The 144,179-nt window shown below is 40.1% G+C and overlaps 1 protein-coding gene across 5 annotated transcripts; it reads right to left on the reverse strand.

Annotated features, from left to right (window-relative positions):
- Nucleotides 1–16,623: 16,623 nt before the first annotated feature.
- Nucleotides 16,624–94,751, reverse strand: ten1 (TEN1 subunit of CST complex). Of its 5 annotated transcripts, none has more exons than XM_052039943.1 (4): nt 94,690–94,751; nt 89,601–89,705; nt 88,608–88,765; nt 16,624–16,933 (listed from the first exon to the last, which is right to left on the reverse strand). In XM_052039943.1, the coding sequence occupies exons 1-4, from the start codon at nt 94,743–94,745 to the stop codon at nt 16,767–16,769; spliced, it is 486 nt and encodes a 161-aa protein (XP_051895903.1). In that variant the 5' UTR covers nt 94,746–94,751; the 3' UTR covers nt 16,624–16,766. The 5 variants fall into 5 exon arrangements, with proteins under 5 accessions (XP_051895903.1, XP_051895906.1, XP_051895907.1 ...); XM_052039946.1 differs by lacking the exon at nt 94,690–94,751 and adding an exon at nt 94,291–94,667; XM_052039947.1 differs by lacking the exon at nt 94,690–94,751 and adding an exon at nt 93,843–93,868.
- Nucleotides 94,752–144,179: the final 49,428 nt, after the last annotated feature.

Genomic DNA, 144,179 nt, shown 5'->3' on the forward strand with positions numbered 1-144,179 from the left:
TGTCATTTAACTGGAAAGGATGCAGAAAAGATGCACGAGGATGTTACTGGGACTGGAGGGCTTAAATTAAAAAGCTGGATAGGCTGGGTCTTTTTTCCCTGGAGCGCAGCAAGCTGAGGGGTTACCTTATAGAGGTATATAAAGTCATGAGGGGTGTAGATAATGTGGATGATCACAGTCTTTTTCCCAGGGTAGGGGAGTCAAAAACTAGAGGACATAGACTTTAGGTGAGAGGGGAAAGATTTAAAAGGCACCTGAAGGGAAACCATAGAGGGTGGTGGGAATATGGAGTGAGCTGCCAGAGGAAGCTGTAGAGGCAGGTACAAATACATTGTTTAAAAGACATTTAGCCAGGTAAATGGATAGAAATGCAGGCAAATGGGACTAACTCACAGAGGCATCTTGGTTGGCATGGATGAGTTGGGCTGAAGGGTGTGTTTCTGCGCTGTATAACTCTATGAGGGCATTCATCGCATCATCAGAAATCAGCTTGTCACTCTCACCAACTATGATTTTGGATGAATAATAAATGCATGCATTGCCACATGCCACCAGGAAATAATAAAAAGCTTCAGAACAATTTAACATCTCCCCTGAAATAAGACACCAATGAATGAAGATCTCAAGAATATTCTGGTCATGGGCTCAGCTGGGCTTGAGGACACTTCCTTGGATTTTAATTCACATGTTCACATTCTGACATGGAACTTAATGAGAAATAAATATTTATCACCTCAAAATCTCCTACTTTGAAATGGCACCCACTGATATCAAGAATAACCAGTTGAGGTGTTCCATGAATTTTAGCTGCCTGCTGTTTAATTTATGCATGATAAAAATGGTTTTCGCCTTTGCTGTAGTTTGTAAAGCAGCATTCTTGTCTCTGAAACAGATGGTTGTGGATTCAAGATACACTTTGGAGACTTGAGAGCAAATTCTAGATGGACACTCCAAAGTGGTGTTGAGGAAGGGCTGCATTTTTTGTCCTTCCAAATATTTATTAAACAAAAGCTCTGGTTATTCTTTTGGAAGGATGCAAAAGGTCTCAAAGCACTTTTTTGAAGGGTATCTTCTTTGGTAACATTACTAATAGTCTCTTTTCTTTGACAGTCTTCAGAACCTCTCCTTGTAATTTCTCACCGCCACATTTGTCCTGACCAGTTCCTGGCTGCTGCCATGAACAACTAACTGCCAGACATTAACTAGCCCTCTCAACCTGGCCAGTGAACAGACGGGAAACTGTGCAAAATAATTCTAATGATGTCGCATCTTTAAATCCTGTAGAACCTCCATCTGATCACCAGATCTCTTTTTCTCAACTGCTGATTAACTTACAACCATACAAGACTTTTGTGCTCCTCCAATACTGGTCTTTTGTGTATCCTTGATTTTCATCATGACATTGGTGGCTGTGCCTTTAGCTGCCAAACTCTGGAATTTCCTTCCTGAACCACTTTGCCTTTCATCAACTATAAGACATTGTATAGTATAAAACCTAACTTTTTGAAACTTTGGCTCACCTCCATAATATCTCATTTATTTGTTTCATTATCAAATTATGTAGAGGGGCTGCATAAATGCAAGTTACTGTTGTTGCAACTGTGCTTAGAATTCTATGCAGTCTTGTTTTGCCTTCAGCCTGTTGACATTTAAAATAACTTTCTAAAAATACGAGCAAAGATACCCTGGCATTTGCCTAAGAAAATCTCTATCATACAAACAGCAGAGATCAGATCTACCTAAAACTAGGATATCTCAAAACAGCTCATTGATCAAATGAATGCATCCACACTGGAACGGTAGCACTTAGTTGTCTCTGATTGGCTAAATTATTTCACTTTGTTCTCAGGTTATTGGAAATAAATGAGACCCTCATAAGGACATGGACTGTGCCAATATAAAGTCCAAAGCTACCCCAATGCCATCTTATCACACATGTTCAAGACAGGTACAGCATCATTCAGGTAGAGAGTAAACCTCCCTCTACATTGTCTCACCAAACACACTTAGGGCAGAAAAAGCACAGATTAGACAGAGGAAAGATCTCTCTGCTGTGTTGCATCAGACACATCAGAGCACATAAAACACAAGTTCGATTCTATTTCTCTTTATGGTTTTACAGTAATCCATCAAACACATTCAAGGCAGGTATAGCATCAGTTATACAGGGTAAAGATTCATCTCCAGTGTCTCATCAGAAATACTCAAGACAAATGTAACACTGGCTAGATACAGAGTAAAATTTCCTCTATAGGTAGCTACAAAACTCGTTGGATGATGAGCATAGCCTCCTCTAAACTGCCCCATCAAACATTTCCAGGGCAGATAAAGCAGATATAAAATAGGCACAGGGTGGGTTACAAGCGAAGTAAAACTCTCTTTGAACTGACTCACCAAAAACTGTTAGAACAGGTACAGCGTGCAATAAATACAAAGTATCTCAAGTCCCAATAAACTCAAACTGTGGTTTAGCTTAGATTTCTCAATTCAAGACAACAACAGTAACTTATTTCTGTATATCTGTAACAAAGCAAAATATTTCAATGTGGTTCACAAGCTTGTTATCAGATTACAATTGATAGAGTCGAGGGAAGAAGTAAGTTAGGTGACCAAAGGTAAAATCTTGGAAGACAGAAAGAGATAAAAATACTGAGAGGTCTAGGGAAAGAATTACAGAACTTAGAGTGTAGGTAAATGAAGGCATGATGCTAGCAGAAGTGTAATTAATTCCTTGGATGCTTAAGAAGCCTCAGTTGCAGAAATATAGGTCTCTTGAATATCCTTAGCAGTGGATGCTATGGGGAAAGAGAGGAGTGAGGTCGTAGAGGGATTCGAACACAAAAATAAGAATTTTAAATTATGCATTGTTTGACTGAAAGCCAGTGTAGGTTTGCAAGTACCTAGGTTCTGGGTGAAAGTCATTTAAAGCATGTTCAGATCCAGATGACAGAATGTTGTATGAGATTAAGGAGTACAAGAAGGGAGGTGACACAGAAGACAATTGAACTTTAAGGAGATGGAAGTAGTCTTTGTCATCAAGAGACCCCACCATCCAGATCATGCCTTCTTCTCACTGCTACTGTCAGGCAGGAGGTACAGAAACCTGAAATCCACACCACCAGGTTCAGGAACAGCTACTTTCCTACAACCATCTGGTTCTTTAACTGACCTGCAGTACCTAATACTTCTGCAGTAACGGAACACTAACTCTTGCATTCCTATAGACTTGTCTCTGATTGTGATTTTTTGCACTAATGTTTTGTTTTGCACAGTCCTTCTTTCTCTTCACTGTCTTGTATAATTTATATATAATTTATGATTTGTGTGTTGTCTGAACCTGCGTGCCTGCGATGCTGCTGCAAGCAAATTTTTCATTGCACCTGTACCTCACCATACTTGTACACATAACAATAAACTCAACTTGACTTAAATGGGTTCATCCATAAATCTGGATGTAACTAAAACATGCATGAGAATCTCAGCATCAAATTTGCTGGGTTAGGAGTGGAAACTTGATTTTAAGGAGATGGAAGTAGTCTTTATAATCAAGAGGATGTGGGTCCATCCAAAAATCTGCGCAGGAAACCAACACAATGAAACCCAGATTACAGTCAGAAAGATTCAAATAACTATTTAGTTGTCCTTTTCAGAACATAGGAACAGAAGCAGGAGTATGTCATTTGGCTCTTCACTTCCGCTCAGTTATTAAATAAGATCATGGCTGATCCTTTACCTCAGCGCCACTTTCCTACACTAATCCAGTAACCCTTGATTCCCTTAATATCCAAAATCTATCAATCTGTCTTGAATACACTGAGTAACTGAGCCTGCGTAGGTCTCTTTCAGAGAGAATTCCAAAGATTCGCTACCCTTTATGTGAAGAAAATTCTTCTCATTTCAAAATGGAATGGATAACTCTTTACTTTGGGACACTAACCTCTGGTGCTAGAAATCCCAGCCAGAGAAAATATCATTCCTGTATTTATCTTGTCAAACCTTGCACGAACTAAGTATGCTTCAATGAGATCACCAGTCTCTTCAATGAGAGACAAGTTCTTCCATCTGTCTGATCTCAAAGGTTGTCTGGCTCATGAGTGGTTAGACTGGAAAAAGACTCTGAACACTCTGGCAGAGTGAGAGAATGATGACTTAGTCACATATTTATAGTTTCTGGTCAGCAGCGAAATAATAGCGCAGACCATTGGCTTCAAGGGTATCTGCCCACAAATATCTAGTGATCTACTTGGCACGGACTAACTCTTATCCTCATCCGTTGCTATCAGGCATCAGCTCATGAGGATTCCTAGTATCCATCAATGATAATGTCAACACAGTGGCAGAGACGGAAGAATTCATGCAGATAGCAAATTGGAAAGGAAAAAGCACATTTTAGCTGATATTTTAAACATTTTACAGAGTGTGAATTAAAGATGGGAAGATATACATAAGATCAAGGTAGAACCTGAGATATCAAAAATAATCTTCAAAAATAAATAAAATATTTTTGGTATTTTAAATTCATTATACTTTACAATTCATTACATTTCAAAATATTGATATGACAGAATTACATTCCAGGTACATAAAATTAGAAGCATAGATTTTTCTAAGTGGTAATTATAGCTAGGTATGCCATTATAAACATACTTACACTCAGGGAATTAAGTTCAGCGCTTGCAAGGCATTTTTAGGTAAAACAAGCTTTCATTAATTTCCCTTCATTGCAGTGGAGAAATTTGCAAAAAAGCACAGCCTGTGGAGGGTTAGTGATAACTGAGAATAATTTCTGAATTCCCACATTTAACTATGAACCCAAGGAAATCCTGAATCTGAACTGGTAGGTGTCTTTATAGAGTATAGATGGTGAGCTTTGTTAGTTTCACGATCACTGCAAACACAAAGCTGGCTCCTTTATGTACTTATTGTCATCCACTTTGCAACCTGTATCCTTACTCACACCATTTCTCATTCTGTGTTCCTTACCTGGCACTGTACCCTAAAATTCTCAAGCTTGCACTTAAATCCCCCCAGTGATGTCACTCTTCCCTAACTCTGTAACCTCCTCAAGCTCCAAAAGTCTGTGCTCCTCCAATTTAACTGGCTCCTTGGGCTGCCCAGAATTGGAGGCGGGGTGAGTGGAAGAGGAGTGATGGGTGGTGATTCATTGTGGAATAAAGAGGGACTTCAGAGCAAGATTTGGAACTAGGGCAATCCATTCTCAAGGGTCAGTGTATTGGTGTGGAGCAATTCCTGATTGTTTTACCAATAAATAAAGTATCATGAGGGAATGTGGGATTGTTACATTTACAGCACACAAGCAATATCATTTTATAGAGCTATACAGCACAGAAACAAACCCTTTGGCCCAACTCGTCCATGCCGACCTGTGTTTGGCCCATATTCCTCTAAACCTTTTCTATCCATGTATGTATCCAAATGTCTTTTAAACATGGTAATTGTACCCACCTCTCCAGCTTCCTTTGGCAGCTCATTCCATTTACCCACTACCCTCTGTATGAAAAACCTTCCCCTCAAGTCCCCTTTAAATCTTTCCCCTCACCTTAAATCTATGTCCTCTAGCTTTAGACTCCCTTACCTCAGGGAAAAAGACTGTGACCATCCACCTAATCTATGTCCCTCAGCCTCCTTTGCTCCAGAGAAAACAGTCCCAGCCTATCCAGTCTCTCCTTATAACTCAAGCTCTCCAGTCCGGGTAACATTCTCATGAGTCTTTTCTACATCCTTTCCAGCTGAATGACATCCTTTCTTCAGTATGTTATGCAGTTAACATACTTGGGATGAGGAAAATTAACATTTGCTAAAAGCTCATCTTGCTCTTCTCTTTATGTTTGTGACCTTACTGCTACTATTGATCTGAAAGACTGACAAACCACCTGGCTTAATCATTGGAACAACAGTTTGTGGCATCAAATTAATTGTGACGTTTTTGATTAATGTGAAAAATGTGTGAAACAACTGTCCAAAGGTCAAAGCTCGCTTATTAAATTACTGCAATTCCTTTTGTCAATCTCCAAGCTCTCAGCTCCACTCAAAAGGCAGTTTATACATAAACCTCCCAACCTCAAATAAATCCTTCACATAAATGCTTCTCAAACTTCTCACTGGAAACAAGAGAAAGCATAGTGGGAACAGAGGCATGGGCGAGGACTGCAGATGATGATGAACTGAAGCAGGAAAGCAGTGGGGCGGTGCAAGAAAAGAGATGAAGATTGACAATTGACTGCAGCTAAAGTGATCGACAGGTTTAACGTGATGTAATTAACACATTCTGGCAGTATACTTACAAGCATTAGAGGGTTTATTAGAGGGCTCAGCCATCATTTACTGTAGCTACAGAAATGGTTCTGTAGATGGGTTTAGTATGTGTTAAAAGGCAAGATCAAGTTTCATATTAAATTGGTAGCCCTTTTCACTGTAAGAGAGATGTTTATCTATTCTGTTACATGGTATTGTTTTCACTTTAAAATGACATTGATTCGATCCTCTTCTGCATAAGTGAACACCACAGTAATAAATCCTGCTCACACTTCATCTGGTATCTTGGTGTAGAATTCTCCCTTCTGACCTGAGTTGTCTTTACTTTCCACTGATTTACTTTGGATTGATTGATTAACTGCATAATTTTAATTATTGATAAGCTGTCTATACTAATGCCAAGTTTCCCACAGTGTTGCTCAAGAGATAGAGATTTTATAAGAACCTGAGTGTAATGCAAACTAGTATTCATAAGAATATCAGCAATTAGGCAGCCGTGGGGGTCACTGGGATGGAACCCTTGCATCCATCAGTAATGGAATGAAGCATGACAGTATTTTCTGGTCAAGGAGATTGGGTTGGGAGAACCCCAGGATTATTGTGAAGAATCTTGATAGAGTAGATAGAAAGAAAAGGTTTCCAGTGGCTGGAAGGTTCAAAATATGCTGATTGAAAATAAACAGCAAAAGAAACAAAGGGGAGATTCAGAGAACTTTTTTAAGGCAGTGGGTTGTGATCTGACATGACGTGCCTGGAAGAGTGGAGGCACCAAATTCAATCATAACTTTCAAAAAGGAATTGGATAAATATTTGAAAAAGAAAAAAATACATTGGATTGGTGATTGGATAAATATTTGAAAAAGAAAAAAATAATGTAGGGCTAAGTGGAAAGAACAAGCAGAGTGGAACCAATTGATTACCGCTTTAAAAGTCATCATCACAATGGGTTAGATGTCCTCCTTCCATGGTGTATTATTTTATGATTATATCCAGGAAATCGCAATTATCAAGAACTCTAATGATTAGTTGTGCTCAGTAACTTGGAACAATTCATAGATCAACTTATCACAGTATCAAACTACTGAGTAACTTATAATTTACTCTTTGTTAGTTTTATGCACAATTAAACTTTGCAGAGCTTTCAAAAATCTAATAGCTGGTTTCGTGGATTTTACCTAGACATTGCCTGTTTCCTTACCTCTTAGATTTTCTGGTAGTGCTCCTACTGCTGGTCCTCAGCCTCAGCACTAATTCTATTTGAGAATAGTTTCTTAATACAGAGCAAGGAGCCAAACACCTTCAAATGCCCATAGCATCATGATTAGAATCACTGAATGGAAACTATTGTGTCAAGCTCCATTTGTGTTGCATACATGATGTGACAATGTAAACATGACATGGAAAGCATGATATGCATGACTCTGGAGTTTAATGTACCCACAAAGATCTCACTCAGAGGTGAATCACTAAGAGAATTTGGGAACAGGTTGGAAAAGTGCATCTGAGATACTGAATAGCAAAGCAGACTCGATGTACTGTGAAGCCAACTTTTGTTCCTATTTCTTATGTTCCACTAATTCTTATGACATAGATGCGAAATTATGTATGACATAGAGATTGTGATGTAAAAGGGCTTATGCCAGCAACAGCCTGCATTTGTTTGGCATTTTTAATGTAGAAAACATTTCTAAAATGGTTCAATGAAGCACAAAGGAAGTTGAAGGTTGCAGCAGTGAGAAACCTTTCACCAAAGAGATAAGTTGATGCACCTCCAAGAACAGAGGACAGTGGAAAGGTTTAGAGGGAATTCTAGAACTGGCACTCACATTGGGGAACTCAGTTGTTCAGAGTGAAAACATAGATACAGAAAACTATTCAGACTTCTGGACCTGCTCCACCATTCATTACAATCATGGCAGATCCTCTATCTAAGTACCATTATCCTGCTCTCCCCATACCTCTTGATGCCTTTTGTATTTAGGTATCTGTCTGTCTCCTTAGGAGATGTTGTGGAGCTGCTAAGTAACTTTGGAATTCTGACAGGGAATCGCAAGATGAAATTTGAGATATGCGTTATTTACGCATATGCATTATCAACATAGAAGGCCATGGGCTGATAGGCTGATCTGAACTATGGCGATTCCCAGCAGAGCAATCCTATCAGTCCCATTCTCCCTTTCCCTATTTCCCTATGTCCCTGCAACAACTTCTTTCTCACATTCCCACTCAATGCTCCTTAATTATACTTGCAGCTTGGCCACGCTAAGGCATAATTTACAGTATTCAGAGAACCCACCAGCATTTCTTTGGGATGTGGGAGGAAACAAGAGCACCTGGCAGAATCCCATGCTGTCACAGGGGAAATCTACAAATTTCACATAGACAGCATCTGAGGTCAGGATTGAACCAGAGTCCCTTGACCTGTAAGGCGCAGTACCAACTGCAGCACCACTGTGTCACTCAACTTGGATTTGGGTGGTGGAGAGCTCAGAAGCTAAAATCAGTCAGCAACAGTAAGAAGAGCTGTGAAAGGGAGCCACTGGCCACTGCGCTATGCGGAGAGTCATTGTTATTATGCTGCGGGCCCTCACTTGTGTTCAGATACTGAGCACCACTGACTAGTGGAGTTTGTGCCCTCTGGGTATGAAAGTCATGGTGCGTTAACACAGGAGAATAAATAAGAAGGAGAAAAAAGGGAAAATGTATTCAAGACATCAGGAGCTCATGCTAGTAATTAGCCCAGTGTATAGTGATCTCACAATTGAATCTTCATTGTGCTGGATTTTTTGAAGCACTGAATAAAAACAGGACATGAGCACTGAGAAATGTGTAATTAATACATAGTTAGTTTTATGCACAATTAGACATTAAAAAACTGCTTAATGTTTAATTCTTAGCTATTAACATAAAAGCAAGGTAGCATCTGTCAAACTGCTTGGAACAATGTAATTTGAAATTAGAAAGCTGTTTTAAAGGAGCCTTGGAAGTGGGTGGACCATCAGTTTCTGAGATCTCTGCATGGCTCCAACTTTGGCCAAGCACGTTCCTGCTCTTAATCACTCCATCTTGGGCAGCCAAGCCTTTGGATGCATTAGCTTCAGTCTGTTCAATTACAATACAACCTTTAACAATTTCTCCCCTATTCCTTCTATCTATAAATAAACAATTTCAGGCTCTGACATATTACCTTGGATCTGCTACTTAGTGAAGGTTTAGTTGCCTTATCCCAAGTTACCTCTAATCCTTGCAACTGCTAACTGAATCATACAGCACCGAAATGAGCCCTTTGCCTCACACCAATAATCAAGCACCCATTTATGTTAATTCCATTGTAATGTTCCCAGATTCTACCACTCATCTACAAACTAAGGACAATTTCCAGTGGCCAGTTAAGCTACTGACATTGGGATATCAGATAATAGCAGAGCACTTGGAGGAAACTCATACAGTCATACGGAAAACATGCAAATTCCACACAGATAATCAGAAATGAACTCAAGTCACCAGAGCTGTGGAAGCAGCAGTTCTCCTAGCTGTACCACAGTGCCGTCCATTGTAGCTTACATGTGATTGATGGAGAGTTAATAAGACATGGAATTAAATCAAAGGCACTGGAGTAAACCTAAAATTGTGCAAAACATAGACGCCAGCCTGGTTGTGAGTGGAACTGCACCAATGTGGTAAGGTGAAGTGCCACAGAGGTAAGTGACAGGATCATGGATGGTAATATTGTAGGCTTAGTAATGGGGTCACTTGTGGAATGTAAAAGACTTCAGTGAAGGAGCCACTGGTTGATTTTCACAGGGAAGAGGGACATGATTACAAGTGGAGCTTTCTGCTGATAAAACCCCCAACCGTTCCTTCACTACCTCCAGACTTGAACATTTTAATACTCTTCTAGCTGGCCTCTCTTGTTCTACCCTGTCTTCCAAAATGCTACTGTTCATGCCCTGGCAGGTTCCCATTTACAGTATACATCACACCTGTGCATGTTGACCTACACTGGCTGCCATTAAAGGTACTATATAAATGCAAGCTGTTGTTAAGTGATGCAGGCTAACGGAATGTTGGAAGATTCCTGCTGAGGTCACTGATGAAGTGTTACAGCGATAGCTGTTGGCTTGATGACTAGTTGATTGTTATGTGGTTTAGCGACAGGATGGACTACTGCATCATACCCTGAGCAGAAAATGTAGACAATACCAGGGCACAGGTCCCCCTTTCAGATTATGTGCTTGTTGGCCAGACTTTGAGCTCTTTAGCTTGTCAGTGAGTTCACTGGTCAGTCTGTGAGCCTACAGGTCATATTGTGAGCTCGCTGGCCAGATTGTGAGCTCAATAATGTGTCTTTGAGATCCCTCACCACTCTGTATGATCCCCAGTCAGACTTTGAGCTTGGTGGTCACACTGCAGTCTTACTTGTCTGCCTGTGAACTCCCTTGTCAGTTTGTCAGCTGGCTGGTCGATTTGTGAGTTCACCATTAAACTGTGTGCTTGATTGTCTGCCTGCAAGATTCCTGGTCATTCTTGGAGCTCAATGGTCAAATTGAGCTTGTTGATCTGACCATGAGTTCAGCAGTCTGTCTGCCCTTGCTGGGCAGATTGTGAGCTCGCTTGTCTGAGAATTCATTGGTCTGTGAGTTTGTTGTTAATTCCAAGCTGCCATATTATAACCATTTCCCTGACAGATTTGTTCTGATGTCTATCTGCAGCATCCCATGATTGGCAGTTTTGCAGTCCAGGAAGGCAATTCCAGTCAGTAGTTTACTGATGAAACGATCTTATCTAAAAGCTGTTTGTCAGATCCCCCGAGGCTGTGGAAATGCATTAAGGATCAAACAGAGCATCAATGCCCCATGGATGGTTTCATATCACAGTGGATTTTTAAACTATTGACAAACTGCTCTGTTTTGTGTTCATGTAAAATTTGATATCGGCTGAGGTCAAAGTATATTAAAAGGCACTTTGCCGTGGAGCTGGTTAATAGCCCTGAGACTAGTCATGTCTGGGAAATGTTTGCTTCCATTTTAGTTGTTACTTCTGATGCCCTTGTGGATGAGGCTTTTCCAGAATTTGACATTCAAACAAAGGAAAACAGTAGCTGCTCCTGTTTGGAGACACACAATCTGTTTCAAACCAGGTTTGTATGTCATCCCTGGGGAGAATGAGAAAGAGGAAGGAGGACAGAAAGGTCTGTCAAGATACCAGGAGATCTAGAGATAAAGATAGGAAGAGGAAGTGAGACCAAGAGCAAGAGTGAGAAAGAAAGAAAAATGAAGGAACACATTTAGATCATTCTATCTCTCAAATCTTGGCATCCAAGTGAAGTATTGATCATTAAATAGCAGCACAATCTTGTAAAGTTGATTGGCTTCTTCCCATCACTGTGCAATGATTTGCAGAGGCAGAGGTTCAGAGGGATTTGTGCCAAACACAGACAAATGGGACTAGCTCAGGGAGACAACTTGGTCGGCGTGGATGAGTTGGGCCAAAGGGCCTGTTTCCATGCTGTATAATTCTATGACTCTAATAGTTTTCTTCTCCTCCCATGAAATAGGCTCAAAGTGCTGGATGGTCTCCTCCAATTCCGCTGTAATGGGTTGGAGAGGCCAAATTGTCTACTCCTGTTCCTGTTGCAGGCCTGAAGAGCTGGATGGCCTGTTTCTGTTTCTACAAAAGGTTGTAGGGAAGGTTGGGTCCTGGCTGTTTCTCAATCCCACTAATGTTTGAAATGCAAATTTTATCATGGGGAATATTAATATCTTCTACAGCAAGTCAGTGGTCATGTGGGACCTAGCAGGATAAACTCTAGTTGCCCATGTTAATTTTTGGTTTCAGGTAATTCCAATCAAAAGTCCTTTATCTATAGGTGGGTGAACAGGAGATGGTTCTTCCTGTAGGTAACCCATCACTCACCCTGCCACAGGAACCAATTAATTAATCCTGTTTAGCAATCATCAGTGTTTTACATGCTGTATACACTGTTTTACTAATTTATTTCTTATTAGATATTATAAATTAAAGGACAGCTGCTGCCTCACTGCACCAGAGACCTGGGTTCAATCCTGGGTGCTTTCTGCGTGGAGTTTGCATGTTCTCCCTGTGATCATGTCGGTTTCCTCTGGGTGCTCTGGCTTCCTCCCATATCTTAAAGACGTGCAGGTCAGTCGAAAATGCTTTGCCTAGTCACTTGGTGGAAGTGCGAGGGAGTAAGACTGTGATGTGAGCAACAGGGCATCTGATCAGCCTGTCTCCTGATTTAAAGAATAAGAAACAAAGGAACGACAGAGGAGCAAGGGGGAATTAAAGGCAAGTTGAGGAAGCGAAGGAGAGGGAATGCAAGGTTGGAATAGGAGCAAGAAAAATGAGATGGAGAAAGAAAAACATTCTGACATTTGAGGACACAAAATTGAGCTGTGTTTGATAGTTTTATACAGTGCCAATTTGCTTCCATTTTGTACGCAAATTGAAAAGTTTTAGTACAACTCTAATAGTGTGGCAAATTGAAGTGAAAACAATGAAGTGTGTGTCATGGCTATGAGTTGGAAATGTGCAGAGTAACTAGTAACATTGGTCCTGGTGCAATGGCAATCTAATGCCATCTTTACCGATTGGGTCATGATCATATACCTAATGCCATGTATTAATTGTGTAAGGCCATGGATTCAGTGCAAGACCTTGTCACTGAACCTTCCTTCCTGAACAGCCTCTCAGCGACAAATCGGTCAACCCTTCTCAGAACCTTCTACACCGCACTGTGTTCTTCTAAACTGCAGTGTGGATTTCCCAGTCTTACTCCACCTCTCCTTTGAGGACAACTTCCCCATCTTAGAGCTCAATCAACCAAATTTATACTGCTATAGCTCCAAATTATATCCCTCCAGTGGTATCCATACACAACATCACTTGTTCTGACATCCACAGTCACTACCTTCGACTCGTGTTGTTGACAGCACTTCAAAGATGGAACTTGCACATAGTGAGGCTCCAACCATGAGAAGCTTGTGGTAGGGCAGGACAGGGCAGGGGGAAAGAATGGTCCAGATACCAATTGCGATATCAACAAAACAATGTGTAATCTCAGCAAGACTTTCATGTTTTTGCATTCCGAATACCTAATATGCCACTTGACTTCCTGCAAATGTAACACCAATATTCAAGAAAGGAGGGAGGTAGAAAGCTGAAAGACTATGGATCAGTTAGCCTAACATCTGTCATTTGGAAACTGGAAGCCATTGGTTAAAATGGTAATAGTAAGATATTTAGAGCTATACAGTCATGTTGTACAGCAATTTCCTCGCTGTCATATTACATACCTCTCTTAAGAAGACCAAGGACTTGTTTGAGTCATAGAGAGATATAGCATAGAAATAGGCCCTTCTGTCTAGAGTCCATGCGACTATCAACCATCCATTTACACTAATCCTACATGAATCCTATTTTTTAAAATCTCACATTCTCAACAACTCTCCTCGGGTTCTACTTCTCATCTACAAGCCAGGGGCAATTTACAGCGGTCAATTAACCTACCCACCTGCGTGTCTTTGGGATGTGCGGAGAAACTGGAGGAAAGCCACATGGTCACAGGTAAACCTCACAAAGGCAGCAGCTGAGATCAGGATTCAACCTGGGTCTCTGGTGCTGAGAGTATCTATTAGCTTCACCACTGTACCAGCTGTTGATACTAATCCCATTTGCCAGCACTTATTCTTTATTATGCCTTGGCAAAGAAAATCATAAGACAATCAAGCAGAGTCAACAAGGTTTTATGAAAGGAAATTCATGCCTGACAAATTTGCTAGAGTTCTTTGAGAATGTAACAAAGGTGGCTAAAGGGAAACTGGTAGATGTTGTGTATTTGTGTATTTAGATTTCAAGAAGGAATTCATTAAAGAGCCACATAAGAAACAAGTTTTTCACTGTACCTCGGTACAAGTGACAATAATAAACCAATACCAATAAAATGCTATTGCGCAAGACAAGCGCACACAGGGTTGGGGGTAATATATTGGCATGTATAGATGATTCGCTCACCAACAGAAAACAGAGAGTCCGGATAAATGGGTCAGTTTTGGATTGCCAATCAGTAACTAGGAATGCCACAGGGATCAGTGCTGGGCCTCAAGTATTCATGACTTGGATGAAGAGACTGAGTGTACTTCAACAGAATTTGCTGATAATACAAATATAAGTGGGTTGAGCAAAAAAAAGTCTGTAAAGAGATATAGGTAGGTTAAGTGAGTGGACAAGAAGTTGACAGATGAAATACAATGTTGAAAATTAAAAGGTTTTCTACTTTGGAAGAAAGAATGAAAAATCTAATTTTTATTTAAATAGGGTGAAACGACAAAATGTTGCGGTACAAGAATGAGGTTCTAGTGCATGAAACACAAAGGCTTGGCGCGCAGCTGCAGCAGGTAAACAGGAAGGCTTTATTATATGGGGTACGGAGTATACAATTAGGGGAGTTTTGATGCAACTTTAAGGGCGCTGGTGAGACAGGATTACTGTCTGGAGATTTGGTCTCAGTTTGGAAGAAAAGATGAGCTTGAAGTGAAGGCAGTGCAGAGCAGTGTTCTGGGATGAAGGGGTTTATATACGAAAAGAGGTTGAGCTGGTTGTGCCCATGTTTATGAGAACTTAGGGAAACAAGAGGGAGGGAATTGACAGGGTGGATGTTGAGAGGATAATTCTCCAAGTGGACTCTTCTACAACTGAGGAGATTTTAGAAGATCATCACTAATGCTTCTTCCATTTCTACAACCACCTCTTTTGGAACTCTGGGATGCTGGCTCAGGGGAATTATTTGGTTTCAGTCGAATACTTTCTCTTTAGTGTTATTAACGACTAAGTTCCCCACTGTCATTAAACCTTTAGTCCTTCACTTCTGCTACATCAATTTTGTTTTTTGCAGTGAAGACAGATCAAAATATTCTGTTAATGCTTCAGGTATTTTTCTTGTTTTTCATTACAACTTCTCCTGTCATTATCTCTCTTCCTGTATTCAGAGGAATCTATTACAGGGCAGTTCAGTGGTGCAACTAGTAGAGCTGCTGCCTCACACTTCCAGCGACCCTAGTTCAGTCTTAATCTTGGGTGCTGTCCATGTGGATTTCGCAGGTTCTTCCTGTGACTGCATGCATTTCAACTGGGTGCTCCGGTTTCCTCCCACATTACAAAGATTTGTGGGTTAGTAGATTAATTGCTGATGTAAATTTCTTCCCTTGTGTTGTTGAATGGTAGAATCTGGGGGAGATGATAGGAATGTGCAGAGAATATGGTAGTGTAGCGGTTAGTGAAACGCTATTACAGCACCAGCGACCCGGGTTCAATTCCAACCGCTGTCTGTAAGGAGTTTGTACATTCTCCCTGTGCCTGCGTGGGTTTCCTCCCACATTCCAAAGACGTACGGGCTAGGAAGTTGTGGGCATGCTATGTTGGCACCGGAAGCATGGCAACACTTGCGGGCTGCCCCCAGAACACTCAATGCAAAGATGTATTTCACTGTGTGTTTCGATGTACATGTGACTAATAAAGAAATCTTATCTTACTTAGAAGGAAAATTAGTGAGGGAATAGGATAGCCTTATGAGCTGGCATGGACACGATGGGCCGAAATGACCTCCTTCCATGTCACAGAATCTAAATGTTCACAATGGTCAAGCTCCTCATTGTACAATATCAGCCTAAATGAGCCAGTGAACAATTCACCCTCTGGGGAACTGATATTTGCCCCATCCTTTCCTCCTGCTCTAACTCCAGGCTTCTCATGAGTGGCATCTCCATATTTGCAGATCCTACCTTTGAACCACTCTCTAAACAAAGAAGTTCCAGTGTACGAACTGGTGCCAGTGAGAGTCAGATCAAGTGATGGTGTTCATTCTTCATTGATGTACCCTTGCCAATTGGCCAAGTGGATTTTTGATCTTCTGAAAGAATTACAAAGCCTGAAACATCTACAGCTTGTAAATCAGAGGAAATTATGGATGAGGGATAAACTGGATGTGAAGACACTGTGAAACTCAACACTTTCCATGCTGTTGCTGGTGTCAGCCACACAATGCCTTTTTCAGCTAATGGAGGGAGAAATGTGTTAATTGGTGTCTAGCAATGTGTCTGGGTGATGAGTCTTTTGTCTGAACCTATATGACTAGGTGAAGACATGCACAAAGTTTAGGCAGTGCTAACCAGATTCAATTGTGGATTGAATGGCTCACAATATGTGAGAAGTGGATGTAAGGGTTGGTGATTTGGAAGGTATCTGAGGGTTTGATGAGATGTTTGACTGTTAGGTAAGAGTTCTGATTGATAGACACAATTGTTTGATTAGTGTCAATGTTGTAATACATGGAGCAGTGTGAGGCTATGTGTGAAGTTGTTGGGAGGTAGGATTTGACTTTCTCAAGGTGTGCGAGATCACTAAGCTTCTTGTTGCACTGCATTTTATATCCTTGTAGCCCATTCCTGATACTAATTTCAAGCACAACCACTTCATTTCGCTGCCTGACTATGGAGAAGATGGGCTTCTTGGGCCTCCGTGAGTGGAGGCACCTTCTTCGCTCCAGCAAGATATCCAGATCTTTGGGGTGTCTGCTTTATTCCATCTTCTGCCATCACTTGTTCCACCCTTCCAAAACCCGTGGAATGGTTTCCATTACCTGTTACAGACAATGAGGAAGTTCAGACACAACTTAAGTCAGCTTGAACTAGCTTCAAATGCTGCCAACCACTAATGAAATTGGATCCCATAGGTATCTGTTAAGGGAATAGAATATGGTTTGCTTTGCCTTAATGCTGAAATGAATTTTATACATGTCTTCACCTAGTGAAATGGGTTCAGATTAATTGCACGTTACAATCCCAGCATACATTTTTTGGCACAATCCATTTTGTCCCTCTGACATTTTTGAAATCTTCGAGAATTTACTACCTTAAGGAATAAGATTCAACAGTTTAAACTGACTCCTTTCTGGGCTGGAGAGATAAATTGGCATTGTATTAACAGCGCTCGCATCACTTAAGGACTACTTATATTGTTAGTTCCTAGATATAACATGTGCAGCCAATTTTTAATAACAATAAGAGGCTAAGAGTGTGGTGGTGTTTATGTGAAGCAATTGACACAGTGGCATAAGTCAGCCAATAAATTCTGAACAACCCATGGTGAATTTCTTCTTCTGAATTAGGTAGCTGTTTTGCACAGTAATGCAGGTGTGCATCTTTAACTCATCATTATCTTTACAGCAAGGTACAATCCCTGTTGCTGAGTTTTAGGAAATAAATAAAGACCTCGTCACTTTGATGATCCATGCTTCAACTTAGACATATGACTCTCAGATCAAATGGTATTTAGAGGCATCAGTAATGATTCATTTAGCCTCTTGGAAACATCAAGTGAATTTTGAAACTTCTTAAACCTACCCAAGTTGTTTATACAGGCAGCCATCTCCTGATCAAGATCGCTACAAACCTCAAAACTGGAAGAGAAATCTAGCATTGGCATTGACCTTTCTAAGAGCAAATGGCACAACTTTCACTAATCCCTGGAAGTTACCAAACATATGATTTCTTAAAGGTAGACCACAACTTTTCACTTTCTCATAATTTACCATCTTAACCCTCAATCCTTAATTGAGGAAGGCCTAACATTGCAACCTAAACCCATCAGACTTTTAAATGTAAGAACAAGCATGGAGTAACAAATTCAATGCAGCACTGTTATATTTGTAGAGAGGAAAGCATTATATGAACATAGTTGTGAGGAGGTCCATTCAGCTACTGAGTGTACCATGTGGTGTAACTTTTGATATATTGTTATATCAGCCCCTGCTTTCAATTGGGAGTTGATTGTCTTCAAAAAAGAATATATTTTTGATAGCTCTACCTCTGCCATTTGCCTAAGCAGAAACAGCAAAGAGTCTATGGGCACCACATTAGGAGGAGGGCGACAACCAAGTGTAAAGAGAATGGGAATCTCTTGAAGTGCTAGCAGGCAGTGGATGTGGCAAATATATTGGTGAGCTCAAATAAAACAAACTGAGCTAACTGTCCTGGAAATGGAATAAATGCAAGTGCTCCAGAGAGTGAATGATATCGCTGGGGTCCCAGGCGTGGACACAGAACATTGCAACTGGGCATAAAACTGGGCTGCCAGTAGTTAGGGCTGGAGGCACACGTGATGTTGGAGTATACTAGTGCAATGATCAATGTACTAGCTCTCTTATGAGGATATTGTAAAATCCCTGAAGGGATATTTTAATCAAGCACTTTCAGAGATTTACAAGAGTTGTAAATTTGGCATGTGCACCTGGGAGCAGAGGAAAGGTTGGGGAACGTGTGGTGGTCAAGCTAAAAACACTGGCAAAGGGGTGTAATTTCCAGATCATTTAGTGTGCAGACTGGCAAATGACAGAATTTAGGTGAAACTATTTGATATGTTGATACTTTTGAGGGTGTGTGCAGTCTAGAGAGAGAGCTTAAAGAAAAGAGGCAGTTTCACAAAGGGCATAGTTCCTATATGCAAGCTGGGAACAAGCCACAGAAATGTAATGGCAGCATGATCTTTTTCTCAGCCAAGTCATTATTGAATTTCTGAGTACCCCGACTTAAGTACAGATCACGTAGGATGAGTTAAGAGAGGACTGCTTTGTGGCATGGAAGGAGTTCAAAAACTCCAAAGATGCCTTAAGAGTTGTGACAGGAGGCAAAGACTCACTGGTGTCAGCTCAAGACAATACAGCCAGAATGCAACAAGAGGGGAACTGAAAGTAATCATGGTAGAACTATGAGTATTGGAGACAATCCAGAAAGGGAAAGGCAGAGATGATTCTAAGACTTTAGAACAGACGACAGGGAAGAGGAAGAGTCTGATGCGTACAGAAAATTAGAGTGTAAGTCTAAATGTAAGGCAATGTGAAGGTAGAGGCACAAAGATGGAGACCATTAAGGAACAGCCAAAGCAGTAATTGTGATTGCCTTCATAATCTCCAGTAATGTACCAAATATAATTAATATAACTACATTATAAGCGTTATTAGCCTGTGTTAATAGCAACAATTAAGATATGGAAAATATATAATAAAATATATTTACAGATATGCATAATTATGAAGACAATAATGGTAATAATTGTAGTACAACAAGTCCTTGCTATTTGCAAGGGATAGGAGTATGGTCTTTCAGCTGATAACAAAAAAGTTGTGGGTACCTGTTGTGAAACAGATTCGAAGTCTCAGAGGGCAAGGACTCTGGAGAGGAATGATTTATTTACAAAAGACGAACACGGGAAAAGAGTAAAGGGAATAACACACACACGCGCGCACTGTTTATAGCGAGTGTGGGAAAATCACAACGGGGTAAGATATACACACACACAACAGACTAGGTACATACAGTCAAGGAAAAACAATACGATACCCGCCACCTCTTGACTCAGTGCAGGCATGGCTCTATGTTACTAGGGACACTAACTAAAATGCTCCCAACCCTTTAACAGTGCACACCTCACCAATGATTTCTCCAGCGTCATTTCACAGTGCTCTGCTTGGAGCAAAGCAATGTGATCCCTTGGAGACAAAAGAGAGAGAGCCGAGCACATGTAGCACTCTTTATACTGCTGGAGGGCTGGGGGGTCCAGCCCAGGTAATTTTCAAAGGCCAATGGCCCGTTACCAGCACGGACTAATTGATTACAAAGGCCAATGCTCAGGTGTGTGCTGATGGTGGGGCGGAACCAAACCTTGATTGGCAGTGGTGCATCTTCCAACCAGGTAGGGGGCAGTGCTGGCACGTGACAGCCATGACCCTCCACAATACAGTACCATAAGGGCAATGGCAATGATATTAAGTCTGCAATGACATATCCATGATGGGGTTGACTAATTTAAGTTTCAACTTGTCAAAGTAAACTGAAACATATGAGAACTCCAGACTCCAGCTCTGGCTACACACCCAACCCTACTCTGGACTCCTGGTGTCCCTGACCTTGACTCTGGCTCTGGCTGCACACCAGCTATTGATATTTCACTACTTGCCAGCACAAGACATCAAATGCAATCCCTCTCACAGAGAACAGCATTCACCAGACACCATGGGAAAGGGCTCTGGAGGAATCCACTATATTTACCAATAGTCCCACTAATACACGGACGACTTTGTGATAATGCGGATACATGGAGAGTAAGTTAGTGATGTATGAAGCCTATCTGGAGAAGTGAACTACTGCAATTATCAGTATCTGGGAGTAGATACTTTAGAACTGCTAAAAACAAACATAAATAAAGAGAGTGTCATTGAAAGAATATGAGATTGAGTAAATTAATGTGCAGTTAAATGTAATTGACTCGTAGCTGTCTTCTTAGTTCAAGAGCAATTAGGAATGGCAATAACTGCTGGCATCGCTTGTGATCTCCACATCCTGTGAGTGAATAAATAAGAAGAATTATATCTGTGTATAAATGTCTATATTAATAATTAATTGATTGTATAATTTCATATATATTAGTTAACTAATGATTTTATGAATGTAGATAGTTGATGATCCTAACCAATGGATCTACAACCAAGCCAACCTCAGTGAAGACTGGTGTCAAATAAGATGGGCCAGTGCTATGACATTTTCTTCATTCTTTCTCGCCACGCTGCTGCAGCCAGCTCGAACAAGCATCCTAGAAGAGTAGAGCAAACCTTTGGAGCTAATGGAAAACTATTCAACCAATGATGAATACACTATAGAACCAAGGTCATCCGAACCTCTGAGTTGAGCTGCAGCATGCAGATACTGCTAGTGTTTACGTGTGCTTTGAGGCCAAGCTCCTTGCTATCATCAACACTTTCACTGAAGCATATGAGAGGATGGGTTTTATGTGCAACATCTGCAAGAAAAGGTTCTCTATCCACCTGACTTCACTGTACAGCAATGCCCTTCAACAATAAAGGCTCATGGTGGGATCCTAGAAACCTCATATCTCAGGAGCCATCTCTCAGTGAAGGCAGATAATAATGATGAAATTCACCATTGCCTTCAATGTACCAGCACAGACTTTGGAAAAGTCGAGGAAAAGAATGTTTGACGATGAACAACTCAGACCTGGAACAAACCCCATGGTCTACTGACAGTAGTGATTCCTGCTCCTGAGACCGAAACTACATACATTGAGCAGCTCAAAGCACTAGAAAGATCCTGCTTCTGCAAAATCAGCCAGATTCACTGCAAGGATAAATGAAGCAATGTCCTCTTCCAGGCCAACATCCCCAGCACCAAGACCCTAGTTACTCAGTTGGCTCTGTTGAGCAGACCTCATCGTTTGCATGCTTAACACCAGACTCCTGAAACAGAAATCCTATTCCAAGCACCATCATGGAGAGTGATAAGTCCCATGTGGGCCATTCCAGTTACCTCAGAACCCATAAAACCAGATTGGAAGCGAATCATCCTTGATCCTGAGGGACTGCTTAAGCAGAAGACGAGTTCTTATGAAGGATTCTCAACCTGAGACTATTTGTCTTTCCATAGTCTGCCTGATCTGGTAAGTTATTCAGCATTTTCTGATTTTACTTCAGATTTCCACATCTGCAGCTTTTTTTTGATTTTCAGATGTGTTTACTTTTTAAGGGGAAGTAACATGAGTGTGAATGTACCATGTGTTATGGCCTGTGATTCTTTGTTCTACCAGCTATAGCTGTTAGTTAGGAGCTGATTGCCTTTGACAAGGGATGTTTTGTTGGTAGTTCTACCTTTGTTACTTTCCTTTGGAATCAGCCACACCAAAGAAGCTGCAGAGTTAAGCTAAATCTTAACTCTGTCTACTCACCTTGGTTCCATAACACTGAATAAACTTACTTATGAATTTAGATTTTCAATTGGCTACCAGCTCAACAGCTTTATGACAGGATCAGTGCCAGATTTCCTCAACTGTTGCCTGCCTCCATCTTTGAATGACCTCATACTAATTTCTGGAATCATGCCCCCTTGATTGTGATTCCCCCTCCCCCAAGTCTACCCTATCAAATCCTAAATTAGCTCACTCTTTTAAAAGTCTAAAGTGAAGGGGATGCAAGGATAGTCTTACAACGTCACCTCAAATTAACCCTTTCAGGCTCAAGGTCCTTTGGTGAATGTGAATCCATGAAAATGTTTGTGATTATAACATAAAATAAAAATAGCAAAGTGAAGAAACAAATTTGTCTTAAAATTCATGAATGTGGGGATTACAAAATCATGAAGTGATTCTGACTTCCATCAGTATGGGACAAGTAAGGTAGCCTAGTGGTTATTGTACTGGATCAGGAATCCAGAGCTACAAATATATAATCCTACTAAGGCACATTGTGAAATTCAATAAAATTGTACAAAGTATGAGGTGACTCAAAATAAATAATGATCTTTTTCATCATAGGCTTATTGTTATAAAAATCTAATTAGTTTTCTAACATTCTTATGGAAAGGAAGTCTGCCACTCTTATACCGTCTGACTATGTGATTCTAGCTGTGGTTAATTCTTAATGTTGTTTGGGCAAATAATAATGAACAATAAATAATATCCAAACTCCAAGAATAAATCAGAATAAAATAAATGAGCAATTGAATAGTGAACAACCATTATGCTGAATAATTGTTGATACTATACAATTACAGAATGAGAGGATCTTACACAAATAAGAAATGGAGCTTACTTTGACAATGAATTAAATTCACACAAATAGTTGTTTGACTAATAATGGTGGCAACAATGATGATAATCACAATCAAAAAACTGCAGAATCTGGAATGCTAAAGTAAAAATAGAAACTGATGAAAATTCCCAGGTCAGGCAGCATCTGTGAAGAGAGAAACAGAGTTAATGCTTTAGGTTTGAAGACTCTTTAACAAGATAATAATGATATTACTTGCCATTTTGAAAGCTGGATTTCACACAAAATTTTGGACCTAATCACTAATATCGATTATGGAGGTGCTAAACTAGATACCTGGAGGTTCAGTAGTTAAGTAAGTGCTGATTGGACATAATTTTTGTGGAATGGTATTTCTGGGCTCTGCAAAATCCACTTCCACTAAAGGAGTTGACTGCCCAATATGGAACATTGCAGAATGGCTCAAAAAGCAAAGGCAAAGCTCCTTTATGTGGCATCAGAGATCCTGGAGGAGAGTGATGGCTATGGGGTAGGAATCCTCCCCACCCTTTGTGCCTCCCAACAGCAATAGTTGGTAGTGCTTTTCTATCTAGCCTAATGATTTCCTCTCACTTTCTTCCATGTCCTGGTAAGTTGCCCAAGGCCAAGCATTCCCATTCTCCTTGTGACTCCTAGAATGTGTGCAAACAAAATGGAGTGCCATGACACTTTCTTATTAAGTGAAGCTCTCAGAGAATTTCCAGACTAATAGTTTCTGGAAGGCTGGCCAATTCTTGATAAAGTCCCAGAAGAACTCCTGATGTGCTTTAGAGAGCCTCTTCAAAGCACCATCATCAGTTGAATGTGAAGTGTTGAGAATCCCTTTAAGCAGTGCTTGAAATCATTATCATTGCTTTATACATTGCTATAAGCAGCTGGTTACCATACGGAGAAGGCATTAGTTAAAGCACCGGAAACCAAAATGTTGCAAAGCCTCTTTAATGAGGGGATTTTAACCTGCAATTGGCCACTTAATGAGCTTCTGGTTTCTCTTCCTAATGTTGGCTTCAGCTCCTCTGCTGAGATTGTGTCTTGCGCTGAAGCTTGACTAAATTATTATTTTAGTTTAATCTTGGCCAAAATTACATTAAGAAGTATTTTGCGTAAATTGTGCCTAACTCTGTACCTGACAAGTTATCCTTAAATTCCAAGATTAGAAGCTGGTGATGCTCATACATCACAATGCACTTCTGGTACTTGAATTCTGTTAAAGAAGAGGACATTATTACAAGTGGAGGATTTCTGATTCCCATCATCAGTAACTTCACAAAACATGAATGATAACAGAGAGCATATGTTTTTTGATGCAATTTATTTTGAACTAGAAGGTTATCATTGCATTTCTTTCTAATTAATAGCTTGCCATTTAATTTGTGACAAAACCTGACTTTAATTGCTCTGCATAACATTTGGTTCACATACCTGTCAGCTCATTTGCACTTTAATAACTGAACTATCTTAAATTTTCAAACAAAGTCAAGTTATTGACAAAAAAGGTTATTTTAGCTCCATTCTCCAGCATTAAAGAGCACAAGATATATCAAAAGTGGGAAAGACCATTCAGACCACTGAGTCTGTTCCTTCCAATAGATATTAATTCAATCTATCGTTGAGGAAAGATTGGATGAAGATGGGAAGAGTGGCCATATCCACTAAATCCATTAAAACCCCTGGGCCTTTTTCATCTTCATCCTTGGCTGACTCTCAGTTTATCTTCCTAGGTGAAGTGCTTTGCTATGGTCTGTATTAAATACCATCCGCTATCGATTTGTCCACTTAGTGATTCTGTAGAACACATTTGTGGTTTCCAAAGTCAGCAACCTCATCTATTTTGGTTTCTACAAATCTGATCAATTGCATTGAGGTTTTCAATCCAAATAATTCATGTAAATTTAAAAAAAGAGATCCTGAGCTTGATTCCCGAAGCAGTGAACTCAGCACATGCCCTAAACCTATCGATCCACCCCCTTTAGCTCATTTCTTATCCATCAGAAAATTTAACAAACTGCCACAAGATGTCAAAGCAGCAAAGCCAGTTAGTTAATTTTAATCCAGTCTTCTGAATCCAGTCTGTCTGTAGTTTACCTGGTTATTTTAGTACATGTAGAGTCATTGCATCACAGACTCACTCAGCATGGAAACAGGTCCTTCAGCCAACCAAATCCACTCCGACCATTCAACATCCATTTACATTAATCCTACACTACTCCATTTTATTTTCTTCACATTCCCATCAACTCCCCCCAGATCTACCACTGTGTACACACTAGGAGCAATTTTCATTGGCCAATTAACCTACCAGTATGTCTTTGTGATGTGGGAAGAAACCAGAGCAACCAGAGGAAACCCACATGGTCACAGGGAGAATGTGTAAACTCCACACAACGAGCACCAGAGATCAGGATTGAACCCAGGCCACTGGAGCAGAGGCAGCAGGTCTACTAGCTGCACCACTGTGCCACCAAGCACTACTGCTGATACAAGCTAGAAAACTACTGAGAGGCAAGCTAAGCAACAGATAAAAATGCAGAGTGGGAATTGATGAGAAATATAGTGGAAACACAGGTAGATCTTAGGTACTCTAGATCTGTCTGTTCAGTGGGAAGAGTGATCTATGATCCATTCTGACTGGGGGGCTATGTCGCACCTTCTGTTATCAGTCTCCTACAGACAGGCACAGCTTGACTTTAAGAATCCACTTTAATCTAGGCTCTGTTGACCTAAATCCTGAATCTGCCAACAACTGGCCTGAGGAAGGATGTGATTTCTTTGACCTCACCTGCCTCTCAGCTAAGGGATTTATCCACCTGTACTTTGGGTGACAGATGGGCTAAAAGCCTTCAAAATTTGTCAGGAAGTGTACACTCATTAGAAGTCAGGAACATACCTAACAACACTTCTTGAGCCCAACTTAGATACAAAAGTTTTCAAACCCTTAAGAAATTCAGCTATGATTTGAAGAGCTGCTTTAAAAGTATAACTATAACACAGTTATATTTGTGATTAAACAAAATATAGAACCAACCAGTTCATTAACTGAAATCTGCAAAAAATACATTTTAACAGTTGTATTCATTAACATTATATCACTGCAACATAATGTAATGTAATATTATCAACATCTTATACAGTATGTAACCAGGGATGACAAGTGATTTAAAAAAAATTAATTACTATTAATCAAGCAGCTATATAAATATCCATGAGTTAATGGGGTTTCTATTGCATTGTAAAAGACTAATGGAATGCTAATATTTTTGACATTTGCATAAGATAAACACTTTGTCTTTGACAGGTAGGTGCTGAATGTGAGTGATAATGAAGAGGGGGAATGGGTGTAGAGAGAGGAGGCAGGGAAGGCAATAGCATGTGTGTGATGGGGATAGAGAGAGGATGAATGTTGGGGAGAGGAAGGAATTGGGAGCAAAGGGAGGGGCAAGGGTAGAAGGAGGGGAAAGGAATAGAGAGAGGGATGGTGACAGAGAGAGACGTAATGTTTTGGATAAGACTATAGGTGGCATGGTTAGTAAGTTTGGGGATGAAATTAAAGTTAGTGGTATAGTGGACAGTGAAGATGGTTATCTAAGATTACAATGGGATCTTAATCAACTGGGCCAGTGGGCCAAGGAATGGCAGATGGAGTTAAATTCAGATAAATGCAAGGTGTTGTATTTTGGAAAGACACACCAGTCTTTGTGCACAGTAAATAGTAGGGCCCTGGCTAGTGTTGTAGAACAGGAAGACCTGGGGCTACAGTTACATAGTTCCTTGAAAGTGGCAACACAGGTAGACAGGTTGGTGAAGAAGGCATTTGGCATGCTTGCCTTCATCGGTCAGAATATTGAGTTGTGACATCATGTTACAGCTGAACAAGATGTTGGTAAGGCCACATTGGGAGTACTGTGTACAATTCTGGTCGCCCTCCTACAGGAAGGATGTCATTAAACTGGAGAGAGTGCAAAAAACATTTATGAGGATGTTATCAGGACTGGAGGGTGTGGGTTATAAGGAGAGGGTGGATAGGATGGGACTTTTTTTTGGCGTGTAGGATACTGAGAGGTGACCTTATGGAAGTTTGTAAAATCATGAGGGGTATAGATAAGGTGAATTAGGTAAGGTCTTTTCCCCAGAGCAGGGGAGTCCAAAACTGAAGAGCATAGGTTTAAAGTGAGAGGGGAAAAATTTAAAAGGGACCCGAGGAGCAACTTTTTCACATGGAGGGTGGTGGGTATGTGGAATGTACTGGCAGACGAAGTGGTTGAGGCAGGTACAATTACAACATTTAAAAGGCATTTGGACAGTTACATGGATAGTAAAGGTTTAGAGCGATATGGGCCAAATGCAGGCAAATGGGACTAGATCATTTAGGCAACTTGGTCAGCGTGGATGAGTTGGGCTGAAGGGCCTGTTTCCCAACTATATAGCTCTATAACTCTATGGAGGATAAAAGGGGGCATTGCTTTGAGATGAGAGATAAGGGAATGGAGGGGAAGAGGATGGGGGAGAGGGAGGGGTGGTAGGGAATGATGTGGAATGAGTAGCAGGAGTGAATCAGGGGGCAGATGGAAGGAGAAGAGGGGAGAGAGACAGAGAGTGAGCAGAAAAGGAGTGATGTCCCAAATTAGTGGTGAGAGAGCATGCAGCAAATCACAGTGCCCTGGTTTTCAATCAAGGAGCTAAACTCAGGCCAGTGGCTGGAAACAACGTGGACTCTGCTGCCTTCCTTGACAAGTAGGTGAACACACAATGTTTGCCAATTTGTTAATTCCAAAACTGGCTCTCTGAATCTCTCTGCCTCTCTACATCTAGCTCTTTTAAGGCTTTTTAAAATCATGAGGACACGGGAGATTGGAGGGCGGGGGGGGGGGGGAGTGGGGAGGAGTGAGGGGAAGAAGTGTGGAGAGAGAGGGGGAGGGAGAAGAAGCAGGTGTGAAGGATGGGAGCATAGTGGGAGGGAGTACAGGAGGAGAGTGAGGGAAGAAGACCTCAAGCATCACCAGTCAGAAGCAGTGCTCCTTCTCTGTACCCTGATAATTCTCCAAAAAGGGAAGCACAATGATTGTTTGCTTGTATGTCAGAGGGAGATTCCATACCCCAAATCAGTTTCATGTTCGGGATCTAAGAATCATTTAAAGAAATTACCATGCTTTGCTCAACATACACCACTGAAAGCAGTCATTTAAAGACCTACTTTCTGTGCTTCCCAATAATTCCTTGTCCAGCAGTGCGTTGATTTTAAAAGCTGTGTTTTCAAATTCCTCCATGGCCTCAACCATCCTTATTATGTAACTCACCCTGCCCTGGAACCTCTGGTTCTGGCTTCTTGTGCATTCACTATTTTAATAGCTCTGTCATTAACTCTCATGCCTTCAGTGGTTTGGGTTAAACTGTGTAATTCCCATCCCCAACAATTCTTTCTCTCCTCTTCCTTCTTAAATCTTCCCTCCACTCTACAAATATCGGCTTGATTTCAAATCTTATTGATAATTACTTCTGTAATGCACTTTAGAATAAAATTACATTTTAATATAAATGCTGGTGGTTGTTAACCTCCTTCTGGGTGAGAAGGTTCTACAACAAGAGGCTGAACGTAGTGAATATTTCTACATAAAATCATTTGGAATCATTCAATAATTATACTGGATTCCGAGCAATAGAATTCTTTTAAATATCAGCAAGGATCAGAATTATTCCAGTGACTCACTGTAATTACATCATTGAGTCCTGTCGAATGAAAGCAGCATTATTCACAAATCAGGCAACTCGCTTCAAACAGACGCAGCTGACTAGAATATTAATAGCTGTGCTCTAACATACTTGAGCTGAAAGGCAAGAACTTGACCTAGTTTCTAAACAGCCAGTGCCATGGAATTCTATTGTCTCTTTCCTTGTTGCTATTCCCAAATCTTCAAACCTCGACACTAGTGTTAGTCCTGACCCAGTTCCCAAGTGGCAATCTCAGACCCACTTTGCAGGCCTTAATCGTGCCCTTATATTGATGCCAGAAAGAAAGAAAGCCTAATTGCTGGACTGGAGCACATCATCCATGCTGCCACCCCCAGTACAGTATCAAGAAGTGCTTCATTGTTGAAGGTGCCAGCTTTTAGATGGGGCATTAAGTTGAGGACTCCTCTGCTCTCTCAGATGCATAAAAAACATCTAATTTTTTAAATTCATGCTACTGGCATAGCCAGCATTCAATGCTCATTCATAATTGCCCCTTGGAATGAGCAGCTTGTAGGAATACTTCAAAGGGCAGGTAAGAGTCAGCCTCATTGGTTAGTCTGGAGTTACACATAGGTCAGACCTGGGAAGTATAGAAGATTTCTTTCCCTGAGGGACACCAGTGAACCAGATGCATTTTTACAGCAATCTAAAAATTTCTTAGTGATAACATGGCAATATTTTGAAGAAATGCCCTGGCCAATATTTTGCCCTCATTTGTCCCACTGCTGTTTGTGAAACTTTGTTACTTGCTAATTGCTGTGCTTTCTACATCACAAAAGTGGCCACACTTCTAAAGAATGTCACAACTTGTATAGCACTATGAGGTATATATCATGAGGGCCAATATAAATGGGAAGGGGCAAGAAATTGGCTCATAATTTCTGTTTCCATTTCATGTACCTGTAAAGTCTTATAATAACATGGCATAATTTTATCAGCAAGTCTTGTAAAACAAAACTGATGAAGATACAAGACAAAAGGCCTGGCTTCAAAGCAGTTTAAACAAACTTTTATGTCTGTTATTTTAATCTCTGTATTCTGAGGCTGCAAAAGTACTGGATGTGATTCCTTGCCAATGATGCTGAATTTAATGATTGCAATAGTGTAAGACAAATGAATGGAAATAAAAACCAAGAGAGATGTAAAATGGGAAATTTGATTTGATACAGCTCAATTTATGCTATAATATTAGGTCAAAATCTACCCCTATTGACTCTACAAGAGCTGTGTAAATTAACATATCTGTCGACCAGCTCACTGATGTAGCACAGATAACGTGGTTCCTGCCATCTAATATCACTGAGAAAATCAAAGCCAGAAACACCAGCTTTGGACAGAAAATCCCTCCTCAGATTGAAGCCTATATTTATAGAATCACCAACATTGCAAAGTGCCAGGTGCCTCAAAAGGTCAGCAGCATCTGAAGAGAGAGGAGCCCAGCTGATATTCTGGGTCAATGACCTTCCTTCAGATCTGGTAGAAACTATTTTTAAGTACAGAGGATTGGGAGAGTGCGAAAGGTAACAAAGAGGAGGAAAGTCTGCAAGGATAGGAGTAAGTAAAAGATAACAGTTGTAAGGCAACAGGAGCTGTGAACAAAAGTAAAGCAACAAAAGATGACACAAAAGGAGATGGAATTGGCAGATCCATTACTACTAATTGGAAAAAATAGGAGACTGTGGTTAAAATCTAAAATTGTTAAACGTAATACTGAATCCATTTCCTAAAAGGAAGATAAGGTATACTCTTTGAGCTTCATTGGGATAGCATAAACATTCACAGTGGGAGTGGGGCAGAGAGTTCAAATGAATATTCAAATTAAAAGATTTAATAGGAACTTGAATGGCAACTTATTTTTTTACACAAAGGGTTTATCTATGTGGAATGAGCTGCGAGAGGAAGTGGTTGAGGCAGGTACAATAACAACTTTTAAAAGACAGTTGGACAGGCACATGGATTGGAAAGGTTTAGAAGGTTATGGGCCAAACGCTGGCAAATGGGACTAGCATGGATGGGGCATCTTGGTCGGCATTGACCAGTTGGGCTGATGGGCCTTTTGCTGTGCTGTATAACTCTATGACACTATGACTCTAAATGAGAAGTGGCCAGACACTCAGGGGAATCTGTGGATCAAGGGAAAGTTTTCATGAAATAATCTTCATTTGATCTTGTCAACGCAGAGGATGCAGTGAATGGTGAGCAGCAAATATAGTGCAAGCAAATATAGTGTTTCATCTAGCAGCGGAGTCCTTTCTTGATGAATCACTGGCGCTGGGTAAAACCTGTGACCATCTCTCAGTAAAAGTGACTCTAGTAGTCACCGCATCTCAGTTCTTTCTATTGAAATTTGTTTGCAAATGAGAACACATAGATATTTAGACTCTTCATCCTCCCTTTCGACAGAGCTTGGAGTGGAAGGGATATCGAAACAAAATACAATGAAAAGGGACATTTCTGTCTGGTAGTGACTCCTTTCATTTATTCCACTTTCATATCATTCTTCACGTTTAGCTCTAATTCAATATTGTAAGTTGAAAGCTTGGAAGAAATAAACATCTGGAAGTATATAGGTTTCCTAGTGTATTGCTAATTCAAAGGAGGATGAATCTCATTATCGTCATTTTGGAGGTGTAGTGATGTCAACTAACTGCTGATTGACAAATGTCATGTTTTTTACTTCTTTGATTTAAAGATCAATTGAAACGCAGAGTTGCTTATAATTATGAACTTTCCTCATCTTTACAGCCAATATTTTTACATCACTACATGGAAGGATGAACGTATCAAAAAATGCCAGACATAAAAGATCCTCTGACCACACAGCTCTGATGGTTCACAGTACAAACACACCCATTCCGATCTCATGGGAGAGGCAAAAGCAGCAAAATTCCGATTGGTTTTGGAGAAAAAATGTAAAATACTTTTTAAGTGATGGAAACTGGTACAGGAGACCACTCTGGCCCTGATCAACATTATGAGGTATCGCTGAAACAGATAAGAATCACTGTTGAAGCAATTTAGCTGCTCAGCGCCCACTGCACAGACCAGCAGCCAGTTACAGAAATACAGTTTTTTTGAAAGGATGAACTTTTGTACATCTAACCTAGATTTGGCTTTGCATTGCTTGAGAGTGTAACCTCCCAATCCCATCTAACTAATACAGTTAAAATAATTGAGTCATGTAAACAAAGCTGATTCTCTCTTGCTTTGTAAAATCTCAGTCACCCTTAAGTCTATACTTCACCAAAATCTTTTAATACATCTTGGTCACTGAGGTCTTTTAATCCCATGTCTCTCTCCCATACCCTTCTAGAGTTTTAATGAGAGAAGACCAAAAGTGGACATGCTATTAAAACTGAGGCTTAAGCACCTTCTAGTGCAAGAAAATAGTATTCTTGTTTTAGACCAATACATCATGTTTGCTTTAGTAATGATTTAAACACCATTAGTCTTGGATCTTTAGAGACAAACATTAAAAGACTCTGATCTCTTTGTCTCATCATTGGCTTTAATTCTTTTCCCCTTGGAGGAAATATAGGTTCAAGGTTTGACCATCCTATGTTTGTATTAAACTTTGTGATGTTGATCATCTCTCCCTCCAGATGGATGGCATATTGATCATGAAGACACAACTCCAATGGTCATCTCAAATGAAAATAACATGGCCTGATATCAACACATTGTGAAGGAGCATCCAAGTACGAGAAAGATTGCATCACTAACTTTGAATATAAAAGCCTGTACAATCCTGAGGCTCCCAGCCATGTGAATTGGCATTCATTTTTCAATTTATGGATGTTTGTTCCTTCAGAAATGAGAGTTCATCAGTCTCCAAGGAACTCATTGCAGAAAGTGAATTGATTTTCTGTTTTTTCTTAGATGGTGAAGGTTAATGGATGATGACCAGTTCTTGATATTTCCAGGTGAGCAAGTATGGGGCACCTTCTGTGAGCTATAGAAATGTAAATGTTCATTGCATTTTAGTTAGTCTTTAAATTATAAATTTTAAATCATTGCCTGTGGCAAAGGATACAGCACCATCAACTGGCTTCTTTTGCTTTTATTTAAGAAACTTCCTTTGGGAAGAGGAGCTTCTGGTTGAAACCTTTCAGCAAGAATCAAACACTGAATAAACTAAACACAGAAAAACATTAACAAATAATGATTGTGTGAGGCTCCAAGACAAGGCCAGTGCCACATGCCAACTCATGTTGCCTGGTAACCATTCGGACAGAGTTAAAGTGGAGAATTCCATCACTTGGCTAGACTTATTGAGAAGCCAGATTCCAAAGACTGATGTTCATTAAACAGATGAGAGTTCATAGGGCCTGCTGCCTGCATACATTTAATTTAAAAAAGACAAGTTCAACCCCATTTACCATGTGGATGTTAATTCACCAAATTGAGACAATTGCTGATTACTGGGGTATTCTTCTGGGATCAGTGTGAAGAGCAAAACCATTAAGTCAGGAGATCCTCTCTCCGTTGAGGTTGTTTGGTTGATTAAATGCTGCAGAATTGTTTGCAAGGTTGTTGCATGATAACATTGTTAGAATATGGAACTCCTTGCACTAGTGTTTTCAAAGTTTGCCTGTCTGTACACTCAACATTAACATGAAATGTGGTCTGGGTTGAGAATCAGAGTGTTAACTACAGATTATTGGTTGGTTAAAAGACTGTTTAAGGGTAATGGGAATGTGATAGAATAGATCGAGGAAGAAGGTCAACCAAGACTTTATTAAATAGCACCAGGATATTTAGATAGGTCAATCTCTAGAAAACAAAAGATTCATAACTGGATCACCTTCCCAAATCTCAGAATGTTCCAAAGCATTTTAAATCCAATTAATTATTAAAGATGTGCAGTTGCCATTGTTTAAGGAAACATGGTTACCAATTTGTTGACAGAAAGTTTGGACAAATGAGTGAGCATGAGGACTGCACTGGTTGTTAGTTGAGAGATAGGTGTTGACTAGAACTTCCCCTCATTCATTCTGCCTTCAAACCATTTAACAGCTCAGCTAATGGTCTTGAGCTCACCTTTAGGGGAGTGACAGGGAAGAAGGGGATCTGTGATTGCAATTTGGGGTAACTCTGCATTAGGGGTAGTCCAAATAGATGGAAGGACATCAGAGTTTATGACATTTACATTCAATACACTTATTATATTCATTGGGCAACTCTGCACAATACTTCTACAACATACCATCTGAAAGAAATTCGGTTTAAACTATTTTTTTATATTTTCATAAGATGTGGAGGAGGCCAGAATTTAGTTTCCATATCTAGATGCACTCAGAAGATGATGGTGTACCTACCCTTTGAACAACTGAAGCTGTTTGTGCGGTGACATAAATTAGGGATAACTCAGGCTTTTAATATAGTTATAATAATTTTAATTGAATTTGTTCTTCAGGAACTCCACCTGATTTTAATCTTTTGAAGTCAATATTGAATAACAGGATAATGCTGACATTAACTTCAAACCTGTGGGAGTCTCAGCTGGTGAGTTAGGTTAAAATCACCTCTGATGTGTCCAAAATGCCATGTAACACTGTTGCTGCAAGTTTCTTGCACAGAGAATCTGAAAATCTGCTAGAACAGGAATGTGGCAAGTAGTGATAATATTCAGTAACAGGACAAATCTGGAGTGTGAATTTCAGCATTAGCTCTGAGGAGAAGGTGTAAATATTGACCCTCTCTGTGACAGTGTTGATTACCTTTGTGTGATTGATAAAGTATCAGTCCCATTCCATATCTGCTGAATCTGTGAGTGTGTAATGCAAAAGATTCTAGCAGCCTGGGTACAAAGTACTACCGCCTCCAGGCCTTATTCCAGGATAGAGGGCTTGAACCTGAGTAATGAGGCCTCTTGATGAGGAGATAAAAAGAGTGGGGATTGAGGAAAGAGAGATGGAAAGGAGACAAATGAAAGACAGAAGAGAACAATAAACAAAGGAAAGAGCAAACTGAGAGGAGGAGAAGAGAATAACTTCACATAACGACATCACCAAGGCAATAAAGTACTTTTGAACTGTTGTAAGGTAGAAAAGGTGGCAGCAAGATAGTTTCAGTGCTGCACCATAAGAAAGATACCAGGGCATTGATGAGAGCTATAGCTACAAACGGAGTACAGCCTGTTAGATGTTGCCTGGTATAAAAATAGACAAAAAAAAGCTGACAGGGAAATTGTTTCAATAAAATTGCAGGGTGATTTGATAAGGCTTTAGAAATTATGAAGAGAAGGAACTGAGTTGACAGTTTCCTGTGATCAAGGGGTCTAGAATAACAGACCAGAGCAGCAAGATCAAAATGTAAGAAGATGGAGAGCAGGAGGATGGACTGCACAATGATAGTGATTGAAACAGATCGTGTCAACATTTAAGGATAGGTTAGAAGAAATGTTGAAGGAAAGGGTGAATAAAGTGGCATGAGGAAAGGAAGACATTTAGCTATAGATGCTGCTTGTGTGAAGGACAAACAATAGTACTGACTGAGGGGTGGAGGCAGGGGTTATGGTTGGGGCATGGGGGGAAAGAGGACAAATGGCCTGCTTCTGCAGTGTAATAACAGCACGACCAGAATGTTAATTTTCTCCCACTGAGCACGAGCTGCTCTGACATTCCCCATTGATTGTTTGATATGTGAGCCAGTCAGAGATTCTCAATATGTAAATTTTCCTTAATGAGGGTCTGATTAGTAGAAGCCCCAACGTGCAAATAATGAAAGCATCCTCTGCCTGCACAGAATGTAATGCAATTTTATGGAAGTACCTAAATGTTTGCTTCAGGCACTGATCACAGGCAATGTTTGGAATTTCAAAATGGTTTGCAGCATTTTTACTTTATAAATGACATCATCATCATAACTCAAATACCAATTAATTTTCACAGTACAGATTGTGTATCACAGTGTGCTACTTAAGCATTAGTTTACTGTTTATTCTGCACTGACAACTTTAACCCTCCCACATGCAACATGCTAAAGACGTTGGAATATTTAAACATTGCAGCAAGATATATTAATACAAGGCAGTCAGGAATTCCTCAAAATACATCACTGCTCCCAGCATACGATGGTAATGCTGATGGTCAGATTGCACTTTGACCCATCTATGCAAGGGTTGGCAACTACAGTTGGGCAGGTTCCTAGAAATGTTTTGAAAGCTCTCTTTCCCTACTCTCCCACCATAGATTCATGCTCAGTGTCTAGTGCCTTCCCCTGGCCTTTCAAGGTGAATGTCTTTTGGACTGGAGGAAGACAGGCAGTGGTGCTGGGATCATTACTCATGCAAATATAGAGCAATGACTTTATTTGAATGTTTAGGATACAATTTCAAAATGTGCATGTGATATGACACTTGAAAGTATAGTGAACAGTGAGGAGTCTAAACTCCAAGAGGACATGAGCTGGTCAAATAAGCAGATGTGGCCGATCAAACTTAACGATTAAATGTGCAAAATGATTCATTTTGGTAGGAAGAATGAGCAGGTGCAATACAAGATAAAGTATCAAGTTCTAAAAGGAATGCAGAGGCAGGACTATGTGCAGGTGTGGATAAGTCTCTTAGCTGGCAATGCAGATTGAAAAAGTATTTCAAAGGCATGCAGATTGATCAATCAACTGACCACAGTAAATTGCCCCTAGTGTATAAATGAGAGGTAGAATCTGGGGGAAGCTGATGAGAATCTGGAGAGGATTAAGAAATAAAATTAATGTAGGATTAATGTAAATGGGTGGTTGATGTGGATTCAGTGATCTGTATATGGGATGCATTTAGAGGGTGTGGCAGATCTGAGCATGGATTTCAAAAGAGAATTGGATCATTATTTAAAAGAAGAGTGCTAAAAGGAAAGGCAGGTGTATGGAACTCGCTGCAGTGTTCTTGCAAGGATCTGGCATGGATTCATTGGGATTGAGTGATCCTCTTCTGATAGCATTCTAAGATTCTTATTTATAGAGGAAACAGACAATATTCGATTTGCATTAATCACAGTCTCTTGATTAAACAGGTTTTCCTCTTCCCTCTACCTTATATTTTAATGACTAAAAAATGAAAAGATTCAAAGAAAACATCCCATCTTCTGGACCCCAGCTCCATCCCACAATTCTATTTAATGCCCATTGATTTTCTCCATGGTGTGTTCCGGAGATGAGCTGTTTAATTCCTGGAGACTTCAGGGCCTTGCTGGAGGTTTGGCATCTTGAGTGCTTGCAGTTCCCCTAAATAAATTGTATAATTTAGAGCAAAGTGACAGGGTGTATCATCCAATTGATCTATGCTTGTAATGAGCCTCGTGCCACTCCATTTCACCCTTCTATTCCATTATCCCTCGTGTGTGTGCATATAGTTACCCTATTGAATGTATCTGTGCTAATTGTGGTAGCCTGTTTTCAACACTCAGGTAATCTGCACAGTTGTGAAACAGTGAGATGGAAGACTCTAATCTCCCGGTATCCTGCTGAATACTTGCTCCTTTGACAAATAAGGACATCAGTTCCTGACGTCTTCTGACGAGTTCAATGTTTGCTGTAAATTTCAGTAGAATGATCCAGAACAAACTGGAACACATCTCTGAAATTACAAGCAATTTTGCTGTCGCTGTTTCATGCAGAGCGATTCTGTTGACGATTGTCACGGCCCTTGCTTGCTCTCTGTCATTACTTATGCCCTCACTGACATTTATCTTTTTACACCTCAAGTCACACTTGTTGATCGCCAACAGAATCAGTAGTGGAAGCAGGAAGTATTTAAACTGCGCGGTGCTTCCAAAAGCCTCAATCACAAGCCTGGTGACAGAAAGTCACGACCAAAGATACACTGAGATCAAATGCAGCCAATTCATGTTTGGTAGCAAGCCTGCCTGCCGTGAAATTCATTTCCACTTGGCAGCAAGTTACAGCAGATATTAGCAAGAGTTTTATGTTGTGCAATTTAATAAAAAAACAACCTTCCCTTCCATCTCCCATTCTCTTTGCAGGGCTAGGGAGGGAGTGTGAGCAAGCAACTTATCTTGGGCACTGTAGCGCATACAATCCAAATGTCATAGCATATTTTAAGATAAATGCACTTATGCTTTCAGAAGCAATTTTTAAAAATCATGTTATGTTCAAGGATTCAAAGTAGTGAGAAGCTTCAGGGAAAGAAGTCTACACCATCCTTTACTGAATGACTTGGTACAAAAGGAGGCCATTTGACCATCATGCTTCTGCTAGAATTAACTCCAGCATATTCCTAAGGCATGATATAATACATTTGTAATGCAAGGTCATCAATTCTGATCGTACGTATTCCCAGAGGTTTCATCACATGATCTCCTGCTGTTCATACACTCCCCATTCCTGCTATTTGTGTCCATTTTCAACAAGCCCACTTTCTTAGACTTAGACAGATTAGCCAATAAAAATTTAATTCTCAATTTATATGATTCTTCTCCACCAGTCAACAATCCTTAAACCCCATTTTAGATTTTTTTAATAAGCAAAAATGTTCATATTTTTTGTTTTAATTGAGCTTATGACCTCTCTCTCAGATTTGCTTGCAGCAAGAAATTATTCTTTAATTTTTAAGGACCCCGAGGCAGTCCCTGGAAGGTTGGCAACCTTACTGAAATGATAAAAATATTATATAAAACAACATTGTAGCTAATTTCTCATGCTGGGTTGGGGGCAACTGTGTGAGTGTGAGTGAATGCAATTTTAATTTTAGGACTAGTGTGCTGGAGGGGAGGGGTTGGACGAGGGGAGGGGGGGAGGGAGTACAGGCACCTGAAATGAAAATGCCAAAGCTAATGTTTCCTACAATGTGCCCAGTAAATGCTCTGAGAGGACCTCATGGTTTGCGTGTCAAGGCATCATGTGAGATTGTGTTATCTTCACAAGCACTTGAGGTGATTTCTGGAAAAGGAGATTGTCAATTTTAGCCTCAATTTAAACATTAGGAAACTCAATTAAGATTTCCAAAAATTATACATTTCACAACAGCACGTGTGACATTCTATAAACCTCAGAAAATGCATTGAGAAAAAATCTTTGTGATTTAAGACAGATATTGAAACAAATAGAAATCCTCTGTAATTTGTGATCTATAATCTATAATCCATAAAATGTAAAATGTGACTGCTGATACCTGTGCAAGGTAAGAAAGAACACGGGAATGAAAAATAATAGTGTCTAGATACAGACTACCTTCATCCTAATTCTACATTGAATACATGTTTTTAATAAAGCAACACAATTAAATTGAAATTTGAAAAAAACCTGAGAAACATAAGGAAACAGGTGCTAGATGGGTGGCTGGGAGGCGGGGAGATTATGTTGAAGTTGAATGTGAGGTGTTTGAATTTCTTGCCATCCATCTTTGAGAAGAGCGAGTTAGAATGAATGGAGTAGATGGGAAGCTTAATGAAGAAAGGAATATACTAACTTGAATTAGTAGTTCAAAGGGAAAATATATCACCTGTGTTTTTCTTTCTATTTAAATAGAAAAACACATGATATATTTTGAAGAAAGAAAGAAAAAAATGAAGGATTTCAGAAAATAAAGAGAAACAGCAGGTAGAAACAGCACCATGAATACATTGGTAGAAATTCAGTACTGCATCGAATGGCGTTGTCTGAAACTAGCCCCTGATAGATCCCTTAGGTTCAATGATGGCTAATGCCTCATAACAAAAATCCCTTCCTATATCTCACTGCTTACATCTCAGCTTCTGAGAATTCTCTTGTCTGCCTCACTTTCAATAAACAGCTAAAAGCAGACTATTGGTGCTACACTTCCAAATTAAAGCCAACTTATTAGAAGTTAAGACTCAATTTCACGCTCCTTGCTCTTGATAAATCACTGATGTTGTTACTTATGTTTCTATTGGTGCAGAGTAGCTGGTAATCAGAGAGGAATCAGTTTTACCGTCATGCTGATGTATCGCCCTTCCAACAGGGAACTGGGATAGGACTGCTGCCTTAGTCCTGGGGCCGTGTGTGTGACACTATTGTATCTGTTTCCCAAAGAGTAACTGCTAACTAAATTTTACTGAGTTTATCGACTCACTGCACCAAGCAGAGTTGTGATGAATCCTTCAGCTTAGAATCTTCCCTTTCCAGTGACAAACTGGAAACTTTAAGAAATGATTGAGTTGCAATTGTATCTGTTCTCTCTGGGAGCACAATGCAGAGTGCAAGGTATCTGACAGCAAGAGTATTGATTGAGAACCAGTGATCAGAGGCAATAGCTCCTCTGTTACATCAATGCTGGCTCATTGGGAATCTTTAGGGAATTTTCATGACCAGTTTTATCTTTGAGTGAAAGAGTTTTCTCATTGGAAATATATAATTGGGGTGAGGAAAAAAAAGCAAGTTTAAAGTCAACTGAAAATGATATGCAAAGAGGATGTGAAAAGATTGCAAAGATTTACAAACCAGTTAAGTGACTAGATAAGAAAGTGGCCTACTTAGAATACAGACTCATCAATTTATTATCACACAGAAGGAAGCTGTTTGGCCCATCAAATCTATGCCGACTTCCGGCATTAACAGCCTCACCAGTCCCATTCTCCTTATCTTTCCATACGGCCCTGCAGATAATTTTGCCTCAATTTCCTATCTAATTCCTTTATGGAGGTACTGATTGACTCCTTTCCATCACCTCTACAGACAGTGAGTTCTCCGGATACTCTCTGGACAAAGATTCCTGGGATGAGATGATTGTCCCACGAGGAGAGAATGCATTAAATGGGCCTATAATGAGAGATGATCCCATTGAAAACTACTACATTCTGAGAGGATTTAACTGGATAGGCGATGAAATGTATCCAGTGGGAGAAAATTTCAGAAGTGAGGGTCATAATCTCATGATGAACATTTTGTCATTTACAGTTGCATTGATGGGATTTCTTCATTCAGAAGGTTATACATCTTTGTAAGTCTCCACCCCTAAAGGCTGTGAATGCTCAGTCATGGAAAAGAGAAAATCTCAAACCCGGCACAAAATTCACAGTCTACCAGGCATCAGTGATCCTGCCCTTCTGAGACTTAAACTACCTACAGCTGGCAACTCAAGGCATTGGAAAAATACACCAATACTATTGCGGAAAATCCTGGAAGGACAAGCAAACAAATGTCAGTGTCATCTCTCAGCCTAATATCCCCAGTAACAAGGGCCTAGTGGCATTCAATCAGTTACATAGCGCAGATCAGGTCACTCACATGCCAACACTAGCTACCCAAATCTGACATTCTGTTCTGAGCTCTGTCATAGGAGGAGGATCTGCTCAAAGCCACCTTGAAGAAATGTAAAGTCCCCACGACTCCTGGGAATCTCTGACCCACGACCACTCAAAGTGGAGAAGAAGCATTCAGGATTCTTTTGCAAGCTTACAATGCATGCATTGGGATTGCAGAGAAGCCTGTGTAAGCACTGGAAGGAGTGGACCATCTCACAAAGTACCCACTCACTTGCCCTGTGGGACACCACCTGTCTCATCTATTAAAAAATCTACAGTTTCTACATTGACCTCATTAACCACCTCATAACCTACAAAACCAGAGTGGAAATAAATTAAACTCAATCCCAAGGGACTGAGACTGATGAATCTTCGGACACCAATAGAATACAGGGGTATGAGGAGAGGGTGGAATTGTGGAGCTGTGGCAGAAGATTTGCCCATGATATTAAATGCCAAAGCAATTTTGAGAGGCCCCTTGGCTATTCCTACTCCTATTTCTCATTCTCTTAAAAGGCATAGTGAAAATGCTGACAGCTTTATAAATATTGATGAAGAAAATGAAATGAAAATTAGTTCTTCAAAAATGATCTCTATCCCAATACTGGATTCTGTTACTGCTGTCAACATCAGGACCAATGAAGATAAGACAGCTCAAATTAATAGTCCCGAGGCACTGTGACTTTCATTGTGCAATGATTCATATCAGCAGTTTGCTGAACAATGGGAACAATTTCCTACATGTGCCAGACCAAATATTCTGATCATATTTGCTAAGATTATTTACTACTCAAATGGAAATTTGGGCCAAGATTTAGAATCTGTAGAAATGAGTAGGCAGGATTGCCACAGAAGTATCGGTAGGTGGAATAGAAAGGTAATGTAGCACAAGTTCAAGTGAAAAATTTAATGCATTAAGCAAGCTTGGCATAGAGTCCTTAAAAAAGACAACACATAGGTACACAATCACAGGGTTAATTCATAAAGTGCTCAGAAGTTCACCATTTAAATGATTGAGGGAGACTTTAAAAAAATTACTTATATTTTAGTGGCGATAGCAATCTATTCTGTACACACAAACACTTTGATCAATATTGAACCCTTCAATATACTGAAAGTGCTGCGTCTCATAGGTGATGTTTGTCTGAGGTATTCAGAACAGTAAAAAAACACAATTGTCAATTAATTAATATGCCCATCATTTTGTTGTGAAAACCAAATAAACTCTTAAATCTTCACAGATAGGTCACATTTTCCACCCTTCAAAACCTGCTTATTCTCTGAAGTTGTAACATGATACACAAACTCAGAATAGACAGAATGTGTTTGAAAATGCCAGAAAACTGTTATGAGGTAAAAGAAAACATACAATTGGGTTCCAATTTGAGCAAGATTGAAGGAAGGAGAGAACAAATGAAAAAAAAGGTATGAAAGGGAGAGAGATAGAAGGAAAGAAGCCCATGAAGTACTTCTGAAGTCAATGTTTTAATGTCGAAAATTATAATGGAAAAGTGCAATCATGTTACTGTAAAAGATGCGATTGAATATATAAACAAAAATATGTTTAATGTTTTAAATTGCATTGGTGAGGTAACGTGGCAGAAAAAATCATTCTGAATGATTTAAAAACAAAAAAAGCTGGGAACACTTAGCAGGTCAGTCAACATCTGTGGAAAGAGCAAAAAAGTTCATGTTTGAGGTCAAAAATCCTTTGTCAGGAGGGCAGTGGCCGTGGTTCTGAATGGTTATTTGGTTCATCAACAACGAATTACATTCAAATGTTTACATTGGGCACTTCAAAGTTAAAAGCTTCCAACATTAAAAGATCAAAATTGGAAGTGAAGTTTGTTGAAAAAACATTAGCATTCACAAAAGGTTTACTGAGCTGTATAAATATATTATCACATCACTCTTTGATTTAGAATGTTCTTCCTCAGTACTCTTATTGATAAGTATGATTTTTAAACTTGATTGCTCTGATATTTGAATCTTTCATCAGACTGAATAATTGATTAAATCAGTTAGGCAGTTTCCCCTCAGTCTAGAAAACTCCAAATCAGACAGTGTAACATTTCGTAATGTTCCATGGAATATTCTACAAGCAAAGGCTTGCTAGGCTAATGAAGAATGCCCCAAGCTCTAGTTGATTAGTGGGCATCCCTTAGGATGGCTGAGTGTTCTGCAATCTTGTTGACTATATTTGTAATCAGACAGCATTATTTCAGGGTTAGGTAGAATTGATGATGCATGGTAAATAGGTTGCAGATGGAAATTAAATAAAAGAATCCATGATAAAAGAGTTTAAATATGACATGTGCAGGGAGCAGGACTGTTGGGCTTAATGATCATTTTTCAGTAGTTTCTTACTTCCTGTCTGAGTCTTGAAAAAGTAAGAGGAGCGGCCATAGAACTAAAATGTTCTTATTATAGAAAATAAGATTGAGGGGATGACATAAGGGTAAAAAGTATGGATGATATTGGTGGCTTTCCTCTGAGAGTGGAGATGCACCAAAAATCAAAAGTTTCAAAAAAGTTTAAAAATCTTGCTGTTTTGTCCTGCACTTTTCAATCCCTTTTATCCAATGTTGTTTCTTTTTCTGTTGCTTCACATAGGTAGAAATGAGGTCTTCACTAAGATTTCAGGGTGGTGGTGGTTGTGATGCAAAAATACTGGACACACTTAATTACAAGAAATCAATGTTCTAAATATGCTACAAAACAATTTACAAAAAAATTAAAACATTTCATCAACGTGTTACAGAGATTCATCAATACAGATGCCTTGTGTAAACAGACTGATAATACATTCAATAAACATCCCCTTATTAACACATCAGTGAATTGCTTTTTAACATATCATAAAGATGCATTTGATTAAAATGGTAAGAGGATATAATCAACATAATTCATGCCACTTTAATGAGAACTGGTACATATCACATCAGGTAAAGAGTTTTAAAATTCTACACAGCTCATTAACGTGGAATTAAAATAACCAAAGAGACAGGGTGTCTCCAACTACACAGTACATTGCAAAAACAATTCTTCGTAAGTGTCTATCTTCCTGTACCAGTCTCTCTGCTTTTCTCACAATACATTTCTGCTTCCTACTTTGTGTGCATTAGGAAGAGGTTTTCAGGAAAATACCAAAAGAAGGATATGGCAAACACTGGGGCAAAGTCTGTGATCTTTTCTTGGTCCATGATCCTGGAAATCCAAGACTGGATCTGGGATCATTTAGACTGAAGACTGGTAGCTATAGTCTTTAAGACTACTTTGGATAGTGGTAGGTGAAGCAATGGGTGGTATTGGCTGTTTGAAAATTCTAAAGCCCACTGGAAATATGAACATGACAATAGGAGCATGAGCATGCCACCTGGCTCTCCAAGCTTGCTCTGCTGTTCACAAAGGTCGTGGCTGATCTTTTACCTCTGTGCCACTTTCCAGCACTATTGCCATATCCCTCTTTTCTGTTAAAAATCTACAGATCTCTGTTTTGAATCAATGCAACAACTGAGCTCTCCAGCCCTCTAGGATTGAAAAATCCAAAGGTTCACCACTGTCCAAGAGGAGAATTCTCCTCATCTCAGTCTTAAATAGCCTATCCCTTATTCTTAATCTGTGTCCCCTAGTCTGAGTCTCCTCAGCTATGGGGAAACATCCTCCCTGAATCTAACCTGTCAAGTCCTTTAAGGATTTTGCAGGTTTCTACGAGATCTCCTCTCATTCTTCTAAACTCTGGAGAATAAAGTCCCAGTCTATTCAAGCTCTCCCCTTAAGCAAAATCCATCATCCCTGGAACCAGTCTAGTGAATCTTCACGGCACTCCTCTATGGCGGGTAAGGAGAACAAAACTGTATACAATACTCCAGGTGCAGTCTCGCCAGAGCCCTACACATTTTTAGTAAGACTTCCTTACTTCTGTATTCAAATCCTCTCATAATAAAAGCTAGCATAACATTTGTCCCCCTCAGCACTGGCTGCACCTGCATGTTGGCCTTCAGCGACTGTGTACAAGCATACCTTGGTCCATTTGAACATCAACACTATCCAAACTCTCGCCACTTAACAAATACCCTGCTTTTCTGTTATGTGCATCAAAGTTGATAATGTCACATTTTTCTATCTGCCATGTCCTTGCCCACTCTCTTAGCTTGCCCATATCCTCTTGAAACCTCTTTACATCCTCCTCCCTACTCACAATCTCACATAGTTTAGTACCGGCAATAAACTTGGAAGTATGACATTTCATACCCTCAACCAAATTGTTGATATAGATCATGAGTACCTGAGGCCTGAGCACCAATTCCTGCAGTACCTCATGAGTCACAGTCTGCCAGATGAGGATGATCTGTTTATCCCCACTCTTTGCTTTCTGTTTGATAACCAATTCTCAATCCATGGCAGTATAGTACACCCCCCACCACCCCCCCCCCCAACAATTCAATGTGTTCCAATCTTGCAGACGTATCTCCAACATGGAACCTTATTGAAAACCATCCAAAATTACTAAGGCACCTTATCCACTGCTCTCTCCTTTATCTATTCTATTAGCCACATGCTTAAAGAACTGCAACAAATTGGTCAAACATGATTTTTCTTTCATAAATCTGTGTCGGCACTGTTCAATCCTATTTTCCTTTACAAGGCGTTCTATTATTACAACCTTTATTAGAGATCACAGCATTTTTCCTGCTATTGACATTAGGCTAACAGACCTGTGTTTCCATGTTTTCTCTCTCCCACCTTTCTTAAATACTGCAGTCACATTTGCTACCCTCTAATCCATAGGAACAATTCCAGAATTCATAGAACTTTGGAAAATAATAACAAAAGCAACCGCCATCTCTAATGCCATCTCTTCCAAACCTATGGAATGTAGATCACAAGGTCCTTGGGATTCATCAGCTATCAAGCTCATCAAATTTTTTGGTGTTATATTTTTTGACTAATAGTTCCTGCAGTTCCTCATCCTCGTTAGACCCTTGATTCTCTAATATATCTGGAAGGTTTTATGTCACTGCTTCTGCCCTTATTCGTCACTATAAATACTCATATCTCTCTCTGTAGAGGGCCCACATTTACTGTTGCAAGCCCTTTTCTTCCTATGTACCTATAAAGGCTCTTAATGTGATTTTATGTTTCTCACCAGTCTACTCTCATAGTCTATCTTGCTTTGCTTTATCAATTTCTTGACTACTCCTTTGCTGAGTTCAGAAATGCTCCCTGTTCTTTTGCCAATTGCTATTTCTGGCAACTTTGTAAGTCTCTTCATTTCATTTCTTGCTGTCTTTAATCTCATTTATCAGCCTTGAATGAATCATCATTCCTTTTGTGTATTTGTGCCTGAAAGAAATTTTTTTGCACCTTAAGCTTAATTTTTTTTTGGAAGCTACACATTGCCTGTAAACTTTCAAAGTACTCTCCCAAATCTCTTTCAAACTTTCTTAACTTCCTTCATTTTGGTTCACAATTTGCATTTAACTGCATCATTATCAAACTCAATGTCAAATTTTATCATATTATAGTCATTCTTCCCCAAATGCCCCTTGACAACAAGACAAAACGAGATTCTAAATAACCTTTTCCCTAGATGGTTCTTCCACATATTGATCTGGAAAATCTTCTCATATATATTCCATGAATTCACCTTTCACCCAATTACAGCACATTTTATTTGTCCAGTCTAAATATAGGTTAAAGTTTCCCATGATTACTGTATTACCCCAATTAGGCATGGCATCAATTTCCTGATTGATGCCACACACAATAATGCAACCATTAATTTGTGGTCTAGAAGTAACTCCTACCAATGTTTTCAGCTCTTGGCTATTTCTTAGCTTGAGCAAAATTAATTCCAATTCTGAATCATAATCTGTCAAGCCAAGATCACTTCTCACCACAGCATTGAACTCCTCTGTTATTTATCATGCGATACCACCAGCTTTTCCTTTTTGCGTGCACTCCTAAATGTCAACTTCAGGGTGTTGTTGGTGGACTCTGTGACTATTCAGGGAAATGTAGTCACCCCCTCATCATCACCAACTTCTATAGACTGGGGCACAATTGCTGCGATTCCCTCCCTAAACCCTCTCCAAATATTCACATCCTTACTGACATTTACACACTAAATCGTGAAATGTCCTGTGATGTTTGTGGTGTTAATGATGCAATGTAAAAGCTGTTGTCGTTATTTGTTGTAACCAAAGGCTTTCCAGTTCATAACAATCAGCTCGGTGTAGGACTGGAGTTATTCATGAGCCCATTCAGGTATTTTTCCTCTAAAAGGAGATGATTGCACACGATGGGTTTTTACAAGTTTCATGTCACTTTTACAGATTTTAGCTTTTTATTTCGACTGGATGCAAATTCTTAAAATGCCAATGGTGAGATCTGATCTAATAATCTCTGCGATTAGTCCAGAAATGGAACCTCAGTATACTATTAAATGCAGCAAATGTAGCATACATTTGGACATAATGTGGGCCTCCATTTGATTTAGGCACAGCCAGCTCACAGTATCAGCAACATGCAAGATTAGGGAGCTGATCTAAGACTGCATTCTGCAAGAGACTGATAGCTATTGATGTGCAACTCTGAAGTTTCAAAATTAACTGTGGAGAAGATACAACTCAGGGCTATTTTTAAGCTCAGTGAATGTCAGTCTGATTATGGGAAATATGGGAAGTTAAATGTTCTCACAGCAACTGAAGGTGAAGGCTACAGATGGCACAACAGTTCCAACTAGTGGTCTAGAGATAACACAGCAACTGCAAGTTCACATTTTGTGAGAAATAAAACCCAAGACCCGGATCCATTGTTAAGATTTAAGGTGGAACTTGAAACTGACAGCAATTTGTAATTAAAAACAAAAGCACCATTAACATAATATGAAATCCTAATGCATAGGAGTGCTATCACTTAAAATTTGAAATTGACATGGATGAAGAGACAGGAGGAGAGTTACCACAGCTTAACAAACCACTTAAAAAAATGTAGAGTGACTCAAGAACTGAGGCAAACAGTTTGGTTCAGCCTCAGACCTCAGCCAAGGATGGGGAATAGAGTCAAAGTCCAGGAAATGGAATTTATAGTAAGCATTCAAATCAACGGCTTTGGTTTTCACAAAATGAATCAAAGGAATTTTCTGCTCATCTAATATAAAATTCCAGAGAAGCAGATGATGAATGACCTGTGCATCACAACTCAAACAGGACCATAAATTCTAATTTGCAAAATAATCCAGTCAGGGCCAACTTCAAGATGTGAATCTCAGTTACAAACAACACTGAAGTGAATAGATGTGAATGTGTGTGTGGTCAAAGAATGAAGCATCTAACAACATGGGAAGAGTTAAACTTATTTTGCATTAAACTGGATACAGTAAGATCCACCCCTCTCCATGCAGCTTTAAAATACACTGATCTGTTTAGGGTGGAGGAATCTGCAGTGTGTGCAACTACAAATCAATGGATACATTTCATAAACTTGTCCTTAACATAAAAGCTTAAGAAAACACATTTAGACCCATGTGGATCCATTACAAAGTAATGCCTTTTGGAGTCATTTGTGATTTTCCAGTTTCACAGCACTGACTCCAAAATCTAATTCCATGGGGTCTCTCAAGAAACTAACAGCTTACTCATTGATTAGGCTTCTCAAAGCTGACTGATAAACTACAATCTTGTCATAATTGCCACATATCTGCCAGGAGTGTTATTTAAACCTTTTCAGATGAATCAAGAAATGTGCAGTACTCAGATTCCAGAGAGTAATAAATAATAAATGGGCTTTTAAAATGAGGCTTAATGTCAGCAGGTAATAATAATTCCTGCATTTATACTGCACCTTGTAGTTTGAAAATGTCTCAAAGCATTTCACAGAATAAATTACCCTAAAATTCCAAAAGCTCTTCTGTATAGACTAATGCTGCTGTTCAGGTCCAGCTCAATTCATAAATAACCAGCCCAAGTTTCTTCAATTCTTTTTGTTAGTCTAGTGACTGAGAAAAATCCCTTCTCTACTTTGAATATTTCAATACAATCTTTGAAAAGATCACCCAAAGATACAGATTAGGATATTATTTTACAGTTTATTTCAAAAGTGAATGACTGCAGTTATTCAAGTCTAGGTGACCTCCTGTTTCACTTTCAGCCACAGAGATGAAGGGTTTATGTATCTGATAGTACAAGTGATTCAGTGAAGACAACAGCTTAATGTAGGGACTGTGTGATTTTTTAATATCTAGAAATAGGAGGCCACTTAACCTCTCAAGCTTTTTCCATCAATTAGTCAGAGCAGAATCATTTACTCTATCTTTCTGCCTAGCATTCATAACACTTAAAGCCTTTGTCCAACAGCAACCTCGGCAGCTCTTTGTGGGGATGAAGTTCCATATTTTAACTATCCTTTGTGCGAACAGCTCCTTCCCATCATCACTACTGAATATCCTCACCCTACTGTTAACATTAAGCCCTTAAGATCATCCCACCAGAGCAAATAGTTTCTATAAACACTACCAACTACTTTGTTTTTAAATTACTTTGACATAAAAGTGCCAGAAGCTCCTTTGTTGAGAATCCAAATTCCTTCTGACTCAGAGGTCTCTCCTGCTGCTGCTGTGTATTTGTTGGTTCAAGACACACATTATAGTGCTCTGCACAAATAGGGATCAGACTCTAATGGACTGTACTGGGAGCTATATTTAGTAATTGTGACTTCAGTGAGGATCTCTGATGATTGTCCCATTAATACCTTGCAGGAATAAGAGACTGCAAGTATGCGAAGAGATACACAGTGGTCACTTGGCTCACAGATCAACATGACAGCTGGCTTGTTATCTCTTTAGATTCACAATGTAATTCTACATCTATTCACTTAAAGGCTTTCAACAATTTTCTGTGTTGAATGATCTGAAAACAAGGCTCACAAGTCAAAATCAGCATTGGGAGAAAAAAACAGTGAGACTCAAGCACAATAAGAGGAGGTGGGATTGGGAAAAGAGCAGTTATCAGGAGTGTGCATGTGAGAAACATTAATGTGAAAGAAAGACATGCAATTTTATAGTGCCTTTCACATCCCCAGTGTAACAAAGTATTTTAAAATTCGTTCCTAGTTGTCTCCTGATTCAGCAGCACCACCGGGCAGAAACACCAAAACTGATGTATTCGACAGGATTCAGCGAGAGTATGGGTGCACACGCCAAATTCTCCGGCTTGCAAGGGATAATCTCACCTTAGGCTGGGGTCGTGACCAGTGCTGAGGGACAGACTGACACAAGGTAGAGAGAGGCTGGAGAACTGCCAGACATCTGGGGCTCCCTCCAGCATTGCATCAGATTGGTTGATAAGTATTTTCCTTTCCTTCTGTATTTTGTTGAAGTGGTTAATGAGTAGACTTTATATAATTCTAATAAAGTAGCTTTTATAATCTTTAACACGTGTATAGTGCCTCCTTTGTTTGCGAATACCTCTAGCTGCTGATTCAGGAAAGAACCAGGAATGAATTTTAAAATATTTTGTTACAAAGTTGGTGTAGTCGGCAGCATTCAGCACAATGTTTCACAAATGACAGTACCTGCATGCTGAACTGAGTTTCAGGTACCGGGGTGGACGGATAACACCCATGGTTTTGGAGTAATGGCCAACACATTGTCCACGTGTTGCTCTCCCACGTGTCAGAGAGCTGAGATGGAAAGCAGTAGAGGCAACCTTCCAGGTAAGGTCCTCTGTTAAAGAAGGTGGAGTTTCCCCAAACAAAAGGAGAGCAAGGGTATGGCCTTATGGATCTTGCTGTGTGCCTGGAAAAAGGAACATGACTTGGATCAGGTGGCAGAGCAACGAATGGCCACCCTTACTGGGAAAGTGGTAACCTGGAACTGCAACATGTCACTGAACTGAATGGGGTAAGTCAGCCCACAAACAGTCCGAAAAGGCTGAAACCCAGCCAACTTCCTTAGCCTGTATGCTAATTAAAGCGCGCCAGGAAGATTGGGAATGGCTGAGGAATCAGGACCCAGGTCCAGTCAGAGTAAGGGCACTAATGGTCAAGGTTGAGATCCTGATAACTGGGATGGCAATATATGGTCTGCCCCTGACCATGTATTGCCCCTTCTACCAATGGAAGGCCTCTTCCATTGATGTATGAGTGGGGCCCCCATAGAGGAAGACCCGACAGTACAGGCTCGTCTGATGACAACCCACAGTACTAAGACTGTGATCACGGGATGCGTGACTCAAGAAGAAAGAATGACGAGAGGGTGGTCAACCAGGGAAAAAGGGACCATGTGGGATAAATTGAAACAAAAGACTGGAGAGCCACTTGCCTTATGGTTAACTCGGTTGTGCGATGTGGGTGCCAACGCAATGTCTCTGACCGCAGAGTAGGCTAATGACCGGCTCCCTCTCTCTATACAAAGCAGTATTAATCTTCAGATGTGAAGTGATAACAATGACCCTGCTGATCTGTTCGCATGAATCTGACGCGGTATTAAGGGTTTATCCCTCTGTGGTAGATTGGGAGCCTCATGGCACACCATGGTAATTTGATCTATGGCTATACATACTGGGATTTAGTGGGAACAAAGGTGGGATGGCCCCAATGAGGAGCCACTGAACCAGGGACACATGAATAGATTAGGTGACTCTGCTACCGTTTTTATATAAGTATTGATAGAGAACACATTCCGAACAGTAATTTCTAAACAAAGCAAATACCTCTGTAAACATCCTAAATTTCCTTTACATATCCAGATTAAAACCAATGTTTAAAAGACAAGTACTGGAAATCAAGATAGAGAGTTTGTAAAGGAATCTATCTTGCAGTAAATGATTATCATTCTCTTTAGTTAGAATCTGAGACTGAAAGTCTGTCACAGAGGCTATCAATGTGTGTGTGCAAAGTCCAGCTTGAACATGTTTACCTTCTCCTTATCACTTCCCACCCAGGAGACTCCAGTCTCCTTTGAAGTGTCAGTAAACCAAATATGTTCCCCTCCCGAGCCATAGACATCAGATGAGAGATTGCTGTTTATTTAGCCTGAACATCTGGAGATACGCTGATACAGACTGGTACCAGAAATGGGTTCAAAGGACTAAAGAGTGTAAATGATATACATTATTGAATCTAGAACAGGATAGAATGAAACAATGGTCATTAATTAGTAGGAAAAGGAAAGATTGGGCTGAGTGGTAAGCGAGAGAAGAGCTCAACCAATTACACATATTTTTCTATGGCAAAACCTAGAAGATAGAAGATAAATATGTTAATGATATGTGTTATTACATTATTTACATATATTATATATAATAATATATATAAAATAGTGATAGTAAGTAGTGTTAGTAATAGCTGTGATGTGATGCAGCTATTAGCACTTATGTTTCAGATGCAGGAAAGCATGGGTTCAAATTCCAGAGATTTGAATACAAAAATCCATGACACCTCAGTGCAGTACTGAGGGTGTGCTGCATTATTGAAAAAAAACCTTTCAAATAAATCATCAGATTCAGTAAAATAAAACTACCCAATTAATCCCATTCTTCTGCAATTTCTATTTTCATTTCTAGATCTGGATTCCTAAAGCAAATTCCAATAATAATTTTCTTCCCACTTAATATCATCAATTTATTTCACTTTGACTGCTGTTTAACTGGGTATAATTACACAAAGATGGTTAGAAGTAGGAATTACTGGAGTACATCAGAACTGGGAATACCAGTGTTTAATTATCAGAGAAGGAAAAAAAAATGTTTGAAGCTGGGAAGAAAGTGACTGGGACTCCTGTGAGCCAAAAGTGTTCACCATCAGTTACGAGATGGAAGCATGCTCTCTGCTAAACTTAAACACAACTTTATGTCAAACACTTGCTCCTCACCATTATGTTTAGACCTCCAGAATCAGTCACCGTTTAAAGAGATTTAACAACTTTGCACTCCAGTGTTAAATTATTCTGATTAAACCCATTTTAAAGAGAGATTAACATCTTTAGCTACTTGTCATTGAATGTCACAGCTGTTGAACATTATTATAAGCAATTATTAAATTTGAACTCCAAAGGGAGTTTGCCTTTTAAAGATATCTTCCTTTTCCTCCAGATCTCCCTGTGAATGGATAAACCTTGTGAAATGCTAGTCAAACAATGGTGTTACATGTTTGACCTCCGTGTTATCACATTAGGGGAATTATAGACCCATTAAACTAATCTCTCCCAGTCCTCGTCTTATTGTTCCACTGGGACATTTAGAATATGGCCCAAGGAAACCACTGCAGTACGTGGAAACATTGTGATTCATGTCAAGCTGATAAATGTTTCACTACATCAATCAATAACCGTTAAATTATTAGCACTGAAGCTATCGGCTGTTTCAGAGAAACAGCCAAATTCTACCACTTGTCACAAGGTTGCTTTATTAAAATAGACTCGATTTTATTGGGTTTGTGTCATTGTTTTCCTGTCACATTATTTTCAGTGCAAATACCCTCCAGTCGAAGTTCTAACACTAGAGCCATTCTCAAGCAACAACTGTAGTGTCTCAACTGGTATGCTGGAAACAATGACACACCATCTCAACCCTGACGTAAAGCGCAACTACGCAGCCTCAACTGGATAGTAGGCACAATTCCACATGATCTCAGCTGGTACACTGGGATTGTGCTGGCACCCTAAACATATTGTGAATTTCATCCTTAGTCTGGTTGCATCAAGGGGTGGGTCTGGAGATTTGGGAAGTGTTCCATGTTTTCCAGGTCTCACCATAAACCCTTATTGTTGGAGGATGGTGTTGTACAGCTGGAGCAGGTTGGGATAGAGAACCTTTGCAATGTTTGCATGTGTAAGGCTTATGATGTTTCAGTGAACATATCAACTTTAACTTGGAGCTCAGGTGTATGTGTAGCTTAATGATTGAGGCTGCTGGTTCTGGAGTGGAGGCAACATAGTTGAACAGCTTCCCTGTTGTGCTATAAGTGGGCTTGACTCTAGCAGGAAGCTTTTTGGAGATGAGATGCAGCACTGTGGTGATAATAACTGAGAAACTGTTGAGATAATGAGGTAGGCCCTGCTTGACACCAGTCCACATTGACATTGGGGCTGTTGTAGACCCATTCCTTAAAATCACAGTTTCAATGCCACAGTGAAACAAATGTAAGATGCAGACAAATTTCTGCAGCAGCCAAATCTCTGCAGCAGCCAAATCTGAGAAGGATACATATAAACCTGGATGCCACTTGCACTGCTGGGTGCATTTCTACTGAGAGAAGGCTGTGAATTTGTGACTTAAGTTCCTCTCCACAAAGTTTCTGGACTTCAGTGGGGATGCTATTTGCCCTTGAGACCTTCTTGTTTTTCAGTTGCATTAGGGACAGAGTCGTGATTAAGGAGTTCTTTGCAATATGCCCTCCAGCAGATGCTGACTGCCTCTTTATTTTGGATATGGTTGCCTCCATTCTTGGCTCTTGGGGGTTTTGGTGCATAGTTGACCTTGACAGTGCTGAAGAATGCATACATGACATGCTTATCAATAAGTTACTGATTCAGTTCTGCTCTTTCCACCCACCATTTTCTCTTTACATCATGGTGTTTTCTGGTAGAGAAGCCAGGAAATTCTTCACAGGAGCTAATTATGGTGGACTTCAGATCAAGTGGACACACTGCGGCTCCTGTAGGTGGGAGTCTAAAGGTTGTCTATGAGGGGCTCTAAAGAAGAGCTCTCTTTGCAAGATCAGTGAGACCTTCAATACCGATTTTCTTGCAGCAACTTTTCTGTGGTGATGTTGTTTTGGGGGCCAGGTGGATGGACATAACAGAGTGGATTAGGTAGTTATCAGTCCAATAGTCACTGGCACTTGTTATGGAGCAGGTAATGCAAACATACTTGTTTGGGTAATGATACAACCTAATGAGTACCAGAACCTGAATGTGAGATGTTGTCATTAGGTTTTGCGCTTGAATCTCTGGCAAAGCATGCTATGAGACTGACAAAAACATGTATCAAGTATTTTATTAGGGGGACAAATCTGTTGGAGTTAGCTTTCCCTACTTCCTTCTTGCCATTACACTTTGCCAGAAGATTGCACCTTTCCTGACCCTGTCCCTGAAGTCACCCAGTCTCTCTCTAGGAAGAGGGCCAAGGATTTTTTTCAAGGTTAGTGCAGAAGTTTGTACAGCTCCTACAATGGACAGAGCAATACACCATTCCAAACCTGATATTGGGCACAGCTGCACACCGTCTCAGCACTAATACTGGGAATAGTTACACCACATCCCAACTCTGAGAATGGCCACAATTACACACAGTTCCAACTCTGACACAAGGGATAAGTATATACCACTCCATCCTGTCATTGCACACAGTTATATATCATTTCATATAACACATTGCACACAGCTATATACTATTCCAAACCTGACAATGGACACATCAGCCACCTCCTCAACTCAAATACTGGGTCCATTAATGCAATGCTCTAATTCAAACTCCACTCCAGTACTTCAAGTTCTCCAACCCCGAGTACAAGTAATATCCATTCCCCGGTCCTGCCTCATCACGTGTGACAACGATTCACAGATAAAGGCAAAGAACAGAGATGATGTGCTCCCAGGTATTGTTGATGCAATTTCATTATTAGCAACAAAGTCTTCAATCATATTTATTCTTCAATCAATAAAGCATATTTTAAGTTTGTCTTGAGTTCCAGACTCCCAATCACACAAGTGTACTGTGCCATAGGTACTTGTGTTTATTCTCATCATCCATCAACACTATTCCACAGGGATGTTAAATACCATTAGTTAACCTAACCCCCTCTGGTCTTCAGTTCTCTAGCAGAGCCTTTGACTGATTGAGAAAAAGTGCTTGAAGATCAAAATCTCAGACCTGGCATAAAACTCAATGGTCTACTGGGCAACAGTGATCCCTGCCCTCTTAAATGCTTCTAAAATCTGGACAACCTACAGCAGGCAGTTTAAGACACTGGAAAGTTACCAGCAGTGCTGTCTTCACAACATTCTCCAAATCCACTGAAAGGATAAACAAATTAAGGTCAGTGTCCTTCCGGGTGCCAACATCCCTGGATTGAGGCCCTAATTACACTCAGTCAGCTACATTGATTGCCACCAGAGTACTGAAACAGACATTTATTTTGAGCTCTCTTACAGAAGAAAATTATCAGGATGTCAGAGGAAAAGATTGAAGAACTTGTTCAAATCCTCATCCAAAAATGTAACACCCCCATTGAATCTCGGGAACCCCGGGCCCATGATCTCTCAGAGGAGAAGGAGCAGTTGAGCTGGTGTTTAGAGCAGAGTCCACATATCTGAAACAAAAAGAAGCCCACCGTAACAGCAAAAGGTGCGCAGCACCCAGTTACCCTGTTCAGACTTCCTGTCCCATCTGTAGAAGAGTCTGCAGTTCCCACATTGACCTCCAGTCACCTTTGAACACACAGAACTTGAGTGGAAACAAGTTTTCCTCAATCCTGAATAAGAAGTAACCATCTCTGTTGCCATTTATTGTGAGAATTCGACCAGTATAATTTCTTCCCTATCAGGACTTGCATGAATATTTTTTGCTGTAGAAGATTTTCCTGCTTGGATAGAAAGTTTCTGATAGAAAACGTTTGTGCGTTGTGAACAGCAGCACAAATCAGCAAATGGACAGAACTACAAAGAGAAAGAGTGAACAAGGGACAATCCCAGGAGGATGGGGAGAGACCTGAGAGATCTGATGAGCTGGATCTATAAATAAACAAGAGTCCTTGATGACAAATAAAAGCAAGAAGAGAGATACAGACTGTGTGAGAAGCTATGAAGTAGAATGAACTAGCCCCAGGGATCCAAGCCACAGGAAAGCACAACTACTGGGTAAAAGGCTTAAAGTACTAAACACTCTCCAGACTGATATCCAAATCATTGGCATATACAATGAACAAAAGCATACTTATGTGCAAGGCATGGTAGGGTGCTGCTCACTCATTGAAGTGAAGAACCACTTGGAATACAAAGTACCCTTTCAGTTCCTTCTGTATATGCTTAAAACATTTCCTCTCTTTTTAACAGACAGTGAGGATTGCTCCATTTGTCTGTCCATCATAACCTCTAAGGTGCTCAGGAGGGCCTCAGGAGAGCCATAAATGGGCTACAGCTCTATAGAAATCGTGATACTAGAAATGAAGAATAAGAGGAAGGCAAGAGGAACCTTTTCCATGCATAGGTTAATCATATTGTGGAATAAGTTTCTAAGTACAAATGGGTTCATAAGATAGATTCATAATAACAAATGAGATTAAGGGAAACAGTGAAAAGTCTCAAATTACTGGGGTTGTTGATCTGGAGGAAATCACAGAGGAAAAAGGATATTATGAAGCGATATGAAATTAAGGGGAAATGCTTCAAGATCAAAGCACTCTACCATATGGAATATGTACCTTATAGAGGCAAACCGTTTACACCAAAATCTCGAGCAAAATAGCTTAAAAAAATTGCTGGTTTGAAACTAGGAAATGAACCGAACAGAAGCTGTCAATTAAATAACTTGACCTGAAAGGGAAGATAAAAAAAATCTCCAAGAACAATGCAGAGGATAAAACATGATTCTTAGGAATTTTCAAGGTATTAAATAATAGTACCATAAATGGTCAAGATAAAAATTGCTCCGTTCATCTGCTCCTCATGTGCTTAGGCCACACGCAATAAATAAGAACCAACAACTGAATAGATTCTGGAAGAGCTAATCAAAGGCTGTAATACCTGAAATGGGGAATGTATCTGTTAAATAAATAATGAATGCAATTAATAAAAACGGTTAAAAATCTAAAGTTATTGGGGGAAAATCTGCAAGGAGAAATGATGGCACATTAATGACGCATACCTTTGTTAATATGCAAATTATCCAACAAGGTTTCGGATAACGGTAAGAGCTTCAAAGGGGTTATGAGGGGAATCTTTTTCATCCAGAGTGCCGAGTACCTGGAATGCACTCCCTGAGGGGATGGTTGAAGTGGGGTCACTGAAAATATTTAAAAGGTCTCTAAATGAGCACTTGAATTGCTTCGGCATTAGAAGGGTATAGGCCAAGTGCTGGAAAATGGGATTAGGGCAGATGGGTGCCCTCTGGTCAGCGTGGATGTGGTGCACTGAATGGCCTGTTTCCATGCTGCATGGCTCTATGAATCTCTAAGTTCAAAGGAGAAAGGCCTGTATCTCCAGAACTTGCAGTTGATTTTGCAGCACCTATTTGGTTTACTAAAAATGGTGTCCCTGTTATTGTTAAGTATGTTCTGGATTTGCATATCAAAACATAAGGTCAAATGTAGGTTTCATAACCAATAGAGATACCACCATGCCTCACTAATACAATACGATTCAATCTCTGATCCAGTTTGGAAACAATTTATGCTGGAGGTACTCAGCAAGTCAGATAGCATCCATAGAGAGAGAATCTAATTAGTATTTCTGGTCAAAGGCTTTTCTTTCTGATCAAGGTTACCTCAGTTTCTCTCTCCATGCATGTTGATTAACCTCCAGAGAACTTCCAACATTTTCTATTTTTACTTCAGATTTCCAGCATCTGCAATATTAAGCTTCTTAGCAGTTTTTTAACCATAGAACCATACAGCACAAAACAGGCCCTTCGGCCCACCATAGTTTTGTTCTTGCAAATAGAAAATTTATGCTGGACTTTTTGTTTGTTGCTCCCTTTCAGCATAGTCTTTATCTCTATTTCCCTTCCTGTACCTGAATAGTGACTAATTCATCGTGTTTACTTCTTACAAATTCTTTTATTTCTTTCTCAATCCTTAAAGTTTACGAAGGGTCTAGGACAAGATCCTGAGGAGCTGGATGTTCCATTGTTCACTATGTTCCTGGTTAACCCATACCTTGTGCTATGCCATTAGCAACTTTTGCTTTCAACAAATTGTGATGCAAGAAATTTAAGAGCAGCAGTTTGCAAGAAAATGTCATGCATATGCTTCAAGACATTTCCCTCTAGCAAAATCTAGCCCCTTTTGTTACAATTTGTTCAATCAGGGTTATATTTTCAGTTGCTGAATCTGGGTGGATGACTGGTAGAGAAATGGTCATTAAAAAGCTGTGATACTTAAATATTCATGAAGCACCAAGACCAGATGGAACACATCTAAGAGTACTTAAGGAAATGACGGTAGATGGGTTTGGCAGCCTAAACTATTCACACCTCATTGGACACAGGGGTAGTGCCAGATGACGAGAAAAGAACGAATGTTCCACATCTCTAAAAAAAACATTGGAAATGTTGGAAATTATGGACTCTGTTACCATGATTCCTAATGGAGAAACATTATAAACATTACTGAAAGCAATTCAAGAGCATCCAACAAGGAAAAGACAGCAATTCCAAACAAACAGTAATTCATGAAAGTCAGATCATGCTGAACAAATTTGTTGCAGTTCTTGGAGGACACAACAGAAATGCTAAAAGAATCGATGTTGCATATTTTAACTTTTCTGGCACTACACTGGGGATTTTCTGGCTCAAGTGGAAGCTCTTGGGAATAAAGTTGAAAGTTATTAAATTATATAATGAATTGTGTAAATAATGAGGGAAAAAACTAATTATCAATGACATTACTTTTAATTAAAATACTACAAGCTTCCAAGGCATCAAGAAAAGTTCCTCTGCTGATTGTAATCTTTATAAATAATTTGGGGAATAGTTTTGCAAGTGAAAAGGAATATAAAAATCATAGTTACTGCAGCACTGGAAACAGCCACATGGCTTAATTGTGCCCATGATAGGTTTAGCTCTATAAAGGGACTGCATTCTACTATTGGATTGTCCTGCCTTCTTTGTTCCAATGGTAAATTTAAATTGTTTTACTGTAATTTTTCATTCCTGATCTAATTCTACTGAACCTCATTCTAAAATCACTCACCTCTAGTCTTCTATAAGTCCTCATTAAGAGCTTTATACTCATTGCGCAACACTAAAAGCAAACTCCCGACACCCCACCCCTTTCTCTTATCCACCAGCAAGCCAAAAGGTCCATTGAGGACTGGTTTAAGACCAATCCAAGCACTCAGGTACAAAATTCAGTTTGACGGTACCGAGAGAGTACTCCACTGCCACAGGTGCCATCTTTCTGATGAGCTATTAAGCTGAGGGCCTGTGTATCTTCTCAGGCAAATGATCTCATGATGCATTTTTCAAAGATGGACAGTGGTTCTCACTGGCATCCTGACATATAATTATCTTTCAGCCAACATTACTGAAATAGATTATCTCTTAATTATCACAATGTGGAACCTTGCTTTGACGTCTGGATATCCTTTATTTAAACACTGCCTATGTTTCAGCAGTGCTTTTTTTGGCTGCAAGACATTTTCAAATGTTCTGAGGTAGTGGGAAAACACTAGAGAAATGCAAACTTTTCTTTATACCATTCTGATCCCAACATAAGAACCCAGATGCCAACTGCATTACTGGATTAAGCTGCGAATTTGTGACTGAAGTTCTTTTCTGTCAAATCTTAGGACTTCAGCAGGGATATTGTCTGCTCCTGAGGCTTTGTTCTTCAGTTGGCAAATGTCCTTTTCAAAATCTTCCCAGTCAGGGCTGGATGTGAGCTGGAATGGACAGTTTATCGTGGTGACGAGGGCAATCAAGTCAAGGACAGAGTCACAGTTGGGGAGTTATTCAATTCATTCCTTCCAGCACATGCTCACTACACCTGCCCTTGATAGGTTTCCTCCATTCTTGGCTCTCTTGGGTGTTTGGACTGTAGCTGACCTTTGCATAGCTGTAGAATCCAAGCATGCCATGGTCATCAGTGAGTTGCTGGATCTCATCTTTCCACTACTCCTGGGAAAAGGACGATACGCCAGGGGACCTTTGAGACACCACAAGTGTGACCATCTTCAGGAAGCAAATCCAATTGCAGTAACTATACAAGGGTCTATTTGCTATCTGTCGCAGTGAAAATCATTGGCAGGGTCCTCTTCAACTGTCTCCTCCTAGTGGCTGAAGAGCTGCTTCACGAATCAGTGTGGATTCTGCCCAATTAAAGACAAAATGGTATGATCATCAACACATGTCAGCTCCAAGAAAAATACAGAGAGCAGCATCAACCACTATATGTGGCCTTTTCTGACCTCACAATATCTTTCAATTCCATCAATTGAGAGAGACTATGGAGCATCCTCCTCAAATTTAGATGCCTGCTGAAATGGTCTCCATCTTATACCTCCTTCCTGATGTACTCCAAGCAGTAATCTTAACCAACAGATCCACAACAGAGCTAGTGTCAAGCAAAACTGTATCATCACTCCAACAGTCCTCTCAATCTTTCCTACCACATTTAGTGATCATGGGTGATCACTTAAGATCACTTAAAGAGATGGGTGAGATTTTTAACAAATATGTCTCATCAGTGCTTACTGTGGAGAAGATCATGATAGCAAGGGAATTGAGGAAAATGAGTTGTTATGTCTTGGATCATATACATATTACCAAAGACGAGGTATGTCACATTACAGTGAATAAATCCCCAGGGCTTGACCAAGTGAATCCTAGGACCTTGCAGGAAATTGTGGCAGCCCTCGCAGAGGTATTTTCATCATCTTTAACCATGGGTGAATTTCCGGAAGACCGGAGGGTGGCTAATGTTGTACCTTTATTTAAGAAGGGCAGCAAAGACAAGCCAGGGAACTACAGTCCGGTGAGCCTATACACAGTGGTGGATAAGTTACTGGAGAGGACTTCTGCACCTCACTTCCAGCAAGCTTCCCTTTGGAGTGGAGCCAATCTATAGGACAAATGGAAAGTATGTCACCTCCACTCCAGAACCAAGCTCACCCTAACTGCAGACATCAAGCTCCAGTACATAGACAATGCCTGCAGAAGTCCATGCTCAGTGGTTGTGCTCCAGGTCATAGTCAACTCTTGCACTTAAGCATACAACAGAATAGACCTTACACTTAGCATCCACAAAACTAAGGTTCTCTATCAACCAGTACCTGCTGAACACCACCACCCATCAACAATAAAGATCCACTACAATTCAGCGATGTAATTCACCATTGCCCTCATGCACCAACACAGCCTTGCCTATTTGAGGAAAAGATTGCTTAAAGATCAGGACCTCAAACATGGCACAAGGCAGCAATTCCTGTCCTTTAGAACATTTCTGAGTCATGGATAACTATAGAAGGAACCTCAGAGCATTACAGAAATAACACCAATGTCCTTTCTGCAAAGTCCTTCAAATCCCACTGGCAGGATAAGTGAAGCAACATCGACATCCTCTCCCATGGTAACACCCCAGCACTGAAGTCCCAATTATATTCAAGTCAGCTCTGACAGGCAATTCACTTCACTCATATGCCAACACCAGACATCTGAAACAGACATTTTATTCTGAGCTCTCACATGTCGCTAGAAGATTCAAGGATGCTTGGAAATTGTGTATCATCCCCAGTGGTTCATGGTAATGTCTGGCCCATGACCAATCAAAATGGAGAAGGAACATTTGAGATGGCATCGAGAACCTCAAGTTCCTTCCTCAGGTCCTTAATACCCATGACCCTATCTTTTAATCATTTTTCCCACTATCTCTTATGTGGCTTGGCAGCACATTTTGCTTGGGAAAGCTCCAAGGCACTGTTTTGGGAATACTTAATTATGTTAATACATGGCAAAAATTCAACATATTATTATCAAAGATACAGAATGGGCTCGAAACAGAAGGATAAGATTTTTAGTGACTCGAAGAAAAAAGATGCTGAGAGGTTTAGGGAGTGAAATTCCAGTTTAAAATCTAGGAAGCTAAAAGCCTAATCACATGATTAGTGTCCAATTAAGTCACTCAGCAGTAACATTCTGCAATATTTTACACCAACAAAATTGATTTACACAATTTATGATCTAAAAACATCATTAGGCCCCTAAATATCTATTTATGAGGCTTGGTGCCAAATTTTGCTTGACAATCACTGCTGTGAAATAATTTGGGATATTTCACTGCATCAAAGGGGCTATGCAAATCCTAGTCGAATGTGAGAGTTTCAGTGGCCTTTTTTTTTAGCACTGGTGGCTTTTCAATTCATTCAGAAGAAACTAATGCAACCCCACAGAAATTGGGGATTACACTTGGGATCTTCTTGATTGATGGGCTCCTTGTCACATGGAGGTACAGACTCACCAGCAGCAAGTTCCGTCTTTGTCTCCAGCTTTCTCATTAAATTTGTTTTCAGAGTTATGAACAAAGGAACTAGTTGGTCAGCCACAGAGAAGGGAATGGTTAGTCAGTGTCTGGCATTTGGACATTTTATTAGTCTGGGATATGACAGCTGATTCAGGTTTGTCTCAAACAAACCTCAAACGGCTTTCATATTTAGCTAGTGAATGTCTCAACTCCCTGGAGCTGCAAAGCCAAGAAGGGTCTTCAGCAAGATTGTTCAGTGCAGAAACAAATCGGTGCATTCAGTGTTCGTGACAGCAGTAGGAATGAGCAACCAACGTAACTCTGTGCTCCACCACACAACATAGGATTACTTGAGTAGAAGTGAACTTGGGCATTTGCTGTGCTTCTACTGTACATGTCTTTCCATTCCCCACATTATCTATGGAAACTCTGAGAATGAACGTTCAACAGAAGATTAACATTCCCTTTCTGACTACAGGCAGTCTGAGATGATTAACGTGCTGGAGTTACTTCCAGCTACTATGCATTTTGATGGAATGATTCTTTGCACTTGCTGTATGATAAAGATTGCCGCACTCTGTTAAAGTTGATCTGGCAAAGTGGTAGAGCAACAAATGTGGCCTTCCTGCTGTAAGAACACAATTTTAATTGGTAGTTTCATGAAAAGTGAAGTCAACTTTTACATGAAAGATCAGTACCAAGAAAAGGTGGTAGAGCTGGAAAAGCTGCTAGAACAGTGCAGCAAGGTGGTGCAGCTAGTAACGCCACTGTTTCACAGTGCTAAAGACCCAGGTTCAATCCTGACCTTGCGTACTGTCTGCATGGAGTTTACACATTCTCCCTGTGACTGTGTGGGTTTCCTCTGGGTGCTCTGGTTCTGTTCCACATCCTAAAGATGCGTTGGTTGGTAGGTTAATTGGGCGTTGTAAATTGCCCCTGGTGTGTAGGTGAGTGGTAGAATCTGGGGAGAGTTGACGAGAATGTAGGGACAAAAAAAAAAGGGAATAACATAGGATTAATGTAAATGGATGACTGATAGTTGCTGCAGACCTAGTGGGCTGAAGGGCCTGCATCGGTACTGTATCCATCTATGACTCTAAATAACAATATGTCAAAATGTGTGGGCAATAATAAACATATGACCCACATATTAGGATAAGTTTTCCAAACATAATTCCCACTGCTCTCCCTAAATAAATTTTACACAGCTCCTCTGAAAACGAAAACTCAAGGGAGCAAAGATGTTGGTCAATTCTCCAACAACATGGAAAGGAGTAGCTTTTACTGGGGACAAGGGCAACCATTCTAGAGGTAAGGTCATTGACTGAGCAACAGTGTGACAGCTGAACTATTGTGAGTAATGCAGGACTAAAAAGTAGTAGTCTGAAACAAATAGTATTAATCTCATGGGGAAGAGTTTATTCCAGGGACAGTCACAGAGTGGAATGGAAGTAGTAAAGGGATATGAATTTAAAGGGATGTGATCACTAGCCTCCATATACATGTGCATGGTTGATCAAGACTACTAAGTGAAGTATGCTTTTTAATAGCTTTCTGTATTAACCTCCACACTTTTGGGTAGGGAAGTGGTTGTGGAGAAGAAATAAGTTGGAATGAATGGTGCAGATGATTAGTGATTGATTACTTCTTACCCATATACATAGTGGTCAACTGAAGGTAGCAATTGTAGTAGCTCAGAGGTGAAATTTAGCCACTTGAACGAGGCACTGGAGGTGGACCAGTATCAAGGAAGCTAGCCCTGTGGTGGTTAATGCATTCAGGATAGTGATGTAGGGAAGCTAATGGGGAGGAAGCGTGTGAGGAATTGTAGCCTATAATTAAATATTTAGTCTGATCACAAGTACTTTACACTATCGCTTTTGAAATGCAGTAATGAAGTATCAGCATATAGTTTATGCTCAAGTCTCTTAAGAACTTGAATCCACAATCCTTTGACTCAAAGGGGTGACAGTGTCACTTACTGAGGCATGGTGGATAAATTCGAAAAATCAGTGTAGGTGTTTTCCTGATGTCTGCCTCCTTTACAGCTTGATATTGCTCAGCGAGCCAAGGAGTTTTCTGCCCAGAATTCTGATATCAGAGCAAAGCTCTTTTCTAACATCAGATAATGGAGGAAAAAAAATGTGGAACAAAAAAAAACTGTAGATGCTGGAAATCCAGAATGAAAAAACAAAAAATGCGAGCAGGACTCAGCAGGTCAGACAGCATTCGTGGAAAGAAAAACATAGTCAATGTTTCAAGTCAAGGACCCTTAGTGTGTGCTGGAAAAGTAGAAAACAAGCATATTTAAAATTGCAGAAGGGGAGGGAAGAGAGGGAATAACTGTGATAGGATGCACATCAAAGATGTCAAAGTAACCATAACTGACTGTTAGAAACAGAAGAGGGAAAAAACAGTGAACTAATTGAAACTGCAATATCTAGCAAAAGGTGGTTACCTGCAATTGCTAAATTCAATATAGAATTCTCTGGGCTGCAACGTTCCTAGACAGAAGAGGTGCTATTCCCCAAGCTTGGTTTGGGCATCATAGGAATAGCGTAGGAAGTCAAAGACAGAAAAAAATGTGGATTTTGTATCAATGAAACTGAACTTTTGTAGGTCAGTAAGAATGAAACTGGTCTGTACAGACTAAGCAACAACACTGCTGGTGTCAAGTAATTATTCAATGAGAAAGTGACCATTCAAACATTAATTTACCCTGTTCAGCATTGTGATCTTTATTCATTGTGGATAAATTATAGGTTGCCATTCACTGAGCAATAAAACTCGAACACAATCTCTTCACATACAGACTCAGTTGGTGACAGGAATCAAATACTGATTTCACAAATCAGTGCTGCAAGATGGTGTTTTTGTTAAATGTAAAATAAGTTTAGTTGTAAATACTATTGTCAGCCTATCTGAGACTGTCAGTGTGTTTAATATATACTGAACCCCAGCAATTCAGGCACACAATCAAACAATCATTAAATTACAACAAAATCTAGATATAATAATGGCTCTGACATCACAGCAACTTGCATTTATACAATGTCTTCATCTTAATAAAAATATTGCAAGGTATTATACACAAAATTTGACAGAATTCATATCAGGAGACTTTAGGTTGAATAAATGGAAACAAACTATTTTTCTCTGGTGGATGTGGTCCAAACAGGACATAAAATTGGAGCTAGGCCACTCAGGTATGATTCCAGACAATACCTTGTCACACAAAAAGTATAAAAATCTGGAACAGTCTCCACCATATTACCCCACCACCCCCCCACAAAAAAAACTGTTGAGGCTGAGGAGAAATCAGCTGAAATTTTCAAAACTTAAATTCTTGCTAGGCAAGGACAGTAAGAGATTCAGAAGTGAACTGAGTTGATGGAATGAAGATATAGATCAGCCTTTCACTAACTGCAGAATAGGCTCAAGGGGCTGAATGACCTATTCCTGTTCACACAATACAGGCAACCGCTGTGTTACAGCCATTCTGGTTACAGAAATTTACCCTTACAGAATTCACAAATCTCAACACAAAAATGTGAGATATAGAATAAAAATTTATGTGGGAACAAAAAAGTAAATAAATCAACACAAAATATATTTCTTTTTCAACTCACGTTTCTTGACACATGCGCAGATGACGTGGTTTCACGTTACAGAAATTTGTGATACAGACCATTTTCTAGGAATGCAACACCCCACCCCATAAACCACCACCCCCCCCCTCATTAAGGGAGGGGTCGCCTGTAGTGGAGAGGCAAAGCCATGATGTGTAGGCACATCTTAAGCCATCAAATCTCTTCAAGGTTGTCTTAAGGAAGAGGGTGACACAAGAGACCTGACCACATAATGCTGAGAAAACAAGAAACTACAAACAATTGGACATGTGTTGATGCAGCACAGCAAGGTACCCCAGATCCAATTCATGTAAATAATAACTCCTGATTCCAGACAGGCTTCTAAAACAGCAAGCACCAGGTACTCTCACTCTGAGAAATGAAGGTTGCTGAAGGTAGGTAATTTTACATACACAAAAAGCAGCTCTTGGTCCCTGGAAGAATCTTTTGTTAACTAGCAGGTAAAAGATCCCATAGAAATAAAAGCAAAATTGGATTTATTCCCAACTCTAACATGAACAAAATAATATCCCATTTTAAAGGAAGGAAAAGTTAGGTGTTTGGTGATCACAGCAGTATTTATTTTTAGATAGAAATGAGGACCGAATAGATAATCAAACAAAATAGAAAGACAGACTTGTATTTACATACTTTTTCACAATACGCCAAAGTTAAATACTTTTGAAGTGTAGTCACAGATGTGATGCAGGAAATGTGACAGTCAATTTGTGCACAGCAATCTACCACAAACAGGAGTGTGATAACAACCAGATAATTGCCTGGCAATGCAATTGCATATGGCTGTTTTTCTCAGCATTATGCAACTGAAAATTGATTTTTCTAGACTGAAACGTGATTAACGATCATTTCTGGTTATTTCACGTCACACCATAAATTCAATTAGACAACTCAAAGCTTGTGAAAGTAGAGAATCAGAGGACTGCAGATGCTGGAATCTGGATGAAAAACACGATGATGCTGGAGGAACTCAGCAGGCCAGGCAGCATCTGTGGAGAAAAGCAGGCAGTCAACGTTTCGGGTCAGGTCTCTTTTTACCTTTGACCCATCCCTGGTGGACGGATCTGCTCTCTCCTCCTCCCCCACACCTGCCTATCATTATCTCTTATCTGTATCTATCTATCACCACCTTGTGCCCACCCTGCCTCTCCTCTTTTGTCCACCTACCACTGCTCTGCTTTTCCCTTCTATATATTGGGCTTCCCCTTTTCCTATCTTCAGTCCTGACCCGAAACGTTGACCGCCTGCTTTTTTCCACAGATGCTGTCTGGCCTGCTGAGTTCCTCCAGCATCATAGTGTTTTTCACCTTAAAGCTTGTGTCACCTTTGCCCCATGTTGAGATTTCCGCATTAGGAATGTATAAAATTCTGTCTTTGTACATGCAATGCTCCTTTTGGAGCATTACTAGGGAGCTTGGACCACATAAGATAAGATCAGATCAGATCAGATCTTTATTAGTCACATGTACATCGAAACACACAGTGAAATACATCTTTTGCGTAGTGATTTTGGGGGGCAGCCCGCAAGTGTCGCCATGCTTCCGGCGCCAACGTAGCATGCCCACAACTTCCTAACCTGTACGTCTTTGGAATGTGGGAGGAAAGCAGAGCACCCGGAGGAAACCCACACAGACACGGGGAGAACGTACAAACTCCTTACAGACAGTGGCCGGATTTGAACCCGGGTCGCTAGCGCTGTAAAGCATTGTGCTAACCACTATGCTACCGTACCATACCGTATCGTGTCATTCCAGGAGTGGCTATTACAGGGTACTCACAGTTCGACATAGTTTTTCCAGCCTGGTATTGTTGGGATACCTGTCAGATAAGTGAATTACTTGACCAGCAGCCACCTCTCCCCCAGATCTGCCACAATCTCCATCCTATATGATCCTTTCCCTACGTCACCATCCTCTCCACACATCTTCTTCCTTACCAGCCCACTCCTCCGCTCCCTTTCCCTTCCTCAAGACACCCCACCCCCACCTTCCTATCTCCTGTAGTATCCAACCTGCAAGACTCCAAAGCCTCCACTCCTATTCAGCCACAGCATTGAACCATCCTGAGCTCACCCCCCAAATCTTGTGCTGGGTGGCACTTTTTCGATGTCAAAAACTGTGTGACCTTCACACAAGAGAAGTCTGGGATAGGAGGCTAAATACAAAAACAGCTGTAAAAGCAGGAAGTGCTGCAAACACTCAGCATGTCAAGCAGCATTGGTGGAAAGAGAAACTGAGTTAATGTTTCAGATCAGAGAGCCCTCATCAGAATTATAATTGCTGCTCTTCTCATCTGTGCTCAGACGGCTAAATTAGAATTTCAAGGCAAATCTGTTTTAGTGATATTAAAAGAGATGAATATTGGCCAGGCCACTAGATAACTGCTTGCTCTTCTTCAGTAGAGAGTAAAGGGAGCATTTATGTCTATTTGAGAGGCTTTGTTTCAACATCTCATCTGAAAGACTGGAGTCTAAACCTACAGTCCTCAATATCACACTGACCTATCTGCTGGATTCTTAAGCTTAGCTCTCAAAAGTTGAAATTGAACAACGACTTTTTGACTACTAGATGTACCACCAAGTGAGCCACAGCTGAGATCTAGAAATATAAAGGACTAACATTGGATTAACATATTTAGTGGGAGGATACATGAAGAACCTTCTTTGAAACAATTACAGGTCAGGGACACAAGGGTGAGACTGGAGATTTTATGTACCTTGATTTCATCCATTTGACACTGCTGCATTTAATAACGTAGTTCACAAGATGTGCACCCTTGATAAATAACTATTATTAGGCTGGATTGGCATCTGTTTAAAACCAATGATGAAGGAGGTGATCTTGGAGTGGTGCCATTTTGATTTATTGTTAGTTATAACAATGATATAACTAAAAAGTAATTAAAGCAATTAGGCAAGGGAGCAATATGGTCAGCAGAGAAATATTAAGTCTGTTAGTTCTGAACATGGTCAATGGAGCATAAGAAGATATAGAGGAACCTGAAGGCAAGTTGTTAAACAGATGGAGAATCCCCTAAGTAGAAGAGACAAGATTGATGCTACTCCTAACTCCTATCAAAATATGTAAGGTGAAGATAGACAAATCTTTTACTCAACAAGTGGTGATAATTTGAAACATACTACCTGAAATAATGGTAGAAATCGAGTCAATGGTAAATTCAAAAGGGCTTGGATATATATCTATATTTATATTTACAGAGTGATGAAGAAAGCAGGACTAATTGGATAGCTCTTTCAGGAATCAGGCATTATGAGCCAAATGGTCTCCTGTTGTGCTATTTGATTGTGGCTTGTATTAAGAGAGGTGATTGTACAACTACATAACTTAAATCAGATTGCCTTTGGAACATTATGATTATCATAAGCTTTCATTTTGCATAACAGTATACCACATAGAGGGCCATGTGTCTGTATAGAGAACCCGTTAGTGTTATGAGGAAACCTCTAACTTTGTGGAAAAGTACGTAGAGAAGAATAGAAGTGATATTAGTTATAAAGAGACCTAAGAGTGTGGAATGTTTATATCTATCTATCTATCTATCTATATATATATGTATATATAGGATGAGAAGGGATATTGGAAAAAGATGAGCAGTTAGGTTGATCTATGAGAAGGGATATATTTATCTCGCCTGGCTACCTCCTCTGTTTCTAAAAATGACTGTTGCTGATGTCAAGTTTTAACGTATTCCTTTCCCCACTATTTTAAGGTCGAAATCAGCCTACTCAAATTACTAATATCTCTGCTAAAACAAATAGCAGACAGTGTAATGTGATACAACTGTATTAAGCAGTTGATTAGTGCCACTGCCAACTCATTCTAGGCTATTATGTCTCTTGAGATCTTTAAAACACAAGTGCCCAGAAAACACACTACCAGGTAGCAAATAAAATACTCACAATTCCAAAAAATTGCGATAACTCTGGGTGAAATTATTTCTTTCTGCTATCATATCCATCTCACTTATTACATTGTCTGTTTTAGCCCATTTATAACCTAGGTAAAAAGTTTTCTTCACTCCGTAAACCTTTGCTAGGAGGTTTTGAGTGGGCAATCATTGATTATAATCAAAGGAGAAGGGACTAAGTAGGGCAAGAGGAGTTGAAGTAGTCAATTAGGCACGACCTTATTGATTGGCACACTTGGCTTGCAAAATTATTTCTTACGTGACCGCTCCTGGGTATCCCTTATTCCACCTGTAAATTATTCAGCTCATACTATCTGATCTCAACCTTGGATATCTCATTCCAAATCTTTTGATTAGATTCTAGCCTGAGCTTTGGTTGGGAGCCAGTTATTTTATAAATAAATAATCTTAATAACAATTAGATAGGCTTTAGGTATTCCCTCATGGGGAAAATGGTTGCTCTGTAAGTGGGGCAACCATCAAACATAAAAACAGAAAATGCTGGAAATAAACAACAGGTCAGGTAGCATTTGTGGAGAGATAATGCTTCATTAAAACTGGGAAAAGCTGGATATACTTGAAAATGGGTGGTGGTTGTGTGCATGTGTATGTGGGGGGGGGGGGGGGGGGGGGTTTGCAGATTAATAGAAGAAAAGGAAGGTCTGTGATAGGGCAGAGACCAGGGAGATTGAATGACATAAGCAGAGATGTTGCAGGAGTGGTAAAGACTAGTGAATGACAAAAGGCATATCTGGAGGAGATGCAAAAAGATGATGAAATCTGAAGTTACCAGAAAAGGAGAGAGAGAATACTGAATACTGGAAGTGTGATGTAGAAGCCTGAAATGTGTGATTATTTGAAATCACTGAATTTCACACCATCCAAAAGGCTGCAATGGGCCTACTTGAAAGATGATGTACTGTTCCTCAAGCTTACATTGAGCTTTATTGGAACAATCTAGGAGGGAACATAGAGAGGTCAGGGTAGAAGCGAGATGAAAAATTATGGAGACAGGCAATTGAAACTGAGGACAGAGTGGAGCGGTGTTGAGCAGAGCATTCATCCAGTCTATGTTTGGTTCTCATATATAGGTGAACAAAAAGTTCTATGAATGTTGCTAATCTGAAATGAAAATAGAAAATCCTGGAAACACAAAAGAAGTCAAGCAACATTTGTAAAGATTAAAGTAAATTAGATGGTGTGGTGCTTTGTTTTGTGTGCCACATGATTCAATTTCATTGAAGATCAACCCTGAAGGAAAATCATGGATTTTATTCATAATGTATGTCAACATGCTATTTCCTTAATTTTGGATCATACATAGATGTGGCCCATATATGTGCAGATCATTCATGCAGAAGCAGGCTTTCACAGCACTTGTGAAGCTTGCCTCATTGCAGCTTAAATGGGATCTGCGGTACAGGTCAAAGATCTTGCAGTCTGACCCTGGGAACACACCTCAGGTGCATATTTCTCAAGTTCAATGATGCCCTGAAGATTGGTGCAGCCACCATAAAAGCACCAAGGGAAAAAAACCATAGTTCAAGGGTCAACAGCCATTGCTAGAACCCATGAGGAACCCCTTGAACTTTTCGCTCATGGAATGTATGTGGTAAAAAAACGTCATGCCAAATATAATGTAAATAGAACGAACACCGCGCCTTATACCGTGAATAGTGATATAGGAATGTTATCTACTATATATTGCTAACTTTATAAATAAAATGATATTTTTGAAAGACAAAAAGCTACTCATCCTGACAGTTCTCCCATCCCAGTCACATTATCCACCTCTTTGTTTGTACGTTCTCCCTGTGTCTGCATGGGTTTCCTCCTGGTGCTCCAGTTTCCTCCCACATTCCAAAAGATGTACAGGTTAGGAAGTTGTGGGCATGCCACGTTGGCAATGGAAGCGTGGCGACACTTGCGGAGAGCCCCCAGAACACGCTACGCAAAAGATGTATTTCACTGTGTGTTCCAATGTACACGTGACTAATAAAAGAAAATTCAAAGTACAGAAGTACAAAGGGACTCGGGGGTACTCGTGCAGGATACCCTAAAGGTTAACCACCAGGTCAGATCTGTGGTAAAGAAAGCGAATGCTATGTTGGCACTCATTTCGAGAGGCCTAGTGTATAAAAGTAAGGAAGTGTTGATGAGGCTCTGTGGGGCACTAGTGAGGCCTCATTTGGAATACTGTGTACAGTTTTGGGCCCCATATCTTAGGAAGGATGTGCTGATGTTGGAGAGGGCTCAGAGGAGATTTACGAGGATGATTCCAGGAATAAAAGGGCTTACATATGATGATCGTTTGTCGGCTCTTGGACTGTACCCACTGGAGTACAGAAGAATGAGAGGGGACCTCAGAGAAACATTTAAAATATTGAAAGGACTAGACAGAGTAGATGTGGCCAAGCTGTTTCCCTTGGTGGGTGAGTCCAGGACCAGAGGGCACAATCTTAGAATTAGAGGGTACAGGTTTAAAACAGAGATGAGGAGAAATTTCTTTAGCCAGAGGGTAGTGAATTTATGGAATTCCTTGCCACGTACAGCAGTGGAGGCCCGATCATTGGAGGTGTTTAAGGAGATAGATAGATAGATATCTAATTAGTCAAGGTATCAAGGGATATGGGGATAAGGCCAGAAATTGGGGTTAGAATAGTTTTTTTTTCATTGCCCCCCCCAACCCCCCATTTCTCTTTCTTTTTTTTTCCCCTTTTCTTTGGAGCAGACTCGATGGGTGGAATGGCCTACTTCTGCTCCCTTGTCTTGTGACCTTATCCAGCCCGTAACCCTCAGAGCTCGATTCTTTCCTGCCTTCGGCCACTGATCCTTGTCTGATCCATCCCAAACCCTCCCCTGCCTTTCTCACAGCAACAACACCCCCTCCCCTTTGCCTCTCTTCCCCACAATGCCTCTTGCTCTACTGTACTTTGCAGTAGTGGGGCTCAGATGAAACATCCCCAAAAGTGTCAATACATTCAGTTAGAATAGTCAGGGAGAAACCGCTCCCGGTGGAATTAGGGTGGGTAACTAAAGGGCACAAATTTAAGATTATTCTAAGAACTTGAGGAGTGGGGGAGAATTGAGAAGAATTCTTTTCAAAATACATTGAATTGTTAGGATCTGAAATCCACACACTTTAAGAGTGGTGGAAGCAGATTTAATAGTAGAGTATTACTTAGAAGAGAAATGGGATAAATACTGGAAGGGGACATACCACAGAAGAGTGGAACAAATTAACAGCGCTGCTCCAGGCACAAAAGGCTGAATGTTCTCTTCAATGATTCATCCGTCAGTTCTCACATGTGTTATTTATTTGTGGCTACAGTCTACATAACATCAAATTATGTAAATATAATTGGGTGTAAAATACTCCAATACGTCAAAGGATTTCCCACATAATGAAGGCCAATAAAGGACCATAAACCAGAACTGGATCACAAAGTGGCACTGACACAGAATCCCATTCTCTTGCATTCTGAGCCCAATGCGGGAGATCCACTAACACGAACAATCTTCCAATTCGTCAGGGTTGTCCTTTTGCAGTCTGAAACAGACCTGCCACACACTAACAATATTCACACTCTCCTCAAGAGATAAAATTATATAAAATTTGTAGATGATTCCACCCAATTGATCTGAGGGATGAGGTTAATTACTTACATATTTGATTTAGTCAACCCAAAATTTAGACACAACCCTGGGGACAGATACAGAAAGAAGGTAAAAGAGCACCTTTCAATAAAATAAAGTATGATACAAAAAAAGTGATCATTCAAAAGAGTCATAACCCAGGTTACAATGCTCTCCAGTTCAAAAAATTGAAGGCGGCCTCTGAAGGTGATGAGATGTCATCTCCAAATAGGAATATTTCCTCAAGTTTTTAAACTAAGGTCTGACTTTAGATCATGCAGGTGCTGTAGGTAACATTCCATAGTCCTCTGGGTCAAAGCAGCTACAGTGTAACAGACCATCCTTTAGAAATAGGAAAAGCCATGGTGACACCATCAGAATACTCCATTCATTACCATGTTTAATTAAGTAGATTACTGGAAAATGCGAACCTCAGAATGAATCATAAAGCCTCTAAATTGTGGCACCCATTGTTCAGATGTGGATCTCACTTCTGTTACAAAACTACAGGTTCAAGTCCCACTCTAGCTGCTTTGTTAGAAGTTCCATTTTTTGGATGAGATGTGGAATATCTCACAATATAAGCAACCCTATGGCTAAAGAATCCAATGCAGGAACCACAGACTCAGCCACTGGCGAAGCAGGTGGTGCTAGATGTGGTGGGTAGATGGGTAGTTTGGGAAGTTGTGTGCCTGAGAATGGCCTCTACGTGCTCCCACTGTTGAGATTCAAGGTGATCGGTACCTTCCCAGATTTGAATTTTGAATGGTCACAGGCCAGGAAACACCATGTGTCAACAAACTCAATGCTGGAGGGAGCATCATTGGACGGAAATAGACAATTGAAGTTTCGGGTTAAGACCCTTCATGTTTCCCTCTGTAGTACTGCCTGACCCATTAAGTTCTCCAGCATTTTGTTTACTGCTCCAGATTCTAGCATCTGCAGTCTCCTACCTCCTAACCCCATGTGTTGGTGCGGATCTTACATAATTTTAAAAAGGCTGAAAATGTTGAGAGGAAATTTTCACTATCCTCCTGTAATTTCTTCCTGTGATTTAAAACAAAGTAGAGTGTTTTGTTTTGGGAGTCTGCTGTTGAGCAGGGTGGATGATATGGCCTGTCCACTGCAGTTGGTCAACCATGATCAGAGCCTGGGGATGGTGGGCTGACTTTAGTTCCACCATTTGATTTGGAGGATTTTGCAAAGACAGCATTCATGGTATTTCTCCAGTACTTTGAGGTGCTCAGTTAGGTTGCCCATGGTCCCAAAGCACATAAAAGAGCTGGGATCACAGCTACTTGGTGGACTGTGAATTTGATGCCAGGTTTGAGGTCATAGTTTTCAAATATACCGTTCCAGTCACTTGAAAGTTGTGCCGTTGCACTGGAGGCAATGGTGAATTTCATCATCGGTATCCACCTTCTTTGAGAGGAGGCTCCCAAGATATGGAAAGTGATCCACATTTTCCAGTGTTTCACTCTGGATCTTGAGTACTAAGAGGCAGTGCTGCATGGTGGGACCAGTTTGGCAGATGATTTCTGCCTTCCAAATGTTGAATGCAATGCACATCTATTCATACTCTTCACTGAGCTCCAAATCATCGACTCATTCCATCTCTCAACGTGCACATACAATACACCAACCGTGTATGGTAATTCAATGACTGAAATAGGATTTATCTTGATTCTAGGATGGAGAGAACGAAGATTTAAGTTTCCTGCTTGTCCTGAAGATCAACTCCATTCCAATTTTAAGTTTGTTGGAGATGAAGTGCAGTATTACAGCAAGAAAGATTAAAAGGGTTGGTGCAATGACACAGCTGTGTTTAACTCCAGTCTGTATGGAGATTGAAAATGTGGTGGATCCATCAGTTAGAATCACAAATTGACGTCATCACGCAAACGGATGTAGGATGGGATAAAATCAGAAAAAGTTGGAAATGCTCAGCAGGTCAGGCAGCAATCCTTTTCAACATGTGCTGTTAGATCTGCTGACTGTTTCCTGTACTTTGTTTTTATTTCAGATTTCCAGCATCTGCAGCTTTTATCATTTTCAGGTGTAGGTTGGTGATGTACTTTTGAGGACAGCCAAATTTAATTCTCCATAATCTTTCTTGGTTGATAGAGTCAAAGGATTTTGTGAGGTTCAATAAAGGCCATGTAGAATATCTGGAGCTGTTCTCTATTTTTTTCTTGGATCTGGCATGTGGTGAGGATCACATTCAATGTACATTTAAATTCCTCTATCACATCAGATGTAATACATTAACTATAAATCAATTTAGGATGTATGGAGATTCTTAACATGCTTCTGATCAACAGTTGGCACCGAGCCAGCAGATATTCTATCATGAACAGTTTAGACAGCATGAAGGTGAAATTCACAGATTATTAAAAGGAGAAAACAGTTGACATTTCAGGTTCTTATAATCCCTCCAAACTTCTTCCTTTGTCTGATGTTGCCCAGACATTTTCCTATGGCTAACTAAGCTTTCTCAGGTGCTGTAAATGTACAATTACATATCCAATCACTTTCGCCCTCTGGTTTCAGGCTAGTCATATCCTGTGCAGAGACAAGAAGGTAGTCTGAAGAGAAAGGATGTGTTCCTAAACTACAGTCAGAATATTCACAAAGACTATCTGAGGGACAGCACATATATCCGTCATAAAACTCACAACCAGGATTTACACAGAAAGTCACCAAGTCAATGGACATCAAGGGACATTCTGGGGAATGATGCAACGTGAAACATGCTTGTTTTCTAACCTTTTCTTAGTTCTTGATGGAAGTCATCAACCTGAAATATCAACCATTTTCTCCCGTAATAATCAGTGAGTTTCACCTTCATGCTGTCTAATCTGCTGAGTATTTCCAGTATTTTCTTTTTTTTAAAAAAAGAATCTGCAAGTTGTTTGATTTCAGAAAACAGATATGTTCTTGGAAATGCACAACTTTATTTAGCCATTTCAGCAACAATATTATTTTAAATGTGGTTGCAGAATCCCCCCCCAAAAAAAATCCTTGATATTTATGCTTCTTAAGCTGCTCAAGGTGCTTTGAAAAAAGGTACACAAATTCCGAAGCAAAATACTGTGAATGTTAGAAGTTTTTAAGAGATATTACAGGAAACACCCAGCAAAATAGGCAGCACATGTGAAGACAGAAAAACAGCTTGTGTTTCAGCTCGGTGATCTTTTGTCAGAACAAGATGATGGAATGTTCCCCTTTTTTGAGAGATGAGAACAAAAAAGAAAGCTTATAATGATGTGGAGGCAGATGTTATTAAGCGACAGAAGGGTTGATAGTGCAATGCCAAAGAGATGAGTATAGAAATTAATGCTTTAAAGGAGATGGAAACTGCAACAACAAAATCCATACAAGTGATTGCAGCCTGAAAGAAAATGCAAGAAGCAGTCATGATATAAAATTGTTGAACTTAGAAGGTTGTAAAGTACCAGTATATCCTCACTTTTAACCAGAGGTTCCCCCTCTCCCAATGAAGTCAGGCAGTAAAAACTAGAGATATTGTAGAAAAAATAATTCCTATCCTCTCACTGCACTCTCCCAAATCCTAATCAACAGATTTTGGTAGAATTAAAATGTTTTCCTGCCTTTGGGACAATATACAAGTGTCCTTTACAAAAACAAGAAACTATTTTAATTGATCCATGAAGGGAACACATTCCGACAGTCCCTCAGAAGCATTCAGAGAAACTGAATTAGTCTCAAACACAACCTATTCATGCAAATGGATCCACAGTACAGCTGTTCCTTATTGCATTTATGTTGCGACAATAATCTAAGGCTTTTATTAAAACTTCATTATCTACAAACTATTGGATAGGGGCAGGATTGAGGCCAAGTTTCAGGAGAGATTTCCAACCTTAATGGTTCTGGCAAAGTGATGTTTTCTCTAAACAGATGCAAGAGATTACATTATTCCCAAATTCTCCAGTGATCAGTACCTCCACACAGATTGCAGTGGCTCCAGGAAAGGTCTCACTGCAACCCAAGGACAACTAGGGTGCAATATATGACAGACTTGGCAGTGAAATCCACTTCCTGAGAACTATGATTCCAATTCACTGTATTAATAATTTCATGAATTACTAAGTGTAACTGCAGTTTACAAAAATGGGAGAAAATAATGGGAGTAAACTGGTAAGAAATGAAAAGATTGTTAAAAGTTTACAAGAGGCAAGAAAAACATGGGTGAAAATAAAAACTGGGGAAGGAAACAATATTAGTTCAAGATATATTTGTACCCACTTTCACTGCATACAACACAAAAAAAGGGCAGGAAACATTGAGGATTCAAAGGCCTACTGAGAATCAGAGTCGGTAACACAGCACAGGCACAAGCCCTCAGCCCACCATGTCCATGCCTATCATCAAGAATCAGGTTTATTATCACTGACATACATTATGAAATTTGTTGTTCTGCGGCAGCAGCACAGTGCAAGACATAAAAATTACTATAAGTTACAAAAATAAATAAATAGTGCAAAAGAGGAATAACGAGGTAATGTTCATGGCCCGTTCAGAATCTGATGGTAGAGAGGAAGAAGCTGTTCCTGAAATGTTGGGTGTGGGTCTTCTAGCTCCTATACCTCATCCCTGATGGTAGAAGTCCTCGATGGCAGGGAGGATTTGTGCCTCTGATGAGCTGGCTGAGTCTACAACCTTCTGCAGCCTCTTTCGATCCATGCACATTGGAGCCTCCATACCTGTTATTCTAATCCCATTTACCAGCACTTGCTCCATAGCTTTCTGTGCTTTAGTGATTCAAGTGCTCGTCTAGGTACTACTTAAATGTTGTGAGAGTACCTGCTCCAATCACCCCCAGGCAAGTGTGTTCCAGATTCCAACCACCCCCTTGGTGAAAAAGTTCTCCTTAGATCTCCTCCTAATCTCTTACCCATTATCCTATCCCTTCTAGTTTTAAATACCTCCACTATGTGGGAAAAGTTTCCTACTATGACTCAATGTATCCTATCTATACAACTAACAGGTCCCCCCTCAGCCTCCTCCATTCCAAGGAAAATAGACCTAGCCTATCTAGTCTCTGCTTATAACTGACACACTCCATACCGAGTGAATCCCCTCTGCACTCTCTAAAGCACAGCCACATCCTTCCTCAAGTGTGGTGACCAGGACTGCATGCAGTACTCTTGCTGTAGCCCGATGTTTTAAAGCTGTAACAAAAGCTTTCTGCTCTTATTTTCCAGCCCTGGCTAACAAAGGAAAATATGCCATATACCTTCTGGACATCCTTATCTACTTGTGCTGCTACCTTCTAGGATATTTGGATTTATACAGAGGTCTCTCTATTCCTCAATATTCCCCAGGGCTTACTACATTGTGTATGTGCTCCCTTTAAAGTCCTCTCCAAGTACATCACACGGCATTTATGAGGATTAAATTACATCTGCCATTGCTCTGCCCATTTTAGCAACTAATCAATATCATCTAGTAATCTATGACTACCTTCTTCACTATCAAAGCACCAATTTATGTGCCACCTGAAAACTTAATCATACCTCCAACATTCAAATCCAAACTGTTAATTAATATAACAAACTAAGGATCCCAGCACAAATTCCTGTGGTACACTAGTGGTCACAGGTTTCCAATCACAAAAGCAATCCTCCACCATCATCCTCAGCCTTCTATTACCAAGCCAATTTCAGATCCCATGGACTCAAATCAGCAATTTAAATTATTGGTAAAGGCACTGGATAAGATAATGAGATTAAATTGACAAACTATGGATCTATTGGCCTTCATCACAGGCTTTAAGAGTTGATTGGAAACAGAGTAGATGCATTGGTTTTAATATACTTTCCCAGGTTCCAAAATTCATCTCAGGGCATAAGAAGGTAGCAAATGTAACTCCACTCACTTCTCAAGAAAGTAAGGAGGAAAACAGCAAAGTAGGCCTGATAACAGCAGTCGGAATAAATGGTAGAATCTATTTTTGGGGTGTAAATCAAGGCACTTCAAAGAATCACAACTGGACAGAGTCAACACAGATTTGCAAAAAGAAGTCAATATTTGCCAGATCTATTAAAGCTTCTTAGAGGGTGTAACTGATAAGATAAAATTTAGTTTTGTAATTTGACATATGTAAATGTATTCAAAAAGGTGCTACAGAAGGATTGTTATGTATTAGGCTCATGTGATTGAACTCACACATTGGCATGAATTGAAACAGACAAAGCAGTAAAGCTATCATTTTGGATTAGCAAGTTCTAACTTGTTTCATTTTCAGTTATATACAATCTATATTGTACAATTTTTTATCAATGACGCAACATGAAGGGACCAAATATATATCCAAGTTTGCTCACAATTCAAAGTCAGGTGGGAAATTATACTAATGACAAGGACATAAACTCAGGAATGTAGACTGGTTAGGTAATCGGCAATAAATTGGCTGATAGAGTACAATGCAATAAAAGTTTAATTACCCCTTTTGGTAGGGAGAATAAGAAATCATTTTTAAAAAGCTGAGAATCTAGTAATGTTGGAATTTGGGTGCAGCAGCCAGCCCAGTATAGATGCACCAGAGATAATTTCCCAAAGCAGCAGTCTCACTTCAGGTCAGAGGCTGCAAGTTTACCTCCTACCCCCATACAATACAAAGCATTGCACCTGTTGGGTGGACAACTTTCAAATGAAATATTAAATAAAGGTTCCAGCAAAGGTTCCAAGTGGAAACAGAAAATCCTCATACTATCTTGAAGAAAAAAAAGTGGATTTACTTGTGTCTCTTAACATTTATCCTTTATTCAAAAAATCTACTCATTACAGATTATCGCTGTGCATAGTGATATTTGAGTTTATCTCAATTCAAATAGACTTCACTCACTGGAAAGTTTGCATCTAGCCTCTAACCTTTCACTGTAAATATTGGAACATACAGATTACTAGTGAAAACCAGCTAACATCTTCCATTTTATCTTCTGCCACCCTAGTTGTAGTACAATAAATATCTCTTCACAGTAGAAGAGTGCTTTGGGCTAGCGCCCTGAACATCTATTCTACATAGGGCACAACTATCCTAAAAAGAGTTGCAATGGACATTGGCAATGAAAATATGAATGCAAAAGTGTATATTGCTTAAAATACCAAAGATTGAGGTCCATACCCTATTTGACACCCTCCAAAAATGTTTTGTAACACTTAGTAGGAAAAGGGTGCAGAGATTGCAAGTCTTTCCTCTAGAAAGAGAAAAGGCAAACTGAGAGAAGGACCTACACAATTATGAAAGGATTTAACGTGGGCAACACATTCCCACGTGAGGCAATCAAGATTGTCTGTAAATAAAGATGATCACTAATAAATAGGATAAGGAATTTAAGAGATAATCCTTTACCCACAGTAGGCTGAGAACAGAAATTTTATTACATGGAAGTATTTGGAGAGAATAGAATAGATGCATCTAAAAAGCTGGTCAAGAATGAGACAAAAAAAGTACAAGCATACAATTGATAGAGTGAGCCACAAAGGGGCAATGTGGAGCACAAACACAAACCACAAGGGCCCGATCCCCTATGAAAGCACATCAACTTTGACTTCCAAATAATACGAGAAAACTACATTATTCAGAGCAAGATGCAAGGAACATGAATAATTATAGAGACTTCAAACTCTTAACATAGCAGAAACTTCCTTTGATGAAGCATTTGTAGCACAGCATCTAACTTGTCAATGTCCAGTGTGTTCAATTGTTCCATTCTCAAGACTGCTTACCATGATTTCATTACCCGCTTCATATATTACATAGGCAACTACTTCAAATGGTACATCATTAGCAGTGATCATGAAAGATTGCATGTGGGGATGAAAGGTTACAGCAGGAAGAGAGGAATGCAGAGTTGAGGTTACCCATGATCTCATTGAATGACATACCAGGTTCAAAGGGGTTGAGTGTCATTATAATTTGCAACTCTCAATAAAATCTAAAATAAGTTGTCTTTATAGCTTTGTCTACTTGCAGTAAATGGTCCAAGAAATTGTGTGTTTGAAACCTTGAGTCTTTGTTCATAATGTCAATGTAGAGAGGGGAATAGATAGAATGTGGATAAGGTTTATATAGGTCAGCACAACATTGTGGACCGATGGGCCCTGTACTATTCTATGTTCTATTAAATGCAATTCAGGCTTTCCCCATACATGGCCTCTTCCATGTAGTACCTTTGCTGTAATAAAATGCCTTGGGACATTTCATAGGGGTGCAATCAATAAAATTGCACAATGAGCCACGTGAGGTGGTGAGATAGCCAATAACTTAATCAAAGAAGTATGCTTTAAAGATATCTTAATATCAAAGGGCCTGGCCAATGAAGAAACAGTACCAATATTGAAATCACCACACAAGGCAATAGATTTGTTGGACTTCTAGAGTAAGAGAAGGTTATTGAGATAGAGAGGCGCAAACCACTAATCTTCTTAAAAGGTTTTCTTTACAACAGATTGATCAAAAGCATTTCCAATTCTAGTAACTCATTCAAATTCATATGTATTGAGTCAACTCTTACAGCTTTCCGTCTCCACTGAGATATTCAAGGCTCATTTCTTTCTTTAAATCTTAGTCACTTGCTGCAGCAAACAGTAATTGCAGTATCAGCACACATTCTCAACAGTATCAAGATGCTGCTGGACATTAGCCCTTTTCTTTCACATGCAGGTTTACGTTATGGTGCGTTAGTAGGAAGGGTTTTTAAATGCAATCACTCCCTTCACACACCTACAATGAGAGATACAATGAATCCACACTTCCGTGCTGTGAATAGTTATTTCCATGTGTAGGAATGATGCTGGGTAAAAATGGTGAATTTATACACCTACTGAACAATAAAAAGATACCCTTTTAAGAATCCACAGGCATCTAACTCAGTATACAGGCTCCACAGTCCCAAAATCCTCAGAACCATTCACAAAGTACAGGCTTCAAACACGGCAACAATAGTACCACTAGTAAAGCCACAGTGTCAGTGACCAGTTTGAATCCTGATCTCAGGAGCTGTCTGCGTGGAATTTTTATGTTCTCCTTGTGACCACAGAGGTCTCCAAGTGCTCTGGTTTACTCACACGTGCCAAAGACATGTAGGTTGGTAGGTGAATTGGCCACTAAATTGCCCTTAGTGTAGATAAGGGGTTTTGGGGGGGGGGGGGGGGGCATGGGCAATGGAAGGAATAAATTGTAGAATTGGTGTAAATAACTGTTGGATGATTGGTGTGGACTTGATGGATCACAGGCCCTGTTTCCATGCTGCATGGCTCGGACTAAATGTGTGAAGATAATTAAATGTTAACAGAGCTGCAATTTGTTAGGGGCAATACTGGAGATGTATGGAAATAAATCTCTTAAGAACACAGTTACATGGGAATGGTGCAAGCATGATTACCAGAGAATCTGATTTAACCAGCAAAGTACCACTGCCTCCAAGGAGGTATGCTAAAATGTCCAGTGCACTGCAGAACACCAGCATTACCAAAAATCCACGGGTGCGTTAATGTGAAACGTAACTGGCATCTTAAAGTGTTAACTAGACAAATAATTTATGTCAAGGCAAAAGCATCAAAGGAGACGTATCCATTACTGACACCCACCAGAACATTATTGCCCACAAGAGGCATCTTTGAGGGCCAGGTGGCTTACTCCTGCTCCTATTTTGTGTTCCATTCAAATCCACTGTGCAGTTGCTCACAGTATACAGTAAGAGCTCATCAGAAATTGTCCACTTCATACAACAAGGACTGTGCAGTTTATCCACAGGGGGCAGAAAAATAGTGGGTAACAATGTCCATTTCCCATAATATTCAGAATATAGCAAGGGATTATTCAATGATCCTTGTGATCGCAGAACTTAGAGCTGTTGCATATCTGATCAATAGAACCTAATCCTGGCAGTACCCCAAGGAGGATATGGTCTACAGAGAAACAGAGATTCTGTGATGCTGATGAAGGATCTTGACGTGAAACATTGACTGCTTATTTCCCTCCATAGATGCTGCCTGACCTGCCGAGTTCCTCAGCATTTTGAGTACAGGCTCTTTCTCTTGGAAGTTTAACTGGGCATCTTTTGCACCTGTGTTGATTATTTTCATGTAGGTTATTTCAAGCACACTCATGCAGAGCACTGCAAAACTGAGGATTTATTCCACAGAGGCAGCAAAAACTAAGTATCTTCTGGTCTTAGTCTTGCATACTCATACAGAAAACAAGTCTGTAAAATGATGGGTGAAATCCAGCTTTCTTCTTTCACTGATGCAGTGTGGGTTAAAATCAAGAACTTGCAATATACAATAAAGCTAAAGTGGTTGTTTAATGATACTCAAACACTCCAGAAATGTGAGTACTAAACGTCCTAAATACATACATCAGCAACGCTCTAGGCTATTTTAATTCAAACTTCACAAACATTTTTGAAAGCAAAATAGTTACATCTGAAAGGCAAGGTAAGCACAACATGCAGGAAACAACTGTATGTTCAGCACCAGTCCCAAAACAGAACAGATTCAGAGGAATCAGACAACTGTAAATACAAACAGCTATCACACCTGAGGTACTTCTAGAAACTGCAACACCAATGGCAAGTTTGAGTATACACATTCACACATCTCTTCTGTCTGCTATCTCAGTTTCAAGGGCACTTATGTCTCTTTGTTGGAAGTACTTTCTCTGTTCCTGTACAGCACGTTCCAGCAATGGCAAGTCAACTCCATCTGCATCAATTAGTAGCCGAGCCTGGATCACAGGGACATTGCCTAAAAATAATGCCATCAAGTTAATATCCAACCAATCAAAACAATTGAAGCATGTGCAAAAAGCAATGCAACTAAGTGAAGTTTCCAAAGTCCTGTGGTGAGCTTCTCCATCTGCCCGCTTTGCCCCTGTACACCGTGCGTCAGAAAATAGCCATGGTCATTCAATTTAAGTTTACTGTACAATGAACCACAATATTCAAATTTTAAATTAGTTAATTAACAATTTACAAGGTGATATTCAATAGAAATCAAACTCCAAGGGACAAATACTCCAATAAGGCCCTTTTACATCCTACATCCTCTTTTCTATACACGAGAGACTAACATGAAACAATTTAAGACAACAATGGACTGACAAGATAATGGCTCTGTTCCAGACCATTTCATAACTTTCTCACATTTATTGATTCCTTAGAAAAATTTAAATCAGACAATAACTTGCCCATGTTAATCACTACTAATCAGCATGCATTTTGAAGAATATTCTGCAACTTCCTTCAATCAAAGAATGCTTACAAGTGTAATTTTTGTGTCTCACTAAATTATATCCAGAGATTTATTCATAACCCACAACTATCAGAAGTGGAAGGGGCAACAGTCATCTGCTTATAAACAAATGTCTTTGTCTACACAAAGTTTAGGGTTTGCAAGAGTTTCCATTACCAGATTCAACTGAATGGATTGGGTTCAAGGCAAGAACAATGAAGGAGACAGTTATTTCATGCAGGTGAAGCAAAAGGAATACTTTGCTTCTGATGAAATGAGGCCAACTTAAATAAGCAAAAGACTTGTGGTTACTTAACTGCACCTTTTTATCCTAAGCCACTGACCTTTGGCTAAAAACATGTCATATTACAGTGAAGGATAGAAATCAGATATTAGGAGGACATATAGACTGGCAAAGTAGGATACAGATACTGTTTGGCATTCAATACAGAAGTATAAATTGCAGTGTGGAATAAAAAATGCAGAGAAATACAAACTAAATGGCATAATTTTACAGGGGGGCTGGAAAGTAAGCTAATCTCTGCTAAAAAAAAACATATGGGCTCCTTGGCTACGTAAATAACAGCATGGAATATAAAACCCAAAGAACTTATGCTGCAAGTAATTAGGAAAGCTAACAGAATGTTATTGTTCGTTGCTAGGGTAATTGAATACAAAAGTAGGGAAGTTATGCTTCAGTTATATAGGGCACTGGTGAGACCACATCTGGAGTGTCTGTACAGAATTAGCCTTCTTATTTGAGGAAGGATGTTGATTCATTTGGAACAGTTCAGATACAATGTACCAGACAAACACTTGAAATGGGATGGTTGCTTTTGAGGGAAAGTTGGATAGGCTACATTTGTATCCACTGGAGCTTAGAAGAGTGAGAGGGGACTTGATTGAAACAAAAGACTGAGGACTCTTGACAGGGTAGATGTGGAGACAAGGGGCTGCAGATGCTGGAATCTGGAGCAACGCCCAAGATGCTGGAGGAACTCAGTGGGTCAGGCAGCATCTGTGGAGGGAAATGGACAATCAATGTTTTGGGTCAAGACCCTTCATCTGGACTGAAAGATAAGAGGGGAGATAGCCAGTATATTAAAAAAAAAGGTGGAGGGAAGGGATAGCACATCAGCTAGCAGGCATTAGATGGATCCAGGTGAGGAGAGTGATGGGCAGATGGGGAGGGGAGAGTGGGAATAGCACTAGAAGCTGTGAGGTGATAGGTGGCAGTAATGAGGCTGAAGATGGGGATGGGCAGATGGAGAGAGAGTGGAGATGAAAAAAAAAGGGCGATGAGGGCTGGGGTAAGTGTAGAAAGAACAGGGTAGGTCAGGAGAGAAAGGACAGGGAGGAAGCGGTTTATCAGAAGTTGAAGAATTCAATGTTCATGCCTTCAGGTTGTAGACTACCCAGGCATTTGGCCTCACCCTGGCAGTAGAGGAAACTGAGGACAGATATGTTAGTGTGAGAACAGAGAGGAGAATTCTAGGCTGCCCAACCTTGAAACGATCAGAACTCAGGATGTTTGGAATGTTTAGCTCCCTTTGCAATTCAACTGCTAATGAAACAGTTCATACACACGTCCACCAAGTCTGGATATCATCCACCTCAATGCTGCAGGTCAATCAACCCTCATGCTATACAAGCTTCAGGCAATGATCACCTCCATCACTTGTCTACTTGACGATTTATAGCATCATTATCCCTGACCAAAGCCCTGAAGTTCAGAATCTGCTTTTATACCAAGTACATGATTATCTTTACAAAAGCAGGGTCAGAACCTGGATATTCTGTACTGAGTGGCTCACTACCCTAAGAATTTTTTTTTAAATGAAACACCTGCAAGGCACAAGGCAGGAAAGTGATAAAATACTCTCTAATTGCCCTGGTTGCTTCTAGCTCCTCTTCAAATTGCAAATGCTCATGGGTTATGGATTCCACTGGCAAGTTAAGCGTTTATTGTCCATCCTATATAATCTAAAACAGAGTGAAAGTTACAGGTCAACTCCGGGTCAGAAGTCAAATACATGCAGACTTACAACACAGACTTCCTTTCCCAAGGCATGAGTGAACCAAATTAGTTTTTGCAACAATCCATCAGTTTCATGGCCAACATTATATATACCTGCTTTTATTCCCTATTTAATTATAAGAATTTAAAGTCCATGACACATCTCATGATCATTAGTTGACACTTGCAAATGCTAGCCCATTACACTAGTGGAGTGCAACCTACAACTGACTAACCAAAGGGTTTCTTGAACTCTGTTCTCGTAACGCTATTACAGTGCCAGCGACCTAGGTTCAATTTCAGCCACTGTCTGTAAGGAGCTTGTATGTTCTCCTCGTGACTGCGTGGGTTTCCTCTGGGTGCTCTGGTTTCCTCCCACATTCCAAAGACGTACAGGTTAGGAAGTTGTGGGCATGCTATGTTGGTGCTGGAAGCATGGCGACACTTGCAGGCTGCCCCCAGAACACTCCACTCAAAAGATGTATTTCACTGTGTGCTTCAATGTATTAATGACAATTAAGGACATCTTAAAACTGGTTGACTCATAAAACTGGTTTTCCAAATATGCTGCTTGCGTTGTTGATAAACTGGGATTGCACTCTTTGTACCTAAATTTAAGTTATACAAATAGAGGGGGAAAATTGGATTAAGCACTGACCTCTGCTGGTCTTAAACCTGCAGTACAGACATCTTAAAAGTCAAGATATAATGGAAAGATGGAACAAGCTGTTATTGGCATGCACAAGCTCACATTGCCTAACAGCAGCTTGCATTTATCTATCACTTTAATTGTAGCAAAACATCCCAAGAACAAGTGTCAAATAAAATGCAGCAATGCAGCATAAAATACAAATAGACTGCAGCACAGAGATATTAGGATAGATTATCAAAGACAAAGATAGGGTTGAAGGAGCTTTAGAGACTAAAACTGTTTTGAGTCCATGAAAGATGAGGAAGCCACATTGGAGAAATTCAGTGAGATTGTGCAAGAGATGGAGCTGAAACACACATTATCTATTTTATTCTCAAAGCTTTCCCCACTGTACCTGTTGTGGTTTCCATTTCTCCAAGTACCATATATTCTGCTCCAACCCGAGCTTCAAATGGTTCCACCAGTGAAGTGAGAACCCGAAGACTGTAATCAATTGAGTTGTGATGGACACAGAGAGCTGCCTCAGAGATCCTGGCATCATAGTTTGTTAACCTACAATACGAAAGGTTTAAATGGAGGTGATATCAGAAACAGCATTGTGATACTCCAGAGGGGCAGGTCTAAGATGTTTATCTGTTATTGGTTTGAGATGCATCAATTTGCAAGATTTACTGTCTAGAACTTCATTATAAATTTCTACATTTGCCAAACAGAACAGTTTAGGGTGGGAAAAGAAGGACTTATCAGTTTACCTTTCTTGTACCAAGAAATGCAATATTTCCTGAAGAATCAATGGACAACTGAGCAATGACAAGTGAGACAGAAATTACATCATAATCCTTTCATAACATAGAATTTAAAACGCATACATTGGTTATTCAGCTCAGCTGGCCCACATCACTCTTTACACACACAATGGTCCATCCACTTACTACCACTTCACTCCGTATCCTCATGTTCCTTTCTTCAGATATGTATCAATTCACCTCTTAATGTGTCAATTAATGTACAAACATACAAGCTAAAAAACATACTGAAAATGTTTACAATTATCAGATTTTATCATGACTACAGGCCAAGGAGACAAAAACCAAACAACATTTTAGGACAAAAGTCTGCAAGTAGTCATTCCATATAGAATGATTATTGAATGGAGTGCAGTACAGCAGTGGAAGTCAAAACTTGGAGCCAGTCAGATATTATTATTCAAAGAGCAAAGGTGAGGAAGGCTGTAGGCTCCTGTGAAGGATAAACTAGATTAGTGCAAAAAGACTTCTGGCCAGAGTTTTTTTTTTATTTGTTACTTTCCTATAAAGAGGAATGCAGGGGAAGGCAATGTGAGAGGTGATATAGGTTCCATGCTAATCATACACCTTTCTACACATACCTGCCAAAGGTTCTCACTGCACTTCCTTCATCTGCTGCACCTGAACAAATCTCCCACAAAAAGTGAAACACACCAGGCTGCGGTAGCATTTTTCCTCCTTTTTCTCTGTTTGGAAGAGCGAAAAAAAATTAAATTGGTTTCTCTTACATTAATCAACAGAAGTTTATTTATCGATTACATTCAAGATACAAAACATACAGGGCGATTACACGAGAGGGTTTCAGGCATGGTTATCGCTCATCAGCTGGCAGCAGCATGTGTGTCGCCATTAATCCTTCATGTACACTGGAGCAAACAGCTGGCAATAATGTTTCCAAGTTTACGATAAAAGTAATTTCCAAAGGAAAAAGATTAAATGCAATGTTGGATGAAATTTTCCACCATGAGCCACATAAATCAATTGACTATATCCTTGAGCTCTTAAGATCAGTAGAAGCAAATTGTGAAATTATATTTAATAATTCTGATGTTGGCTCTCACCATATTTATTATACAAAAATGAATACCCTCTGAAAGGACCAAGTACAAAAGAATAATATATAACAATGATTCAGCTATTGGGAAATATTGTACATTGTACCTATATTGGGAAAAGCTCTGAGTCAGAGAGGTAGCACAGAAACAGGCTCTTTGATCCACCAAGTCCACACTGTCCATCAAGCACCCATTTTTTCCACTAATCCTACCTCAACTCATTTTACTTTATGGTAATAGTAATTATTAATACTGGAGAAAGTAATTAGCTTACTGAATGTTTGTACATTTCTGCTGCTTTAGAATGACTGCTGCACAGCGATCATCCTCCTTCCTAGAACTGAGACCTGGTGACCAACTACAGCATCTACCTGGTCCTTACCAACATCAGTAGGGACCATGCACTGAACTTGTGAAATATGGTTCAATGGTGGATTATCATACTTTGTTAAAAAAGCTAAATTATCAGCACAACAAATGATGACAATTATAGTGTTTTGAACATTTAGATTGGATTACTTCCAGTGCCACATGTTATAAGTACAGGGATAGGAGGATAAGTCAGATGAATGTATGGCTAAAGGGGTGGACTAGGAGGGAGGCTTTGCATTTCTGGATCACCTGGACCACTTCTGCAGTAGGTGGGATCTGCACAAACTGGACAAGTTGCACCTGAAGTGGAAAGGGTCCAGCATTCCTGCCGGGAGATTGCAAACCAATGCAACATAGAGAAGATATACAGTTAAGGGAGAGATACAGTCAAATATAGAAGGAAAATTGAATCAGCTCATTGGGCAGAGTAGACAGTCATGGCAGGAATGCAAGGTTAAATTGCAATAAGTCTGATGAGCAAGACAGATGAACTTAGAGCACTGGTCAGCAAAAAGGTAAATGATATTGTTGCTATCACAGACATGGTCAAAAGGACAGTACTGGCAATTCAACATTGCAGGGTATAGAATCTTCAGGAATTGCAGGGAATAGAATCTTCAGGAATTGCAGGGAAGGCATGTAAAAGAGGAGGCAGCAAGTAGCTTGTTACAACAGCAATGAGGGAGAATATCCTAGAAGGTACTTCAAATGAGATATGAATAATGTTCAGGGGAAAAAAAGCTCAATTTCAGCAAGACCTTTAAGGTCCCACATATGAAATCAGTCCAAAAGGTTCAAGCCCAAGGGATTCAGAGCGGATTGAAAAATTGGCTGAGTAACATGAAGCAAAAGATGATGGTGAAGAGCTGTTTTTGTGATTGGAAGCCTGTGAGGTATCTTTACTGTTTGTTTTACACATTAACAATTTGGATAGGAATGTGGAGGTATGATTAGTAAGTTTGCAGATGACATGAAAATTGGTGGAGTTATTGATAGAGAGGAGGACAGTCGTAGGTTACAGGATGATGTTGATCAGGTGGTAAGATGCGCAATGCAATGGCAGATGGAATTTAATCCTAGTAAGTGTGAGATGATTCACTTGGGAGGACTAATAAGGGTAGGACGTGCACAATGAATGGTAGTGCCCTACAGACTACTGAGGAGCAGAAGGACCTCAATATACAAGTCCAATGATCCCCAAAGGTACAGGTGATGAGGTGGTCAAAAAACACTCATTGCATACATCCCTTCATTACCTTGGCCAAAGAAGAGCAGAAGAATTGTGACACAACTATATAAAACATTGGTTATGTCACAGCTGGAGTACTGTGCACATTTCTGGTTACGGCATTACCACAGGAAGGTTGTGATTGCACTAGAGGGTGCAGAGGATATTCACTAGGATGTTACCTAGTACGTAGCTTTCCAGTTACAAGAAGAGACTAATTCCGTTTTCCTTGAAGCAGAGAAGACTGGGGAAGGTGGGTGGGGAACACCCGATAGAACTATACAAAATTATGACGGGCATAAATGTGGTAGATATAGTAAATGTTTTCCCCATGGTAGAAGCCTCTAAAACTAGCGGTTTTAGGGTAAGGAGTAGGAGGCTTGGAGGGGACCCATGGAAGAACTTTTTCCTTGGTTGAAATCTGAAATGCATTACTTGAGAGTGTAATGAAGGTAGGTACCCTCACAACATTAGCTTCTACATGAGCACATGAATTGCCAAAGCATAGAAGGCTACAGACCAAATATTGGTAAATGGGATTAGTGCAAATGGGTACAATGATTGGCATGGACACGGAGAGTCAAAGGGCTGGTTTTTGTGCTATATGACCAAAGTAGAGCTGCAGGCCCTTCAGTGTAATTTGACATTTGAAATCCCTCACCACTGAACCATTCAAATTTAAAAGCATAATACATTTTGGGATTTTATGTAATAAATCAAGTGCGTCATCTATAATTTATGGAACTGTTGAATTTGGTCACCCCATTACAATAAGGACTTTTTAAGTTAAGAGCACAGTAGATATTTACTGGTTGATCCAGAGTACAAAGTTTAAGAGATTTCAGATACCAGGGAAAAAAATCCAGTTATAAAATTTAATAGGTTTTGATAGTAAATCAAGAATGTTTACCACTCCTTGTTGGGAAATAATCAAAAAAAGTGTCAATTTAAAACTCTCACAAAAAGAACAGTTTAAATGGAAGTATTGCACAGATGGCTATTGGAATTGAGCTCTATGATATATAATCACAATAACTACGATGGTCCCCTCAACACTGCCAATAGGTTCTCAATCTTCACTAGTGATCATAAAAATCATGTTACAAAAGAAAACAAACTAATGGTTGTTGAATGTACAGATAGAGACATCTAGGATATCACGATTCTCTTCAATTTGCTCGTCTTTGGAGAACAAGCAAATGTAAATTATTAAGGCGAGGCTTCAGCAGCAAATCAGCCACTAAACCAAGTTTGATCAATGTATGCCATTATATTTTCTGAGCAAGAATGAAACTTAACACATACAGATTTATATAAACAAACGAGTCTCACAAATTTATCCATACATTATAACATTCTTACAATTTAGTACTTGTGGGAGAAACTTTGATTGAGCAGAAGGAACCAATTTGAAATGTGCGCTTTCCCAAGGATCACAGAAAACTGGACCTTTTCTTTATCACTTGAATAGCTGCAGGTGTTAATTCTGTTGTTTAATGCAGCTAAATAGAGGGGTGCCCTGGAAAATTCACCTGGCCCTTGATACTGTCCCCAATTAGGGCAAACTCAACATGAGCCACAGGTTTGAAGTATTCCTGTAGAAATGCCTTCACCTCAACTTGAGCATCATTCCTTTCTCTTGGAGATTTTTTAAAATAAATAAGTGCTGGTTAAGCCATGATAGATATGGCAAAAATTGAGCTCCATTTATCAATTTTAGCCCAGCATCTTAAAACAGTTGTTGATCCCTGGCTATTCATGACATCTGTTGGCTCACTTCCAGTACCCTAAATTCACTTCCACCCTCTTCACCTCAACATGAGCATAATTCTTTCATTTGACCCCTAGGTGCACCCTAATAATTCTCTCGGTGAACTATCTCCAGATTATCTGAGGTGGTTTATTTGCAAAGTGAAATAGATGACTGGACTTTCCTTTGGGTAATAACATTTAGTATTTTTGTGACTAAATGCAACATATTGGTGAACCATTTCTTTGTTACAAGAGAGCTACAATAGCTACACAATTGCAGCTCATGAGTACCTGCACTTTAGGAAATCCTACAAGCCAAATCTGCCTGCACTTGTGGACTGACAGGGAAGCGGAGGGAAGGTGGGAGACAGATAGTTAGGGTAGAGGGAACAGAGTACAAATGCAATTCCACATACATCTGTGCTAAGTCTGTGCAGCAGAGACCAGTCTCCAGTTGCCTTGGCCCAAGACCCTACTGTCAAAACAAAACACATGGTAGTTGGTATGCAACAGCCACTCCAAGAGAAAACAATTTACACATTGGTACCTTCCTCTTCTGGGAACTGTAAAATTGGCCAAGGAAGAGACTGGGGCATGAAATGCTTTGCTGCAGTAACTAGTTAGGAAAAAGTTTTCAATCCAAAAGGGAGAGACACACTATCAAACATTTTAGGCTAAAATAGCTCCCCTCTACTGTATCCTTACTTAAACATACAAGACTACCTGGGATTAAACAGAACTACACGGTTAACAAAACGGTAGAACAGGCTCAAGTCAGAACATTCTGTTCTAAATTTCCTTGGCTGACTAAGTTTGGTGTACGAGCACACGATGAACTGAAACTTTAAACACTTTTTTACTTACTATAAAAAGTTGCCGCTTCCCTAAGGGATTAATTTTTCGCCTGATGATGGATCACTATGTGTGGAGTTGGGGGGGGGGGGGGGGTAGCAACTGCTGGAATTGCGCCTTCTTCTCCAATTCAACTTTATCAGCAACGTTTGTTAAATACTTCAGGCTCCTCTCTAAATCCATTCGTGACTTGGTTAAGGCCACACCAGTCCCCACACACCGTGCTCCTCCATCTCAAAACTCCCGCTTCTCCCCAATTTCATCTCTTCCCTCAACTTCCGCCCTGAAACTCCGCCCACTCAGCGGGGTGCCACACGCACCCGTCCTCGAACCCACAACCCACCCTCAGGCCAAGGAAATCGCCTTTATAATTAAAAAATTAACAGCAACCGGAACGACCCCTAGTCTGACCCGCTATTCGAGGCGAAGCTGTTGAAGTCTGTGGCGGCTCGGTCAATCCGGCGCATGCGCAGTTTGCCCCGGGTCGAGAGGGCCGTAGGGTCAGGTGACTGTAACCATGGCGACTGGAGGCAGCGCTGGGTCCCAGGCAACGCTTCTCCGGGCTCCCTCGACAGGTATCAGTACCAGGCCCAGTACTCCTACCAGGCTTTTTAAAATTCCTCTGCTTTGATTAATGTCTCTAAGTATTATGTTAGTGGATTCTAATATTACACGCAAATCTTTTGGGAGAGACGTCAAGTTGATTCCCTCCCCACCCCAATCGCCCCTCAAATGGGCCTCTGAAAGAACCAAGGCACTACATCAAAGAGCAGGGAAGTTCTCACTGGTGTCCTGTTTGTCACAAAACAAAAATAACAAATAAAAGCAGTTCACAAAAAATGCTGGAGGGACTCAGCAGGTCAGGCAATTGGTCTTCATCACGTTATAGGACTTTGATGTGCACATACTTTCCCAACCCTCGCACATTGTCCAGGAGTCTCTCGGCATTTGAGACTGCAGGGATTGAAGGAAAAGTTTTCCCAAGGGTGGACACCTTTATAAAGAAGTGAAGGTAAGAGGAGGAAGGGAGATATAGTTGGGGAACAAAACAAAGAAATTTTGTGTTTTTAACTCTAGCAGGGATAATCTAGTAACAAGGCTATGAAATTCAAAGGGGAGGCAATTATTGAGGGTAGAAGAATTTATATGTTCAGAAAGATTTAAGAAAAATTAGGGGTCATTGAACTCATGAGAAGAGGTGGAGACTGCTATCATTGAGGATAAAAATTTATTTAGTGTAGAGGCTAAGGGATGAAAGCAGAGAAGAACTAGAGATCAAACTTGGATGATTGATGAAAAACAATGATTTTAAATGAGGGCTATGAAGGGTACGTAGAACATAGTACAGCACAGGAACAGGCTCTTTGGCCCACAATGTTTGTGCTGACCATGATGCCAATTTAAACTGCACATGGTCTGTCTAAATGCATCTTAAATGTTGCTATCGTATCTGCTTCCACCACTTCATCTGGCATCATGTTCCAGGCTCCTACTGCTCTCTATGTTAAAAAAACTTGGCTTGAAACTTTCCTTTAAACTTCCCCCCTCTCATTTTAAAGCTATGTCCTCTAGTATTTGACATTTCCACCCTGGGAAAGTGTCTCTGACTATTTACCCTATCTATGCCTCTCATAATTTTATATACTTCTATCAGGTTTCTCCTCAGCCTCCAATGCTCCAGAGAAAACAAACCAAGTTTGTCCAACCGCTCCTTATAACCAATACTCTGTAATCCATGCAACATCCTGGTGAAGCCCTTCTGCACTATCTCCAAAATCTCCACATCCTTCCTGTAATGTGGTGACCAGAACTGCACACAATACTCCAAATGTTGCCAAACCAAAGTTTTATAAAGTATTATGACTTCATGACTTTTATACTCAATGCTCTGACTGATAAAGCCAAATATGCCACAAGCCTTCTTTACCACCCTATTTATCTATGTTGCCAGTTTGAGGGAGCTATGGACTTGCACCCCAAGATCCCTCTGCACATCAATGCTCCTAAGGTCCTGCCATTTACTGTATACTTTCCTCTTACATTTGACCTCTCAAGGTGCAGTATCTCACAACTGTCCAGATTAAAATCCATCTGCCACTTCTCTGCCCATATTTCCAACTGGTCTACCTCCCACTGAATCATTTGACGGCCTTCCTCACTGTCCATGATTCTGCCAACTTTTGTGTCATCTGCAATTTTACTAATCAGCCCAACTAAATTTTCGTCCAAATCATTTATATATATCACAAACAGCAAAGATCCCAGCACTGACCCTTGTGGAATACCACTGGTCACAGACTCCAGTCAGAATAACACCCCTCCTCCACTCCCCTCTGTCTTCTCTGGCCACACCAATTTTGAATCTAGTCTACCAAGTCTCCATGGATTCTATGTGGCCTTAATCTTCTGGATCAGCCTACCATGAGGGACTTTGTCAAAAAGCTTTTACTAAAATCCATGTGTATAACATTCACTGCCCTGCCTTCATCAATCATCTTTGTGACCTACTCAAAAGCTCAATCAAGTTTGTAAGACATGACCTGTCCTATACACAGCCATGCCAATATGTGAATGGTTTTCCAGATGTGAATAGATCCTATTCCTAAGAATCTCCTCCAATAATTTCCCTACCATTGATGTAAGGCTCACTGATCTATAGCTTCCTGGTTTGTCCCTATAGCCCTTCTTAAGCAGATGAACAACACTGGCTATTTTCCAGTCCTCTGGGACCTTGCCTGAGGTTATAATGTTAAAGGTCTCTGCCAAGGCCCCAGCAATCTCCTCTCTTGCCTCTCTCAATAACTTGGGATAGATTGCATCAGACCTTGGGGACTTAGTGTTCTCCAGGAGACCCAACATTTGATGTCAACGTGCCCTAGAATTTTGGCCTACTCCTCCCTGATTTTGCTATCCTCCATGTCCTTCTCCTTGGTGACTATAGATGTGAAGTACTCATTTAGTATCTTGCTCACTTCCTCTGGCTCCAGCCATAAATTCTCTCCTTTGTCCTTGAGTGGTCCTACCCTCTCCCTCGTTACCCTCTTGTTTTTAATGTATGTATAAAAAGCCTTGGGATTCTCTTTAATCCTACTTGCCAAGGGCATTTCATGGGCCCTTGATTACCTGTTTAATTTCTTTCCTCTTTTATGTTCCTCAAGGGGCCCTGTCCAATTTCAGCTTCCTGAACCTCACAGATGCTTTCTTTTTCCTTTTTGACTAAACTTGTAACATCTCTCATCTTCCAGGGTTCCCAAACCTTGCCATCCATGTCTTTCTTCCTCACAAGAACATGTTAGTCTTGAATTCTGACCAGCTGGCCTTTAAATGACTCCCACATGTCAGATGTAGACTTATCCAATAACGGCTGCTCCCAATTTACTCTCTCCAGCTCCTGCCTAACACTGTTGTAATTAGCCTTTCTCCAATTTAGCACTCCCCCACCCCCTCTGAGGTCCATATACTTATCTGTATCTATCTGAAGACTTATGGAGTTTTGATCACTGCTCTCAAAAGTCTCTTCCACTTTTGATAGCATAAGTCCTGATGTAGGGTTTCAACCCGAAATGTCGACAATTCTTTTCCTCCTGCAGATGTTGCTCGGCCTGTTGAGTTCCTCCAGCAGATTGTTTGTTGCTCCAGATTCCAGCATCCTCAGTCCCTTGTGTCTCCAGAAGAGCAGAGAGTTGACTTAAGAGGTGTTAGCACCACCATCTTGGCATTTTGCGTGGAATAAGTGGTGGAAAGTACATCCTGGCAGGGAAGGCAGCATTAAAAGATAGAAGTCAAGCTCTTCATGTCTCTGTCAAGGTGAAAACATCACTATAGACATCCACTGTAAGCTGATAGATGACAGAAGCCATGTCCATAAATGAATGTACTTGTGGAGAGGGGTAGTGATAGCCCATTTGTAAATTTTAAAGGGGAAGAGTTAGGAATGGAGAGTGGAAAATTAAAGAGATTAGTAAGAATAATCCTGGCAAGCAGGCAGGAATAAGGGGAGAACACAAAATCGAATAAATGGGTTTTTTGCTCACTAGGAATGAGTGGCAAGTGCTCCAGCAGGCCTTTTGGAGAAAGTACAGTCAGAAGCTGTAGGATAATCCAAGAAGTAGTCCAGTGATAGTGCATGAGAGTAAGAAAACAATGAATGGTGAGTGTAGAAAATCTGAAAACATAGTAAAAAGGGAGCATAATGATAGGAGAATTAATAAGAAAGGAGAAGAAAACAGAAATAGAAACAATGAACCATATGTGCACTTTGGCTAAAAATATATTTACATACGTTCCATTGCTCTAACTGCTCATTCGGTAGTGAAATGGCCCAATACTGTGGATCAAATCTTTCAACAACAACAACCTTGTCCTGAGACTTCAAAATTTGAAATTGCCCAGGTTGATGGATGACAGTGTTTATTTGAACTACATCAGACAAAATAGGCAAAACTGGCACTACTAAACAAGAATCAAAACAAAATTTGGTAATGTAGCCTTATCCACAGTGCTGTGAAATGCCAGCTGTCGAGCAAAATTCAACACTCAAAGAATGCAAGAAACAGCTCCAATGTCACAAAAGATGAAGAGCACCTGTGCAACATTGCAATCTGCATTCACAGCCTACATATTGAACAAAATAAAGTGTTTTTGAGGTGTAGTCACTTTTTTAAAACAGGAGACCTGGCAGCCAAATTTTCTTTGAACATAGTCACACAATCCACAATATTAACAGTAATTGATAAGGGATTAGTGTTGACCAGGACTCCAAGAGAACTCCCTCATTATTCTTTTGATAAGTACTAAGGGATCTTTTACATTCAGGTAAGGTCGTAGATTTACATTTCATTTGAAAGCCCCAGTGCTCCCTTGTGCATCATAGGATTGTGGGCCTAAATTATCCACATAATTTGCTGAAAGGGGAATTGAATAACTAACTAACTTAATGGTAGCTTACACACTGTATACTCCAAAACTTTTAATTTTCTTTTTAATCCCCTTTTACATGGTAATTGGATGTAAGTGTTGCATTTATTACCTGTCCCTTCCTGCATCAAGTCAACCATAGCGTGAGGTAGGTATGAGGCGTATCCTACATCAAACAGGAGTAGAGGGTTCCTTTCCCTAAGAGTATTAATAAGGGTTTGGCAAATTTTTTGGTATTATTTTCAGGGCCAGTCCATAAACAGATATTTTGAATTCTGTTTCACCTTTTAACCTATTTGGATTTGATCTTATGACTCTGCTTTGTTGTTCCATTCCCATAAACCATTTTGCTACTATGTACATCAACCGTTTAATCATTAATCCTGCAAAGATGTCCCAGTAGTACAAGCACTATACTCTTTCATTTCAATCATTTTTTTTTAAGTATGGTTGAGTCAACTCATTGTCATTAATCTGGTTAGAGACAGAATCCCATTGATCAGGTCATTTGCTTTTATCCCAGTGGAGGCAGCCCTGTTTCATTAATCTAATCTTCATCCTATTAATTTCAATAGAACCAGTTCTAATAACAATTTAAGAAGAAGGCACATGGGAAGTATGAATAGCTTAAGGAGCAGATGCAACTCTTGCTGGGGCAGAATGAGAAATTGTTGCAGTGCATTTTGTAGATGGTTTATATTGTAGCCACTGTGTGCCAGCTGTGGAAGGAATGGGTGGGTAAATGAAGCAGGTTGCTGTGCACTAGATAGTGTCAAGTTTCTTCAGTGTTATAGAAGTTGCATTTATCCAGCCAAGTCAAAGTATTCCACCATACTCCTGATCTGCCTTGTGGAAAGGCTTTCAGAAATGAATTACTCACCCATCTTTTGCATTTGTAGCCACATTATTTATACTCCATTGATGTTTCTCATCAATTGTGAACCTCAGGATATTAATGGTGGGGGATTTGGCAAAGATAATGCTGTTGAATGACATAGGGAGATTATTAGACTCTCTGTTGTTGGATATAATCAAGCCTGACACTTGGTTTTGTGCAAATGTGTCAGCCTGTGTCTGAATTATGTCTAGGTCTTGTTACGTGTAAGCTGAGGCTATTTTATTTCCAAGGAATTTCAAATAGAAGTGATAATGGTGGAGCCTTTGAGACTACCCCAAGGAAAACCTACAGTGGTGTCCTAGTCTATTAACTGCAATCATTTTTCTTTGCACTAGAAAATATTATTAAAGGAAAATATTATCTTTTATTTACATTGACTTCAATTTTAATAAAGTTCCTTGAAACCACACATGGCCAAAAGTTATCTTAATATCAAGGGCTGTTACTTTCAACACATTTTTTCTCTATATTTGGATAAAGGATAAAGGTGGTGCTCATGTGATCCTGGTGGAAGCCAAACTAAGCATCAGTGTCCAGTTTATTGGTGAGTAAATGCCACTTGATAGACACTGCCGTTGACACCTTCCATCATTTTGCTGGTGAATGTGAATAGAATGTTAGGCCATTAATTAGTTAGAGTGGATTTGTCCTTTTCCTAGACTGGACGTACACAGGCAATTTTTAACACTGTCAGGTATTCCCCTTGTACTGGAACAGGTTGATTATATCCAGTGCAGTGAGCCATTTCTTGATATGAAGTACAATGAATTTTATTAGCCAAATATTGGCTTCTGACCTCAGAGAGAGGCCAAAATGAATATAAAATTTGGCTGAAGATGGTTGGAACTTTGCAGCTTTGTCTTCCAAAGAGTGATGCATTGGGCTACACTATCTCTATGGATGGAAATGTTCATAGAGCTTTCTTCTCTGTTAGTTGTTTAATTCCCCACTAGAGTTCTTGATTGATGTGAATTTTGATGTGATCTGTTTGTTATAAGATTGTTTAGTTCTATATAGTAGCTTACCAGCTTAAGGTATGCTTGTTGCTTCTCCTGGCATGTGCTTTTACACTTATTAAACCAATGGTCATCCCTGGTTTGATTGTAATGGTAGAATTTGGGATATGCTGGGCCATGAGAACATAAATTTTGATTGAGTACAATTCTGATGCTGTCATGGTGCTTCATAGATGCCATGTTTTTGGCAGGGCATCATCTCACAAGGAATGCATGGTGGAAACACCTCCCAATATCAGCTGGAAAAGGTAAATTGGTGAGGACAAGGAAAATCATTTTTCCTTCGTATTGTGTCTCTCATCAGCATTGAACCTCAGGACACAGCCAATTCAGTCAGTGTTGCTGACCCACCCTTGGTGAAGGATATTTAAATGCCCTTGTAAGAGCATGTTCTGCATCTTTGCTATTGTCAATGTTCCTACAAGAGCCCTTTAACAATACTGATTCATTACCTGAGAATGGGTAATGGCAATCGGCAATAGGTTTTCTTGCTCATATTTTCCTTTTTATCATGAGCCATCTTCAGTACTGAAGTATTTTTGTAGGCTCTCTCTCCCAATTGTATGCCTGCATGTCCTTATTTTGATCCATCCAGCCAATGATTCAGGACATAACTAGAAAATCTGAAGATAAAACTTGAAAACATTGGCGTAATTCTGTGAATATGATTTTGCTGCTTGATAATCTGTGAGACATCTTCTTAGTCACATGTCCCCAGATGCAAGTGAAGAATTTACGGGTTTGACTTGATATGGTCAAGTTGTTGAGTCCCAATGTGGTGTCTAAATCAATGCCGAATCATTTGATTGTACCATTTTGGTGGGTCATTTCAGTATGCACAAGAAACAAACAACAGTTGTATAGGCCAGACTTCTTCAAAGGTTGATTTTTACAATCTGCTAATTTTGTCACTTTCTATTTAATTAATTGAAGTTAAATTCCCCAGCTGTAGTAGGATTTGAAATCATGTCTGTGGATCTTTAGACCTGGTCTTTGGATTACTAGTCCACAATTTTAACCACAGTTATACTATTCTACTTTAATTAATGAAGATAAACAAATCCTTTAACTATTGTACAAAGGCTTTACACTTTAAGTACAAATTGGTCAGTTTCATTAACTGAACTTTCTGCATGTTCGTCAGCCACAATGAAGCTAACTTCTTTGCCGAGTGCAGATTGGAAGGATTTTTGTGAGAGCAGATGACTTATTGAGTTCTCTAAAATCCAGTCAAGATAAAGTTGCTGAACCGTGAGCTTATTCCTTACAGCCTGTGGGAGTAAAGTGAAATTGCAGAGCCTCATGCAGAGGCTAAGATTAATGAAGCCAGGCACTCCAGGTTACTACACATAAAAGTTTTATGTAAAAGAAGTAGGTTGAACACAACATTAATGTACAGAGAAAATAATGCAATTAATAGTCAGCAAGAGTGCACCAAAAGCACAGGAAATGGTAATACCAAGATTAGGAATCTGACAGATTCTGATATTGAAGAAACTAAGGTTTCAAGGAACCAAAGTATGTAGTTAGAATCTTGTCTGTTACTTTTATCCATGATTATGGAATGATCTTCAGTGTCTCATCATATCTTCCACTATGGACTTGATTTCATCCTAAACTCTACTTCCCTCTTGCAGTAAACCCTGTTCAACCTGACAGTCTTTTGCCTATACTGACCTCCTGGCAGTACTCATCCTTGATTTCAAATCCTTTCTTTCAACAAAACAAGATCTCTTTGATATTCTGACCACTTGAACATTTCCAGTTTTAATCACTCTCTACTGGTGGGCATGTCTTCAGCTACTTAGACGTTATATTTTAGAATTCCTTCCCTAAATCTCTCTACTCTATGCCTCTCCTCCTCCTTTAGGATGCCCCTTCCAGACCTTCTTTGACCAACCTGTTGGTCATCTGTTACAACACTTCCTTACATGGTTCGTTGCCAAATTTATTTTTTGGTAGTACTCCTGTGAAGCATCTTGGAATGTTTAAGTGTGTTAATGGTTCTATAAAAATACAAGCACTTGCAGATGTGATATTGATCAGCCATTGAATTCCTGTCCCTGCTTCACTGTTGCTTGAGGCCCTGAAAAGCCTTTTCTTGTTCCTTTGAACATGTGTAACTAATATCGGTTACTTTAGGCTTTCCACATAACTGAGGTCCCTTATCACCGGTCCCATTCTAGTATTTCTCTGCACCTTCTCAAGATGTATCTCCTAAAGTGTGCTGCCCAAAACAAAATCCAATACTACAGCCTAGGTCTGGTCAGTGTTTTATAAAGGATAGATTTCTTGCTTTTATGTTCAATTCTGTATTTATAAAGTTTAGGACCATATCTGTTTATTTTTTAACGGCCTTCATCTTCAACCTTTTCCTTGGAGAGAAGTTTAAGAGGAAACTTAATAGAGGAATTCAAAGTAACACATGTTTTTTGGTGAAGTAAATAAGGCAGAATTGTTTCCTATTCCAATTTGATTTTTTCATGGTATGTTCCGGATTATGACAACTCACTATCTGAAAGGGCATTGGAAGCAGATTAAGTAGTAACATTCAAAAGAGAATTGACTAAGTATCTGAAAAGAAAATAAGTTATAGGGCTACAGAGAAAAAGGAGAGTGGGATTAATTGTACATTCATCCCTTTAAAATTGTTCCATTTGGTTAATATTGCCACAGCTCAATCTTCCTAACAAAATATATCACCTCGTACTTCCAGAAATCATACGTCAAGGCAGTATTCCCGCTGACTCCCTTTGAAACCTTGTGATGGAAACCACCTGGTCTTACATATTTATAATTGTTGAGCAGAATTATTTTCCTCATTTCAGATACTTACTTTATATTAATTTTGTTGAGCTCCTGTCCCCGTTGAGCTCCTACCCCTGTTTCATTTTGTCTTTTAGTGATATTCAGCATTCTCTTTTGCACTATTTATTTATTTTTGTAACTCATAGTAATTTTTATGTCTTTATGTTCTGCATTATACTGCTGCCGCAAAACAAATTGCATGACATATGTCAGTGAAAATAAACCTGATTCTGATTCTATCCTCCTTCACAACTGTAAATACTGACATAAAGATATAATTTAACATTTGACATTTCCTTATTGTTATTTACCATATCACTATTAGTGCTTCTATTGCTTCTGACTACTCTTTTTCCTAATGTAGTTATACTTATTTTTTATTTGATTTTAATAGACCTTCTAGGCTTATTTTAATATTCCCTGTCTGCTGCTCTTACCATCTGCTTTTCACATTATGTTCTATGTATCCCTCCTAATTCTCAGGAACTGTGCTAGTTATTTGCATTTCATGTGCTTTTATTTTTAGTTTTACATCCACAAAATCACAAAATGGTTACAGCATGGAAAGAGGCCATTTGGTCCATTAAGTTCATACTGACTCTCTGTAAGAGCAATCTAGCTAGTCCCAGACACCCAGCCTTTCCCTAAAGGCCTACAAATTATTTCCTTTCAAATACTTATCCCACTCATTTTTAGACATTACATTTGAATCTACCTCCACCACTAACCGGGCAGTTCATTTCAGATCCTAACCACTTGCTGTGTAAAGAAAAAGTGACTTGTTTTTTTTGCCTATCACTTTCATTCTTTGTCCCCCAAAGCTTGATTCTTCTGCCACTGGAAACAGTTTCACTAAACCTGCCCTGTCCATGTCCTTCATTTTGTTCTATATCTGTGTGAGATCCACTCACAACTGTCCTCACAGCCTCACATTCTGCAATCTGTCAAAAATAACCGAAGTTCCTCCTTATCCCACATATCATTTAAGTATTTTTTTTATTATGAATGTTCTCTGAAACTATTATAGCTTCTCGGCATTAAATTTCATCTGCCATCTATTCAGCCATTCCATCGGGCTGCCTCTGTCTCTTTGAAGTCTAATACCATCCTTCTCACTTCACTCTGCTTCCAAGTTTTGTGTCACCACAAGTTGAAAATTGTGTCCTATAAACTCAAGTCATAATACTGTGTCTATATATATAGAAGAGTAGTGGCCTTAGTGCTGATCCCTGGAGGGCATGTTGACCATTTCCCAATTCTCTTTATATCCTCCTGAATTTTATATATTCTGCATATTTTGAATTCTGTAAGGTTATTGTAATTAATTTATGTCAACAGGGTGACATAGTCTTGTGGTTGCAGTATTTGCATGTTAATTGCTGGATTTGTTTTATTTTAAATGGCCGTTGCCTTTGAGATCACGTGGCATGTTGACAAAAAAGAGTCTATTTATAGACAGAGATAAGTGTCACTTTTGTCACAATTACACTTCGTGTGAGTGACATGGTGAAATGTTCTTTGTGGAATTGGATTGTTATGAATAAGTGAGATTTCACTTCGCATCTTTCATAAAAATCATAGCCGTCAATACAATAATCAGTTCTTATGATCAATGTTGATCCTAGATCCTGGTGAACAATATTGAATATTTACAACACACACAAAATGCTGGAGGAACTCAGCAGGTCAGGCAGCAACTATGGAGGGAAATAAACAGTGGATGTTTCGGGTTGAGACCCTTCATCAGGACTGGAAAGGAAGAGGGCAGAAGCCAGAGAAGAAGGTTGGGGAAGGGGGAGGAGCACAGGCTGGCAAGTGATAGGTGACTCCAGGTGAGAGGGGGAAGGTAGGTGGGTGGGGGAGGGTGGATGAAAGGGAGTGATGTAAGAAGCTGAGAGGTGATAGATAGATGAAGCAATGGGCTGAAGAAGAAGGAACCTGGTAGGAGAAGGCAATAGACTATGGAAAAAAAGGGAAGGAGGTGGGGAATGGATGGGCAGGTCATGAGGGCGAATATTTACAACTTACATTAATGTAACACTTTATCATGAGTCCTAATGTGGTTGTCAGAACCACCATCAGATAAACTTTAACTGCAATCCACAAACAGTGATATTAGAACAGATATATAGAGCTCAGGGAAAAACCTAGAACAGTATAGCATAGGAATAGGCCCTTCGGCCCACAATGTCCATGCTGACCTAGATGCCAATTTAACTATTCCTATCTGCCTGTACAGGTTTATATCCCTCTATCCTGTGCCTGTTCATGTGTCTGCCTAAAAGCCTCCTAAATGTTGCTATTGTATCTGTTTCACCACTTCCCTTGGCACCTACACTCTCTGCATAAACAAACAACTGGCCTCGTTAATCTCCTTTAAACTTTCCCTATCTCACCTTAAGGCTATGCCCTTTAATATTTGACATTTCTATCCTGGGATAAAGACTCTGACGATCTCCTATATCTATGCCTTTCATTATTTTATATACTTCTATCAGGTCACCCCTCAGCCTCCAATGCTCCAGAGAAAACAACCCAAGTTCGTCCATTCTCTCCTTATAGCTAATACTCTCTAATCCAGGCAACATCCTGGTGAACTTCTTCTGCTCCCTCTCCAAAGCCTCCACATCCTTTCTCTAATGCGGTGACCAGATTTGCACACAATATTCCAAAGAGTTATACAGCTGCAATATTTCTTCCCAACTTTTATATTTAACACCCCAATTAATGAAGGCAAGTATGCGTACACCTTCTTTACCACCCTATCTACTTATGTTGTCACTTTCAGGGAGCTATGGGCTTGCACTCCAAGATCCTCTGTACATCAATGCTCTTTAGGGTCCTGCTATTATACTTTCCTCTTATATTTGACCTCCCAAAATGCAACACCTCACATTTGTCCAGATTAAACTCCATCTATCATTTTTTTGCCCCTGTTTCCAACTGGTCTATATCCTGCTGAATCTTTTGACAACCTTCGTCAATATCCACAACTCCAGCAATTTTTGTGTCATCTGCAAACTTACTAATCAGCGCACCTACATTTTTGTCTAAATCATTTATATATATAAATGACAAACAACAGAGGTCCCAGCACTGATCCTTGCAGAACACCATTGCTCACAGACCTCCGACAGAATAACACCCCTCCACCACTACCCTTCCATGGCCAAACCAAGGTATATGGGGAGAGGCTTAGGGAGGGAACTTTGGTTTATGGCTCAGGAATTAGCTAGTGGTAGAGTGATGAAAAGTGGAGAGGAACACAGGCCAAATATGAAGGAAGTAGAGATTTTGGAGGGTTGAGGAGCTGGAGAAGGCTGATTAGGGATAGTCAGCATGGTGCATGGGAAATCATGTCTCATGAATTTGATTTTTTTGAAAAGGTAACCCAGAGGATTGATGAGGGCAGGGCAGTAGACATTGTATACATTGACTTTAGCAAGGCCTTTGACAAGGTCCTACATGGTATGCTGGTCTGGAAGGTTAGAACATAGGGGATCTAGGGTGAGCTAGCGAAACTGGCTTGGTGGTAGGAGGCAGAGGGTAGTGGTGGAGGGTTGTGTTTCAGTTTGGAGAACTGTGACCAGTGGTGTGCCGAGTGATCAGTGCTAGGTCCTTTGTTGTTTGTCATGTATATTAATGATTTGGATGACAACGTAGGTGGCATGAAGAGTAAGTTTGCAGATGACACCAAAATTTTTAGTATAGTGGACAGTGAAGTAGATCAACTGAGTAAGTGGGCAGGGGAATGGCAGATGGAATTTAACTTGGACATGTGAAAAGCAATGCAATTTGGGGTGTTAAACCAGCCCAGGACATACACAATGAAAGTCATGGTCCTGGAGATCATTGTTGAACCAAGACAGACCTTGAGGTACAAGTATATAGTTCCCTGAAAATGGGAAGACAGGTAGACAAGGTGGTCAAAAAGGCATACGGCACACTTGCCTTCATCAGACGGGCATTGAGTATAAGTGTTCGGACGTCATGTTACAATTGAACAAAACATTGGTTAGGCCTCAATTAGAGTAATGTATGCAGTTCTGGTCACCACACTATAGGATGTGATTAAGCTAAAGAAGGTGCAGAAGAGATTCAGAAGGATATTGTATGGATTGAAGGGCCTGAGTTATAAGGATAGATTAGATTGGCCAGGTCTGTTTTCCCTGAAGTGAAGGAAGCTGAGAGGTGATGCGATGGAGTTATTTAAAATTGTGAGAGACATGGATAGGGTAGATTGTAAGTGTCTGTTTCCCATGATTAGGGTGTCTAAAACTAGAGGGCATAGGTTTAAGTGGAGAGGAAGTAGGTTTAAAGGGGATCTGAGGGTAAATTTTTCTCAAAGAGTAGTTTGTATCTGAAATGAGCTGCCAGAGGAGGTGGTGGAGGCAGGAACAGTAACAACATTTAAGAGGCACCTGGACAGGTACTTGAATGAGCCGGGCTTAGAGGGATATGGAATTAATGCAGGCAAATGAGATTAGTATAGAAAGACATGATGCTCAGCATAGGTGCAGTGGGCTGAAGGTCCTGTTTCTATGCTGCGTAACTCTATGACCCTATGACCCTAGGCGAAACACTGGGAGTCCTGTAAATTAAAGTTGTTTCGCAAGTAGAAATAATTTCAAATTCCTTTCATTGACATGGATTTAAAACTTGATGTTTGCAAAATAACATAGTTCCATAGCCTGTAAGGTGCAGAATAGAACATGAACACAATTTCTTGTGTATATTCACAGAATCTGTCTCTTGTACACCTCACACTCCTGTTATGTGTCACTATTCAAAAGACTTCAGACCATTGTTCTGTCTCATTCATGTTCCATGTACCGCACTCCTGACTACTGCCCCATGTCACCAAGCAGGATAGGTATTGCAAACTTTGAAGTAACTTTTCTTTTCTAATGTATGGAATTCAACACTTGGATAAAATAGAATGTGATCTTAGATTCCAGGGCAGATGAATATGACAGGGTAAATGGTAATACTCATCCTGAAAGCTCTTCCAGTATCTTTGTTCACTGCACAGACCTGAGTCTGAATAATGCACTAGTTGGAGTTTTGAAGTACCTAACTTACATTGAGATATGCCACATACTTTCACAGGTGATCGATAATCTGTGAAATAATCACACAATAAACTGTTGCAGTCTTAACTTTATCTAATGGATGCTACCATTAATCTTGGGGAGAACATTCAAGCAGCCAGAGCAACTTGTTGCTGATACATCCAAAATCCCCCCCAAAAATAAATATTTCCTTGAAGCCCAGTTAAGTGTGAACAATGGCCATTTTTATTTTTCCTTTTCAGACAATTTACAAAGAGCTGGAACTTCCTGGGAAATACCCATAAATGTAAGGAATTTTGGGACTCCAGTATGATTGCTGGCTGAACCCTGCCTGCTGGCAATTTCCAAGCTGCAATTTGATGGTGTACAGTGGCAGAGCTCAAACCTACAGCCCAATACATTGACAGCAGCTATGGCGGTGAATCTGCTTGCTGAACCTGCACCAGGTTAGACCTGACACAGCAAATTTGAGTGGAGAGGAATGATTTCAAGGGAGAAGGGTAAGTAAAAAGTAATTACAGGTCTTCCCCAGGTTACAACAGGGTTGCATTCCTGAGAACAGTTTGCAAGTTGAAAATGCGGCTGCCCAGCAATATATTTAGATAAAAGAATAGGCCAACCAAGGGCAGTGTGTAGTTAAACCAGGGCGTTTAACTTAGCCATTCAGATATTGCTGTGAACAGAGTTCCTACGTGGTGGATGATGCCTGCAGCCCTGTAGCAGCCAGCAAATCCATCTTGCCGGTTTCCCAAGTGCCTGTTCATATGTATGGGCTGTACATAAGTCGAGCGTTCATAACCTGGGCAGCACCTGTACATTTTGCTTTATTGATTTTAATTGTTCAAAATGTTCTTTTAGTTCTTAACATTATATAATGTTTAATACTTAAAACAAAAAATTAATTTCTTTTTATTTTAATTACTTGTTTAGAGTAGTTTTTCAATGTTTCTGAATTCGAAACTTTCAACGTTCTTGACACTTTTGACCATGGCACAATCTGGAGGCCCGGCTTTGCTGTCAAGTTACTTTTTAGCCTTTTATAGAGGACTTATTCTAGGCCACCCATGCATTTTGTTCAACAAATCCTTACATCCATGAAGGCCCTTGCTATCTAGTATTGGAGCAGCACTTAACATGTTGGAAAGTTAACTTCAAGGGATCCATAATAGGTGAGTTCCTGGTTGGTACATATGTCAGCATTGAGCACAGGCAACTTGCTACTAGCTGTAAGTTCAGGCCCACAAAATTAACAGGACAGAAACAGTCACAACTTTGAAGTATTTCACTGTATGTGGTGCACCTGTTGAGAAACATGAATAATTCCAAGTCATTGGCCAGTATTTTATGATAAGTAGCAAATGACAGTTTTCAGGCATTAATTCAAAAGGACCCCTGCCATCCAGCACAGTGATGTTATTATGTTGAATGAGCAACCAGTTATGTTATAGAAACCTCATATTATTTTCTATTTCATAGTAAACATTTTATATAGTGCAAAATAAAGATGGAAACATAGTCTGATTAAGATTGAAGATGAAATATCAAACAATCTTTAAGAATTTTTAAAAAAATATTGAAAATAATTCCTTTAAAAATATTTATCTAAGAGAATTAAAAACACATAATTTTCTATGCCAGAGAACTTGCAATGCTGTAATTATCATTTAATGTGCCAATAAAAGCTTATTATGTCACAAAACATAATATTTTCAAGATATTTTACTGTGAGAATGATTGTAAATTCCTGGTTTTCATCAATTCATTGATTTTTGGAGATTGTGAGGGAGAAGTGTTCCCTACTGAGCAGTAGGGAATCAACAACAGGAGCTTCTGGATTTCCATGTTTAGTTGCATGTTCACATGCTCCAGAAATTGCTATGAGTTTCCCAGTCTAACAATGGGGAATGCAGACAGTTTCACTGAGCTCTAAGGTTCTGAAAGATTTATCCCTCATGGGGTTAACCAGTGGTGCTTGTAGAATTCAACAAACTACAGATGCTGACAGAGGGGAACAATTAATCAACCCTGGAAGCGGTGGTGAGATTTAAGGAGTGTATCTCAAGAAAGGGGAAGCTGATTTGATTAACCAGCTGTTGTTTACACCAGAGAAGGATGTTTATCCAGGACTAAAGCATCATCAGCTCTCTGATAGACAGCTAATCCCAGTTTGAAATCAGCAAACATCTGTAGTCAATCACGACTGGAGTATTGCTGTGTACACTGAACATCCTTTACAAGCTACCTAGAGAAACAACAAACTGAAGGTAGCAGAATATTTAATTAAAATGTAATTTATTTGATCTTCATTTTGTTTCCAGTGCTCAATAAGTTGAGGAAGTTTGCTGCTTAACACATGAGCATCAAACTCCTATAGATAAATATAACCCGGACAAAGAAACTAATAGTGAATTTTTTGGCAGCTCCAGGACAATGTAACTGATAGTTGCTCCTAGGCAGCTCCAGGGGGATATAACTAATGGTTAGTCTCTGGGCAGCTTCTGGGCATTATACCTAATGGTCAGGTTCTGGACAACACCAGGACATTGTTTTATAACTCCCTAAGACTTCACCAGGAGAGTGAAACTAATGGTCAGTCTCTAGGCAGCTCCAGAATAATGTAATGGTTAGTCTCCAGAGTGCTCCCAAACAATACACTGATTAGTCCCTGGGCAACTCCAGTTCAATATGGCCATCAATCTCTGGGCAGATCCAAGACAATGTAATGTTCAGTCATAGTTCCCAGTGATGACCGTTTATCTTGCAATGATTCCCAGCAGTGACTCAACTCATAGTACTCCATTTACTAAACAATCATACTAAGTTCATATAAAATCTGCTAATATCATTAAAAACAAGAATAATTAAAAGGATGAAGCTGACTCTCCTTTATTGGTGAAGAGACTGTAAATTCCTGTACAGAAAACAGGTCAGTTTATATTGATTTAAAATTTTACCACATTGGAAATAATGTAATATCACCACCGAGAGTCGAATAACCTCTTATTCTCACCACAATATGAACTATTCTCCCCAGTAATCCAAACATCAGCTGAATCTGGAACTCATTACATGTGGGTTTCTGGAACTAGCTATTCCTATGATTCTAGATCATGATGAACAAACATTTAAAAAGAAAACCCTGCAACTTGCGCAACCTGTAATCCAAAGTATGTCAAACCTGCGATTCCAGAGCATGCTAAACTGCATTTGTGAAATTTACTGAATCTGATCCAGACCACGTTGAACCTGGGTTCCAGAGCATGCTAAGACAGCAATTCTCAGATGCACCACATCTGTGAAGCTGGAACATTCTAAATTCAAGACACTGGAACATGCTAAAGATGGGTTATTAGAATATGCCACAGCCACGGTTCTGGAATAAAAACAGAAAATGCTGGAAACACTCATCAGGTCAGGTATCATCTGTGGAAAGAGAAACATTCAGGCCCGGGACCCCTCATCCTCCACTCTACAGTTCTGAAGCTTACTAAACCAGTAACTTGGAACTTGCTAATCTGCATTTCTGGAATATACTAAATTAAGGATCAATGTCAAAAGAAGGAAAGCATTATAATTATTGTCGGAGGAAAGGCAAGGATTTTGTTACAGCTGGTTAATGGGAAGATGCAGTTGAGATTAGTGGAAGATAATCTTTTGCATGCAGTCTAGATTGCTGCTTTCACAGTTTCTCATCTTTTCCTCCTCTTCCTCTCCCCCACCTTTCTACACTGACCCAGTTTCTCAGGTGGCATGTGGTGATAAGGGACACACTCCTTCACAATGGTGTGAATGTGTAGCATGCAACAGGTCTGAATAATTAATGATGTACCATACAGCAGCATAGCCCTCATTATATTCCTGCTGTGTCTAATATGGCATAAATAATGTAGAGGGACAACCTTTCATGTTCCATAGCTAGCCTTGAACTTGGAGGGCTGGTTGGAACATTGGAGGCAAAGGGGACTGCCCCATGATGAAGGAATTCTTACTGTGCCATGATAGTGACCATGGTAGTTGGACATCACCACTATGTTGATTGATTGGAATACCTTTTATTTGATAACTCTTGAAGGGACCAAGTGCATGCAATCATTGACACCTTACACCAGGGTGAAAACTGCCACACTCATATATGTTCATTCACCCTGCTTCTCTTTGTCGACGTAGAGCTATGATGACTTTCCTAATACAGTAGTGTACTACCAATTGAGAGGAGACTGAAAGAAGCCCACTATAAAAGTTAAGAATGAAAGTGGCATTGATAGGTATATGCAAAGCTATTCATGCCCTGCATTGAGGCTGCAGAGGCAGACATTATATAGGTATTGTTTTCCTTGGTAAAGTCAAGCTATCTCATACATGCTCTTCAGTGAGGCTGATATAGGGAAAGTGCACCCTGAAGCTCCTTGTGGCTCAAACCTTCTACTGAGTGCTGCCTTCCTACAATTTCCTTGCATCTGTGGTGTATTGTGATAAGTTTTGCTTTTCACTCCAAGTCATGCTTTTTCCTGAGAGGTGGCCCAAACATACCATCTCAGATTATTTAAATGCAACAGAGTAGAAGTAGCCAGACTTTTCTCTGTAGATTAAGTAAATTTCCAACAGCATGAGAAATCAGCCAATTAACACCAGCATTTAAGCAGCAGCCAAAAATAATGATCCAGCAACTTAAGTTACCTGTACGTTTCCTTTAAATACTGCATTCTGGATGGAGGAGAAAGGTATTTTATGCTTTTTGGACCCATATACCTCTGAGTGAATTCAATACGGGGCATCCAGTTGACTAGGAGCAGCTGCAACATCACTTCAGTATTGTACACTGTGCCATATCATTGTTAATCATAGATAGACTTACAAGCTATCACCTTTAACAAGAGGGCACTCTGTGCATTTAAAGTTTATGTCCATTTCCTGGAGACCATTTTGTGAGACCCTAGTCAGGAACCTGCTGATAATACATGAAAGTCACAGTCATTGGCATCCAAGAGCAACAAGGTTTTCCCTATGTTACATATGATATGGATATAAACTTGATTTTAAAAATTATTTTTTATTAATTTAAAAAGAGGTAATTTGATTTCCACCCCTTCCTTTACCATAAATATTCATTCCTAGTGCTGCATTGTGGCTATAGTGTGTTCCATCTCCAAAGTGCATGGCGGCTAATTGCCCAGTCTGCCTCCCAAACTTGCAAACTCTGCTACAGGAATGACAATGGCAGCTAGCAGATGGGAGCACTTCCATTGCAGGTTCCTGTCCCAATTACACACCCTCACCTCTTTATACTGGTTCTCTGCCCTCTATCTTTCAGTCTGGAGGAAGGATCTTGACCCAAAATGTCGACTGTCCAAGTTTTGTCCACAGATGCTGCCTGATTCACTGAGTTCCTCCAGCCTTTTGTTTGTTGCTCCTGATTCCAGCAACTGTAGTCTCTTGTGTCTCTGTCTTTGATATATTGTTGCTCCTTCATTATCCTTTGGCTAAATCATGGTCCTTTGCAATCAGCACTTAGGAGAACCTCCCACCAGAAGAACTACAGTGCAAAAGGAAGGTGGCTCACCACACCTGGCCAGAGCTAATAGGGATGTGCAATAAATGCTGACCTTTCTAATGACAGACACATCCTGAACAGTGAATAATGGAAGATCTCCTGGAAAACATTTGCAGGAAGGGCCCAATTTTAACACTGTATCACCACAAACCCTGGCTCAAATGAGGAAATGGGACAACATATTTTCAATTCAGAATGGTGTGTTGCTTGGAGGGGACTTTGTCAGCGGCATTGTTGAATTATTAGGAGGCAATAGTTGGAGGCATTCTTTACAAGGTCAGGGTTAGGGTGGAACTTTTAATGGCATTTATTATTCCTTTGAAAATGGCCACAGATTGATGTAACCAACTAGTGGCACAGTGACATTGTAGTCTCTTTGAAACTTACTGGCTCAAAAGAGGAAATTTAAAAGGACAGAACTTCTTCCCTGTTAATGCTAGCACTGCCATTCAAAGCCACTCTTGATTGCTGAAGCGTGTATGCGAGCTCCATCACTGCAGGAGGAGTATCAAACATGCATTGCATGCTGATTGATGCCATTGTTGCAGGCCCAGCAGTCTTCATTCACAAGGGTGTCCCTTACATGGATGATTGCAGAATAGCTTTGCAATGTGCACTACTCGAGCATTGAAGTGCCAATCCCATTTAAACTTCAAATCAACTTCATAACCCATCAGGATATGTAATAAAATTTTTAGACCATTTCTGTGTTTTCCTAATAATATTGTGTGGTCTCTTGAGACATTGGAGTAGGCGTTGGTTTAAGATTATTTTAAGATGTAATCTTTGAATGTAACATTTCCTCACACTGCACCAGGAGTGACAACGTAGAATTTATGTTCACGCTTCTGAGAATCAGTCACTTTGATTATTTCTCCCTATTTTCTCTGGCTTTGTTCATCTCTGTACAGAGATGTCCTGCTGTCTTCAGTGTGATTACATTGAATGGCCATTGCCTCATCAAGTTTAGAAATGCTTACATGTTTTTTTTCCTCAGTATACAGGCCATTGTTGCCAACATTTTAGCTTCTTTTACTAAGTCGCAAGATTTGGAGACATTAACTTCCAACACAACTCAGATTCATGGCAAATAGTTCTAAAATAGTGAGTGGAGCTCAAATTTAAGAGAATCAAACTGTTGTTCCATCATTGGTCACTTGAGGGCACTGGTGAGTTGTAAATGCAGATCACAATCAGAAATGATAGCAAGGAGCAGGATGGATAGAGCAGACCTGCTGGTTCAATGCAAATTAATTTAGATCAAGAACTTCATTGCATTGAAATTAGGAACAACACAAATATTGGACAAATCTAATTACTCAAATCTCGTAAATAAATGTGGGGCAAGGGAATTATATCAGACACATTTGGTTCATGCTAACCTTCAGTCACCTACAGCATACTGATGTAACAAATGCATTGTTATTGCTTCCATGAGCCTATCTGCTTGGGTAGCCTAAAAGAACAATTGTTCTTTGTGTGTGTGGTTCAGGGGATGGTGGGTTTGGTAAGGAGAGGAGAAGAGAGTTATGGAAAGGAAATTGAGGTGGGACGGTGAGGATGATGGGGTTGGGGTGGACCACCAGCTCTAGGCTGGGGGTGGGTGTGGAGAGTTGCATTGCTTGAGTGAAGTGTGAGGATCCTAGTGTGGGACATTGGGGGGAAGGACCCAACAGACTTTAAACCAAGAAAAAAAAGACCCTGGAGGAACTCAGTGGGTCAAGCAGCATCTGTGGAAGCAAAAGGTATAAGTCGACATTTTGGCTTAAGACCCTGCACCAGGACTGAGAGGGAAGAGGAAAGATTTCCGGTGTATAGAGCAGTATGGGAGGTGAGGCTGGAGCTAGGATAGACCATAAGACCATAAGACCAAGGAGCAGAAGTCGGCCTTTCGGCCCATCAAGTCTGCTCCGCCATTCTATCATGAGCTGATCCATTCTTCCATTTAGCCCTACTCCCCTGCCTTCTCACCATAACCTTTGATGCCCTGTCTACTCAGATACCTATCAATCTCTGCCTTAAGTATACCCAATGACTTTGCCTCCACAGCCACCCGTGGCAACAAATTCCACAGATTCACCATTCTCTGGCTAAAGAAATTTCTTCACATCTCTGTTCTGAATGGGCGCCCTTCAATCCTGAAGTCGTGCCGTCTTGTTCTAGACTCCCCTACCATGGAAAACAACTTTGCCACATCTACTCTGTCCAGGCCTTTTAACATTCAAAATGTTTCTATGAGGTCCCCCCTCATTCTTCTGAACTCCAAGGAGTACAGCCCAAGAGCCGTCAAACATTCCTCATATGTTAACCCTCTCATTCCTGGAATCATTCTAGTGAATCTTCTCTGAACCCTTTCCAATGTCAGCACATCCTTTCTTAAATAAGGAGCCCAAAACTGCACACAGTATTCCAAGTGAGGTCTTACCAATGCCTTATAGAGCCTCAACATCACATCCCTGCTCTTATATTCTATTCTTCTAGAAATGAATGCCAACATTGCATTCGCTGTCTTCACCACCGACTCAACCTGGAGGTTAACTTTTAGGGTATCCTGCACGAGGACTCCCAAGTCCCTTTGCATCTCTGAATTTTGAATTTTCTCCTCATTTAAATAATAGTCTGCCCGTTTATTTCTTCTACCAAAGTGCATGACCATACACTTTCCAACATTGTATTTCATTTGCCACTTCTTTGCCCATTCTCCTAGTCTATCCAAGTCTCTCTGCAGACTCTCCATTTCCTCAACACTACCCGCCCCTCCACCTATCTTTGTATCATTGGCAAACATAGCCACAAAGCCATCTATTCCATAATCCAAATCGTTGATATCCAACGTAAAAAGAAGCGGCCCCAACACGGACCCCTGCAGAACACCACTGGTAATTGGCAGCCAACCAGAATGGGATCCCTTTATTCCCACTCTCTGTTTCCTGCCAATTAGCCAATGCTCTATCCATGCTCGTATCTTTCCTGTAATTCCATGGGCTCTTATCTTGTTTAGCAGCCTCATGTGTGGCACCTTGTCAAAGGCCTTCTGAAAACCCAAATACACAACATCCACTGCATCTCCTTTGTCTAGCCTGCTAGTAATTTCCTCAAAACATTGCAATAGGTTTGTCAGGCAGGATTTTCCTTTAAGGAAACCATGCTGAGTTCGGCCTATCTTGTCATGTGCCTCCAGGTACTCCGTAACCCCATAGAGGCTGGTAGGTGATAGGTGGAACCAGATGGGGAAGGGATGGTAGGCAGATGAAACCAGCTGGGGAAGGTGGGAGGACAGAGGTTAGTCAGGGATCGGTGGATCCAGATAGGGAGGGGCAGATGGGCAGATGGAACCTGGTGATGGGAGAAAATAGGAAAGGTGAACAAAGGGAGAAGGTGGGCAGGTGAGTGTGTGGGAGAGGAGAACACCGGGGGTGTGTGTTACCTGTACTTGGAAAATTCTATGTTCATTGCCACTCCCAACAGACTTTAAGTGGGTGTAGGTTAGGCTGAGTTCCTAGATGGATTGTGAGAATAGACTCTTGTGAGGAAGAGAAGTCGGCATTTCTTAGGTGCAGGCTGCAGTCCAGTAGTTTCAGAGTCTCTAATACAAAACAAAAAATGCTGGAAGCATTAAGCAGGTCAGACAACATCTGTGTTGTGAGAGCAAATATAATGGTGCAAGCCAGAAGTTGGGGGTTGGAAGTAATGGCAGTCTGTAGAGTGCTTAATTGAAAGGTGAGCTGCTACTTTTTTTTAGCTCTTGCATCTGCATTAACTTCTCCCCTAATTTTCCTGCCACCCACCTACACTTGGGGCAATGTACAGTAGCCATCTAACTTACCAACTAGCACATACTCAACATGTGGGAAGAAACCAGAGCACCCAGGGAAGCCACACAGTCATAGGGAGAACATGCATATTCCACACAGACAACACCCAAGGTCAGGAATGGACCCAGATCTTTGGAGTTGTGAGGCAGTGGTGCTAATCACTGTGCCACTGTTGCTCCCTACAAAGTGGGAGTCATCTGGAAAGTTTGGATCATGTTTATGAATGCAATGAATACAGAGCATGAAAATGAACAATATAGAAGCAAATAACTTTTTTGTCTCATAAGAAGGTTCAATGCCCTGGATGGCAGGACAGAAGAAAGTAAAAGGACAAGTGTTGCATTTTCTGTGTTGCACGGGTTGCTGAAGGTGAGTGATTGTTGGAAGTGGACCAGGGTGTGGCAGAGAAAAAATTCTTGTAACTGAAAGTGGAGGGGAAAATTTGTTTGATGGTGGCATCACACTGGTGGTCTCAACATGGTGCAGACTGATCCTTTGAAAATGGAGTCTGGTGGAACCCATTCTTGGCAAAGGAAGACATTGATGATGAAATTCACCATCACCATCAGTGAGCCAGCACAGCCTATGGTTGAATAAGGAAAAGGGTCTTCAAAGATTAATATATCGGACTTGGCATCAAACTCATGATCTATTGGACAGCAGTGATCCTGCCTTTCTATATCTTCTGAGGCTAGATCTACTACAGCAGACACCTCAAAGAGCTTTGGCAAGTGGGAGGAACCAGAGCAGCCAGAGGAAACCCATGAAGTCACAGGGAGAACATGCTGGGAGAACAGGGAGAACACCAATGCTGTCTGAAAGTTTCTCCAAGTTCACTGGAAAGATAAGAGAACAAATGTCAGTGTCCTCTCCCACGTCACCAAACCCAGCACTGAAGCCTTAATTACACTGTGTTAGCTCTGTTGGGCAGGCCACTTGCATGTCCGACACCAGAGACTCCAGAAATAGACACTTTGTTTTGAGCTCTGTCACAGGAAGAGATTTCCAGGTGGGTAGAGGAAAAGATTCAAGGATGTGCTCAAAGCCTCCCTGAAAAGTTCAATATTTTCATTGACTCTTGGGAATCCCTTACCTATGGACACTCAAAATGAAGGAAGGCAATTTAGGATATTATTGAGAACATTGGGAGTATGAAGAACCATTGTTTAAATGGCAGTAGGAACACACTACTTAACAAACCACCACCTGCTTGCCCTCTCAGTCACCTCCTGCCCATGTGTGGAAGAGTCTCTGGTTATGATGTTGACCCCATCAACCATCTAAGAACCCAAAAAGAGTGGAAGCAAATCATCCTCAATCCTGAGGGTCTGCCTAAGAAGAAGAAAAGTGAGGACAAGGGGTACCTTGCTGTAGTTAGGGAAAGAGGTGAGAGAAGAAATGCACAAAATGGGATGAAGACAGTTAAAGTCACTGTCAACTATGGTCGAGGGAAATCTTTGGTTGAAGAAAAGTGAAGATGTATAAGAAGTGATATTAAATGTGCCGACAGAAGGGCCAGAGGCAATTGAATAGAATCCTTTGGGCTATGGGCTTTTTGTGGATATTGCTTGACAGTTATCCCAAGAAATGAGGATAGATGAAAGGGAAGGAGGAATTAGAGATGGATCTGTGGAACAAGTAAGGCACCGCTACACCAATTTATGTTTCAGAAAAAAAAGAGGTGACAAAGAGGACCTGAGCAAGACTGAAACTAAAATTGTAATATATCCCACAAAAAGGTAGGTGGAGTCAGACCCTCTACCCATCCTCATAGAATCTTTTATTCATGGAGAGTGAAAGGAGTCAAAGGATAACTTGTTCAATGTGAGATTGTCAGTGAACCAGAGGAAGGCAAGATGGATGGGGGGCCTGATGGGGTCTCAATTCAAGGAAGAAGCAGAAGATCTTAGGCCGTGTCCATCAGTTTGGATAAATCATTGGTTTCTGTGATGGACCCAATGGGGTAATTCATATTTGACCTGTCAACCTGACTCAGTAATGGAACTCATATGGACCAACAAAATCAGTTAAGCATATACTGCAGCAGTTTTAACAGCAAGGTCACATTTGATTTTGGTGGCCAGCTGCCCTCAAGTGGGCATTCATGGTAGAGCAGTTTGATTCACTTAAATTTTCCATTTTACTTAACCACTTTAAGGTCAGTGCAGTTCTGGATGCCATACTAGAGGAAGGATGTGATTAAGCTAGAGAGGGTGCAGAAAAAATTCACAAGGATGTTGCCGGGACTGGAGAGCTTGAGTAATAAGGTGAGACTGGATAGGCTGGGACTGTTTTCCCTGAAATGAAGGAGGCTGGGGAGTGAAATTATTGGGGTTTATAAAATCATGGGGAGCATAGTCAAGGTGGATGATCACAGTCTTTCCCAACCCTGGGAAAGGGCATTGACTTAAGGTGAGAGGGAAAAGAGGACCCAAAGGGGCAAGTTTTTCATACAGAGGATGGTAGGTATATGGACGAGCTGCCAGAGGAAGTGGTAGAGGTGGGTACAATTACAATGTTTAAAAAAACATTTGGACAGGTTCATGGATAGGAATGGTTTCGAGGGACATGGGCCAAATGGAGGCAAATGGGACAAGCTCAGGAGGGCATCTTGGTTGTCATGGATGAGTTGGGCCAAAGGGCCTGTTTCCACATGGTATAACTCTATGCCTCTATTTGTTATGAGCAAACAATTTTGGATGCTGGAAGCCTGTAGAAGAGGCTGAAACTGTTAGATGCAAGCAGAAAGAAAAGGTTTTTGTGTTACAGACCTGTTAAAACGTGAAGACAGAGTCAATCAGATTAAGGGCAGTGTGCCAGTCGTAAAACAAAGCCAGAAAAAAAGTGTAGAATGTTGTTGGATTTCTCACATCGGAAACTAAAACAAAAATATCTAGACCTAAACACTCAGTGCAATATTGAGGTAAGGCTGCACTATCAGAAATGTTCTTTAGTAGTTAGGATGTTAATACTTGAAGTCCACCTGCCCTCTTAAGTGAATGGTAAAATTCCCACAACGACTAGTGAACAATAGGGAGTTCTCCCAGTTTTCTGGCTAATGATTATCTCTCGGTCAGCTTCAGTAAGTGAGATTATGTGGTTGATATTGGGATCTTTTATATTAGCTAACACTGAGACCCACTGACCACTGGCAGAATTGTCAAGTATGGGTGATCATGTACACTGTGGGGAAGAGTTCCTCCCCTTGCACGTGCGCATCTATAGGATTGTACGTTTCATGCCAGCAGTCAAGTTTAACAATGGTAGCTCACCTGCAGATCTGGTCAACTGCTGGAACTAGTTTGGTAGGCTGGAATTACTGTTTCCTGGGAACTCTTTATCTCCATCAGGGCATTCACAAATTAGGCCAATCTGCAGTAAATCTGGAGAGGTGCCAGGTATAATTATAACATTGGTGTCTGTGTCTTGTTTCTTACTTTGCACACTTTACAAACATTAGTGTAACAAAACAAACCATTTCAGAACCCCTCCCCCCTTGCTTAAAAAGCCTGTGGGTGCTATGGGACACTAAGAATTTTCAAAACTGAGTGGTAGATGTTTGTTTATTGGGTGAAGAATATTAAGTGAAATGAGTTGTGATACGGATCACCCATGGCCTAACTGAATGGTGGAACATTACAAGCATGAACGGCCTTCTCCTTTTCCTGATGTTCCTGCTTATTTCAAAAGAAAGTAGCTGATTTTGACTCATGATATGTTGTGTTGTAACTTAGTTTATGTTCCCCAACAAAATACAATGTCCATTACCATTGGCAATGATAACTTCAGTACATTGGTTTAATATGTTGGAATTATTTTTTCTTTTCATGGTGGAACATATGGTAGTTTGGCTTATTTCAGGAACACACTTATCACCAAACGATTTACATTGGTGTTTGTGTATTCAACCTCTGGGATTACATAGCTCCGGAATCCATGCCTAAACCTACTCCCTTAAATCTACCTCTTTGCTCAAACTTATAGTCACCCATCCTAATATCTCCATATGTAGCAGGATATCATGTTGTATTAGGTAACCTTCCTGTGAAGTGCTGTGAGATGATTTTACCATGCTAAAGACTGATATGAATGTGTCAAAAGGCTGTATGAGGTTTGATTTCCATACCAAATCTGTGATTGGGAAGGACCGGGACATAAATGTGGTGGGCTCTTATTTCCTTGAACTTTTCATGCCATTGTATTCCAAAAAGAGTTGGGAATTCTCCCACATCTCTCAGTGTTTTCTTCAATTAACACAACTGAAAGGACAGGTTAACATGCTGTTAACTTTGTGCTTGTTTATATGGGTTCTCCAGGAATACCTCTGCAGGTTCTTGTATTTACAAAAGATAGAGCTTGCATTTACAAAGTACCTTTCACAACCTCGGGACATTCATAAAGCTCTTTACAGCCAATGAATTTTGCTTGGATACAGGAGTTCTCCTGAAATAAGCCAATGTTCCACATGTTCCACCAGGAATAAAAATGTACCAAACCAATGGTTTGAAGGGATCACTGCCACTTGTCATGACCGTCTTAGTTTGTTGGAGAATATTAGTGACACATTCACATGTTTACATATGGCTCATTCACAAGGTAATTGCTAACATAAGGAAACAGCACCTCATTTTCCACACAGCAAACCCCCACAAACAGCTTTGCGTTGATGTCTAGATCACTTGTTATTAGTGATGTTGATTGGGGGGGTTAATATTGGCCTGCCCACCAAGGATAACCCCCTTGCTCTTCAAAAAGTGCCAAAGGAGCCTTTACACACATCTAAAAGGGTTTGACGTCTCATTTGAAACGTGGGAAGGCTCCTAATCTTATAAATTTGAGCTTGTGGTTCAGTCTGATATAAGCAAAGAGCTCTGTTGATTCCAAGGTGTAGTCATGCAAGAAATTGCTTTTTTTGGAATGGCTAACAAGAAGCAGGAAATTTTTTTAAAAAGATGGAATAATTCAGCCCTGCTTCAAGGGCTAATTACCGTGAAACTAAAGTACAGATTACTCTTTAAATAATATTTTAATACTGAATAAATGCAGAGATAATGGGCAGATTTTGAATCTGAATGTGAGTGGAACACAGGGGCTGGAACTGGCAGCTTGCTTTATATCTCCTGTGAATTTTATTGCCATTGCCTATAATGGAAATAAGACTGGGAGAGGTGTAAAATGATCCGCCAATTCGCTGTCACTCGCTTTATAGAATCACACAACTTTAAAAATCTACTTCAATGGCTTTGCAAGTAAAAAAAACAGAGGTGTGGCATAGACTACAGCCCAATATCTTTAACTACTGCTTAGAACAAAGATCAGACACTATTTGAAGCACAATAGCCAATGTTTGTGTCTGAAGCAAAATCATCAAAGGCAGAAGAACAAATCTTTCAACTCATTGCTGTTTATGAATTGCTGTATCCTATTTATAACCACATGCTGCAGAGAATCTGGCCACTGAACCAACATGGTTGATGCTGGTGTTTGTGCTTCATACAGTCCACTTTCTATCCATCTTCATCTCACTGTATCAGCATATCCTTCTGTTGTGTTGATGGTATGTGTTGTGATTAGAGTGCAAATTGGCTGCCAAACTTAGATGATTATGGGGTGCACAATGAATTAGGAACATCCAGGACTTGATGTTCCACACTCAGTCCTCATTTTTTGCTTATGTGCTATCTGAAATCCTCCTGTTCACAAGGTCAGTTGTAGACCCTATTTTACATTTTTTTGGAGGCATTGAGCCACACCAAAGAGACTTAAAATGTCTCCAAAAGAATGGGAATATGCAGAGAGGTATTCCTATGAGCACATCTCCCATGCCATCTGGGTTTGAGCATCGGCATCCTATTGTCTCATCCAGTTCCACAGTGGTCTGCTCTGTAAACATCACACAGACCTTCACTGTCCAAGTTTAGCATTTTAAAGTGTTAAGTCACTGTTGAAAATAAGGAAACATTATCAACAAGTCCTTTTATCCTTTTAGGTATTTTAATATTGTAATGCTTTTTCAATGTGCGTTAATGCTTTTAAAACATTATAAGGCATAATTAGGTTTACTTTGGGGGCAGTTTGCACTGGAAAGGGCCTTAGCGGTAACCGCATATTTCAGCGTTCACAGGTAGCCTGCGCCCTTGGATAAGGAGGAGTGATTGTATTTATGTGAGGTCACTGTTTACCTCACATAAGCAACATTATGCTCTCAGCTTCTCATTTATTATTAAGAACTTGCTGAATTTGCACGAGTCACGCATTTTCCAGAAAATTAATGCTCATTACTAATAACCTAAGTAGCTTTTAACCAGTATGATAATTGTTAATGCACTGCCAGTCAGTCTCTGAGCAAGAAAGAGAATAATTCATTTGGGCAGGTACATGGATAGGAAAGGTTTAGAGGGATATGGGACCAGCTCAGTTAGGCAACTTGGTCAGCCTGGGCGAGTTGGGCCGAAGGGCCTGTTTTCTCTGCTTTAAAGCTCTATAATTCTGTGACTCTAAAATAAAAGTTAAATCAAAAGAAAACTTCCTTTCTGTCTTTTTACTTTCTTATCCCATCTCTTTCTCTGTCTTTGTTTTCTTTCATTACCTGAGATAACTCTGTTCCTCTGTTTCTTTCCCAATGTTTTAATCTCACCGGTTATGGGGAAAAATTGTTGCTCCTGTCAGATGTCCCTCACTATGCCATTATTAGCTTGCATTTCCAGGAAATAACAGCAAAAGATTTTCATGTTGAAGGAGAAAGTCTGATTAAGGATTATACTCTGGACTACTAACAGCTACAAAAAGTATACATTAGCTTGTGGTGGATTGTTTCACCCTGCGCTTTCACCAGGTGTCACTGCTTACCCACACTCAGGGCACAGGAATAAATGTTCAAATCTTCAGGACAGAACAGCCCAAGATGGCCTCTCACTCACGTACAAACACAGCAGAATTATTAAACAAAAAAAGATGAATAAGACCATTGGATAATGAACATAAGGAGAGATTTTTCTTGTTAAACTAATAAAATAAAATCTTAAATCATTTGATCTATCTGATGTAATGTTTGATTTTAGATCTAGCAACAACATTTAAACTTCTGTAAAGTGCTATTTCATAGCATCATAGAACTTTACATTGCAGTAGGTCATTATTTGGGTCATGGTCGCTATATTAGCCAAAAATGTACTATTTTGATTAATCCCATTTTCCTGCTCTTGGTCCATAACCTTGTAGGTTTTGGCTCTTTAAATATTTGTATATGTGTTTCTGACTAAGATTAACACAATTTGAAGTTTGCTTTGGCAAATGTATCCCTCGGATGTTTAACATTTTGAAGATATCGTTAGTTACTTAACTGATAAGATCATCCACATTTTCAGACCCACTCCAAGGCCTCATCCCTCCCTATTCTCCAGCCCTAGAGCTCTTTGATGTCTCTGTGCTTCTCTGTCGCCTCCTGCACATTTCCAATTTCATTCCTTGCACCTTTGGTGGCCATTCCTTCAGTTGTCGAGACCCTACGCACTGGAATTATCCCCTAAACCTCTCCACTCCTCTATCCCTCCTTTATATTGCTACATAAAATCCACCTTATTGACAAACCATTTGTTCAACCAAGTTAATATCTCCTTGTGTGACCTGATGCCATATTTTCTTTGATCATCTCTCCTGAGAAACACTGTGAAAGGCACTTACATTTTTTGTGTACATCTGAGTCTTTTTTTTACAGATTTAAATCTTCACAGTTAACCATCTGCCTTAATCTTGTAGCATGCTTCCCCCGCAATAGTGCCCCTTTTCGTATGGAATTGTAGAGTCTGTATCCCTGTACCTGGGCCTCTTTCAAATAGCTGTTCAGTCACAGGTTTTCTTCCACTACCGCCCCCCCCCCCACTCCCACCACCCCCCCCCCTTTCTGCCTTGTAATCTTTTTTACTCCCTTCTATATTACAAAATAACCCCTCACAAAACTGACTCTTCCTGAAGGAAAATTACAGCCTTGTAATAAAGAACTAAATGATCTGCTCTGGTTTCTAAAACCCTGCACAAACCAAGCAAATTAAAATAAAACACTGAGATATTCATCTCCAATCCAAGCAGCAAGACAGTTATTTATATTACTGCCAAGCCAGCAGAGGGAACCATAATTTCTGTCTGACAGTAACTTGGGTCTTTGCCAGCTCTGTTGCCAGGCAAAGCGGGGGAGCGGCCTCTGTTCACAGAACAGGTTCCAGAGGACCAAGAAAGTGGGAGTGGTTGGGGAGAAGTGGGGGTAGGGTAGGGTGAGGGGTTGAAGAAAGAACAAATGAAGTAGATTCATTGCCGGCTCAGCATTTTATCTTAAAATAACACAACGTCCAGCTCAACAACCTCCAAGCCTGCAGATCTTTCTTAAAGCAACCCGCTGCCAATTGTTTTAATTATTATTTTTGAAATGTTATTTAAGGACACAACAAAAGGAATTGGAATTAAAATAAGCACTCTTTGTGTTGGCAGCCAGTTAATTACTTTTGAAGTGCTGCCACTATCACCCTTTGGGAAAATGCAGCACAGCAAAATCTCTCAAATTGCCCTGAGATGAACCACTGAATTATTATATGGGGATACATTTATGTCCAGAGCACTATCCCCTGCTCTTGTTCATATAAGGCCTGACAGTCTTTTATGTTTCCCAGAAGAGCAGAAGGATCTCAGTGTAACATCTCAAAAGCACTTCTATTTATTTAATACCTTTCACATCCTTCCAACGTTTTTTATAACCAATGAATGTTTGAAGAGTAGATCCTCCTCAAATGCAATGACAGCATTGTGATAATCGGTAGATGCTCCTTTTTTATAAGCAGTGATGTTGGTTGAAAGACAATTATTAGGTGGGACACCAGGGAGAACTCCCCTGCTGTACTGAATGAACAGATGTTTCATGTAACTAAGTATTGGGAAGACCAAAGTAATTAGGTCTTAGGTATCAGTGCAAACCCCCTTCCCTAGCCATCAATTCCAGTGCTCTCTTTGGCAACTCTCTGGGGTTGAACAAGGCTGGAAACAACCATGATATCACATATAACTCTGATGTAAACTCTGATCACATACCAACACTGTCACTGTCCACTTATTCTTCTATCCTGTAACATCTCCCTGCATCCCTGCCGAGACTGTTGCTAAATCACTCATCCATGTTTTGTTGCCATAGCACTTGTCTATTCCAACACATTCCTGGACATCTTCCCATTTTCACTCTTTCATAAACTTGAAGTGATTCAAAACTTTGCTGGCCATGTCCTCACTTGCGTCAAGTCCTGTTTGCATTATTTCCATGTTTGATGACCTACTATGGCTCTGGATTAAACAGGACTTTAATTTTATAATAATCCACTTTATTTTCAGTTTTTCCTCTTGACTTCACAAAAAAGAGAGGACTCTGTAATCTCTCTTGCTGTAAAATCTACCAGTGCATCTGCTCTCTTCAAATTCTGAAGTCTTGAACAATCCTACTTTAATTTTCCTACCACTTGTGGCCATGACTAAAGCTTCCAAGGCCACAAGATATGGTATTTTCCACTAAAAGGTGGTGTATATCTGTCTCTGTTTAAAGCGATCTTTAAAGCCTACCTTTCTCAGTAGCTCATCAAAACCCACTGCTTTTACTTCAGTACCCTAATCTCTCTTTATGTGGCTCAATAATAGAATTAGTCTCTTAATGCCCCTGTGAATGCTTTCAAGCATTTTACTATGTTATAGGCAGTTTATAAATATGAGCCATTGTTGCTCTTCTTTGAAATAGAGCCTTTGGATCCTTTATATTCACCAAAGAGTGCAGAAAGGGGTCTTGGTTTAAGACCTCTTCAGAGGGATGCTACCTCCAACAATACAGTGCTTCTGAGATGCAGGAGTGCCAGTTTGATTTATATACTGGAATCTCTGGAGTGGGATGCAGAGACAACCTTCTGGTAGAAGAAACTATTAGAAAATCCAGAACACAGGGTAGTAGCTCAAAATTAGAGCTATTGAAAGGTGATGTAAAAAACATGCAAAGTCTGGTAGAAACCTGAAATTTTGACCCTACCAAAAATAGTTTTAGCCAGAGGGAACAGCAGGAAATTTCAAAACAGAGCTTGATTAATTCCTGTTAGGGATTAAATCTCACAGAACCAAGGGGAGAACATCATAATGGCATACAGATCAATCATGAGCTAGAATGGTAGAACAGGATGAAGGAGCACCTCCTTCCTGTGGGGAGCAATGGCTCCCACCACTCCTGAACCATTCTGTGAGCTGAGTTCTGGCGCATTGTTGTTCACATGTGATTATAACAAAAGCTATTTGGTCCTGCTTGCTCAATCTTCCAGAAAAGACAACTGACACCTGATTCTGAATCCAAAAGTATCTTAAGTGATAAGTTATAAATTTCTCTATCTTTATAACACACCTGGAACATTGAACAACTGTCCATCTGTGCTTTATGGTTGGAGGTCAAACCCAGGGAGGTGGAGGAGAAAACTTGGGGGAGATGACTAAAGAAACATTCAAAGGGGCATATTTTTAAGGTAAGGGATGGTGAGGATGGAAAGGGAGGGGTTTGTGTTAAGCAGTAGACACAATAAAAAAAAGTGTTTGGAGAGATGTTTCAGATATGGTGTGATGGTGCATGAAGACTTTGCCACTGATGATGGAGCAGAAGTCTGGAATTCACAGTCGAACAGAGTGGGGGAGAGAACCATGTGGTTAAGGATTCAGGGTTTAAGGAGCAGGATGTGGAGAGGCCCTGATGGGTTGTGTAAATGAAGATGACAATTTTCAAGAAACTTTGAAGAGTGGAGGGACCAATGATAGTTGGATTCATGGCTAATGAGGAGTATATAGTACAAGGATGAAGTGGAGGTAGAGGAGCTCTGGATAAGTTAGGTGTATTTGAAAGGTGGAGTTCATAATGCTGATAAGGAGTGTTGAAAAACTCAAGTGTGGAAGTATTGGATGGCTGAGAGTTTCAGGGCAGTAGAGGTGAAGAAGGATTGAAGAGAGTGACATTAGAGGTGAAAGTGACTGGGTCCTAATAATTCAATGGGTATGAAATTTAAAGTTGAACCAGACCCTGAGTTTGCTCATCTTTGAATTGGGTTGAGAAAGATGGAATGAACCAGCAGTATGGCATAAATTCTAAATGTAATTTTTATACTATTGTTCTATGAATTAGTTTGTGATGTATTTCATCTTGCATTACACCTCTTGGATGTCCCGCTCAATGTTCATCTGCCAACCGATATCATTAAAGCACATCACCTGGTCATTTGTTAAATTGCTGTTTGAGGGAACTTTCTGTGCACAATTTGGCTGTTGGGTTTCCACTACATTTTGGAAGTGCTTCATTGACTGTGGAAAATCCCCCAGGATACAAGGGGAGCAACAGAAATGTGAGTTCATTACAGTGTCAGTCAACTGAATACCAGCACCTTAAACAAACCAAGAATTATTCCCAATGAAGCAGCTTCTCTAAGTCTTCCATAGAGATTACTGCCCTCAGTGCCCTATGTTTTTAGAATCTGTTCTACCATGACTTGATAATCCCACACTTTAGCAAGCCAGGTCCACAACACCAGACCATTTACCCATACTCACTCATGGCCTTGGCCTACAGCTGGCATGGCTCTTCCCACATTGTTCCAGATAGTCACTGCAAGCCAATAACTACAGTGGGTGCCATGGCTCTGACAATGAGAAGTTTCCTGCTGCTGTTGTGTGCTGGAAAATTATGGTTTAATTTAATTAATCAGCACCAAAGAATCCAATTGGGGCATAAATCTAACTGACCCACATTTGGACATCTACAGGAGGCTTAAATCACAAGACCTCCTCATGCCTCCTATGACTCCAAGCCATTTACTTTCCACTTCCAATATTTTAAAAATCAAAGAATGCAAAGAAATCACACGTTTTAATATAATTTTTCTCTCAAGTTTGGTTGCAGCTATGTTCCGCAGATTATGTTTCATTTCTGGATAGTCCAGTACACACCTGGTATATTAGTAAACTCATCTGCACCTAATGTCTGTAAGTGCAGGGAGCATTTCTGTATTCATGAATAGAGAGTTAATATTTTATGCCTGGCTTTCAATTTATTAAAAAGTGTGAAGAAAGATCTGTGGAACAGCTGGTCACACCCATTTAAATTTTGCAATAAGGTGTTGTATTGGTCATGGGTGTAACAAATCAAATCATCAGGCCTCATTCACTGCACTGAACAAAGTTTCCAAATATAGTGTTCAGTCAGGATACAAGCCTAACCAGTCTCAGCTTGTTTGTCCTACTGTTTCTTTTTAAGTCACTGTACATCTTAGTTACCATGCTAACAAACTGCAATACAGTTTTGATACAAGAAATCTCACTTTTAAGGACCTGAAGCTTTCAAGATTATACATGTATGAATTCAAAGCTGAGGAAATTGGTTATTGTGGGGAAAGGTTCAAACTAAAAACAAATGGAGTAATTAAGGGCAAGGAAAGGTTAGGCAGAACTTAGTTATCTTATAGAACACTAAGGATAATTGTTGTAGAAGATGAGCTGGTGATTCAGCAGGTGTTATAAGAGGGTTCAACGAGCATTTGGATGCATAACTACAAGGAGAATGAATTGAGGGTTAAAGTTAGAATAAACAGTCATCCCTATTTGGCAGGCACAGCGCTGACCTATGAAGAACTAGTCCTGCTTCTGCACTGAATGACCCCAGGCATTATTTAGAGAGCAGTGAACAGAATGGCTTCGTAAGTTGTGATGAGGATCTGCACAGTGACAGGACTTTCCATGACATAATAGCATGATGTGGACAGGGTCATATCAAGTCCCACCCCTTTATTGAGAAAAAATTTTGACAGCTTTTTAAACCATGCCCTTTGGTTCATCTGACTGCCAAAGCTGTCAAAACACTATTAAATAACATTATATGTTTATTTTTTTAGATTTTCTTTTTAACGAAGAAACCCTAAATAACAGCTTATTTGTGCAGATTTCCCACTATAAGTAGAGGGGAATTCTTGCCATTTTATAGTCCCTAGCTCAACCACGAGCAGTCCAGCATCAGAACGCTGTCAGGAAAACAACCACAAACAGCTCACGGCAACTACAGAATATCTATGTTCAAAGCACCCTTGCACAGAAATGCAGAAGCCTCTCTCAGTCAAGGTGAGTAATGATGGAAAATAATGGTCAGCATGGTGGCATACTTTGTGAATCTGCTGCCTCAGGGCTCCAGTGATCTGTGTTTGATCCTGATCTCCGATTCTGTCTGTGTGGAGTTTGCACATTCTCCCTGTGACTGTGTGGGTTTCTCCGTTAGTGAACCGGTTTCCTCCCACACCTCAAAGATGTCTGGGTTAGTACGTTAATTAGCTGCTTAAATTGCCCATAGCATGCAGGTGAATGGTAGGCTTTTGGGGAGTTGATAGGAATGTGGGGAGAATTGGTTACAGGGAAAATTAGTCAGGGAATGGAAGTGTTCTGTGAGCCAGCAGAGATTTGATGGGCCAAAATGGCCTCCTTCTATGTTGCAAGGAAATATGGAAAGAAAAACTAGATTTCATCAAGATTTCTCTACAAAATCTCGTCCATTTTGACAACAGCATAGCTTTGGAAGATCCAGTCAAGTCGTAAAATTGGTGGAATCCACCTTGTGATATTGTGTCTGCACTGATGGCTGTGGTTTGAAGCAGAGACAGGTTTGATACTGAAGGACAAGGAGATTGAGAAGATAATTTTCTGTAAATATAAGGATTCCTGGATTTGAATTTCCACCATTCCTCAAGGTGACATGAACAGCTCCACAGGCACTCAAAGGCAGAGGTCCAGCAGAAAACCCATGACCTAAAGAGCAGATGGTGGATCGACAGAATGCAGGAGGCTCAACAACTAGCTGACATCCATGGCACGTATGAATTCCTCAGCAATGTAAAGCCATCTAAGGTCAATCCCTGCTAGCCAAGAATAGGGGTGAACTCAGAGAGCCATTCAGTGCCTGCTAGAAGGAACATTTTGAATACTTCTTAAGCGTGACTCTATCCTTGACATAAGACTCCTTGGCTCCATCCCACATCAGCCAGCGCCACTGACAAGAAGTTGAGAAGATCATATCCCAGCTAAAAGCCCTTGGATGCAGACAATATCCCTGATGAAGTCCTAAAGCTCAACAGTGAAGAGCTTTAGTTACAAATTCGTAATCTCATCATCCACAAAGAGAAGAGGAGGATATACCTGGGGTCTTCAGAGATGCTATAATTGTGACTATCTTCAAGAAAAGAGACAAGTCCAATTGCGGTAACAAAGGAGGGGTCTCCCTGCTGTCTGCTACAGAAAAAGATATCACCAGGGTCTTTCTCAAGACTTCCTCCAGTGGCTAAAGAGCAGCAGCATGAATGTTAGTACAGTGGACCTGATCTTCACCCTGTGACAACAGGAAGAAAAATGCAGAGAACAGTGTCACTCACTATACATATCCTTTTTCAACCTCATTAAAGCCTTTGAATTCATCAACCTGGAGGATTGATGAATTCAACAGGCAGCTCAAAGAAATTCATCTCCATGTTGTGTTTGCTCCATGATGGCACGCCAGCCATGATACTAATCAATAGGTCTAAATAGAGCCAATCTCAGTAGAGGACCTTTATCTTGTGGATGTTGACTGTAAGGCACATCCTCTCATATGCTTCGGCAAAGGACTTGATGATGGCTTGGAACCTGGTCTCCGAGCATGCATGCTGCAGCTCAGGTGTTCTTTGTTTTGGAGTGTAGTGTCCTCTCTCAGAAAAACAGCATTGAGGCCCAAGTCACACTCAGTCAGCTGTGTTGGACAAGCCATGTCATTTGCATCCCCAACACTAGACTCCTCAAATAGACACTCTATTCTGAACCCTATCACAGGAAGAGATTACCAGGCGGAGAGACAAAAAGATTGAAGGATATGCTCCTTGAGAACAGCTTCCTTGAGGAATGGCAACATGCTTCTTGACTCCTAGGAATCTCTAGCTCATGACCACATAAAGTTGAGAGCATAGGGGATTATATTGAGAATTTTGGGACTATGCATTGGGATCACACTGAAACCCTGCATATGTGGCAGAAGGAATGTTCCATCTTACAAACTACCACCCACCCTTCCTGTCAGGCACTTAGCACATCCACATTGGTCTCATAATCTACCTCAGAACCACAAAAGCTGAATGGAAGTAACTCACCTTTGATCCTAAGGAACTGTCTAAGAAGAAAAATGATAAACAAAGTGACAAGAAGGGACAGGGCACTTAGCAATATTAGTGCATCAGAAAATAAGGCCAAGCAAGTAGGGAACATCAGAAAGAGTCAACATTAAATGTGCGAAGATGAACTGAGGTAAATGGCTCAATCTGATAGTCGTTACAGACACGTGATTGCAGGGCTGGGTGCAGGATAATCCAGGGTTCTTGACCTTTTAGAAAGATAGATTAAATGAAAAAGTTATTGGAGGGGGTTGGTGGGGGTAAAACATTAATAATAAAGGATCATATTAAGACAGCAATGACAAAGGATCTTGAAGTAATGTTTTTCAAGATTAGTTTTAATTTCCACCACTGCTGCCAATCAAGTGCATAATATGTCCTATTGCTACCATTTCTGGACAAGATGAATAGATTTTCATTCTGTATGTTATCTAGTCCACTCAGAATCTTAAAAAGAGTATTGACATCACCTCTCGATCTTTCTCTTTCAATGTGAACATGCCAAATTTCTACCTTATTATCATTTCCCTCTATTTTTTTCAGTTGATCTGCTTGGTCTCCTCTGTGTCCTTTCAGGAGCTGCAATATGTGTGGAGATTAGTGTGAATGCAGTTGCCCCCATAATGTATAAATAGGCAGGATTACCTCATGATTTTGGCTCAATATTGCCTATTTAATATATTCCAACATCTGATTTATTTTATTCACCATCACTGAGTACATGTGAAAACTCTCAATTTTCATGCATATTCTCTTCTGACTATTCGAATATTAGTTTCATCCCGCGCTTTTTCTTTGCATTCCATTTGTGGTACTTAGTATTTCCCTACATTGAATTTCATATGCCAACTGCTCTTCCTCCTATAGTTTATCCTGCTAAACTTTCATTGTCTATTCACTGGACAAATGTATTGTGCTGGTGCCAGATAAAAGAGATCCCAAAACAGAAGCCTGTGGGACCCCACTGATAACATTGTCTGAGTCTGTTGATTAGATAATTTTTTTTATTCTAGAAGTCAATCAATTGCATTTCTAAAATAAATCCTCAATTTCACATTTTATTTTAGAAAGGAAGAGACTCTTCATTACCCAGATTGTCCTCAGTCATTGGTGAGGTGGCCATTATACTCATTGCTGATAATTTGTATCAATGTATGAAAGTCTTCAAAGGAAATTTGAAAAAAAATACATAATTTTGTTTAATGCTGGATTATTCCTCTTAGATTGGTATCACTGGCATCACTGTCCTGGGGATTGATCAATGATATGTTGCAGTTATATAACAAGTTTTGAGGAATAAAATGCCCCAGAAAGTTTCATTGGAGCCAATGAAATAATGTTTGAGATTAGGGTAGATCTTTCTTGGAGAAGATATTTAAAGAATATCTCAAATGACGAGAAAGGGACAGAAGAAGCAGATTTAGGAATTCCAGAGTGAGGGGCCGAGGCATTTAAAGGCATGGCTGCAATGACGAAGTGAAGAGTAGGGATGCAAAAGAGGCCAGATTAGAGAAAGGTAGAAGTTTCAGAGGATTATAGGGCTAGAGGAGGTTACAGAAAGGACATCCTGGAGGGCTCATCCAGTGAGCAATATGGGTGGGCAGAGTTCAGGAATAAGAAAGGTGCAATCACTATGATGAGGTTATTTTAAAGGCCTCCTAATAGAATGTGGGAGACAGAGGAACAGATATATAGGCAGATCATGGAAAGCTTTCAAAGTAACAGGGTTGTTGTAGTGGGTGACCTTACTTTCCCTAATATTGACCAGATCTTCCATATTGCCAGATGCTTAGATAGGGCAGAATTTAAGAAGAGTTTCTTGAAATAGCATGTTGATAGTCCATCCAGGAAAGGGCCGTAGACCATGTGTTGGGAAATGAGATTGGCCAGGAGATCCAAGTTTCAGTGGCAGAGCATTTCGGGAATAGTGATCATAACTCCATTGCTTTTCAGATAATTATGGATAAGGATAAGACTGAACCTCAGGGAAAAGTGCTAAACTGGGGGAAGGCTAATTACAACAGTATTAGGCAGGAGTTGAGGAGAGTAAATTTGGAGCAGCTGTTATTGGTTGGTCTACATGTGACATATGTTAGTTATTTAAAGGTCAGCTGGTCAGAATTCAGGACCAATGTGTTCCTCTGAGGAAGAAAGACAAGGATAGCAAGGTTTGCAAACCATGTTGTAAATTTAATTAAAAAGGAAAAGGAAGTATGTGTAAGGTTTAGGAAGCTGAATTTGGACAGGGCCTTTGAGGAATAGAAAGGAAGCAGAAGAGAACATAAGCAAGCAATCAGGAGGGCTAAAAGGGGCAATGAAATGTCCTTGGTGAGTAGAATTAAGGAGAATCCCAAGGCATTTTATACATACATTAAAAATAAGAGGGGAGTTGAGGAGAGGTAGGATTACTCAAAGACAATGGAGGCAGAGAGAGTAGGCGAGGTACTAAACAAGTACTTTGCTTTGTTATTCACCAAGGAGAAGGGTATGGAGGATGGCGAGATCAGGGAGAGGTGTGCTTATATTCTAGGGCATGTTGGTGTCGAGGAAGAGGAGGCATTGGGTCTCTAGAAGAGCATCAAGATGGATAAATCTCCAGGGCCTGATGGGATCTGTCCCAGGTTATTGAGAGAAGCAAGAGAAGAGATTTCTGGGGCCTTGAAAAAGATCTTTGTATCCATTTTAGCCACAGATGAGGTCCCAGAGGACTAGAGAACAGCTAACATAGTTCCTTCATTTACAAAGTGCAATAGGGACAAACCAGGCTGATGAGCCTTCCTTCAAGGGGTGGGAAATTATTGGAGAAGATTTTTATGGATAGGATCTACTTGCATCTGGAAAAGCATGAACTTATTAGAAATAGTCAGAATGGCTTTGTGTAGGGAGGTCATGTCTTACAAACTTGATTGACTTTTTTGAGGAGGTGGCAAAGTTGATTGATGAGGGAAGGGCAGTGGATGTTGTCTACATGGACTTTAGTAAAGCATTTAACAAGGTCCCTCATGGTAGGCTGACCCTGAAGATTGAATCACATGGGATCCATGGAGATTTGGTAGATTGGATTCAAAATTGGCTTGACCATAGATGACAGAGAGGATAGTGGTAGATGGGTGTTATTCTGACTGGAGGTCTGTGATCAGTTGTGTTACACAACGACCAGTGCTGGCACCTCTGTTGTTTATGATATATATAAATGACTTGGACAAAAATGTAGGTGAGCTGATTAGTACATTTGTAGATGACACAGAAATCGGCAGAGTTGTGAATAGTGAGGAAAGTTGTCAAAGGATACAGCAGGATATAGATCAGTTGGACATATGGGTGGAGAAATGGCAGGTGGAGTTTAATCCGGACAAGTGTGAGGTGTTGCATTTTGAGTGGTCAAATGTAAGGGAAAAGTGCACAGTAAATGGCAGAACCCTTGGCAGCATTGACTTACAGATGGATCTTGGGGTGCAATTCCACAGCTCCCTGAAAGTGGCAACACAAATTGATAGGGTGATAAAGAATGCATATGACATACTTGCCTTCATCAATTAGGGTGCAAAGTATAAAAGTTGGGAAGTCACGTTGCAGCTGTATAAAACTTTGGATGGGTTACATTTGGTGTATTGTGTGCAAATCTAGTCATGGTATTACAGGAAGGGTGCAGAGGCTTTCGAGAGGATGCAAAAGAATTTCACCAGAATGTTGCCTGGTTCAGAGAGTATTAGCTATAAGGAGAAGTTGGACAAACTTGGATTACTTTCTATGGGGCCTCGGAGGCTGAGGAGTGACTTGATAGGCATTTATTAAATTATGAGAGGCATAGACAGTGTAGATAGTCAGAGCCTTTTTCCCCAAGCTGGAAATGTCAAATACCAGAGAGCATAGGTTTAAGGTGAAAGGGATAAAGTGTAAAGAAGATCCGCGAGGCAAGTTTTTTTGCACAGAAAGTGGCAGGTGCCTGGAACACGCTGCCAAGGGAGGTGGTGGAAGTAGATATGATAGCAACATTTAAGAGGCATTTAGACAGGTGTATGAACAGGCAGGGGATGGTGAGATATAGACCACATACAGGTAGATGGAATTCATTTATATTGGCATCATGGTCAACACAGACATCATGGGTTGAAAGGCCTGTTCCTGTGCTGTACTGTTCTATGTTCTTTGTTCTAGAGGTAGAGAGGCCACAGGATATGGAGGGATTAGAAAGGGAGGATGAGTTTTTGAATCAAATGGTAATAAATGTAGGTCAGCAAGCACAAGGCTGATGGGCAGCCAGGAATGGTTAAATATTAGGATAGAAGCAGAAGAGGTTAGTTTTATTGAGGATCAAAGTATCTGGCTGGCCTGGATAGTGTTGGAAGTGTTTGGTCCAAAGATAACAAAGGGATGGGATGACAAGTCTTCACTTCTTGGACAGTCCTGGATAATCCTGGAGGGCTGGACATCTGTATAGAAAAGCAGGTGACTATTGGAGAAAAAAAAAGGTGAATCATAACTGAGTACCAACTGCTGAAGGAATTTACAGATCCATAAATTACTCAGTACTCTCACTGACCTTGACACGGGAAACTGCATTTGCTTTATTTGACAAAAAACAGAACGCTAGTTTTCTTGGGCAGAAAATTGTTTTCCATGTGCTTTTGCCAGGAACAGAGACTAGGTTAAGGCATTAATTCTATAACCTGGTATCAGAAAATAGACAGGGGTGTTATTTTAAGCACAATTAAACAATAACAAAATAAAACTGTGATAAATGTTTCTGTCTCAGTTTGTTATTTTGCTATTTGTTGTGGAGATTTTTACATTTATTGTTTAATTATTTGTTTAATTAAATTAGACAAATTTAATTTATCTTAATTATTTTGTTTAATTATTCCTCTGAAATTAAGTTGATTTCTGGGGTGTCAGGTGAGTTTAATTAAAATAACACGTTAGTGGGCTAAGAAAAGTGCTCATGGTGCATTGGGCAAAATCCCCTGGACTTGGGGAACTCTGCTGACAATCGGTTTGTTTGTTTCCTGCCGTTTGCCCAACCTACTCTTTCCCCCCCCCCCCCCACCCCGCTTAGAGGGCCTCCACTTTAACTCCTAGGGTTCTGAATGTCTGCTGCACTGTTGTAAGTGCCATTTTTCAAACAAGATGCTAAACTATGTTTGTTTTCTCAATTAAACACAAAGGATTACATGCCATTATTTAGAAGAAGCCCAGAAAAGTAACCTCCAGTGCCTTTGTCAATTTTTTAGACTCCAGTGTATTGGTATTTATGAGAGCTTGCTATGTATAAATTGGTATTTCCTACAGTACAACAAGAAGGATTCTTGGAAGTAGAAGTATTTTATTGGTTGTAAAGCATTTTAGTATGTCTTAATTATTTTGTTTAATTATTCCTCTGAAATTAAGTTGATTTCTGGGGTGTCAGGTGAGTTTAATTAAAATAACACGTTAGTGGGCTAAGAAAAGTGCTCATGGTGCATTGGGCAAAATCCCCTGGACTTGGGGAACTCTGCTGACAATCGGTTTGTTTGTTTCCTGCCGTTTGCCCAACCTACTCTTTCCCCCCCCCCCACCCCGCTTAGAGGGCCTCCACTTTAACTCCTAGGGTTCTGAATGTCTGCTGCACTGTTGTAAGTGCCATTTTTCAAACAAGATGCTAAACTATGTTTGTTTTCTCAATTAAACACAAAGGATTACATGCCATTATTTAGAAGAAGCCCAGAAAAGTAACCTCCAGTGCCTTTGTCAATTTTTTAGACTCCAGTGTATTGGTATTTATGAGAGCTTGCTATGTATAAATTGGTATTTCCTACAGTACAACAAGAAGGATTCTTGGAAGTAGAAGTATTTTATTGGTTGTAAAGCATTTTAGTATGTCTGAGAATGTGAAAGGAACAACATAAACTTTCACACCTCGCAATCTACTTTCACTCTTCCTTTGTCCTCTCTTTGTTTAACTTTCTCAGCCTGAATGGAATGTGCCTAATCTCTCCACTGCTATTTGAACTGCTCTGCATAAACCACATGTTCTGGTTTGCAGGTCACATTAGCAGACTTGCCTCTTTACCTCTCTAGTGCAACCTGGCTTCTCATCACCTTCTCACCCTCCTATTACTCTTGCTATGAATAGCACTGGAGATACCAATCAAACTAATACAGGCTATATTTGGAACTAGACTATACAGTATATGAGCATTTATAAAGGCTGATCAGGAGTGAGTTAATATATAGAATAAGGAATACCTGAGGGTGGGTTAGAGGATGGAATCTGACTGAGGAAATTGGTTATATCTAGGTTAATAGAATACTGGGGCTGCATTACAGACTGGAATATGTTTGAGTGATTTGAATGCTTTATATCTGGAACAAAGAATACTGAAAGTGAGCTAATTACTGGAATCAGGTCAAAGTTCTCAAGTCGTTTGTAAGATCTGGAAAACAATGAAGGTTCTCTGTTTAGATGCAGAGTAAATGGATTTCTTAGACAAGCAACAGACCAGATTGAGGAACTCAGTTAACATCATAAACCATAAGAGGGGCGTTTGAATAGTCTAAAATAGTAATTTGAACCCCAAAATGAGATTATAGTCTTGGTCTAACACCCAGGCATCTGTTGTTTTTCTAACATATAATGCAAACTTGCAGGTTTTTTCTACTCTTCTGTTATCAAGCACTGCAGACACAGACTGCTGTAAAATGCAAGATGAGATTAATGAACCTGATGCCATTACTGCAGGTTTACTGGCAAATTAAATTTTATAATTATATTTACAAGGCTTGTGCCTAGCACATCTGTCATGTTTCAGATATAACACTTTGTATAAAACATCTACAAATCAAATCTGAACAATCATAAAATAATTTTAAAAGAGGAACAAAGCCGTTATTTCCTACTTTTTTTTAATCTGATCTTTTACCAAACATGGTGCCAGAGAGGAATCAAAAACCTTTGTCTAGAAGACCTGCAAGCACCTTAGTTTAAAAACAGAAAATGCTAGAAATACTCAGCAGGTCAGTCTGCATCTGTGGGAAGAGAAACCAGGATAATCTTTCATCAAAACTGAGAAGTAGAGAAACTTGTTAAACTGCAAGGAGGGTTGTGGGGTGGGGGCAGGGATGTTACTGATAGTGTAAAACCTGGGTGAACATGGGGATAACTGTAAACAATATTATGACATTTTCAGATTTTACATTTCCAGACTCTGCAGTCTTATTTTGGAGCACCCTAGTTTTTTTGTGCTAGGCAATTCAAATGCAACAGGAAGGAAAAAGTTCCATGAAATGACATGATTTTTCTTTTGGATCCTCCCTGTGCCTTATGCATAAATCCATGGAGCAACTGAAACGTGGCAGGGGCATCCATAGGCATATAATGCACAATTGGACACCACATCTAAGGTTGAGGATCAAGCATGTACTGCTGGTGGGCCATAGTTCTTAGAAATACTTCTGGAGCTTGCTTCATTGTTTCTTGAAGGAGATCTGTCTATGTGGATCATAGCCCATGGAGTCCAGTGCTGGAAACTTGCCTTAGCTAAGATTCCCCTTTAAACAATATCCCTAGCCCATTGCCGTCGTTGTCTTTTACCCCCACCTCTTTACCAATCCCGAAGAGCTGACATTCAGCCTGACCCCAGGCGTGTGCATCACCACCCCTCCATGAAATTTTGGGCTTTTTGTGGCCTGGATTTTGCTGCAGTGAGCCCTCAAATGAAATCACACATAAGCACCATCCATTTTCTAGATAAATGTTAATATAAGGTCTTTCTAACAGCAATCGACTTCTAATTGATTTCAGTGAATATCTATTTTCATTATTTACCCGCTGAGAACAGCTGAGCAGAGGACTTAACGGGGCACAATTCCTTCTCAGTATAAAGGAGGTTGTAGTTATACAACACATTTCATTGCCCGAGGAGATCACAAAGTACTTCAGAACCAATTAAATATTTTTGAAATATTACCACTGTTGTCTTCTCTTCCTTCTTCTGAGGCGGTCCCTTGACACCAAGGATGACTTTCCTCTGTCCACCCAGTAAATTTCTTGCTATAACAGAACTCAGAGTAGTATGTCTGTTCCAGAAATCTGGTGTCAAACATGCGATTAATGTGGCTTGCCCATTGGAGCCAACTGAACGTAATTAAGGCCTCAATATTGGGGATATTCACCTGGGAGAGAATGCTGACATTGATTCAATGCCAGTTGATTTGAATGGTTTTACATAGGGAGCATGAATGGAAACTCTGCACTGCTTATGTTTTCTATAGGTAGCCCATGTCTTAGAAACATATAAAGGTAGTGAAAACTGGTGCCTGGTAGATGATGAGGTTTCTACCAGGTTTAAGATCTTGATCTTTAAACATTCTTTTACTTACTGTAGCCAATATTGCTGTCAATTTGAACCAAGCAATGTTCCATAAACGTCAATGTGAAATGTGCAGATCATCTGTTTTAGCATTGATAGCTGAAGAGTGTCTATTGCACTGGCACTAGGGCCCTTCCTATTCTTCAAATACAATAGAACACTGAAATCTAGCATCCAAATGTTTGGAAATCCTGATGGTTTGGCATCTGGTTCACTTATTAGTCTTGTCAGGCTTGGATCCAGAACAACAGTAGGTTTGCGGCTAGAGCCAGGCTTTGGAGTGCATGTTCGTTTCCCACTACCTTTTCAACTCACCTGTCTCACTGGAAAACTTATTGATGTGTAACGTAAAGAAAAAAGTGAAGTGAAAGTGTTTGAGTATTAATAGGAGTAACATCCAATAATCTGAAAAATCAGCTCATCCAGCACTATCAAAGTCCCAAGGGTATTGGATTATCAGAGTTTTACTGCAGTACAATGAGGAGGGCAGAAGAACCTTTGTTTAACATTGTATCCTAAAGACAGTGGGCTAGAAATTCCATGGCAAAATAGTCAAGGCACATGCATGAGGTTGCAAGTGAGGACATAGGAGATCAGAGATCTCACACCAAAGTTTGAATTTTATGGTTTCAGGAGAAATGGCTGGTTATGTGAGTAATTAAGAACCATTCTTCTTTTGTCCAATGAGGCTGAAAAATCTCAACAGCAAAAGAAAGAAAGTGCTGTGGTATTGAGAATCAAGTTAAGCCACAATAGAGCAATTTTGCACATATTTCTGAGTGTCTTAGGGTCCATTGGGAAATTCACTTCTCAGTGGGATTTTCATCCTCCCAGTACTGTTTCTTGGTGTAAAATGTCCCCAGATGCATTTAATGCAACATGGAAACATTCTTCTGCGGTGGGATTTTTCAGCCTCATTAGCCTGAAAAACAAGTTCATATTTACTCACAGAGAAGTTTTATCAACTCTTTTTCTCCTGAAACTGTGCTGTTTAAATGGACAACACTCAAATTTCAGTCTGTGGATACATTGAGATATCTGACTTCAAATATGACCGAATGCATATACTTTCACTGCTTTGCGATGGAAGTCCGTGTTGTGGTCACTCTCAGCTTTCTGACCTCATGGCATTCCAGGCTGCTGTTACTGATCTCTGCCACATCCCACACTTGGCTGCTCACTGCTTTGTGAGGGAGATCGCTCAGATTCTGCACTTAATGGGGAAAGTCTTCATAAGTAAATATTTTAAAAACTGCAGTCGCTGGAAATCTGAAATAAAAACAGAAAATGCTGGGAAAACTCAACAAGTCAGGCAGCATTTGTAGAAGGAGAAACAGTTTCTATAGTTTCATTACAGTTAACATCTCAGATCTGCGACAAGTAGAGAACGGTAAAAACTTGCAATTTATCAATAGGCAACTCTATTCTGAAACCAAAAGTGCCAGTTTCAGCATCATGTTACACAAGGAAACCCAATAATGCTGTTCTGTAAACCTCACTATTGAAATTTTTGCTATTTATGCAATTTTCACAAACAGGATTAAGATGACCTGAATCGTTGTTTAACATAAAAACAGGAAGTAATTTCTAGGCCAGTATCTCCATCCGTGTATGTTGGAGATACCCCACTGTGTCAGCCTGGACTTTTTGCTCACTTGCCTGGAATGAAACTTGAACACGTAACATTCTGATTCAGGAGTGAGATTGCTACCCATTTAGCTAAAGCTGATCTAAATAAAAACAGAAAATGCTAGAAATACTCAGCAGGTCAGATCTCATCTGGGGGAAGAGAAACAGAGTCAACGTTTCAGGTTGAAGACCCTTCATTAGAATTGGGAAAGAGACAAAAGAAGCTTGTTAAAATGCAGGAAGAGTGGAGGAGGCGAAATGTCTTTGGTAAGGTAAAATCAGGGTGACTAAAGAGATAAGCTGTAAACAAGGTTGTCTGGTCAATGAGTGAATGGGAGCAGTTAGTGAGAACATAGACAAAAGAATGTAGGAGTTGCAAAATGCAGAGCAGGAAGACATATCTGACAGGTTAGGCTAGGCACATCCTCCACTCCCAGAGGGGGTTAAGAGGGAAAATAAAACAAACAAGCTGAGCTACTATCACCGATGGATGACTGATACAGACAGAGAAGACAAAGTCAAAGTCGAGTTTATTGTCATATAAATGAAATTAAGTTACCTGAAGTTGTAAAATTCAAGGTTAAGTCCAGAAGGCTGTGACGTGCCCAGATGGAAAATGA

Source organism: Pristis pectinata, chromosome 27 (genome assembly GCF_009764475.1).
Source record: "Pristis pectinata isolate sPriPec2 chromosome 27, sPriPec2.1.pri, whole genome shotgun sequence".
Taxonomy (NCBI): Eukaryota; Metazoa; Chordata; class Chondrichthyes; order Rhinopristiformes; family Pristidae; genus Pristis; species Pristis pectinata.

Excerpts from the sequence above, each read along its gene's own strand:
- ten1 (XM_052039943.1), bottom strand. The coding sequence starts at position 94,745 with ATGCGCCGGATTGACCGAGCCGCCACAGACTTCAACAGCTTCGCCTCG. Across the intron at positions 89,706-94,689 it reads AGCTTCGCCTCGAATAGCGG|AGAAAAAGGAGGAAAAATGC; the intron begins GTCAGACTAGGG and ends TCTTCCAAACAG. Across the intron at positions 16,934-88,607 it reads AGAAATGGAAACCACAACAG|GTAATGGAAACCATTCCACG; the intron begins GTACAGTGGGGA and ends TGTCTGTAACAG.